Below are 142,517 nucleotides of genomic sequence, written 5' to 3' on the forward strand. Positions count from 1 at the left end.
AGATATTTGTGTTTTTCAGTAACAGTCAGTTGACTTTTCTGGTACATATGAAATGATATATTGTTCTGTCCATTTCTTTTTTTTTTTTTAAATAATAAATTTTATTTTTATATTCCCCCATACAATTGCAAACCCTCCATTCTGACCCCAATCCCTCCCCTCCCGTCCCCCACCCCCCAAAAAGTGTCTCTGGTTCATAGTTGTTTGTTGATTTTGATTTTCACTTTCTTATAGTTATTCATTTTCCTGGTCCCTTATTTAAGTTTTCTAGATTCCTGCTATGAGTGAGACCATCCGGTATTTTTCTTTTTCTTTCTGGCTTATTTCGCTGAGCATGATCCCTTCCAGCGCCATCCATGTTGCTGCAAATTGCATGTGTTTATCTTTTTTGAATGCTGAGTAATATTCCATGGTGTATATGTACCACATCTTCTTGATCCAGTCATCTGTTTTTGGGCATAAAAATATGGAACGCTTCACAAATTTGCGTGTCATCCTTGCGCAGGGGCCATGCTAATCTTCTCTGTATCGTTCCAATTTTAGTATATGTGCTGCCGAAGCGAGCACTGTTCTGTCCATTTCTGTTAGTTGGAACCAAAGGAAAAAGACCAGAGGGTTTCTTTATGCTTTTTCTTCTAGAACAAAAGTAAACAAGTTAAGTCTTGGGCCTCCCCTGTAGCGCAGCGAGTTGAATGCAATGCTGTGAAGCTGTCTGCAGCCTCTGCAGCACAGGTTTGATTCTCAACCGGCCAGGGAGATACCCACATGGCACGGCAGACCTCTCCTGTCTCGCCTGCTGCTCCCCTCAGCGGTGTTTTCGGTCAGTCTGCCTGTTCTGTTCCCCACTCTGTCTCTGGTGAATCCTTTCACCCTCCCATGCCTCTGGCCTGTACTCTTGTATAAATAAATAAATCTTTAAAAAAAAAAAAAGTTAAGTCTTGGCTACTTACTAAAAGAATAACCAGAGATGCTACCGACACAGTTTCAGACTCGATCCTTTTATGTAAACAGAAGCACCCAGGTTGGAGGCCTGGTATCACTAGCAGTTAGTGTAGTGGCTTCTCTTACAGGATTTTGACTCCTGGAAGGAAGGGACCAGGTCTATTACATTTGTCAGTCACTGTTTCATGCTTGCAACCATGGTTGTGTGCTCTTGTTTTTTTTCTCTTTGCTATTTTAGCAAGAAGATAATCTGAAGGGGAATTACAATAATAGAAGTAGCTGTTTAATAGTGGATAGAATAATATACAGAGTTACCAGAGTTTAAAATAAAAAATTCATAGAGATCAATGTTTATAAATAGAATGCTTCCAGTAAGAACTGGAAATGTTTTGTAAAATTGTATTGTACAAGAGTCCTGGTTGTGAGGGAGGACCAAGCAGAGGAATCATGTGCATTTGTGTATACTACATACTTAGTAGTGCTAATACAGTGTTCATATGTAAATGCTAGAATTAAATTGTAGCAAAGCTTTGTTCTCATATTAACCATGGGGCCTGTGAAGTCAATAATGAAATCTTTCTGATTTTTCCAAGAGTTAAGTCCTGAATTCTTTGTGATAGTTACTGGAAAGGTTTCGGGGAGTATTCAGGGAAGCTTGTATTATGATTTGAAGAGACCAGGAGTCTGTTTCATCAACAGTGCTTACCTTTGAGGGATGTTCAGACAGCTCCCTCAGTTTTTACAAATGATGGTTCTGTTTTCTCTACTAATAGAACGATTTATCTGGTTCTCTAGTTTACTGAGGGTTTAAAAACAGACAGTGTAAGTTAATACATTTATGGTACCATGTTCTTAACAATTTAAGAAATGCAGTCTCCTCCTTTCTTTGCTAGTGATCATGTTTGCCTTTCAACCTACTGGTGAAGTGTGTCAGCCCCGGGCCTGGTTTCACTTCTGGCATTGAGTTAGTAACAGAAGGATAGTTGATGATAGCAATGTAGTGCTCTGTGTCCCAAGTTGATCTCACACCTCTCTCAGGTAGCATGAGGTGGCAAGGAACTATCCAAAAAGGTGAGATTCCCATCTCTCTGAGGGGTGAATCAAGTTGTTATAACCCAAGAGACCTTATAATTAAAGTTCCACGTTCATCTTTGTTTATTTTTTTTAAATGTGTGTATACATAGACACTCACACATATATTTGTTTTTTATTTATATATATATATTTTTAAAGATTTATTTATTTATACAAGCACTGGGTACAGTCAGAAGCGCGGGAGGGTGAGAGAATTCACCAGAGCCAGAACGGGGTGCAGAGCAGGCAGAAGGACCGAGGTACACTGCTGAGGGGAGCAGCGGGCGGCAGGAGAGGTCTGCGCGCCATGTGGGACCCTCCTCCGGTGGCCAGGGAGCAGCCAGGGATTGAACCGGCACTGCAGAGGCTGCGGGCAGCTTCGCAACCCAGCGCTCAACCGCTGCGCCACCGGGGAGGCCCCATCTTTGTTTATATTTACAGGGGAAATCTTATTTCCAAATCGAAATGTTTCTTCTCATTAATTTTGGCACCTGTAATTGGAGAAGCTGGTGCACTATAGCCAGATGTGCCTACCCGACTAGCTGTGTCTTCTACAGAAGACAAATCTGCACACAAGACAGTACCAAAGATGAATTTTAATTACTGGTATATTTCAAGTAGCCTGGTTTCTCCCCACCTGATAGAAGTTGCGCATCTTTCCAAACAGGTTCTCTAATGGTCTTGCTTCACCATGGCTACAAATATGGAGGGGCTGGTTCAGCACAGAGTGGGGACCCAGCAGGTGGCTGAGGTGAGTGATGGGTTAACACAACAGCTGGCACTCTTGCTTTTGAAGGGAAAAGGACATCAGTGTGCTTTGTTGTATCCAAACAGTCCCAGTGAAGTCAGTATGTGATGTAAATCTGAAGCAGGATGCTGCTGTGGAAGAAAATAGAAATGCCAAGAACGATTATTCCTAACCCTTTTTTCTCTGAGTAGGGTGGCCTAATTGATTCAGTAAGATGCCTTTAATATATTTCACCTTCAACCAAAACTAATCTGATGCTTATCAAACTTGTATGATTTTAACTCCATGCCTTAGTTTCTTGCACACTTGATACTTTGTCAATAATGTGGCCTAGAAGACCTGTTTCTGTGATTCTGGATCATTCCTAACCATCTACCATGTGCTAGGGGTTTGCTAAGTGCTGAGGGTGAATGAGCTTGGGTCCTTTCTTCCAAATTTCTAGGAGCCTGGTTAGGAGTAATTGTAAAACAGGTGAAAGTTTAACTCCAGGTGAGGAAGGTGATCCCAGAGGTAGAAGTTTATTGACAAGCATTTGTCAGGTTGCTGGGCTTTGTGGCATTCGTTGGAGCGGCATTCTAAGTCAGATATCCAGGGCAGAGGAGTGAAATAGCTTGGTACATTAAGGTGACTTGAAGTGTAAAGAAGAGAAGTAGAGCCAGATCATGAAAAGTATAGTTAATCTGTTTTCCTGAATATTGTTATTTTGATATTCATTCTGTACCAGCCCTGGATGCAAGAATTTTAAATCCCCACAGTTACCTTTTGAGGTTGATGTTACTACGATTCCCATTTCTTATGTGAGGAAACCAAGGCCCAGAGACAAGTAACTGGCCAAGGGCACTCGGTAGCAGAACTGAGATTCTGACCCAGTTCTGTAACTTTTTCCAAAGGTCCTCAAATCTGGCATCATACTGCAACCTGAAGCCATTAGAAGAATTCAGACTTGCATTTTTAAGTGATTCCTATTTCACTCATATATCCAGTACGAAGCTACAGATTTACCAAAGAATGGATGTTTAAAGGACTTTTAAAATTAAGTACACCTAGCCAATTTGTTTATTTACTTTTATATTTTTAATTTTATATATTTTTTATGTCGTTCTTCATTTTTGTACAGTGTATGCTTTCTCATCTCCGTTGTAGTCCGGTGTGAAATACCCACTACCCAGTCACTTGTATACCATCACCATAGTCCCTTGTGCTCTTCCCACCCGTTTTTATCCTGCTCCTTTCTACCCCCTGAAGAATGTCTCTGGTTTATAGTTGCTTGTCGATTTTGATTTTCACTTTATTATTATTATCCCCCCCCATCCCTTATTTGGATCCTCTCTACATTCCTCCAATAAGTGAAACCATCTGGTATTTTTCTTTTTCTTTCTGGCTTATTTCTCTGAGCATGATCCCTTCTAGCTCCATCCATGTTGGTGCAAATGGCATGAGTTTATGCTGGGTAATATTCCATTGTGTACATGTACCACATCTTCTTGATTCAGTCATCTATTTTGGGGCATTTGGATTGTTTCCATAGCTTATCTATTGTAAATAGTGTGGCAATAAACTTAGGGGTACAGGGGCTCCTTTGAATTAATGTTTTTGTGTCCTTTGGGTAAGATACCTAGTAGTGGAATTGCTGGATCATATGAAAGATCCATTTTTAGCAGTTTGAGGAACCTCCACACAGCTTTCCATAGTGGTTGGACCAGTTTACATTCCCACCAGCAGTGCGGGAGAATTCCTTTTTCTCCACATTCTTGTCCCTAGTTTTTTTTGGTATGTGCCATTCTCACTGGTGTAACATGGTATCTCATTGTGGTTTTGATTTGCATTTCCCTGGTTAGGAGTGACATTGAACATTTTTTCATATGTCTGTTGGTCATTGGCATTTCCTCTTTGGAGAAATGTCTTTTTAGCTCTTCTGCCCATTTTGTGACTGGGTTATTTGTTTTTCTCAAGTTTCGTCAGCTCTTTGTAGCTCTTTGTGACCAGTCTCGTATCATTAGTATTGTGGACAAAAATTTTCTCCCAGTCAGTGGGCTGTCTCTTTGTTTTGGTTAATATCTCTTTTGCTGTACAGAAGCTCTTTAATTTGATATAGTCCCAGCTGTTTATCCTTTTGTAGGGGCAGGAATGGACACAGAGCAGGTTTTCTGATCCAGCAGACCCGGTAAAGGAGGAGTCAGTCCTCAATGGCTTTTGCAGGTTTTTTATTTAGATTACCAGGTACACTGCAGGCAGGGGCGCTGGGGGGCCCAGAGGCTGGCAGGCCTCCCGGCCCCCAGCAAGTCTTCACTCTGGGCTCTCTGACCTTCTCTCACATTCTCTATGCTTTTCCTATGGCTCTGCTTCTCTCTCTCGGCTTCTCTGCTTCTGCTGGCATCCCATGACACCGCCCTTAAAAATTCAGTCTTGGGCCTCCCCTGGTAGCGCAGCGGTTGAGCACTGGGCTGCAAGGCTGCCCGCAGACTCTGCAGCGCCGGTTCGTTCCCCGGCCCCCAGCAAGGGTCCCACCAAAAAAGGAAAAAAAAAGTCTCTCAGCCCAGGTGTACCCACTTCAGGTGCCCGCCATCAGGCATGCATTCAGGACCACAGGGTTCCCTCATCTATCCTACTGGCGGGAGAGCAGAAAACCTACACCTTTCCTTCACTATCTTTGCTTTGGGTGATGTGTCTATAAAGATGTTATTGAGGTGTATGTCATGTAGTGTTGCGTCTATTTTTTCTTCTATATATTTTACGGTTTCAGGTCTTACATCTTTAGTTCTTTAATCCAGTTTGAGTTGATTTTTGTGCATAGTATGAGGTAGTAGTCTAGCTTCATTTTTTTGCATGTAGCAGTCCAGTTTTCCCAGCACCATTTATTGAACAAACTGTCATTGATCTATTCACCTAGCCACTTTAAACCAATAAGAATGATGAGCAGGGCCTCCCCGGTGGCGCAGCGGTTGAGCGCTGGGTTGCGAGGCTGCCCGCAGCCTCTGCGGCTCCAGTTCGATCCCCGGCTGCTCCCCGGCCACTAGAGGAGGGTCCCACATGGCGCACAGACCTCTCCTGCTGCCCGCTGCTCCCCTCTGCAGTGTGCTTCGGTCCTTCTGCCTGCTCTGCTCCCCGCTCTGGCTCTGGTGGATTCTCTCGCCCTCCCGCGCTTCTGACTGTACCCAGTGTTTGTATAAATAAATAAATAAATCTTTAAAAAAAAAAGAATGATGAGCAGATTTTTTTCAGCTTTTAGGTCCCTCCCTCATTAACTTTAAGGCAAATAGTATTAGTACAATTAATAATGCCCCTCTCCCAGCAAATAATGATTAGTATTGACAATATAAAAACAGACTTCAAAATTGTTGTAACGTTATATTTTGGGGGATTTTTTTTAAAGATTTATTTATTTATTTATACAAGAACCGGGGTACAGGGCAGATGCGCGGGATGGTGAGAGGATTCACCAGAGACAGAGCAGGGAACAGAACAGGCAGACTGATGAAATACACTGCCGAGGGGAGCAGCGGGCGAGACAGGAGAGGTCTGCCGTGCCATGTGGGACCCTCGCCGGCCTGGATCCAACCATCGCTTTAGAGGCTGCTGACAGCTTCACAGCACTGTGCTCAACTGCCTGGGCCACCAGGGGAGGCCCAATGTTATGTTTTTGAAAGAGCTATCAAAACAGAAAGTATTGGGGTAAAAATGCTTGTTTGTTTTTTTTTTTTTTTACTTTAATTTGTGGTAGGAGTAATTAAATTACTCTGAAAATCTTTTTTTTTAATACATAGGTTATTTTGTATTTAATTCACTTTCTAATTGAGGCTGATTTGGAATCTGTACATCACTGTCCTAAGAAGTGATCATATTCACTAGGGGAAGAGGCTAATAAAGGCTAATGTAAGTTTTGTGTATGCATTCAGACAATCTACTAGCAGAAATTTTTTCCTAGATATCTTGTTCCCTTCCAGTAATGGAATATTAGCTGGTACAACTATTGTTTCCCATGGCAAAAATTCATTTTTACGGCCCTTCCCCAAAACAAGGCATTCTTAATTTGGAATGCTAACGCAGCCTTCTTATTTAAAATATTTCCTAGATTTCTTTGCTGTATTTAAGGGTTAAGTGTATATTCTTTGAAATTTAGAACTTAATGACTTTAAACTGTCTATAAAACTAAATACATAGTACTAGATTGGCAAAATGAGTAAAAGAGGTATCAGTTCAAGCTAAACAGTAATCAGGTGGGATCAAAGTATCTCAATCAAGGGGTAATTAGTAGGTATTTATTCAGTCAGCAAGCAGTGAAGGATCATACCCTTTTCCTGCCAGTTGGCCAGAGAGGACAGACAGGTGAATAATGAGACTGGACATTTGCTCCCCAAAAGCGTATTGTCAGAGGGTCAAGCATGATGTTGGTCTCACAGAGTAGATAGGAGGGGGCAGACAATCTGTAATAGTAAGCAGGCTCTGGAGGGAGCAGACAGATTGGGGTTTAGACCCAAGCCCTACCATTTGCTAGCTGGGTGACTACCTTGTATCTCAGTTTCACGTCTGGAAGTCGTTGAAATAAAAACTATCATTATAACGAGCTTTAGTAGGTGCCATGCTTTTGCTCTGTGAATGAGATACCAGCAGCATTGCCAGTGTTGTAAATGTCAGTCATTGTAAATGATTTTGTCTTGAGTCCCCAGATCAGCCTTTTTCTCTGTAGACCAGATGAATCACAAATAACAAGAAAACCCGCAAAAATTGGATAATACAAAATAACAGCCTGATGTCCTGTAACGTGTTCACTTTTATTCAGTTATTTAGAGAGACTGTATATACTGGAGCTGGATTTACTGGATTTAAGTCCTGACCCTGCCATTTGCAAGCTGTGTGACCTCTCTTTTGGGATTAGTTATGAAGGATTGGTATTAATTCTTCTTTAAATGTCTGTAGGGTAAGGTAAAAAAGTATCAGGCTTTTCTGCCCGCCCACCATTAGGATTGATGATGGATCCCTGCAGTCCTATGTGCATGCCTGATGGCGGGCACCTGGAGTAGGGTGTGGGGATGCGTAAGTGGATACACCTGGGCTAAGACTGGGCTTATAAGGGCGGCTTCATGCGGACGCCAAGAGAGCAGAGAAGCAGAGACCACCAGAGAACAGCGGAGAGCCCAGATAGAGTGAATGCTTGCTGGGGGCAGGGAGGCCTGCCAGCCTCCTGGCCCCCCAGCACCCCTGCCTGCTGTGTACCCAGTAAAATCCCAATAAAAGCCTGAAAAGCCACTGAGGGCTCCAGGATTCCTCCTTCACCCGGCTGCTGGAATCATAGAAAACCTGCACTGTGCCCTTCCTGCCCCTACAATGTCTGGCAGCATTGGGCATTGAAGCCATCTGGGCTTGGGTAGGTAGTTTTTTTTGTTGCCAATTCTGTGTTCAGTTGTTAGAGGTCTATTTTCTGTAAACAGTTTTGATAGTTTATATCTTTTTGAAAGTGTATTAATTTCACCTATGTTATCTAATTTTGACAAATAGGCTCCCAGTATTTCTTGACAGACCTTTTTTTTTTCCTTTAAGGTCAGTAGCAGTTTCTCCTTATTCATTTTCTATTATTTTTCTTGGGTAAGTCTAATTAAAGATTTCTCAATTTGATCTTTTCAGAGAACTACCTTCTTATTTCATGGTTTTTCTATATTGTTTTCACATTCATTACATGATTTCATTAATTTCTACTCAGTCAAAACCACAGTGAGATGCCATTTTGCATCAAGGCTAGAAATTAAAAAGTCTGATAACAAGTGTTGGCAAGTATGTGGAGAAATTGGAAAACCTGTATAACTGGTGGGAATGGAATGTTTTTACTTTGGAAAATGGTCTAGCGGTCCCTCAAAATGTTAACCATAGAGTTACCATGTGACCCAACAGTTCCTCTTCTAGGTATATCTGCCCAAGATAAACAAAAACATATATTCCCAGAAAAACTTGTGTGTGCATGAATGTTTATAGCAGCATTTGTCAAAATAGCCAAAAGCTAGAAACAGCCAAATGTCCATCAGCTGACAAATGGGTAACAAAACGCAGCCTATGTTAGAATATTACTCCATCATAAACGGGAATGAAGTGCTGTACTGACACACGTTAAAACATGAATGAACCTTGAAAACATACTAAGTGAAAAAGCCAGTAGAAAAACACGTATTATTCCACTCATAAGAAATGTCCGTCCAGAATAGGAAAACATACCAGGAAGTAGATGGGTGTGCTTAGGGGTAGATTTGGGGGGTGATAATCTAAAAGAGACGGATGCAGGGCCTCCCCGGTGGTGCAGTGGTTGAGCGCTGGGTTGCGAAGCTGCCCGCAGCCTCTGCAGCGCCGGTTCGATCACCGGCCGCCGGACGAAGAGTCCCACAGGGCGCACAGACCTCTCCTGCCGCCCGCTGCTCCCCTCAGCAGTGTCCCCCATCTGTCTGCCTGTTCTGTTCCCCGCTTTGGCTCTGGTGAATTCTCTCACCCTCCCGCGTTTCTGACTACCCAGTGCTTGTATAAATAAATAAACAAACAAATAAATCTTTAAAAACAAAACAAAACAAAACAAAAAACTGTTAAAAAAAAAAAAGACGGATGCAGTCTAAAAATGGCTGGTAGTGGTTGTATATGTCTGTGGATAGACATATGGAAGAAAATAGTCATTGCTTGGGTTTCAGGTTTCCAGTGTCCTAGAAAGCCCAGCTCATTGTACACTCATTAAATTGTGCACTTTAAATTGTATGATTGATAAATTATATATCAAACTTTAAAAAAAAACAGTATATACAGCTGGATTCCAGTTGGGTAAGGTATTTATATCTAACATCTATAGTTGCAGGATAGGTGTAGTGTGCCAGGTGTTACTAATCTCAATCTCATTTAATACTTCCATTTAACACTACGAGAGAGGAGTAGAATGATTGCTAGGTTTCATACCATATCTGAGTGACTTAAGAACCTTTTAACCACAACACAATAGATTCATTTTTTTTAAATTAATTAATTTATTTATTTTGATTGATTGATTGATTTATACATACATGCATACAAGCACTGGGTACAGTCAGAAGCGTGGGAGGGTGAGAGAATTCACCAGAGCCAGAGCGGGGAGCAGAACAGGCAGAAGGACCGAAGTACACTGCTGAGGGGAGCAGCGGGCGGCAGGAGAGGTCTGCGCGCCATGTGGGACCCTCCTCTGGTGGCCGGGGAGCAGCCGGGGATCGAACCGGCACCGCAGAGGCTGCGGGCAGCCTCGCAACCCAGCGCTCAACCGCTGCGCCACCGGGGAGGCCCGAGATAGATTCATTTTTTTTTAAAAGATTTATTTATTTGTTTGTTTTGTTTGTTTATACATACAAGCACTGGGTACAGTCAGAAGCGCGGGAGGGTGAGAGAATTCACCAGAGCCAGAGCAGGGAGCAGAGCAGGCAGAAGGACCGAAGGACACTGCTGAGGGGCGCAGCGGGCGGCAGGAGAGGTCTGTGCGCCATGTGGGACCCTCCTCCGGTGGCCGGGGAGCAGCCGGGGATCGAACCAGCGCTGCAGAGGTTGTGGGCAGCTTCGCAACCCAGCGCTCAACCGCTGCGCCACCGGGGAAGCCCTAGATTCATTTTTTTTAAGTGTCTTAAATGCTAATGATATTGTTAGTTTTCTGACAATTGTCTTTATAACTTATTTTCAAATTTTCGTTGTAACACTTTTTTTAAGTCAAACTACTCTTATTTAAGCAAATTAAGACTGTTCCTTCCATAGTCACAGCTAAAATTCATTTAACATGGCTAAATCTAGGCATCTGCTAACTATATGTTTTGTGGAATTGTCTGTGAAGCTTGCTAAAGAACAATGTAGATATTTTTTTAAAAAGGGGTAGTTGGCAGTTGAGAAAAGGGATAGTTGCCTAAATGAAGTTAAGGTGCTTTTTCAATTCTAAGATGTCTTGAGTCAGGAGAAATTTAGATGTTAACTTGGAGCATTTAAAATCACTTACTGTGATTGGCAAAAAGAGACTGCTCATATACCAACACTATAAATTGCATGTGTATTTATACATGGGGAGTGAGGCAGCTTTACACATTGGTAAGATTTCACCCTACCTTCCCGTTCCCATCTGGGATTGTCCAAGGACTCTCAGTCATCAGATGCTCTTTGAACAGGAAAGTCTTGTCATCAAATAGCCAAATTCCTTGTAAGGGAATGTTTAATAGAGTAGGGCTCTCCCAGTTTTGAACAAAACTCATTATTGAGAAGGCTACATCCTCAAGTGGAAGAAAATAGTCATTGCTTGGTTTTCGGCTTCCCAGTGTCCTAGAAAGCCCAACTCATTATATTAAATGTGATGAATTCTGCTCTCTTACAGACTGGGCATTTCAGTTTTCATTTTCTTGCCAAAGTAGTACATATGCAGATTTAAAAGTTGGCCGATACTATGTTTGGCTTGAAACAGAAAACAGCAGGCTCGAGAACCACCCCCATCCTTTGCTTATCCAGAATCCTAACTTCAATTTCTTCTGGCATTTAATGCATTTCTAAAAATATCTCTACACTGACGTTTTTTGATTTGATGTTTAACATTTCATCAGTATTAGACATTGTCCCTTTTTTGGGAAGGTTCATTTTTAAATTGTGATAAAACATAAGATGTATATAAAATATAACCATTTTCAAGTATGCAGTTCTCTGATGTTAAGTTTATTCATGTTGTTCTGCAGCCATCACCACCATCCACCTCCAGAACTTCTTCATCTTCCCAAACTGAAAAGTCTGTACCCATAGAACACTACTACCTTCCATCCCCTTCTGCTCTCAGCCCTTAGCATCATTCTTTTTCTCTATTGAACTTTACTGCTCTAGGTACCTCAAAAAAGTAGAATAATACAAATGACTCCTTTTTGTTACAGGCTTAGTTCGAAACTAGTATCTTCAAGGTTCATCCACTAGTATCTTCAAGGTTCATCCGTTACAATTTTCTTCTAAGACTGGAGAATAGTCTGTTGGATATATATACCACTGTATATGTTATATGTTAAAACATGCTGTTGTGTGTGTATGTTCTGTTGGTTCCTCCATCCATGCCCACGTGTTTATTCCACCTCTTGGCTACTGTGAATAATGCTGCTGTGAAGAAGGGTGTACGGATACCTCTTCAAATACCTGCTTTCAATTATTTTGGATATATGCCAAAAAATGGAATTGCTGGATACCATGGTAATTCTACACTTAATTTTTTGAGGAACCACCATACTTTTTCTTACAGCTGCTGCACCATTTCACACTCCTGCCAGCAGTGCCCCAGGGTTCCCATTTTTTTACACTCACACCAACACTGGTTGTTTTTTCTGTTTGTTTTTAAGAGCCATCCTAATGGGTGATATCTTGTACTTTTAATTTGCATTTCCCTAATGATTAGTGATGCTGAATGCCTTTCAGTAGCTGATTGACCATTTGTGTATATTTGGAAATATGTCTCTTAAAGTTATTGGCCCAGTTTTTAATTGGGTTGTTTTGTTGTTTATTGTTTTGTTGTTTATTTGTAGTTCTTCATATATAATGGTTATTAAATCCTCGTAAGAGATGTGATTTGCAAATATTTTGTCCCATTCTGTGGGTTACTTTTTCACTCTCTTGAGTGCCCTTTGATAGAAAGAGTATTTTAGTTTTGATGAAATCGAATTTATTTTTCCCTTTGCTGGCTATGCCTCAAAACCATTGCCAAATCCGGTGTCGTGCTTTCCCCCTATATCTCCTTCTAAGAGTTTTATGGTTTTCGCTTTTGTTCTACAGTCCCATTAATCTTTTGCATGTGGACAGTTTCCGTTTTCCTAGCACCATTTGTTGAAAAGTCTATCTTTTCCATAGAGTAGTCTTGGTACTCTTTTTGAAAATCATTTGACATATACACAAAGAATTTATTTCTGGGCTACTATGCCTTTTTTTTTTTTTTAATTATGAAAACCATATATAGCATAACATTTACCATCCAAACCATCTAAGTATGTTCACATTGTTGTACATTGTATCTTCACAACTTTTTCATCTTGTGAAACTGAAGCTCTGTATTTATTAAATAACAATTCCCCATTTTCCATTGTCTCCCAACCACCACACACCCCGTTCCCTGGCAACCTCCACTTTTTCTGTGGATTTGACTACATTTTTTAAATATATAGATAGAATCATACAGAACTTATATTTTTGTGACTGGTTTATTTCATTTAGTGTAATATCTAAGCGCTCTCTCTATTCAGTTCCTGTGGTCTATTTCTCTATTTCTATACCAGAACCACACTGCTTTGATTAATACAGTTTTGAAGTAAGTTTTGAAATCAAGAAGTATGGGACATCTAACTTCCTTCTTGTTTTGAAGATTGAGATTTCATATGAGGCTTAAGATGGATTTTCTCTTTCTGCCAGAAGCATCGTTAGGATTTTTTTTGGTAAAAGATTACATCTAATTTCTAGGTGCTTTGGGTAGTATTAACATTTTAAAATACTAATCTTCCAATCCATGAGCACAGGATGGCTTTCCATTTATTATTAAATTTTGTAGTTTCAGTCTTCAAGTCTTTCACTTCCTTAATTATCTTATGCTTGGTGATGACATTATAAATGGAATTGTTTGAACAGTTGCTTATTATGTGGAATATTCAAGGTTTTATACATGGAAGGTCATGTCATCTGCAAATAAAGGTCATTTTACTACTACTTTTCCAATTTGGATTCCTTATATTTTGTGTCTTGCCTAATTGCTCTGGCTAGAAGTTCTATTATAGTGTTCAGCACAGGTGATGAAAACAGGCATCTGTGTCTTCTGATCTAAGAGGAAAATTTTTCAGTCATTACAAGTGTGATGTAAGCTAGGGGATTTTCATACATGGCTTTTATTATTGTTGATATAGTTTTCTTCTGTTCCTAGTTTGTTGAATGTTACATCGTGAACGGGTATTGAATTTTATCAAATGCTTGTTTTCTCTGTCAATTGAGGTGATCATGCGGGTTTCCTTCTTTATTCTGTCAGTGTGTCATATTGACCAGTTTTTACATGTTCAAACTAGCCTTCCATTCCAAGAATAAATCCCACTTGGACATGGTGTATAATCCTTGTAATGTGCTATTGAATTCAGTTTGCTAGTTTTTTTGCTCAAGATCTTTACATCGCTCTTTGTCAGGATTATTGATGTATAGTTTTCTTTTTCCTCTAGGGTCTTTGTCTGACTTTGGTATCAGCAATGTTGGGCTCATGGAAAGAGTTTGGGCATGTTCCCTCCTCAATTATTTGGAAGTGTTTGAGGACTGATGTGAATTCTTTAAATATTTGGTAGAATTGACCAGTGAAGCCATCAGGCTCAGGGTTTTGTTTGGGGCAGTTGTTGGGGGTGTAGTGACTAATTCAGTGTTCCTGCTAGTTAGAGACTTTTCATATTTTCTGTTCATGATTTAGTTGTGTAGTTCCAGAAATTTGTCTGTTTCATCTCTCCTGCTTCCTCAAAGGTTGGGCCCTCGTTTTAATTTCTCCATTTTCTGCAGGTCATTTTTTTTTTTTTTTCCTTTTTCTTGGATAACCACTTCAGCGTACTTCTTTTGCTCTCTTTTTCCCTTTTATTTGGCTTTTTTTTTTTTTTTGCCTGAAAATTTATCCTTTCCTGCCACCTTATTTGACACTGTTTACACTTTTGTAAGAGTCGGTTTAGCAGACAACTGTGCTGATTTCTTGGTCTGTTTGGCGCCTTTGGAGGAGCTGACTTTCCTTTGGGTATGGTAGCAACTGACTGGCATTTGCCACTGGGGGTATGGGGGCAGTGCCCCCAGCCTTCCTGAGGCTAGGCCTCCCAGCATGGTACTCCTTCTGCTGACTCACTGGAGGGGTGGAGAACCTAGGGCAATTTTAACTTTTCTGAGCTGCCACTGGTTTACATTATCGTTTGTGTTGAGGAGGTCTAGGGTCTCCTGTCCAGGTGTTACCACATCATAGCCACCGCTGTAATCCAGTCTGCTCCCTCTCCACTTTGTTCTCCGGTTTGACATTATCTGGTCCTTGCTTTTGCTTCTCTATATTCCACATAATACCATCTGGTGTTTATTGTTCTCCCTCTGATTTACTTCACATCATTCTCTCCATTTCCATCCATGTCATCACACATGGCATGAGTTCATCTTTAATAGCTGAGTAGTGTTCAGTGGTGTATAGATGCCACATCTTCCTGATCCTGTCTTTGGGTGCTTAGGTTGTTTTCATGACTTGGTTATTGTGAATAGTGCTGCCATGAACATAGGAGTGCATAGTTCCCTTTGCATTAGTGTTTTTGTATTCTTCAGTTGATGCCTAGGGAACAGAACTGCTTGATCTTATGGTAAATCCATTTTTAATCTTTTTGAGAAACTCCATACTGTTTCCCATAGGGGCTGGATCAGGCTGCATTTCCACCGCAGTGTAAGAGGGTTTCTTTTTCTCTACACACCTTGCCAACACTTGTTTTTAGTCTTTAGGAGATGGGCCTTTCCTACAGGTGCTTACTGTGGTTTTGATTTGCATTTCCCTGAGGATGAGTGATGATGAGAATTGTGTCATGTTCCTGTTGGCCATCCGTAGGTCTTCTTTGGAGAAGCAGTTAGATCTTCTGGGACAGCTTTTTTCTTGTCTTAGAGAGGCAGTAAGTAGCTCAGTCTCTGTGAAACTGTTAATTGTAATTTTATTGCTCTTTTTTTTTCTCCTTTTTTTCTTACATAGTTGCTGTTTTATCCAAGTTCCATTTTGTTTCTTTAAGAAAGATTCCTTTCTTTCATGGAAGATTCCTTCAAATGGCTAGTGATCCTTACTGCTGATTCATTTAAGAATGAAGCTCTAAAACCAAAAACAAAAGCAGACACAAGTTTTTTGTACCTGAGTAAGGCTTGTCAACTAGCTTGTTTTGATTTTACTAGGGGTGATTAGATAGGCACCCATCCATTTCACTGGATGGTGCCTCAGTTGTCACCATTTCCAGGTTTCCTTTCTGGGGCAGTTTTGTATATTCCAGGCAAGAAGTCTTGCATTTCTGGAATGTATGCCTTGTTGCAGCCTGTTGCTGTTTATTTCAGTTCCAGCACAAGAGGGCAGGGTAGGAGGCTCACCTGTGAATACTTTCCCTGATTGAAAACCTATGACGCTCCCTTCACTGTGGGGATGCGTTTGGTGGCTCTGGGTGTGGGGCCTCTGGTTCACATCACCCACAGACTGCACTTTCTTCTGCAATAGCGTGAGATGGTGATGGGATGAATTGCCTGAGTGTAACACAGAAGTTTAAGCTGTTTCTCAACACAGCTTTCTGTGGAGCTTAGGGTTCTATTAGTGAGCCTTTCTAGGGTTTGGGGGTGGAAATGAATGTGCTTCTTTTTAGTATCCCTCTCTGTAGTCATTTGGAGCTCCGCTTTGTTTGGCTGCTGAGTCCATTTCCATGCCACTGTGGGCTCTCCGTCTCCCAGCAGTGCGTTGCTGCTTGTGGTCCACTCTCATCTCCTTTCTGTCCTTGTACGTTGTTTTCATTCGTACATTTCTTAATCTTTTGTTCATACTTAAGTGTGATTTGGTAAAGGAATAGAGAGAATAAATGCGTGTGAGTCTTGGCTGTAGTAGAAGTCGGGGGAAGTACTACTAGTAAAACAAATTGAAATCACCCTTTGATGGATTTCAAGGTGCTCCAGAAATGCCTCCTTCATTCACCCACTCAACACGTGTTTAAGGATTACCTACTATGTGCTGCGTACTGTTCTGATTTTTAAGATAATGGCTGCTCACATGTAGCTTCTCTTTTATTGGAAAGCAGACAGTAAGCATTAAACAAAAATAAACTGTCGCGAGAGCAGTAGCTGCTGTAAAGGGAAGTGAGGAGTTAGAAAGTGACAGGTGTTACTATCTGAACAACTCCGGGAAGACTTAGAAGGTGGCATTACGTAGAGTCCTGAATGAAGTCAGGCGTGAGAAGATGAGGGTGGTATTAGGACAACTCTACGTCTCCAGCGTGTAAGCGGAAGGGCTGCTTTAGCCGGCATAGCTGAAGTGAGGCGGTGCGTAGCAGCAGGAGTGTATTCTGAGAAATGAGTTGTCTGGTGAGTTCATCCTTGTGTGAACATTAGAGAATGTAACTGCCGATACAGATGATGCTGCCAGCCACACGTCTGGGCGCTAGAGAATAGCCTCCTGGGACCACTGTTGGACATGCGGTCCCTTGTTGGTGGAACCATTATTAAGTCACTTAGGACTATAGGGGGATTGCCTGGTCTTAGGGGACGTTCATGTTCCGCTTTGATAGGTAACACCACACCGCTCCCGAAATAGGTATCCTTGTCCCTTCCCGCCGGCGCGGATGGACGCGAGTCACTGAGGTTCTCTCTCTTTCTTAACACGCTGGCGCTAACTTTTTAGTGTTTTGCAAATCAGGTGGGTGTGAAATTGTTGCTCAATGTGGTTTTAACTTACATTTCCTCATCTATTGATGACATTGAAAATACTTTTTATGTTTTTATGGACCTCCTTATTTACGAAATTCTGTTCTTAAACCTATTTTTTGTTTTGGTTTGTCTTTTTCTCATTAATTCGTAAGCGTTCTTCGTATATTCATGCTGTTAATCCTTTGCTGGCTGCATGCTTTGTGAAAATACCCTCTTTTATGAGAATAACTATAAGAAAGAAAATATCAAAATCGACAACTATGAACCAGAGACACTCTATGACGGGTGGGGGGCGGGGAAAGGAGGGCTTGGGGTCAAAATATGGGGGTCGCAATTGTATGGGGAATATAAAAAATAAAATTTAAATAAAAAAAATCCTGTTTTATGGCTTATCCTTTAAATAACTCTAAGATATTTATCAGTATTTTCCTCTTTGGTTTGCATGGTCTATATCTTGCTTAAATTCATCCCTGCTCCATGGTCAGCATTCTTAACTTGTCTACTAAATGTGAGTGTTGCCTTTTAGATTTAGGTTTTTGGGCATCCTGAAATTTGATGTTGAAGTGTTGTGTAAGATTTTATAAAAGGGTAGTTTTTTCCTCACTTTATTCTTCATCTTCAAAAATATTGTGACTCTCCTTGGTCCTTGATTTTCAATGTTATTTTTAATAGTTTTTATTGAATTAATAGGGGTGATATTATTGTTTGCATTATCGAAGTGTAGGCTCCCCCACTACAGGCATTGTTGCGTGGCGCACCCACCACCAGAGAACCCCCAGGCCCTGTGTTGCCTCCCTTCTGTGTTCTCCCCCACCGCTTCTCTTCTCCCTGCCTCTCTGGGTGCCCCCATTTCACAGTCAAGTTTCAAGCCTTGGTTTTTTGGGTTTTGTTTTAATCAATAATTTGGTTTTATCTTACCCTTATTTCCCCGCTGTGTTGCACGTGTAACTGACACCATCGCTCTCCTTCTCTCTCTCTCTCTCCTCGTCTGGTAGATTTCCCACCAGTATTATCCTTTCTCCTCCATCCATGTTGCTGCAGATAAGAGTATCATTTTTGATAGTTGAGTAGTATTCCATTGTGTATGTATACTGTATCTTAATTCGGGGCATTTAGGCTGTTTGCATACCCTGGCTATGGTAAACAGTGAACATGGGAGTACAAGTTTCCTTTCTGATTACTGTGGTTTTTTACCTAGGAGTGGAATTACTGGGTCACATGGCAGATCCATTTGCAGTCCTTTGAGAAACCTCCATACTGTTCTTCATAGGGGTCGGACCAGTTTACATTCCCACCGACAAAAAGGGTTCCTTTTTCTACACATCCTACACATCCTCGCCAGCATTCATTGCTTCTGGTCTTTTTGATATGGGCCGTTCTCCTGAGGGTGAGATGGTTATCTCCTTGTGGTTTTGACTTGCATTTCTCTGGCAATAGATGCTGATGAACATTTTTTCATGTGCCTCTTGGCTCTTTATATGTCTTCTTTGGCATCGTGCCTATTTAGCTCTTTGCCCCATTTTTTTTTTTTTTATTTGGGTTGTTTTTTTTTTTTTTTTTTATAGAAGCATGTTTTATTTATTTATTTGTTTGTTTTTTGTTTATACATGCACTGGGTACAGTCAGAAGCGCGGGAGGGTGAGAGAATTCATCAGAGCCAGGGCGGGGAGCAGAGCAGCAGAAGGACCCAAGTGCACTTCTGAGGGGAGCAGCAGGCGGCAGGAGAGGTCTGCGCGCCATGTGGGACCCTCCTCCGGTGGCCAGGGAGCAGCTGGGGATCGAACCAGCGCCGCAGAGGCGCGGGCAGCTTCGCAACCCAGCGCTCCACCACTGAGCCACCGGGGAGGCCCGGGTTGTTTTCTTTTTGTAAAGGCCTGGGAGTTCTTTGTAAATCTCTTTATCTTGTCCCCTTGTATGTACAGTGACTAATGATTCTGAGCATTTTTACATATGCTTATTTGCCACTCCTGTCATCTTTATGTTCAAATCTTTTTATTTTTATTGAGTTGCTTGCTTTCTTATTATGGATAATTCTTTTTGTATTTATAAATTCTAAATACATGTGCTTCAGATAAGTGGTCTCCAGAAACTTTCTCCTAATCTATGGCTTAGCTTAGTCTTTTAGCAGTTTCTCTTAAAGAGCAGATATTTTTATCTTGATGTCTGATTTGTTAATTTTTTTTTTCTTTTTTACTTTTCAACTTTTTGTTTCTCATTTTCTTAATCTGATGAGTCGTGCTTTTGATGTATCTAAAAGTGTTTATCAAACCCAAGGTCACAAAGATAAATCTCATCTTCTAGAAAATTTAGCTCTAGATTTTGGAAGGGACCTAGTGGCAAATAACAACAAAAGCCAACTATTCTTGATTTAAACAGAGGTGGAATTCTTAAAAAGACACTGAGCTAATAAAATAAATGTGTGAGTGGGTGGATGGATGAATGATTTGACAGAGTCTGCAGGAGGGTTGGAAAAGTGTCTTTGCAAATAGGAACTGCAGCCAGCACTTAGTGAAGAGCCAGTCTAGTGAAGCTGTGGCTCAACACACACACAACACCCCTCCCTTCTCCTCCCCTCCCCTCCGGCAAGGCCAGATTGAGGCTCCTGCTGCCAGTGCAAAATCTCAGATTTTGGTAGAACGTAGGCTCTGCCTCTTACACACCACTAAGGGAGGAATTTTCTATGTTTGAAAATAGAACCATAAAATGCCATTTTTCTATTTTTAGGTTAATTTGTGTAAGGTAGATTCCCAGAAATAGAATTACCACGTTAGAGGGCATGAGCAAATTTTTACCGTGAGAGGAGCAGACCTGTTGATCTCCACAAGTGAACTCTGCTACCTGTGTTAATCTTTCCCTTGATACATCATTTATTGACTGTACCTAGTGAATTCTGCGTTGTGCTTCTCCCTCTCTCTCCCCCTCTCTCTCTCTCCCTCCCACCCCCTTTCATTCCTTCCTGCCTTCCTGTCTTCCGTCCTTTCTTGGCCAACCTGGATCACGTAGGTAGCTGTCTGTGGAAGTAGTACAACAGGTACTGTCTCCAGGTTAAACCGGAGACTGCTGCTTGCCTTTGTGCAGATGTTCTCATCTGGCTGCCAGAGGGGGTGAGAGCGCATCCCGCTGTCTCTAGCTCACTGTGGCCTTTGGGAACTCCCTCTGTAGGCTTGGAGGAGAAGGGAAGTTTAGACTTGAAGCGGTTCTGTGGCCCATTGTCACCCTCTCATCTGCACTGACTGTATATGTTCATCTTGACACACACACCCCCCCCCCCGAAGGAGGGGAGGCTTTAGAGCCCAGAACTGTGACCTATATTCACATGCCTGGCACCCACTGGGAAGGTATAGTAAAGTATTGTTAAATGAGCCCAGTGATCTTGCCCTTATGGGGGGGTTTGTATATAAAGCAGACTGTTATACTGTTGCCTTCCTATTGAATGAACTTGCAAAAACACTATGTATCTTTTAAAATGTTGCCTTAAATGTACTGTGAAATTGAAGATGGTGCTTGCAAAATAGTATTTTCTGAGTTCTACAAATCTTTACACGCCTCTGGCTTTAAAACTCTGAGTTGGTTGGACTCCGTGGTAACATTTTCATGCACTCTGAGTTCTAAAAGGTGGTCTTTAAGGGGGAAAAGGGTGTATTTAGCAGTGGCAATAATCTAGGTGAAGGTAGAACCCGCTGTGTCTCTAGTGAAACCTCCCACCCTCCTGCACATCTCGCCTGTACCCGGGTTCTTGTGTGCATGAATAAATCTTTTTTTTTTTCCAAAAAAGTATATCTTCCCTTGAAGCAAATTAGTCATATTATTAGACAAACAGCTTCAGCATCTGGCAAAACAGCAGGAACATGTCAATTTTGCTTCCTAGTTAGGGGGAGTGATCATGTACTTGACCTTCAGCAGAGCAGGGTCATAGCGCGTCTCTTAACAGCTCTGTCTGGTTTTGGAGAATGGTATCTCCCCTGGCTGTTTCAAAGCAAAGGTCTGTGAGTTCCACCAAACAACCTCTGGCTGTTTATATTGGACTTTCTAGCCAGGGAAGTTCTGAGGAAAACAGAAGTAAAGCTGCGTGGAGGATTAGCGTGTAAGTGTGAGTGTCCTGAACACCAAGCCTGCAGTGTTGAAGCTTGTTCTCAGTCTGTGCTGGGGAGGAAGCTTCCTTGTAATGCAGGGTGTTTCCTAGGTACTTGTTTTTGGAGAAGTTGGTTGAAAAAAGCAGTGGTTAGATGCCTGTTTTGTATTTGAAGAAACTCAATTTAGTGTCTGTTCTATGCTTAGCAGTTAGCAAAATAGTTTTTCATAGAAACATGTATTTGAATATGTTTAGTAAATTCAGGTGGGCACATGCTGTTGTTTTCAGCAGGTTAATCTACATACAGTTTATGAACCATGTTTCTCTTAAATACGCCATTATTTTGCATAAACATGGGTGGTGGCAGATTTTTGGATCTTTGTTTTTGTGCCAAGAAACTCAGAGCTATAGCTTGTTTTTCATTAACATTTTATTAACATTGTCAATAGGAATATTCAAAAACTGGTTCATGAATCCTAATATAAATGAGGCTGATTTTTCATGGTTTATTATGACAGTTTTATTTCTCCATTGACTGTAGCATAAAGAAGAGCTGGACTTGCAGGTCACAGAGAAGTGTCCTCTGGGATGTGATAGGGCCAGTGTGTGCTTCTCATCTGTCGAAGAGAAGCGCTGTGAAGACTGGCAGCTTCCTTTGCATTATGGGCTGTGACGGGAGTTGCAGCAAGGAAGAGGCTAACTTTTTGCCCACTGACCCTTCACTAGCTTATCATTTAATGGTGCTTTGAAATAAAGGGAGGATGTGGTCAATTTCAGTTCAGGCTGGAGGGGTTGCCTGGCTGAGACACTTCACCCCACTTAGGCATTTGCATTGTTCATTGTTGCACTGGGAATGTGAAGGGGAAAGTCCCTCCTTGAGGTTTGTAACGTGTAAGATCCGTGATTTTTTTTTTTTTTTTAACGCAGTGTGAACTCTGTTGCCCTATTAATAACTCATGGGACTGTTGCTGCCAAACCCAGATTACAGTAGGTTTAGAGAGTCTTTAATTCGTTAGCCCAGTGCTGTGGGCATTCTCTTCAACCTAGATGTTTGTCGTTTAGTAGTAAACCACAGAAATTTTTCCTAAGATTATTTCATAAGCAAATGTTGCCACAATGTCAGGTGATGATGGACTATAGAAAGTTCTCACTCCAGGAGGAAAATGCATATATGAACTTTCCCTCAGCCTCAAACCCACAAGTGTCGGTGGAAGCCAGTACTCCTGGGTTTATAGACTAACCTTCCCAGGCAGTTGTTACGTGGTACCTGCAAAATGTCTCATTTACAGGCAGGCACAGGAGTGGAGTAGAACAAAAAAGGATCCTCACAGAATGAGGGCTATGGAACATCTTGACTTCTTATTCATTACTGATGTTAGTGTTATTTATTCATTAACCAGTCATTGGGGATCTGGTCTTGTTCCCTCCAGCCCTCCAAGGTATATCTAAAAGCAGCAGTTCCAGTGAGTGCTGGGTGGAGAGGGAGGCCCAGAGCAGGCCTTATATACCTACCCTGGGGGTGGGGAGAGGTGGCCAGAGTCACAAGGCTTTCATTAAACTCCTGTGACAGTAAACGTGTGTTGGGTGCATGGTTAGCTTTAGAAGGGATGTGAGATAGGGCAGCCGATTTTACTGACTCGTGTGAGGCAGAGACCATGTCCTGGAAGACCATGTCCAAATATTCACACCCTGCTTGCTCGTGGTTGAATCCAGTCCTTTGGACAGCAGTTTCTTGAGCAAGTGCTCTGGCCAGGGTAAAGCAAAGTCCTGATGTGGCCACGTGTTTATCCTGCATGTGAATTAAAGGAGCCTGTTCTTTGCAACTTGAGCAGGTGAGGGGTAGAAAGAAGGCTGAAGCAGAGGGCGACTGGCCTCAGGCTCTGAGAGGGTGGCCAGGAAAGGATGGAAAGGAAACGTTCATCAAAAAAATATCCAGTACTTTTATATCCTGTTACTAAATTGACCTTTTATTACTGTACTAATGGATTCCCATAAAACACTTGGCAGGGGAAGGTGGGCAGGGGGAGTGAGTAAATTTCCTGCCTTGGTGTCTGTTCATGGTAGTGGACTCCAAGCGTACACAGATACAAGATTTCTGAGAACTTCCGTCATGATCTCACTTTGCCTTCAAGCCAGACGTCTCTGAGCCGCCCTGACACCACTCAGACGCCCTCGCTCCTCCTGCAGCAGTAGCAGATCCCAAATATTTTCCCGTTCATCTGTCACTTCCCCTAGTAAACATCCTTACCGCAAGGCTGTTCACCCATACCATCAGGGCGCCCACTGCAAGCATGACCCGTGTCACCTTTCCGGCAATGAGGCAGGAACTTTGGGGTTCTTACATGGGAAGAATCAAAAGTTGCAAGTGTGTTCCCTAGCAGGTGAGGGACGTAGACTCCGGGGAGTGTATAACTCAGGCAAGGCTGCAAAAGGAGCAAATCCGCAAATCCGCAGCCCCAGGCTTCTTCCTCTCTGGCCACCCCTCCCACTCCTCACCCCCTCCCCCTGCTACTTAAGACTGGCCGCTGCTGCTTGCTTGAGCACCCAGAGCACAGCTCCAGGGGGCTCAGGGGATTCAGTGAATCTGAGGCCCTGCAAAATATTTGTCAGTGCTCCTTTTAAGTATTTTAAATACAAATCACAATTCGTAAGTGTTTAACGAGGAATTATCACAGAGAAAACATTCCCCTGTAGCCAGCACCCAGGTGAAGCTGAAACTCTTTCCTTGGGCCCCTCCTAGTCACTGCCCTTTCTTCCTCCGGCCTGACTCCTGGAGCACCGTGGACGGAAGGACTTACTCGTTCACTCATTTTTTTTTAAAAATTTTTAAGCATTTTACTAAAATACAGTCCACCTGCCATACAGTATGCCTACTCAATGTGTACAGTTCTTTGGCTTTTATTATATATTCCCAAGGCCATGCAGCCATCACCATTATCTAGTTCCAGAACATTTTTCATCCCCCCCCCCCCCCCCCCCGCAAAGAAATCCTACATCCCAGCGCCATCACCCCTCCCACCGCCGCCCCTCCCACCACTTCCCTGTCCTTCTCAGTCATGGGCACCGCTCATTCACTTTCTGTCTTTATAGACTTGCCTCTTCTGGAAGTTTCATATGAATGGAATCATGTGGCCTTTTGCATGTGACTTCTTCAACATAAATGTTCTCACGGCTCATTCATGAAAGTATTTCATTCATACACGTTTTGTGACAAAAAGTCCTATGTAGCCACTTCAGGTGTCCACTCGGAACCTTGAATCTTGCCTTTGTTGAGTATTGACAACTCTAGATCCTTGTTTTCCTTGCTTCTTGCAGCCCCATCCCATCGGCTTGGGAGGTTGTCAGAACGCTAGCAAACTTAATCAGTCCTTGTCAGCATGTTGCTGGTTCTGCTTGCCATCTTCTACGGTGTTGTGTAGGCCTTTCTTCTGGATGCTGTCATCTTAAAGGAATGTTTTACCCCTGACTTTGGAGATAGTGTGGGGGGGAGTCAAAGATCATCTCTAAAAAGTTACTTTGAAACAAGCTTTTGATTTTATTGAAATTGTATCGCTCACTCTGAAAATTCCTTTCATATTCCCTTTCCTATTCCTTTCATACTCCCTTTTCAATATGAGCAACAGCTATTTTAAGATTGTATTTCCGGGGCCTCCCTGGTGGTGCAGGGGTTAAAGTCTCAGTGTTTTCAAGCTATCCGCAACCACTGTGGCATGAGTTTCTTCCCTGGCCAGGGAGCTACCCACATGGCACAGCAGACCTCTCCTGACTCGCCCGCTGCTTCCCTCAGCAGTGTAGTCAGTCTGCCTGTTCAGCTCCCCACTCTGTCTCTGGTGAATCCTTTCAACCCTGCACCTCTGCCTACACCCCAATTCTTGTGTGCATAAATAAATAAAAGTAAATCTTTTTTTTAAAAAAAAGATTAATTTCCTTGGGCTCACCCAGTGGCAGTATCTCATTCTTTCCTTTGTCGTCCTGGTTCTCCACTCCAGAACTCTAGAAGTTTTACTACCCAGTGAAAGCAAGAGATACAGTCCTCAGGCCTCTACTGGCCGTCTCTGCATCCCCTGTTGATTCTGGCTCATTTCTCACCCACAGGTACCACGTACACAGACCTCTCGGCCGGAATCTCCAGGGATGACCAGCCCCTCCCCGCGCATCCAGATAATCTCCACCGACTCTGCGGTAGCCTCACCTCAGCGAATTCAGGTACCTTCCTACTCCGGTCCCACCTGGTTCCAGACCGTTGCCCAAAGGCATCCCTGCTTTCCCTGAATCTTCTCCTAAAACAAACCTGCCTAGAGGTTTCCACTAGAGAGTTGTGCCTCTTGGGCTTGAAGTCCAACATACACGTATGTTTTCTTTGAAAAATAAAAGAAGAAAAAGTTTACATTTATTAAGCTAATTAAGGCAAAAGTCTAAATTATCGTTCCAAACTACTAAGTTGACATACAATTTTTTTTACTTATGTCCTTCCTGATTGAGAGGCAGTATGTCCAAGTAGTTAAGAGCATAGGCCCACTTGACGTCAAATCCAGGACCCTGCTTAATTGCACTTTTGACCTTGGAAAGTCTACTTTGCAGTACCTCGGTTTTGTTTTTTTTTTAATTTTGACAATGTTCGTATTATTTATCACATAAGGTTTTGTGAGGCTCAGTAGGATATCGCTTTTAAAGTGCTTAGAACAGTGCCTAGCCGATAGTAGTGTTCAGTATGTACTAATCATAGTAACTATTGTTGCTAGTGTTGTTGCCTGGAACTCAATCGCTATTCATTTTTGGGAAGTTACTCTTCCCCAGGGCCTTCCCTGAACTTGCCTTTGGCCCACTAAACAAAGAGAAAGGTTTGTGTATCAGACTGCTGGTCAGCAACAAGCTAACTCAAAAGGCCACGCCCAAACCAGCAGAGGCACAGCAGATACAGCGTTAGTCACGTGAGCGTGAGGGAATACCGGGTGGGTAGGTATTAGAGTAGGTGAGAGGATTGCTCTCATTTATAGTTTATTTCAAATTCAGAATATAAGTATGACACAGTGTTTGCCCACTCTCAAAAGTGATTTTATGTAATATCTATTATAAACTAAGCATAGAAATATTCTAATAAGTAAATGAAATAGGTTGTTAAAAAATTTTATTCCCTTTATGTCTATATTGTGTAATATTTTGCCAGAAACACTAAAGTTCATTTACTTGTCATTATATAAACATCACACCACCTAGGAAACATTATCTGAGAGTTGGAAATTCAGAAGCAACAGGTCCAATGTTAATGAGGTTTCACTGTTCCTCAGAATTAGTAACTGAATATAACTTAATTTTTTTCTCTTTGTTCTTATTTGCTGATTATCACTTGAAAGTGGGTCTGTTGGGGCCTCCCCAGTGGCGCAGCGGTTGAGCGCTGGGTTGCAAAGCTGCCCGCGGCCTCTGCAGCGCCGTTTCGATCCCCAGCTGCTCCCCGGCCACGGGAGGAGGGTCCCACATGGCGCGCAGACCTCTCCTGCCGCCCGCTGCTCCCCTCAGCGGTGTACTTCAGTCCTTCTGCCTGTTCTGCTCCCCACTCTGGCTCTGGTGAATTCTCTCACCCTCCCGTGCTTCTGACTGTACCCAGTGCTTGTATAAATAAATAAATAAATCTTTAAAAAAAAAGAAAAGAAAAAGAAAGTGGGTCTATTATATTTTTATGTAGCAGGCGTTAGGATCCTATATAGATAAAACTCTCCCAGCTCAGGGAAAGGAGCTAGCTGTGTGTTTAAATGTGGCTGTCGTAGCCAATGTCACAACCCTCTGAAAGCAGGTGAGAACGCAGAACTAAGGTTTCTAGTAGATTCTGCCAGTAACTAGTTATATTTCAAGAACGAGTGTATGTTCACCCATTGGTACGTTGTTTTCCTAAGGACCATTCTAGCATCCATACTTGGGGGCTGTTCCATGCCTGGTTGCTCCCCCTGTGGCAACATGTTGCCTAGAATACTGAGGCAGAAATACTTGTGTTGAGGTTTCAGTCTCTAGTGGAGATAATCCTTTGGCCTGAGTTGTATGTATAGTAAATATAGCTGAAAATATTTCCATTGTAAACAGTAAAATTGGACACACATCAGTGCAGCTGAACTGACTGTATTTCAAGGTTGTTTTTTTCCTAAAGGAAAATAAAGATTATTGGATGATTTTGATTTCTGCATTTTCAATGTTGGCGCTGATAGATTTAATGACATTTTTATTTCTAGCCCTGACTTTATTGATGACTCTCCGATCCCCTGTGACCTGGGAAGAGAACAAGTTTGTGTCAATAAATAACAGTGCTTGGAACTCAAATAGTGACTTGGTTGGGAGAGAAAGATCATTCTATAAAGGATGGCAGTCTTGGTGACAGGAGCTTTTGACTGTGACAAGTTGACTTGGGGTCAGATCTTGTCTCCACTCAACTATGTGACCCTGGAGAAAGTTTTTATAACCTTTATAGCTATAAAACTGTTACAGGCAACCCCATTGTGAAATGGGTTTCCTGACTGTGGGTCTTCACCCGTGCACTTTAAAGGACTTATGAGACTCAACTGCAGGCACACACAAGAAGGGCAATAAAGGGTTTATTTACAAAAAGGGGAAGTGAAGAAATGAATAACTCAGGGAGAAGGGGAGAGATAAATCGGTGAATGCGTCCTACCAGTACGCTGAGCTGGAACCCCAATAGCAAAAACCCAAGGGCCCCCAAAGCCCACATATCTTGTTATACACCAGACCTGGCTGCTTCACCCCACCCTCATTCCCAGCAGGCCTCCCTACTCTGGTGATGATACTATGGGATTTGTAGTCCTTGGTGTCTTGGATCTCTTTGGTCTGGGGTGGGAGTGGGTTCATATAACCCGTTTGTGGGGTTAGTTCAGGACATCCTCTCCCCCCATCAAAATGATAACACTAATAGTACCTTTTTATGGGATTGTGAAAGGATTAAATGAAATGTGAAACCTATAAACCTGTAGGAAGCAAACAGCTATTCTATGTTGGCAACAGTGTTACAATTTTTAAATATATTTATCTAATTTCAAATGTTGGGAAATAATACATGGAAGTCCTGTCTACCTTTTACCCCTTTTCAGGTGTGGTTTACTGTAACATTCTGAATGTGTGTCTGTGTGTTTTTTTTCTGAATCATTTGAAAATAAATTGAAGGCATCACGTCTCCTTACCTTGGCTATCTGTGTGTGTGTGTGTGTATCCTACGAACATGATATTTTCTTATGTCTGACCTTCAGAAGTGTTTCTTAGCTTCCCTTGCCCCCCTTAGATGAGATAGGAAGGATAGAGGGGCCTGGTTTTGAGGAAATGACCTTCCCCCAGGGAGCCTTCCTTTGGGGACAAAGCCTTTGTTATGAAAACTGTTGAGCTTATTTTTTTAAAGATTTATTTATTTATGCATACAAGAACTGGGGTACAGGCCAGAGGTACAAGTGGTGAGAGGATTCACTGAGTGGAGAACAGAAAAGTTGGATTGACTGGAATACACTGCTGAGGGGAGCAGCGGGGAGACAGGAGAGATCTGCTACGCCATGTGGGTCATCTCCCTGGCAGGGGATTGAACTCATGCTGAGGTGGCTGTGGATAGCTTCATAGTGCTGCGTCTTAACCCCTTGCACCACCAGGGAGGCCCTATTGAGATTGTTTTGCAAAGATTCCTCTTCCCCTTCCTCTGGAAGAACCATCAAGAGGGGATCTTTCTTTCTCTGCTCTTCACAATGGGAACAGAATGGATTCCTAGAGCTGAGACCTGTGAAAGTATGAAGAACCCCCTCAGATTTTTCTCACTCCTGTGCTAGTCCTTTTTAAGTCTCCAGCAATTTGGTTTCTGTTCCAAGTAAGCAGATCTTCAATTTGTGAATTCACTTCTCTTGAGATTTCAGGATGAAATTTACCTTGCAGGTTCATTTTTCTGATGAGCCCAGTGAGAGTTACAGATTCTCAGTTAGCCTTTTTCTCGTTGTAAGAGTGAAATAATGATTTCCGAGCTCTTTGCATGTTGAACTTGAAATCAGAAGTCTACTTCGAGTCCAGACTCCTCATCTAGGAGTAGTTCATTTGCCATAGCTCCGTGGGCATCTAGTTCTTGGCAAGCCAATAACAGACTTCTGAACTCCTACCAGCCTTGTCCCATCTCCACCCACGCTGAGCGCGTTCCTGACCCGTGCGCACACCTCTGCCCTCCTGCACCCGTCTCCGTTGCTTTCTCTCGGGACGCACAGCCACCGCTTTCCGTCTCACCTGACGGCCTAACGCTTCCTCAGCTTCTGCCTTTTTTCTATTTTTTTCCCATCTAACATCCAGAAAGATTTTTTTTTAATGCACTGCCCATTATTTCCTCACATAAAATCCTGAATGTATTTAGAAAACACTGTTTTGTGTTACTCATGGAGGAAAACTGTCAAATGTTTTTTCCACTTAAATTTTGTAGTTACTGAGCTGATGGGGCTAAATGGGGAAGGTATTTGTTTGACCGCTGTGTGCGAGCAACACTTTTCATCTGAGTTCATAGCGAAGTGAAAGATTTATGTACCTTTGTATCTAGGTCAAAAAAATGTTTAACAGATTTGTCACCTTTTAAAAAGACATTTTAATTAAGACTTCTTTGCTACTGTCCTTTGTTAGAATGCATGTGTGTTACGTGTCAGGATGTATGGATACACACACGCATACATGTGTAAATAGCTTGAGATAGACATAAGATGGTACAAGGCGTAGAAAACTAAAGATCTTGTTTTGGGAGGAAACCCCCCTTGAGTGGCTTCTGTTGTACTTAGAATGAGACCCAGACTCCCGGCAGGGCCAGCCCACCTCCCGTCTCTGCACTTCTGGGTCCTTATTTATCATCTGTGAGCCTGAGGTCAGTTTTAAGCAGTTCCTCCTTCTGTTGCTTGAAACATCTTTCCCTAAACCTTTGTCTGGCTCCCTTCTCAGCCTTGAGGCTGGTTCTAAACGCCACATCCTCAGAGACCTTCCGTGACCGCTACGGTTAGGTTCCTGTGGTGTTGCTCTCTTACCCCAGCCTGATCTTTTCCCTCTTCATGTGTATCACAAGCGTAACCTGTTTGCTGGGTGGTTTGCTTACTTGCTTTTTGCCACTTTCCAGTCAACCCCCAGGCTCTGTGGGAGCAGGATCCTTCTCCAGGTCCAGCCGCGGGCCTGCACAGAGTAGGCCTGGCTGCGAAGGAGCGAGGGAGCCGCCGTGGAAGAGCTGGGAGGAGACGAAGGGCTCGGACCAGACTAAGTGAGGAGGGAAGTGTGTGAGAGCTTAGCAGGGGGAAATGCTGTCATCAGCGTCTGCTCCCCGCTGGACAGCGTAGCAGGCTCATGCGTAGCGCATGCTGCCTCACTTTCCTGGTCATCCTTTTTTTGTAGATACGTAAACAGACTCAGGAGGCGCATATAGCCAGGCCGCTTAGACACCGTCGGAAAGCAGCAGGTGAGCAGTCCAGCTCCAGCTGCAAGGGCCTGTCTCGGGATCACAGCATGAGGTGGGGATTGGGATGAGCCAGAAAGTCTGTACCCCATCTCAAAGGGCAGTCGCCCCCAGCTGGCTGATGCTGTGGGCGACCTTGGGCCCACGATGGCCAGAGCTTTTAGCTTGTCAAGAGAACTGCCTTTAAAATCTGATTTTTTTAGGAAAATAATCTGTTTTTAGATGCTGGTGACCAGGTTTTTGCGTGGGTTTTTATGTTTCGGTTTAGTTTTATTTGGTAAGTGTCACAAAACTATCTAGTGACCTTTTTGCCTTCACACACTTCACACTTTGCTCTTCTTTAAAACAGAAATGATAAGCCCAGCCTGGCCAGGACAGAGACTAGGTATCACGGGGAGACTGCCAGTGTCAGATCCCCGTAGGTAGAACCAGGCAGGGCCTTGTCTGGGAGAGTGTGGTCCGCTTTGCTAGAACGTGACATTAACATTCCTGAGAACGCCCACGCTGTGGAAAACTGGGGGTGAAAACCTCGGGGTTGATAGGGGAAGTAGAGGTAGTGGCACAACACGCAACAGCCTGTCTATGACACAGGAAAGGAACAAATGTGAACTCAGTGGAAAAACTGCAATTTTGTGTATGTTAAATGGTTGAGAAATACATAATGACAACAATAAACATAGCATTTTGAAAGCAACCTGAAGCTTGCCTGTGGAGGGCGCGGGAGGGCTTGAAGCCCTGAGTGACTGAGTGATGCCAAGGGGCACAGAGCTCCCAGGAGGCACAGAGGGAGCTCTGTGCTGAGGGGCAGCCGAGAGGTGTCAGCAGCAAAGCCGGACACAGTTTGCTTCACCTGGTATCTGTGTCCCCCTAGTGTTTCTCATGGAGGAAATTGCACATCAACACCAGATTTGCGTTATACTCAGTAATCCCCTAACTTATCAACCACGTTGAAACAAATCCGCCTTTTCAAAACAAGCGTTACAGCCGCGCTGTGTGGCAGGCCGTGGCGGGCCTTCTTCGGCACGCAGAAAACGAGACCTCCTGCTCACCTGTCTCCTCTGCCCTGCTTGTCCTTGTGTGCGGGCGAGGCGTTACGAACTCTGCTTCCAAGTAAAGAAGTTAAAGCTCTTTTTATTAGTCGTTCCTCAGGACTGCCAGAACAAATTACCACAACTTGGTGTCTTAAAACAACAGAAATTTATTCTCTTGCCGTTCTGGAGATGAGAAGTCTGAAATGAAAGTGATGACAGGGTCATGCCCTCTCTCAAGAGTCCAGGGATGAATCCTTCCTTCCGCCCCCCAACCCCCTGTAGTTGCCAGCAGTCCGTGGTCTCTGCTGGCAGCCGCGCCGCTCCAATGCCTCCGTGGGCGCGAGGCCTTCTCGTCAGGACGCCAGTCGCCCCTACTGGATTTAGGGCACCAGTTAACCCACTAAGGTGGCATCTCAACTTGGTTACTTCTGCAAAGGCTTTTCCAAATAAGGTCCCATTCACAGGCCCTGGGGGCTAGCCGAGACGTGGACATGGGGGGGGGGGTTTGGGGGGGAGAGAGGATACACAGAGCTCTCTGCTACAAGAGACTTGGAATTTCAGTAAGCCTATTACATCTCCTTAATTTCTTTTGCTCTCATTCAGTGGGACTCCATCTGCTCATGTTTGTTAGCAAGGTCTTTTTTTTGCCTGGGGTTTCCAGTGGTGTTAGGGGGATTGTTTTTTTTTCCTGCTTATATTTTAAGTTTTTCATGCAAATGTCTTGGGGTTGGAGGGAGATTTAAAAATTGTACATGATTGATTAAACTTATGTGAGCCTGCATTTTTGGGGGGAAAAACAGATGATCTGGGCTTTGGAATAGGTTCTGTACAGCCACCAAGAGCAGCTGTCCCTGTAGACCCAGGCATCCACCGCCCACCTCGCCTCAGCCCCATCTTGCATGCCCCGTCCAAGAGGACAGCAGGGCGCACTGGGTACAGTCAGAAGCGCTGCGGGAGAGTGAGAGAATTCACCAGAGCGGGGAGCAGAGCAGGCAGAAGGACTGAAGTACACTTCAGCGGGCGGCAGGAGAGGTCTGCACGCCATGCAGGACCCTCCTCCGGTGGCTGGGGAGCAACCGGGGATGGAACCGGCGCCTCAGAGGCTTCAGGCAGCTTCGCAACCCAGCGCTCAACCGCTGCGCCACCGGGGAGGCCCGCACGTGCTAGTCTTGGTCTTGACGGTAGTTGGTATCCAAAGTCCCCTCTCAATCACACGGCCATTTCTTAACAGGGGAAATAGTTTGGGGAGGAAATAAGAATTGATAGACACAAAAAGGAAGTCCAGCGTTTGATTCACAATCTCAAGCGTGCGGGCCTTTCCAAGGCCATTTTGTTTCTCTTAATAGGCAGGAGTCCCAATCACGACAGCTGAGAGGCGCGTGCCGTCCAGCCGTCTGCTGTCTTAATCGAGCATTTGGTAGGAAAGTTTCTTTTAAAAGGATTGTTTTTACAAGGTTTTCTGTTCCATATTTTGCTCATTTAGGGGACCCTGGATGTGCCCTACTAAATCTGTTCTCCTAAAGATCTTTGACTCCAGTTGGAAGTGCTGCGCTGGGATTTGCACTGTCCTTCAGCTAAGGGTTTGTTCTTGTATCTCCTCATCCCATTCTGCTCTTCTTAGTCCTGCACTTGCTGCGCCCTCAGCGTGCAGCCTCCTTGGCCACATCTTGGCGTGCTTCATTCAGGTCTTTGCTCAGTGTCACTTTCAGAGAGGTCTGTCTTCCTCAGGTTGCTTCCTGGCCTCTTTCCCCAGGTCTTGCTCTGTCCATTGACCCTGCATTTCCATTTTCTCCACGGCATTTACACTGACGGGTGTTCTGTAATGCCAGTGTTGGCGCTGTTCCCCCTACCTGCAGGTGGCTCCATGAAGGTAGGTCTTCGTTGTGTTGTGACCCTGCCCCTCGTGCTGAAGACTGCGCTCGGCACACAGTGGGCACTTGGCGAACTTCTGTTAAATGGGGGTCTCACCTCTGTCATTTCAACCAACCAGCATTGTTTTGATTTTTCCATATTGACCATTGTTGTGTTGTGTTAGACTGTGAGTTTGCTCTCTCGACCTTGTAATTCACATCAGAAAGCAGCATTTATCCAGAGGTGACACAGATGCCAAACCTGCCCATAAATGTGCTGTAGGCAACTGAGTTCCAGCCAGAGATGTCACACCCTGCCCTAGTCCAAGACCCAGCCGTACCAGGCCCTAGGGTCCTGTCTGCAGTGAGGCCTGCTAATGTCCTCTCAGGAAAGGTGGACAGTGCTCCAAGCTGGGGCACTTGGCCTGGAAGAGAGGCAGGACGGGGACGAGACCACTTCAAAGAACTTCCCGAGGGGAGGAGGAGAAGTCCCTATTTAAAATGTGACTGATGGAATTAGGCAGGGGACCCTGGGAAGTGAGGACTCTTCAGTGGTGGGAGCCCCCAGAGGAAGCAGGTTTGCGTTGGGGTGACTATGGAGTTCAGTCCTTCCACATCTTTTATTCTTGTTCTGTACCACACCCTGTGCTGGCCCTGGGATGCAGCCTGGAAATCAGTGTGGGGCGGTCCTCTAGGTCGCAAGTCAGGAGTAGGAGCCACTGGGTGTGTCAGAAGCCCACGGCCTGTGCTTTCTCACCCCACAGCAGGATTATTTGTGCAACCTCCTTTGTTGGTCTGGCCCTTTTTAAAGCAGGTGTTCCAGGTTTTTAGATTTTGTTGATTAGTGTAGCATTTATTTAAAAAGGTTAAGTGTTGCCCACAATTTTTATCATGCCAGGACAAGATTTTTTTTTTTTATTTTATTTATTTATGCATATAAGAGCTGGGGTGCATGTCAGACATGCAAGGGGTGAAAGGATTCACCAGAGACAGTGGGGAACAGAACAGGCAGATCCACTGAATACACTGCTGAGGGGAGCAGCGGGCAAGACAGAAGAGGTCTGCTGCGCCATGTGGTCACCTCCGTGGTCGGGAATCAAACTTGTGCTGCAGTGGCTGCAGATAGCTTCATAGTGCTGCGTCTTAACCCCTTGCATCACCAGGGAGGCCCAGGACAAGACTTTTTAAAGTAAAACCTATCACCTATTATTGTCTGCATTTCACAAAAGAAACAACACTTCAATTGCAAAAGTAGTAGCAGACTTATCATCCTAGAATAAAGTGAGCTTATGAAAACTGGTCCCTGAAAAGCTCAGTTATTTTTCTCATTTCACCATGGTCTAGTGAAACTGCATCTTGGACCAGCATGCACTGGGACAGTGCTGGGCCAACCCAAGAGCTCCACCTCAAGTGCCTGGGTCACACGATGAGAGCAGCCTCCATGTTGTGTCTTGTAGATTGTGACAGACCAGCAAACAGGACAGAAGATCCAGATAGTCACCGCCGTGGACGCCTCTGGATCTCCCAAGCAGCAATTCATCCTGACCAGCCCAGATGGAGCTGGAACTGGCAAGGTGATCCTGGCTTCCCCAGAGACATCCAGCGCCAAGCAGCTTATATTCACCACCTCGGACAACCTCGTCCCTGGCAGAATCCAGGTAAGACCAGTTGCCATGCCTTTGTCTCAGCGCTTTGGCTGCCAGGCTAGCAGTCTCTCGTCTCTGCCTTGGAGGCTAAATCTCTTCCTTGAAGGTCCTTTGGAGACCTGCAAACGTGGCAGGTTGCTGCTGTGACTGAAGTGAAAAATCAGCAGATAAGGAGCGAAGCCCAGAAGGCCTCCAGCTGCAGTGCCCAGAGGAGGTGGGGGTTGAGCCAGGAAGGTCAGTGGCTCACAAGGGACTGGAACAAGCAAGCTGACACTGAGGCCCCTGGAGAAATGTTCTTAACTAAGGCTACACAGAGCAGCCGTTGCCCATAACTTAGGGACATCACCTGGGCTGCGCCACAACCAGATCGGGACCAGTTTGTTCCTAACTCGTACCTTGGCCTGATCCCAGTTTTTCATGCTGTCCTTACTTGCTCCTGTGAACAACTGCTTTGGGCCTTCGGTTCTTAACTTCGTCACTGCCCTGATTCTCCCTGCTCTGTCTTGGGTGAACAAGAGCAAAGATTTTTGGAAAGCACTGAATTTCCAAGCCCAGCAAAAGACTTAAGGCTTGTGTCCCAAGGTACACAAGCCTCGAGCATGTTCCATCAGGGTCACCATGGAATCCATGTTTTTAATTTTTCTTTTAATTTGTTGTAAAATACAGTGCAAAATTTACCATCTTAGGCATTTTTAGATGTGCAGTTCCGTAGCAGTAAGTACATTCACTTTTGACTACCTCATGTCAGTGCAATAGTATGTGTATTTTTATGACTCCCTTATTTCACTTAACATAAGGTCTTTGAGGCGTGTGTGTGTTGTAGCCTGTGACAGGATCTCCTTTTGCAAGGCTGACTGCTCCCCTGTGTGTGTAGGCCATGTTTTGTTTGTCCATCCAGCTTTTGATGGCTGCTTCTCTCTTTTGGCTCCTGCAAATAATGTGGCTAGGAATCCTTGTGGGGTGGTTTTGTTGTTGGTTGGTTGTCTTGCTGGGGAAGGAGAGAGGTGGTTGGGTGGTGACTTTCAACTATGGAGAAAATGAGTGAAGTAAATTATTTTTTTTCTTCTGGTAGAGCTGGGTTCAGAACCCCAGTGTATTCATTTTTCAAAACTGCACTGTGGGACATCTTACCATATGGTTAAGTGTTGCCCCTTCCCCGACCCCCCACCCCAGGTACACTCTGGCCATCTGAAGCCGAATTCCCTTCCTGTAGACTGCTCCTTGTTTGTGAAAGAATGGCCGGTGATTATGTAGGTCACCCTACGTAGTGATTTGTCCCCGCTGCATAATCATTTTGTGGTTTATTGTTGGGCCAAATAATAGCAGTTGTCCTTCACGTTCTCACATCGGGATCAGTCACAGTGTCTTTCCAGATGAGTAAGTACTGTTTGTCATCTAGAAAAATCATCCACTGCTGAAGGAGAAATAGGTTTTAGAGGTCTCACCTCTTCTAGTTCTTCTGCTACCACCTGCCTCAGTGAGAAACCTGGTTATTGGCTTGTTTCTCTGCCAAACATTTCTCTCTGCGTACTTCCATCCTAGGATAGACTTCCACCCGGGGGACAGACTTCCACCCTGGGGATAGAAAAGCAGCTCTATTATGTTATGTTGGAGCCTCTGTGGTTCCCTGCATGGCCCCCAGTCCTGGGTGTAGTGACCAGTGAGGAGAGTAGATCAGGGACCAGTGCTTGACCCTGGACAACGCCTCCCCCACCCAATTAAAATGAAAAGGGCCGCAGTCCAGATAAGCAACAGGGCCATTCTGGGAGTCTGACTATGTTGTCAGGTAGAATTTTTCCAGTTCTGTCCTGAGTTCTACTTAGAAATCCAAGATTAAGAATTTACAGTTAAACATTACTTTGCTTAGTGATCTGGTTTTTAATCAGTACCCTGCTTGCTTCCTGATGCTTCTTAGATTGTCACGGACTCTGCTTCTGTGGAGCGTTTGTTGGGGAAGACCGACGTCCAGCGACCCCAGGTGGTAGAGTACTGCGTGGTCTGTGGCGACAAAGCCTCTGGTACGCAAGCTCCGTTCTTCTGCACGCGCGTCATGGGCCGGCATCATGAGTCACATGGGGGGCGGAGGGGGCACTTAGCGGAGAGAGAACATTTCCTGTGGGTTTCAAAACTTAAACTCCGCTTTTCTGGCTGAGGTAGCAAACCAGTATGTCAGATGATTAGAACCAAAAGGAAAAGTCAAGACTGATTTGTAAATCTTGGTTGAATGTCAAATGTTTAGAAAGTCATCATTTCTTTACTCCAGTTCATACATGCGTAGTGCTTTGTTCCGTCACAGCATGTGCTCCTTCTCTCCTCCACCTTCCTCCTGACCGTAGCGGTCTCATTCAGCCCCTCGTCGTGACCCAGTTTGACAAGCCGCTTTAATGCAAGGGGAGGGGACATGGAGCATAGAATTCTGGCCGGAAGCCAGGGTCAGGAAAGGTTCCCCAGAGGCTGTCGCATCTCTCAGATTGAGTGTGTTCATGTCGTGTATGTAGGGAAGGGTGTTCCAGCTGCTGGGGCTAGAGATCGCATACTGCCATCCTGGGGCTAGAAAGGCCAGAAAGACCTTCTTTGTCTTCATGTTGGAGCCTCTACGTGTGATTCCCTACATGGCCCCCAGTCCTGGGTGGTGTGGAGCCAGAGTGTGTAACGTCCACACCCACGGTGTCTTTGGGGAAATCTCTTGGGCTCCCATGGTTAGGATAAGGGCACAAGGAGACTAGAGAAGATATCTAACCCAGAAGTTCAGACTTTGGCCTGCTAACACCGGGAAGTCATGGAAAGTCAGGGGGCCGGGAGGAATGGACAACTACTCAGTGCAGACGCAGTTCCACTGATAGTTGGCCACAGGCCTGCGTGCTGTAATGGCTGCTAGGTTCTACTTTATATTGTGGTCACAAAATTTATAGCAACTTTGGACACCTTGTGATCCTGGTTTTTATTTTTGTTTATGAAGGAGGCTGCGTCAAGCCTCTTAGGAAGACAGACCCAGGCAAGCATCTACAGAAGATGGGACGAGCCAGTTACCCTCCCAGTTTGTGACACCATTTGGCCCCATCCGTTGTCCTGGTAACCCAGCCTGTCCCACCCCTTCCCTGAAGCCCTCACCTGCCCCAGTGTGCAGGGGCCAGCACTGCCTGTTGTCACCACCCTTTAATGCAGCGCTCTCTGGGCATTTGTGATGTTCTCTGGTAACTGGTTCTTCACAGGCTTGTCTCCCCCACCAGAATGTGCTCGTCTTGTTAGAGCAGAAACCACGTCTGGCCCCGTCATCTCTCTATCCCCTCTTTGTGCTTGGGAAGGAGATTAACTGCAGACAAACGGTGAGGCAGGACATGACAGGACCATGAGGTCTGCTTGGCTTTCCTTTTTGTCAGTTGTTTTCGGGGCTTAAAAAGGAAAGGCCTAGTCACAGACTTGCAGTGCCATTGTCTCCAGATGCTAGGGGTCATTTTAAGGGTAGAGTTCAAGGAAGTACCCTGCAAGGAAAGGAAAGTGATGTCTGCGTGGTAATTTTAGCACCACTCTTCTTAAAGGCACACAATTGAGACTTCCAAATGAACACTTGGGCATTGGCTCAGGACGGTGGGATGCCCTGTAGCCACTCTAAACAGTGACTGTGAAATGGGTCCTCCCGCAGAGTAGCTAAGGCTCTGGGTTACAGCAAACCAAAGCAAAGTGCATATCCGTGGTCCTTCCCATGGGAACAAATGACTAGTGTGTTGGAGAAGTGCCTAGTGGAACAGGGAGGCACACTGAGGTGGGGGCTTCTTAATTCCATTGGGAATTAGAAGGTAGAGATAATACAGTAAACAAGGGCAGAGAAAAATAATAAAAATATTTCTGCATTAACTATAAACCAGAGGTACACCACGGGGGGGTGGAGCAGGGAAGGGGAGAGGAACGACTAGGGTCAAAATAAGGGGGGGGTCAGTTGTATGGGGAATATAACCAAAATGCAAATGCATACAGTGTGCAAAAAGGAAAAATGATGTAAGAATTATATAAAATAAAATATTAATTTAAAAAAAATTTCTGCATTAAATCTATTTGCACATTACCAAAGGGGTCTGAAAACGCAACCCAAGCCAGCCCACATGGCAGCCTTCCCTCCGCCGGCCCCACCGGTCAGCCACGGTCCCTGATCACTCCCTCCCCCAGCATAGCTGTAGGCCCCGCAGAGGGAGTGAAGGCAGGAGTGTGACCCTCCGTGCCAAGACAGCACGTGCCAGTGTTTGCTGCATCCACCCTTGGAGGACAGGGCACCGGGTAACTTCACACACCGGGGTGTGCAGAGCCAGGGTCAGGGGCACGCAGCAGAGCACGGTTCATCCGTCCTCCAGGAGCTCCTCCCGCATGCAGCCTTTGTTCACGATCAGTAGCCTGCCTGCGCTTCAGGTTATCCAGCATGACCTGAAGGGGCTACTGTAAAGATTATAAGGAAACTTCAAAGGCCCTGGGTGTCGGGCTTTATGCTCAGGTGGGCGGTGTCTCGGGGCTGTCGCTGTCGGTCACCATGGCCCAGTCACTTCAACAGACTCGCTTAGGAGCAGGGCCTGTGACAGGTGACTCACGTCTTCCTTTGGTGAACCGATTCACGTACTCTTTCTCCTCTCAGGCCGTCACTATGGGGCTGTCAGTTGCGAAGGTTGCAAAGGCTTCTTCAAAAGGAGCGTAAGGAAAAATTTGACCTACAGCTGCCGGAGCAACCAAGACTGCATCATCAACAAACACCACCGGAACCGCTGTCAGTTTTGCCGGCTGAAAAAATGCTTAGAGATGGGCATGAAAATGGAATGTGAGTCTTTTAAAGCCACGTGAGTTACCAAGGAGGGAGGAAGTGAGGTTTCTGTATCTGACTATAAAATAAGTATATCCACTCAGGCTCCACTTCGGTGTACTCTCTGGGCAGCGAGGTGCCTCAGCCATGACACTGGTGGGGCCAGTCAGTTCCCACAGTGTACGTGGAAATCTCCAGATAATCAGGCAACACAATGGAGAGGGGTGAACACAAACTACGAAGCCCAGCTGATTCCTAATTCAGCTCCACCTTTGCCACAGCCCGGCTGTGTGGCCTAATGAAGGGAAGTAGCCTCTCTCAGCCTCCCCTGTGAACTGGAACCTCTCAACTTCGCTTGAGTAATGGGCCTGGTTTCGGCATGTACCTGTTCTCACACCGGCTGCTGAAGGAGGGGAGTGGCTCGTGTCACAGGGAGCAGACGGCTGTCACACCAGAGCAGCCGAGCAGGCTTGCATAGGACCTTCCCGCAGCCTGTGCCTCTGGCGAACTCTCTGGCGGGGCCCACTTGAGGAGGATGGATTTTCTCCTGAAGAGTCCCTTTTGATAGAGCAAGAAGTGAAAAGCCAGAGGGCTCCATGTGGGCCCCTATAGACCATGCAAGTTTCTTAGCAGGCATTGCCCTCCATCTTGAACTTCTTTGCCTAGATTTGACATGGCATTGTTTAACTTTGAGCCTCCCTCTCCTTTGGTTGAAACGTCCATGACGAAAATTGAGCTGGAAATACCTAGCCCGGGGCTTTTCATCACTAAAGGAGACCCTTTTCTTCAGCCTGAGGAGGTGGCTTTTATTGATTTGAATCTTTCCTCTAACGTGAATACTTATGTTGTGATTTAAGCTGTGCAGAGTGAACGGAAGCCTTTTGATGTGCAAAGGGAGAAACCAAGCAACTGTGCTGCTTCAACTGAGAAAATCTATATCCGGAAGGACCTGAGATCGCCTCTGATCGCCACTCCCACATTTGTGGCAGATAAAGATGGAACAAGGTCAGTCCCTGTTCTGACAGAGGCCAGCACTGCAGTCAGCCTTTGACACTGAGGGAGGAGGCCTGGAGCTTCCTTGAGGACCGGGGCAGTAGGGCTCCACCTGCCACTGCCCTTCACCTGGTCTTGCTCATCTCGCTCCTGGAGCTGTTTCTGTCCCTCAGGACGGGCCCGAGGTGGCTAACTTAAGGTGGGCTCGGAATGTCTCCTGCCTGAAGGGCTCAGGCCATGTCCTGTCACTCAGGCATTGCTCACACGGCAGGCCAGTGTCGTAATTCAAGATTCAGGCTTTTTTTGCCGAAGGCCTAAATCCCAGGTGTGTTCCCAGGTAGTGTCACATTCTTTTTAACGTGTTATATTGCACTTAGAACAGAACAGAAAGAGGGAAAACTCAAGCCAGCATGTAGAATAGAGGGACCTGGAGTTGCCTTGGTGACATTCTGAAGGTTAAGTCAACTTTATTTGGCAGAGCAGCCGTAGTCTGCAGTCCATGTGGGAGCCCAGGGGATAGGTTTCTGTAGATCATCCCCTAGGGATGGAGAACCAGTGCGCACCTCCTGCCGTGGGGGGAGGGGGTGTTCAGTCACCTAGTGACGGGCTAGTGAGAGCCTTTCTGCCATCCAGGCGGTTCCCGTATGGAGTGGGGGCAGGTGGGCAGGTGAGTGCAGGTTGGTCACACCGCACAGACTGTTGGAAGCCACTCTGGGTTTCTTTATGTCTTACGTAGACAAACAGGTCTTCTCGATCCAGGGATGCTTGTGAACATCCAGCAGCCTTTGATACGTGAGGATGGTACAGTTCTCCTGGCCACGGATTCCAAGGTGAAGTTCTGTGCGCCCTCCCCTCCTCCCTGATGCTTTGGGCTGCCCACGGGCACCTGCCTTCTCGGCTTCAGAGACCACGCTGAGAGCATGGTCTTCTGCATCTTATTTTACTACTATTTGTGCTACAGCTCTCCTGCGGTTTTGGGGGGATGGGGGGCAATGGCTTTTCAGTCAGGGCTGGCTGGTGACAGTCATTATAACATGTCAGGGTCAGGGATAGAGTTTGATAAAATGTCTGTGATTCTTCTCCATTCAGCTTTTCCCCTGGACACATACTGGCAAACTACTGGCCAGCTGAGGGAATAGCAGCTTTCCTCAGGTGGCCGTCCGTAGGAAGCCCCGGTTCCTTTTTATTTGATTCAGGAGGAAGTTCAGCTGAGATTTCTTTCTTTCTTTCTTTCTTTCTTTCTTTTTTTTTTTTTAAAGATTTATTTATTTATTATTTATACAAGAACTGGGTACAGTCAGAAGCGCGGGAGGGTGAGAGAATTCACCAGAGCCAGAGCGGGGAGCAGAGCAGGCAGAAGGACTGAAGCACACTGCTGGGGGGAGCAGCGGGCGGCAGGAGAGGTCTGCGCGCCACGTGGGACCCTCCTCCGGTGGCCGGGAGCTGGGGATCGAACCGGCGCTGCAGAGGCTGCAGGCAGCCTCACAACCCAGCGCTCAACCGCTGCGCTACTGGGGAGGCCCTCAGCTGAGATTTCTAACAATTCTAAGACTTTACTAAAGCACATCAGCCACAGGGAAATTTAACTTGTGGACAGAGATGTTTGAGAGCCGGAGAGCGCGCAAGCTGGCTAACCCGTGTGAAGGTAACCGAAGAGGGCTTTATCAGGCGGGTCATCCGTTGCTTTCCTCATCGCGTTCTGATGAAATCCAAGCGATGGTGAACCCACAACTCAGGTCCCATTTTTCTCCTCTGAAAGGAGCAACTCAGTGGCCGCACTGGCATGGCTGCGGCCCTTCAAGCCAGGGCTCAGCCTGCAGGTTCCTTCTCTGCTCTCAGCACCTTGGTGCACACAGTGCATTAAGGAACATCCCCTTGGGGGAAGGGAAAGGCAAAGGTGATAGCTGGCCACACATTGGTCCTCAGGCTGGACTTTGAGCTTCCTGCCTCTGGGCAGCAGTGACATGTATGGCGTGGGGATCACACCTGGCTTGCTGCTGTCACCCAGCAGATGTTCGAGACGGTGACTTCGTAGTGCCATGAGGAGGCTATAAATCTAGAAGTCAGGCCCAAATAATCTGATTGCCAGGGACTGCACAGCCACTGTCAGCGTGCTGGCCACGCCGTGACAGCAGCATCAAGGCTAAGAGGCAGCCGGAGCCCGTGCCCTCTGCGGTACCCCGCACACACGGGTGCCGAAGCTCGAGTGGGGGCATGCAGCGAGCCCTCCGCCGGAGTGAGCCGTCAGCAGCGGCTTGTGTCCCGGGATAGGGGAGAAGGAGCTCGAAGTTTGCGGTGTGTGATGGTTACGGAGAGAACTGCGTCCTGCCGCGTCCTCGCCTCTGGAGTGGGGGACAAACACCCACCGAGTTTGTCATGATGCAGAGAGCATACGCAGAGCACCTGGAGATCTCTGTCAAAAGACGTGTTTTAAGCGCTTTACTTTGAAATAACATTCCAAATAACACTCCAAATAACTCACTTTGAATAAATACAGGAAAACGACAGCCCAAGCGCCCTTCCCCGGTTCTCTCCGTGGTCCCCGCCTGGAGAGCTGGGGTGCAGCAGCTGCAAGGCCATGCATCCTGCCCGCGCCTGGGTCTGTTCTTGTCGCTGCCGCTCCGGCTTAGCCCCTGTCAGCACCTTCCTGTGTGCGCCGGCCTCCTCCTGGCCGCGCCGCGTTCTCTTCCCACACGGTGGCTCCGATTTGTTCCTTTCCTTTACGATCTCTCCTGCTGATGCTAGTTTTCCACTTCAGTTCCTGAGACGAGATGTTTGTGTCTCCGTGTATTTAAGTGTATCTTTGGGGGTTTGTGTTTTTTGGCCGTTGAGGTAGCCGCGTGCCTTGACATGCGCCCTTTCCGCGGGCGGGCGTGAGGCCTTCCGTGTTCGCGCGGCTGCGCAGCCTCCTCTGTCTCATTCCAGGACATTTTCATCCCCCTGAACGAAACCCTGAAAGCATGAGGCAGTCGCTTGCCCTCCCACGGGCACACTCCCAACCCTGCCGACCACTCCGCTGCTTTCTGACCGTGGTTCTGTCAATTCTGGACATTTTCCATGAAGAGGGTGAACGTGCGACCTCGGAGGCGGAGCCCCGTCTCCCGGCTCGTTCTCGGGGCTCCCCGAGGTGGTAGGGAGTGTGAGGACTTCATCCCTTTGTAGTGCCCGTGAGTGGCGGTGCCACATCTCGTTCCTCTCCTTCTCAGCCAGTGGGCATCTGGGGGGTTTCTTCTTCTGGCTGTCCGTGATGCCAGAGCTCACTTGCACGCGCGTGGTGCTGGGGGCCTGTTTCAGTTTCCCCTGTGGACATCTAGGGCTGGAGTCGCTAGTCACGTGGTAACTCTTGAGACTTTTGAGGAACTGCCGGCTGTGGCCGCAACCGTGTTACCCGCCCTCCCGGCCTGTGTGAGGGTCCCGGCGCTCACCTCCCTGCCGCCCCGTGTCCCCTGTTCTGCTTGTCCCCGCGGGGCCGGCTGGGGGTGGCATCCCGTTGGGGTTTTGATGTGCATTTCCAGTGATTTTGAGCATCTTTTCATGTATTTGTTTTTATCTGATCTTTGAAGAAATGCCTCTTTTAAATTCCTTGCCTGTTTTTTATTTTATTTTTTTTTATTATTTTCTAAAGATTTATTTATTTATTTTTTTAGATTGCATACATTTATTTGCTGATTATGATAACTCCAACTATGATATAACAAATAAGTATTTTAAGTGGTTCAAACTTTTTTTTTTCTTGATCTTTTTTTTATTTATTTATTTTTTTTTATAAATTTTATTGTTATATTCCCCATACAATTGCAGCCCCCCCCATTCTGACCCCAATCCCTCCCCTCCCGCCCCCGCCCCCCTAAAAGTGTCTCTGGTTCATAGTTTTTTGTTGATTTTGATTTTCACTTTCTTATAGTTATTCATTTTCCTGGTCCCTTATTTAAGTTTTCTAGATTCCTGCTATGAGTGAGACCATCCGGTATTTTTCTTTTTCTTTTTGGCTTATTTCGCTGAGCATGATCCCTTCCAGCGCCATCCATGTTGCTGCAAATTGCATGTGTTTATCTTTTTTGAATGCTGAGTAATATTCCATGGTGTATATGTACCACATCTTCTTGATCCAGTCATCTATTTTTGGGCATTTGTGTTGTTTCCAAAGCTTAGCTATTGTAAACAGTGCTGCTATAAACATAGGGGTGCAGGTGTTCTTTGGAATTGATGTTTCTGTGTCCTTTGGGTAAATACCTAGGAGTGGAATTGCTGGATCATATGGAAGCTCTATGTTTAGTAGGTCCAGAAATCTCCACACAGCTCTCCACAGTGGTTGGACCAGTTTGCACTCCCACCAACAGTGCAGGAGAGTTCCTTTTTCTCCACACCCTCGCCAGCATTTGTTGTTGCTAGTTTTTTTAATATGTGCCATTCTCACTGGTGTAAGATGGTATCTCATGGTAGTTTTGATTTGCATTTCCCTGATGGCAAGTGATGTTGAACATTTTTTCATATGCCTGTTGGCCATTTGCATTTCCTCTTCAGAGAAGTTTCTTTTTAGCTCTTCTGCCCATTTTTTGACTGGATTCTTTTCTTTGTTGTTGTTGAGTCTCATCAGCTCTTTGCAGATTTTTGTGATCAGTCCTTTATCATTAGTGTTGGGTGCAAAAATGTTCTCCCAGTTGGTGGGGTTTCTCTTTGTTTTTGTTATTGTCTCTTTTGCTGTGCAGAAGCTCTTTAATTTGATGTAGTCCCAGCTGTTTATCTTTGCCTTCACTATCACTGCTTTGGGTGATGTGTCTGTAAAGATGTCTTTGATGTGCAGATCACGTAGTGTTTCGCCTATATTTCCTTCTATATATTTTATGGTTTCAGGTCTTATGTCTAGTTCTTTAATCCATTTTGAGTTGATTTTTGTGTATGGTGTGAGGTAGTGGTCAAGCTTCATTCTTTTGCATGTAGCGACCCAGTTTTCCCAGCACCATTTATTGAACAAACTTTCTTTGCTCCAATGCATAGTCTTTGCTCCTTTGTCAAAGATTAGTTGACCATAAATCTGTGGGTTTATTTCTGGATTTTCTATTCGATTCCATTGGTCTGTATGTCTGTTCTTGTTCCAATACCATGCAGTTTTGATGATTATGGCTTTGTAGTATAGTTTGAAGTCTGGGAGTGTGATGCCTCCATTCCCTTCTTTTTTTTTCAGGAGAGCTTTGGCTATTCGGGGTTTTTTGTGATTCCATATGAATTTCATCAATAATTGTTCTATTTCTTTGAAGAATGACATTGAAATTTTGATTGGAATAGCATTGAATCTGTATATTGCTTTTGGAAGGATGGCCATTTTAATAATGTTTATTCTTCCAATCCATGAGCAGGGGATGTCTCTCCATTTCTTTGTGTCTTCTTCTATTTCTTTTAACAGTGTTTTATAGTTTTCTTTGTATAGGTCCTTTACCTCTTTTGTTAGATTTATTCCCAAATATTTGATTTTTTTTGTTTCAATAACAAAAGGGATGGTTTTTTTGATTTCTTCTTCTTCAGATTTATTGTTTGTGTATAGGAAGGCTACTGACTTTTGCATGTTGATTTTGTATCCTGCCACTTTACTGAACTGATTGATGAGTTGAATTAGCTTTTCTGTGGAGTTTTTGGGGTTCTCTATGTATAATATCATATCGTCTGCAAATAATGAAAGTTTGACTTCTTCTTTTCCTATTTGGATTCCTTGGATGTCTTTCTCTTGTCTTATTGCCCTGGCTAGGACTTCCAGTATTATATTGAAAAGCAGTGGTGAGAGTGGACATCCTTGTCTTGTTCCAGATCTTAATGGAATTGCTTTCAGCTTTTCACCATTGAGAATGATACTGGCTGTTGGCTTGTCATAGATGGCCTTTATGATGTTGAGGTATGTTCCTTGTATCCCAAGAATTTCAAGGGCTTTTATCATGAATGGGTGTTGCACTTTGTCGAAGCTTTCTCAGCATTTATTAATATTATCATATGGTTTTTATATTTCTTTTTGTTGATGTATTGGATAACGTTGATTGATTTTCGGATGTTAAACCATCCTTGTGCCCCTGGAATGAATCCTACTTGGTCGTGGTGAATTATCTTATGGATACATTGTTGGATTCTGATGGCTAAAATTTTATTGAGGATTTTTGCATCAGTGTTCATTAGGGAGATTGGCCTGTAGTTTTCCTTTTTTGTGTTGTCCTTGTTCGGTTTTGGTATTAGTGTAATGTTGGCTTCATAGAACGTGTTTGGTATTGTCCCTTCCTTCTCAATTTTTTGGAAGAGTTTGTGAAGGATAGGCACTAATTCGTCTCTGAATGTTTGGTAGAATTCATTTGTAAATCCATCAGGTCCTGGGCTTTTGTTTTTGGGGAGGTTTTTGATTACCATTTCAATTTCGCTAATTGTAATTGGTCTGTTTAGGTGTTCTATTTCTTCTTTATCTAGCTTTGGGTGATTGTAGAGTTGTAGGAATTTGTCCATCTCCTCTAGATTATTAAACTTGTTTCCATATAACTGTTCATAGTAGTTACTGATTATTCTTTTGATTTCTGCTGTGTCCGTTGTGATTTCTCCTCTTTCATTGATGATCCTGTTTATTTGTGCTTTCTCCCTTTTTTCCTTTGTGAGCCTGGCTAGGGGTTTGTCTATTTTATTGATTTTTTCAAAGAACCAGCTCTTGGTTTCATTGATCTTTTGGATTGTTTTTTTAGTTTCAATTTCATTTATTTCTGCTTTGGTTTTTATTATTTCTTTTCTTCTACTGGTTTTGGGGTTTTTTTGTTGTTCTTTTTCTAGATCTTTGAGCTTCGAGATTAGGTTGTTTCTTTGAGTTCTTTCTTGTTTCTTGATGTGAGCTTCTATTGCTATATATTTTCCTCTTATTACTGCTTTTGCTGCATCCCATACATTTAGGATATTGGTGTCCTCCTTGTCGTTCAATTCAAAAAATTTTTTAATTTCTTCTTTGATCTCCTCATTAGTCCAGTGGTCTTCCAGTAGTGTGTTTTTAATCTCCATGAGGTAGGGAAGTTCCTTGCCTTCTTTTTATGGTTTATTTCTAGTTTGATGCCTTCATGGTCAGAAAAGATGGTTGATGTGATTTCAATCTTGGTGTATCTGTTGATGTTTGTCTTGTGCCCCAGTATGTGATCGATCCTGGAGAATGATCCGTGTGCGCTTGAGAAAAATGTGTACTCCGTTTTTTTGGGGTTTAGTGTTCTATAGATGTCTGTTAAGCCCAATTGCTCTAGGTCCTTATTTAGAGCTTTGGTTTCTTTACTTATTTTTTGTCTTGTTGATCTATCCATTGTTGATAGTGGTATGTTGAAGTCTCCCACTACGTATGTGTTTTCTCTGATGTCTGTTTTCAGAGAGGACAACAGTTGTCTGATATATTTTGGTGCTCCTTCGTTTGGTGAGTATATGTTAATGAGTGTTATTTCTTCTTGAAGTATTGTCCCCTTGATCATAATGTAGTGACCATTGGGGTCTCTTTTTATCTTTTTGAGTTTGAAATCTGTTTTATCTGATATAAGTATAGCTGTTCCTGCTTTCTTTTTTGGTCCATTTGCTTGTAGGATTGTTTTCCATCCTTTAACTTTGAGCCTATTTTTATCTTTTGTAGCTAAATGTGTTTCCTGGAGACAGCAAAAGGTTGGGTTTTGTTTCTTAATCCAGGCTGCAACTCTGTGTCTTTTTATTGAAGAGTTTAGTCCATTTACATTTAGAGTTAATATTGATATGTTAACATCTGTATTTGCCATTGTGTTTGTCTTTCCTTTGATTTTATTTATTTATTCTTTTAATAACTTTTTTTTTTTTTTTGGCCTTCTTTCATTGTTATTCGTCCCTCTGAGGTTCTGGCTTTAGGACTCCTTGTAGTATTTTTTGGAGTGGGGGTTTAGTTGCAATGAAATTCCGGAGTTTCTGTTTGTCTGGGAAGGTCCATATTCTTTCTTCAAAGAGGAAGGAGAGCTTTGCGGGATAGAGTATTCTTGGTTGGCATCTGTTTTCTTGGAGTCTGTTGACTATGTCCCTCCACTCTCTCCTTGACCGTAGTGTTTCTTCGGAGAAGTCTGATGTCAGCCTGATTGGCTTTCCTTTGAATGTTATCTGTTTCTTCCCTCTTGCCAGCTTCATTATTTTTTCCTTGTCCTGGATTCTTGGGAGCTTTACTATTATGTGTCTTGCTGTATTTTTTCTTTCGTCGTGGAAGTTTGGTGTTCTTCTTGCTTCTTGTATATCAATTTTCAGCTCCTTCTTCACATTTGGGAAGTTCTCTTCAATTATCTCTTTGAATATTTTCTCTGTTCCTACTTCTCTCTCCTCTCCTTCTGGTATTCCTATAACTCTTATATTTCCTTTCCTCATGGAGTCAGATAGTTCCCGAAGTCTTTCTTCATTCTTTTTCCTTCGTACTTCTCTTTCCTTTTCTGTTTTGGTTCTTTTTATTTCTGTGTCTTCAAGAGCACTTATTCGTTCTTCCATTTCATCAATTCTGCTTTCATTGCTTTTCCCAGAATTCTTTAGTTCTTCCACTAATTCTTTGATCTCCTGCATTTCTTTTACTTCCCTCTCTAGGGACTCAATTGCATTCTTCTGATCGTTGATTATTTTTCCCTTATCATTGTTTTCCTTTATGACTTCTGTCAGTTTTTTAATCACGGCAATTTTAAATTCTCTTTCTGGAAGGCTCAGAAGTTCTTCCAAGTTACTGTCGTTGCAATCTGGGGGCTGGTTTTCTTTTTGTGGTGTGCTTTTTCTCTGGAGAGTTGCTAGGTTGCGTGTGGTTCTTCTCCTCCCTACTGTCTGTTTTCTAATTTGCCGTATGCGTTGGGACACTGTGTTGTTGGGACTGGCCGGCATCTTGGGTGGGCTTCTCTTCTCCCCTCTGGTTCCTCCAGGAGTCATCGGCAGCCCTGGCTGTGTGCGCGTCTCCCGGGGTCTTTGTTCTTCTCTAATGGCGCCCGGAGCCGTTCGCTCACCGCTGCGGCGAATCCTGCAGGGTTCGCCTCAGCTCCCGTTCAAGGGGTGTGGTGGCTGCAATAGTTCCTTTCCACTCACAGTCCCGCTTGCTGCGTCCTTTGTTCTTGTTGGCCGTTTTGGTTTGTTGTTTCCCTCCTCTCTGCCGGTCGGAGAGTGCCGCCTCTGTGGGCGGGGGAGGGGAGCAGGGTTCTGCGCTTCCCTCCCTTCTAGTCCTCTTTTATGGCCACTTTCTTCTTCGGGCAGTTTGCTGGAGTCACCCGTTTATCTTCCGTGTCCCAGTTCTCACTGGGACCTGCCGCTTTTCCTCCCTATTAACTTTTTTTAATGGGAGATCTTACTCACAGCGTCTCCTCGCCGCCATGTTGCTCCGCCCCTCTATTTATTTATTTATACAAGCACTGGGTACAGTCAGAAGCGCGGGAGGGCAAGAGAATTCACCAGAGCCAGAGGGGGGAGCAGAACAGGCAGAAGGACCGAAGTACACTGCTGAGGGGAGCAGCGGGCGGCAGGAGAGGTCTGCGCGCCATGTGGGACCCTCCTCCGGTGGCCGGGGAGCAGCCGGGGATCGAACCGGCGCCGCAGAGGCCGCGGGCAGCTTCGCAACCCAGCGCTCAACCGCTGCGCCACCAGGGAGGCCCACCTTGCCTGTTTTTTAAATTGGGTCTTTATATCTTGGAGGTGTCGGGGTTCTGTACTTGGACTACTAAACCAGCAGCAGATGGGACTTGCGAATATTTCTCCCGCTCTGTGGATTGTTGCGGGGGGGGGGGGGGGGAGTTGCCTCTTTGCCCCATGATGTCTGTCGGTGAAGTCCGACTTAAGTTTTGCTCTGTCATTCCGGCACCCGCGAGCGTGGGCGGTCACCCCCTCAGTCAGGGCGCGGAACCGTCCCGTCCGGAGCCCAGCTCTCCGCGCCGCCCTTCCGTGGCCCTCCGCGGAGCTGCTCAGCCGCCCGCTCGTGTCCGTTAATGCCGTGGTTTGTTTGATAGGCTGAAACGAGCCAGGGAGCCCTGGGCACGCTGGCAAATGTGGTAACCTCTCTTGCCAACCTGAGCGAATCCCTCAACAATGGCGATGCTTCCGAAATGCAACCGGAGGACCAGTCTGCCAGCGAGATCACTCGGTAAGAACCCGGGAGGGCGGGGCGGCCTCTGGACCCCCGCCCGCGTCTCATTCCGGACGTGAGATTGTCCCCCAGCCCGTGTAGCTGTCTCCTTTCAGACTGTAACTGGGGGGACATGGGCCCCCTTCTTTTTTGATATAATACGATGGACAGCCATTCGCTATGAAAATGAAAAGCAAATTGAGTAACTCAGGGGAGCGGGGAGACCCTGCCGTGGACGGGGTTAGGCCTCAGCCGCTGCTTGTGTCTGATGTTGACGGTCCGTCTCCCTCCCGCTCCCGCGTCGGTCTGTAGCTCAGGCGGGAGGCCAGCGCTCCGGCTCACCGCAGTAGGCGGACACTGGCGGACAGACAGCATTCGCTGGCCCAGGTGGCTACAACTGCTCGCCAAGGGGGCCCCTCATTTCCCACAGGAGTGGCCACTCCTGCCCATCCAGACAGCAGCACAGCTGGGGCCCCCACACAGGGCGCCGGTCCTGAGTCTACGTGTACCCTGATAGCAAAGTGAAGGTGCAGATCTGGGGGAGCGCGGCTGGCACTTGAGCTGAAGAATTCTAGTTCCACCACTTCCTGGGCCGGTGATCTTGGAAACGTTACCTAACATCTCTGACCCTCAGCTTTTATGTCTGAAGTGGAATTTCCGCATCAGAGAATAGTCTGAAAAATGGAACCTACCTCTGAAAATAATACAAAAGCCCGGACAACTGTATGTCAAAGGATAGGTTCGAACGTTTAGTGGTCAGCTTAACGGACAGCTGCACACTGACGTTCAGTGACGCACACCGGAATCGCATGTTATAGCACAATTATTTCAATAAAAATTTTAAAATAAATACCGAGTTTACTGCCCAAGATGATACAGACAATATGTATCGATGCCTTCCTCGTTATCCTTCCCTTAGCAGACAGAGATCAATTAGCTTTTTGCCCAGGGCATTGCTCCTCGAGCTCTAGTCCCCCTAAGACCTACGGATTCACACCACTGGCTCATTTCATTTTTGCTCACAGGGCCTTTGATACCTTAGCTAAAGCACTTAACACCACAGACAGCTCGTCGCCTCCAGGCCTGGCGGATGGGATAGACACGAGTGGAGGAGGGAGCATCCACGTCATCAGCAGAGACCAGTCCACCCCCATCATTGAGGTGGAAGGCCCTCTCCTCTCAGACACTCACGTTACGTTTAAGGTGAGCGTGTTCAGCCCGAGCATGTGCCCCGCAGCTGGCATGGCTCTGCAGGTGAAAAGTCAGACCTGGCAGTGAGCTCGTTTCTGTTTGTGGCATCTGAGGAGGCTCTTCTGTTTCCACTGAGAAGCCTCTTCCCTCATGTTTTGTTCACAGTGCAGTTTGGCTTTGAACGTAACCCTGGGGCAGTGTGGCCAGTCATTGCCAAGAGGGGCTGACATGGTATGACCAGCGAGGGCTGGTAGCCGACTGCTCTGCCGATGGCCCGGCTCCAGCGCAGGCGCGTGCATCCACCTTGGCCCCATCCTGCGGGAAGCCAGCCCTTGTTCACCACCACTGGCGCTGATCCTTGCCCTCCAGGGCCTCAGAAATAGGTCTCCGGTAGCCTCGAGGAGTTCTGGGCTTCTGTGCGCTCCTCCCCTGTCCTCACTTCTGCAGGACGCTCCGGGGTTCCCTGAACCCCTCTCAACCTGAGTCTCCTTTCCCCCCAGTACCCTCTGCTAGGAAGATGGTACTCCTGCCCGTGTGCCCGAGTGTGCTCTGGACACAGGTCACCCGTGCAGTTCCAGCTTCAGAGGCATGTAGAGCCCCTTCTAGACCACAGTGCCCCTGCAGCCGGGCTGACCTGGTGGCGCGTCGTCCCTCCCTTGCGGGTTTCTGCTCAGTTCTCATCTGCTGTTAATCTTGAGGCCACCTGCCAGGTACCCGCTAGCCGCCAGGTTAACCACTGCTCCCCAGTTTTAGACTTGAACCTATGACTCAAAGCGGAATTCCCTGATAACAGTTTCATTGAGGCAAGAATTGTAAAGTACGTCTCCGGGTGAGTGAGCTGGGAAGGCCCCACCGCTGTCCATGCGCCCACGGCCTTCAGACTCTAGTCCACTGGGCAGAAAAGCACAGGGAGTTAGTGCCGGTCCCCTGGTGCAGAGGACACCGTCCCTGAGGATGGTCCACCCAGGAGCTTCAGTGTCAGTGACTCTGCCGTGTGTGTTGGCATGTGGAGGGACTCGTGATGTCAGTCATCCTCTGTCCCTGGTCACCTATTTTGTGTGCCTCCTTTCCAGCTCACGATGCCCAGCCCCATGCCAGAATACCTCAACGTGCACTACATCTGCGAGTCTGCGTCCCGCCTCCTCTTCCTCTCCATGCACTGGGCCAGATCAATCCCGGCCTTTCAGGCGCTGGGGTAAGTGGCCTTTGTCGCTGGTGAGCCCTGGACAGTGACCTTCCCCTTCTCTAGGAATGGCCTGGAAAGATCTCTGAGGGCCCTTCCAATTTGTTCCTCTGACCTTGTTCAAGTGACCCGATTTATTAAACACAGTCAGTGGACTGGAGTGAGGCCCGTGGGTGCTGTGGTGTTCCTCAAATGCGTGTCAAGCTGCTCCACATCAAGGACTTGGGGCTGAAGCCCGGAGTCATTCTGGATTCAAGCAGAGGAGTCGTTGCAGCGGAGAAGTGTGTCTGCATTTGAGGAGAAGAACCAGACGATTTGCAGCGCACCCAGCAGGCTGTCCTGAGCAGACATCCCAGGGGCGCGGCTGGGACACACTTGACTGGCCCCGTCCTCCCGCTGCAGTCCTTATTCCTCCCTTGGGGTTCACAGGCCCCACTCCCAAGCAGAGGTTGTAGGGCACCTCTCCTCGCCAGTCCATACCAGCTTTCAGTCCTTTGATCACTGTAGCCTCTCACGACAGAGCCGTGCCAAGACTGCTGCCATTTTAGAAGATTAGAAAATGACAATCGGGGCTTCCATGGTGGTGCAGAGGTTAAAGTCTCGGGGCTATCAAGCTGTCACCGGCCACTGAGGCTATCACTGCTACCGCCCGAGTTCGATCCTCGGCCAGGGAGCTAATCTACACGACACAGCAGACCTCTCCTGTCGCACCTGCTGCTCCCTTCAGCGGTGTGTTTCAATGGCTCCGCCTCTTCTGCTCCCCACTCTATCTCTGGTGAATCCTTTCACCACCACCACCCCCAGCCCCGCACCTCTGGTTTATACCCTAGTTCTTGTATGCATAAATCAATAAATCTTTTTATACTTTTTATTTTTTTTAAAGATTTATTGATTTATGCATCCAAGAGCTGGGGTACAGGCCAGAGATGCAGGGGGTGAGAGGATTCACCAGAGAGAGTGGGGAGCAGAGCAGGCAGGTTGACCAAAGTACACTGCTGAGGGGAGCAGCGGGCGAGACAGGAGAGGTCTGCTGCGCCATATGGGTTGCTCCCTGGCTGGCTGGGGATCGAACTCATGCTGCAGTGGCTGCGGACGGCTTCACAGGTTGTGTCTTAACCCCTTGCACCACCAGGGAGCCCCAATAAATCTTTTTTTTTTTTTTTAAATGACAGTCATACCTGTTAAACCTCTCATTACTTAAGTCTAAAGAATCTTCTTTAAGAGGCTAGTTTATCCTCAGAGGCACTTTAAAGCATTCTTAAAGAACAGCCCTGGACATACCACAGACCTTTAACAAGCACTTAACTGACCTCACTTATTTGGGGTATGCGGGGACTCAGAGCTAAGTGCCAACACCCTTGTCTCTTTGTCCCTAGGCAGGACTGCAACACCAGCCTGGTGCGGGCCTGCTGGAATGAACTCTTCACCCTTGGCCTGGCCCAGTGTGCCCAGGTCATGAGTCTCTCTACCATCCTGGCGGCCATTGTCAACCACCTGCAGAACAGCATCCAGGAAGGTAGGACTGGCGATTTGGGGGAGGGGGGTCAGGGGGGCGGCACAGCGGCACCTCTGGTCCCACAGCAGCCACAGGCTGCAAGGGAGTTTGACTTGTAAGTCATAGTGTGACCTGAGACTGCAGCTGAGAGACTTTTTTTAATGTGCTGGTCTGTTTTACGGTGGGTCACACGGTCCCAGTGGACCGAGAGTTTATCGGCTGCCTCCGGTGGTTGAGCGGTGTTTGTGCCGGCAGATTGCTCCGGCTTCCGGAGCTTGCGCAGAGGTCAGGTGCAGCTTGAGCCAGAGCCACGAAGGCCGCGTTGACCATTGGTTGGTTATCTGGTGACTCTGGATTTAAGGATGTGTAGATGTGGCAGGTCTTACACAAGCGGCCGTAGAAATTGTCCAGGGACTCGCCGGGTTTTTGAGCGACAGCAGCGGTTTTAGACATGCTGATTGGCTTTTTTGGCCCCTGCCTGAATGTCTGTTACGAGAACCTGTTGATACCGGCTGAGCGCGGCTCTGCCACTCTGCTGTCCTCGGTGTGGCAGTCTCTGGGGGAGTGTCGGGGCCGCTCGGGCGGGCCCCCTATCAGGATCGAGGGGACCAGCCGGCACCTGGCTTCTGAGTACGCGCCAGCGTTCGTCCGTGTTGGAAAGGGTGAGGACGAGCTGGCGAGTCATCCCCCGTCGGGCGATGAGTCTGACAGATGGACGCAGAGGTCTGTGAGAGCCGGCAGCTCTTCTGAATAGGCCGGAGTGTGATGTTTGCAGAGATCGCTGTGGGAAAATGTTGGTAATAGAGAGCCGGCGCGTCCGTCTGAACAGCGCTGTCATCGGCAATGGCGGGGGGCCCTCGGGTCTCTTGGGGAGGAAGCTGTGGGGACAGGTCCTGGGCCAAACAGTCTTTGGGCAACTGGAAACATGGGCTTAGGAGGTGGAGGTGGCAAGGCCGGAGTGGATGCCGGAGAAGGTAAGAAAGCCAAAGGGCGGAGGGGCTTTAGGCATGGGGAGCGATGGGCCGGCGGGCCGGCGCGGTGATGAGGCGGCGGCACTTCATCTTTGGGGGAGTCATTCTGATGAATGGGTGGAGGTGGTGGTGGCTGAGAGCTGCGGTGGCCACGCGCAAGGACCTGACTCGCTCCCTGGCCTAAACCACACGTGTGGACCCAAGCGGGTCGGGTCTGAGTGACCGTCGACCACGCATCAGTGCAAGGAAACTGATGAGGGTGGCCTGGGGGGCCTGTCACAACTTCCCACACCGCCCAGACTGGGGGGATGTCACAGAGTTTCTCCTGGAGGCCGTTTTACCTGGAAACTAGGCCATTCTACCTAGCACAGGGTCTGACGCTTCTTCGTGATCTTTGTGGAACCCCTTTTTAAAATGTATGACCATGTAGTCGAGGACTGTGGGTTTACTCTGAGCGCCCCCTTTTTGTTTGCTGCCGCGACAAAAGGGAAGGGAGCAATCACGTTCTTGTCTGGCCTATACCTGGGGCGAAGGCGCGCCCCCATTCAGTCCCGGGCCAGAGCCTGGACGGGGTCACCCACACGCCTGACGACACGCCACAGAGCAAGCCCGAGGCCACAGTCAGATCCCATAACCCAAGTCGTGGGATTGTTACGCGCACGCGCACAGTGCATTTCACCCAGCAGGAAACCCTGCCTGGCCCCCGAGGGGGCGTGTGGAGGTGACCGGTCTCTCCTTTCATCCACTGGGACAGGCTGGAACCAGGGCCCTGGGGGCTTACCTTATCCAGAAGTCCTGCTGAGTCTGTCTGTCCGCCTCTCTCGACGAGTCTGGGGAGGGCATGAAGGTGGCGTCCCAGCTCTGCTCACCTCGGGAAGGGGGACCCGACGAGGCGCAGGTGGCGCGCCGCCTCGTTCACTCAAGGGAGAAGCGCTGGGCACCGCCCCCACACCAGACCAGTGGCCAAAATGGCCAATGTGGCTAGTTTCCCAGTCAGGGAACCAAAATGTTACGGCAATTTCCCGGAGAAATCGGGGGCACACGGAGAGGTGGAGGGATTTATTCGTCACACTGGCGGGCTCATGGCAAAGCTCCAGAAGTCCGAGCCCCGAAGAGCAGTGTGGCGGGGCTTTATACGCTGTACGTGGGACTTTGCCACCCCGCCCCACATGGGATTTCCTTGCTGTCTGGGAAGGGGTCAAGGGAGCCATGGCCACTGCTGTGGGCAGGCAGCAGACCGCGGCAGTTCTCTTCAGCACGCCGCAGACTCCGCTTGCCGGCACCTCCACCTTCTCGTGTGACTATTATGGGGGAAAATAGATCACTGGGAAAAGTTGCCAACTTCCTTATGCATTGGGGAAACTGAGGTCCTGGTAAGGCCCCTGGCTTTGTCCAAATGAAAGAGCAGGTAGGCGAGCTGGGGCGCCACTCTGCGTCGTGCAGCTCCTCAGTGCAGGACGCCGTCACCTCACCCTGCTGCTCTTTGAGAAGGAACGAGTTACTCTCTTCTGGTAAGATCTTTGACAGCCTCTAACATTGGGTGGTCAAATCCAGGCCGTGTCAGGAGTAGATGGCCTGTGTCCCTCCGCGTGCTGCGCGCGCACTGCAGACACCGTCCAGGGGAGCCCGCCTGGGAGCAGAGACTAACCGCCCACGGAGTAGCCGCAGTGAAATCAAGCTGTGCTGTTAACTGGACCTTCCTGGTGGTCGGTATCTGGGAGTATGAGTTACCTAGTCACAGACCTTTGTTTTTTCTCATTTCTTTGGAATAGTTGCAGAAAGTTGACTCTTTTATTTTTTTTTTTTTAAAGATTTATTTATTTATACAAGCACTGGGCACAGTCAGAGGCGCGGGCGGGTGAGAGAATTCACCAGAGCCAGAGGAGAGAGTAGAACAGGCAGAAGGACCGAAGTACACTGCTAAGGGGAAGCAGCGGGTGACAGGATAGGTCTGCGCGCCATGTGGGACCCTCACCCAGTGGCTGGGGATGGAACCAGCGCTGCAGAAGCTGTGGGGAGCTTTGCAACCCAGCGCTCAACTGCTGTGTCACCGGGGAGGCCCAAAAGTTGACTTTTTTAAAATCCTCTATTTTTATGGAATTTAAGTTTGCACAAATTTTAACTTTTTTTTTAAGGTTTGTTTATTTATGCATACAAGAGCTGGGGTACAGGGCAGAGATGCGGGGGGTGAGAGAACTCACCAGAGACAGAGTGGGGAACAGAACAGGCAGACTGACCGAAGTACACTGCTGAGGGGAGCAGCGGGCGAGACACGAGAGGTCTGCTGCACCATGGGGGTTGCTCCCTGGCTGGCCGGGGATCAAACTTGTGCTGCAGAGGCTGCAGATAGCTTCATAGGGCTGTGCTTAAACCCTTGCGCCACCAGGGAGGTCCTTAACTTTATTTTTAAGCAAGTGTAATAGCGTCAGTAAAATATTGTCATGATGATAAAACACAGTAACATAAATGAAAAATGTTCTGACAACTAAAAGATGCCAGCATTTTAATGTTCAGGTCAGCAAATATTTATTTAAATATCTGTAGAGACTTAGAAAATCCAACCATTAAGACTCATCTGTCAGTTCACATTAAGAACAGAAGGAAAAAAGAACTACTAATTTGCACCTGCAGGCCAAGGTGTTGCCCAGTGGGGCCAGGAAGAATCCCTGGTCTAGAGGTTTGCTACTGAGGCAGAAAGTACAACAGAATTTGATACCTACTGTCACTTTCCTTCAACTGGAAAATGAAGCTCTTGACCATCTCGAGATAACTGGTTTCTTCATTAAAAAGTGAAATTGGGCCTCCCCGGTGGCGCAGCGGTTGAGCGCTGGGTTGCGAAGCTGCCCGCAGCCTCTGTGGCGCCGGTTCGATCCCCGGCTGCTTCCAGGCCACCGGAGGAGGGTCCCACATGGCGCACAGACCTCTCCTGCCGCCCGCTGCTCCCCTCAGCAGTGTACTTCGGTCCTTCTGCCTGCTCTGCTCCCCTCTCTGGCTCTGGTGAATTCTCTCACCTTCCCACGCTTCTGACTGTACCCAGTGCATGTATAAACAAAACAAAGAAAGAAAGAAAGAAAGAAAACATGCCTCTATTAAAAAAAAAAAAAATCATTAAAAAAAAAGTGAAATTATTCTCGCTTCTTTCCACCTATGGCCCTTCAGAGCAGCTCATTTTCCTGTTCTTGTCACTCTTGCTGAGTATCTGTGATGTTGATTTCTAGATAAACTCTCCGGTGACCGGATAAAGCAAGTCATGGAGCACATCTGGAAGCTTCAGGAGTTCTGTAACAGTATGGCGAAGCTGGATATAGACGGCTATGAGTATGCATACCTTAAAGCTATAGTTCTCTTTAGCCCCGGTAAGATATGCGGTGGTGACTCATGACAGTTTTCCACCTGTGCCTACTGATACTTCTGAAATGAACATGTCAAGCTGTCAGTGGTAGAGAGCACCTACCCAGATTGTGTGCGACTTAAGTGTTCTCTTCATGGGAGTGCTTAGCAGGCCCACAGAAAATACACACGTACACATGTTCTTTTAAATTCTTGCCTGTACAGTCTCCGTGTAAAATGCCGTAATGCCTAGCACCTTAATGTACTGAATGGATTTAGTGTGTATGCTAATTGGATCTTTGGCCAAACAAGACTGGCATATGCAATCTCAAGATTATACAGGTCCTCTTTGTTTGCTCTGCCCTTTGTGAACTTGTGCATGAGGTCAGCAGGCATCACGTGCAGCCCGAGAAGCACACGTCCCCCCTGCGGTGTCTGTAGGGCAGAAGCGGCAGGGCTCTGCGTGGAATGAAACAACTAGGTTGACCACTGCCCTTGACAGCTGAGGTTGGACACAGCTTAACCGCTCCCTCCCCAGCTTTCTACCCATAAACATGAAAATAGCTACTCAAAATGGGGTAAATTATGGGATTATCTATGTAGAAAGTAATTTCTAATTTCAGTTTTAAAATCTATGTGTTCTGTAGAGTAACAGGAAACCAAATGTCCAGATCAGCCCCAGCCGGGCTGCTGTGGCTGGTGTGACCACGCAGGAGCCCAGCCCCCTCTTGGGAACCTTCAGACCTTGGCCAGAGCGCAAAGGAAGAGCCAGTGTCCTAGCAATAATGCCCCAACTAGATCAGCGTCAGAGTTCAGTCTGTTGTACTTGAGAGATGTCAGACATTTGACTAAAAAGTAAGTGCTAAGAAGCCTGTAACTGAGGCTTTGGAATGCAGAGGGCAATCTGGGGGCTTTGTCTTTTCAGATCATCCAGGTTTGACCAGCACAAGCCAAATTGAAAAATTCCAAGAAAAGGCACAGATGGAGTTGCAGGACTATGTTCAGAAAACCTACTCGGAAGACACCTACCGGTGAGACTCTCGGGCACCTGCTCTTCGGGGCAGGAAACAATGTGGCCGGATCCACGGTTACAAATGCAAGCCATGTCAGGCTCACACTCCGCCAACAGAGAGGGCGGGGACCAGCAGGCCTTTCGTGTCGCTGGGCGACCGGATAGACTTCGGGCCGCTCCCCTCATTTGGAGGGGTGGGCGTCAGTGCTCCCGACACGGTGCACGAGGCCCGAGTCCTCGCCTGACCGCCCTCGTCCAGAGAAGCTGTTCGCTGCGCCCGCCTGGCCAGCCCCCGCCGAAGAGGCGTGGCAGCGTGCGCAGGTTTCCCTTCCCGCAGCTACGTCGACCCCTCTGAAGGAGTGAGTGCGCTGTGCCGAGTGAGCTGCTCCCGCAGAAACTGGTGTTAAGGCTGCCTCTATTTGGCTACTGTAGTTTGTAGTATTTGTCACGGCGGGGCAGCCGCCAGAGCGGGAGCTGCGGCGAACGGTGACGGGAACCTGCCTGTTAGTACCGCGCTCGTTGTTCTCAGGATAAACTCCCGTGAGAGGAGCTGCCGAGAGGAGGAAAACAGGGCAGAAGGGAGATGTTTGTTCGCTTCCGGGCAGTGCAGCGGGGCCCCCGCCCGGCGCAGGGCCCATTCCGGAGGGCGGTGACCCCCCCTTTCTCTAACGCCCCTCCCTCTTCCAGATTGGCCCGGATTCTCGTCCGCCTGCCGGCCCTCAGGCTGATGAGCTCCAACATAACCGAGGAACTCTTTTTCACCGGTCTCATTGGCAATGTTTCGATAGACAGCATAATCCCCTACATCCTCAAGATGGAGACGGCGGAGTACAACGGTCAGATCACCGGAGCCAGCCTATAGCGCACGCCGCCCGCCCGCGGGGAGCCGAGGACGCCGGGACCGCTCAGACACAGAGACTGACTAGTGGTGTTTGGTATGTGCAAATATTCCCAATCTGTTAGCCATTTCCTACCTTGTTTCTTGTGAATCCCAGACCATTGCAACTAAAAGACTAGTAGGATCCTTTCCTGCCATAAGAAATGTTTTAATGCCTTTTGATGAAGCCGATTTTGGAACAATCTTTTAATTCAATTTGTATTTAGAAATTCTCAAAGGGCAAAAAACAAAAACAAAGTTTTATAATGTCAGAGACTAGTATTAAAGAAAACTAAAAAGAACCTAAGAGAACAGTATGTGTGTATATATATTAAAAATGTCCTTGGAATTAATAGCTACTAATTACCAGGGTAATAATATAGGCACTTTCTGAGCACTTCTTATCAACGGATGATGTGAGCAACATCTTGCCTGTGGGCAGGGCAAATGGAAACTATACATGTCTTGCTGAAATGCTGATGATTTCCATGAAAACGCAGTAGGGTACGGGAGACAATCATTTGTGTTGAAGAAGGGATCATTCCTCATTGGATGCACATATAGGTGGTGTTGGGCTGGATTCCTGTGAACGAAAATGTGGCTTATCTGTGTGTGTCACGCAGTAAGTGGGGGTGTGGTAGCACAGTCAGCGGGGCACAGCCTGAGCGCTGCTGTTTGTTGGGCTCCCTGACTTCTGGTTCTGGTCTGTAACAGGCATCGAGAGGCACCTCCAAACCTGGGGCTCTCTTCCGGTCACTGGTTCGTAGAACTGGCTTGCAGCCAGTCAGGCATTAACTGTCAATTCCTGCAGCAACTGAGAATATCCCAAATCACCTCCACCATTTATGGGAGATGAGCCTTCTGACCAAAAAGTGCAGGGTGGGCATTTTGAACTCTTTGACAGGACTCCCAGGAACAGGATCTGGGGGGTTGCATGTTCAGATAGTGTGCCGGTTCCTTTCCTGGTTTCCATTCCCAGCGTCCCCTTGAGAGGGGCTGTGTCAGCCAGCAGTTCAGTCAGACCCAACGGGGGGTCGGGGTGCACAGGGCCTGGTGAAGCTGAATGGAAAGTTTCTCTGTGGACCTTAAACGGCAGGGCTGTTCACACCGTCTCCAGACTCAGCTTCTCTGTCGGCGAGTGTTCTGATGACAGTGGCAGGCCCCCAACTGCGAGGCAGTATGCAGCAGAGAGCCGCTCCGGGAGCGTTTTAGAAAATGGGGAAGCAGGCCGCCAGCTCCTGGAATTCCCACGCTTCCTTCCTTCTCGTCTGTCAGACTGCTGGCAAGAACAGGACACGGTTACAAGGAGGTTTATATCTAGGGTAGCGCGCCCGGCCCTTCCCCCGCGTCTCAGCAAGCACTCCTGTGTGGGGAAAGTGGCGTGTCCAGAACCAGGTCAGGTACCTGGTGCTTTCTTTTTGGCGAGCCCAGACTGACCACGTGCAAGGCTGGGTTCCCGCTGTCTTGAACCTTTTGCTCAGATGCTCTCCAGAAGGATGGCCATGCACTCCTCTGCCTGGCAGGCACACCCTAGTCTGGCTTGGGCCCTTAAAGGGCCCAAGGTGGGTGGCACCCCTGCTGTGTGGGGCTGCCAGGCAGCCAGCCATGGGCTCATGGCAAAACTGGATGCTTCTGAAGTACATGGTAGTAGCACTTTATGAAAACTCACTTGGATTTAATTATAGCTTGTGCTTTGGGCAAGTTTTAGCGACTAGGGATGCCTGTTATAAAATGATGGAAAGGATTTAATTTTACCAGCTCGAATTTGGGGGTTTCTAACTTTTGAAGTGATTCAGATTTCAAAATTAAGACAAAACTGGCCAAGACAGTGGAGCTTCATTTCTGCTTGTGAAGGACTGTAGCCGAGTGCGTTCTGAAGCGCGCGCGTCTTAAACAGCCTACTTCTCTGTCCTCGCGCAGGTGAATGTGCGCCTGTTGCACAGCAGTGTCCCCCGGGAGTGCCCGTTGCCACATCTCTTGCATCAGAGTTAATCCGAGTCGGTGAAAAGGTCCACGCCAGGCAGCTCCCCTTGTTCCCTGGACTCCTGGGTCCACCAGGCTTTGCCTCAAGTTGCCTTAAAATACTGGGGCAGCTTAACCAAGACCCACACAGAGGTGCTGACGACATGCTGTTTGGGGGTGCTGGAATAGAGGTTGGTAATTGGCAGGAAGACAGTGAGTGCCGCCCTCCGGCAAGACAGCCCTGGGGAAAGATGGGTTTAGCTTGGGAAGTTGTTGGTTCTGACCTGGTCCCGCTCCTTGACAGCGAACCATCTTGGGTTCTGAACCTTCCTCATCCGTTCCCCAGTGGCCTTAATCTGAAGTGACCTTTCCTGAAGGATCACGTCCGCACAACCTGAACTCATGATGTCCCAAATGATGTCAAGCCTTTGACAGCACGCCCAGCCCATCTCGCATTACATTGGCTCAGAAAGTCTAAAGCCAAGAATTACTTTTAAGGGATCCCAACCAAATAGGTATGTTCAATTTTCACAACTCTTTGTGAAACTAGATTTGGGGGAGTCGGACCAGACCTCTGCCCACTGAACCCCCGAGTGAAGTAAGCCAGGAGCAGGATTCTTTGCCACGCAACCGGGTGACAAGGCCCCCTTCTGCTGGCAGAGCCTCTCCTCCCTCGGTGAGGCCGGCGTGCTGGCCGAGGGCCGTGGGGACCGGCCCTTGCTGATGAAGTGGGCGCGCTCCCGGGGAGGCTCGGATGATGGACAGTTACGTGTTGCCGTTTGTAAAAAACATTACATGTATTCATGAACAGGACAGGAAGACACTTAGAAAAAGACCAAATTACTCAAGCAAATACTACTTTTCAAGTTATTCCTCGAAGGTATTTTTAAGGAATATAGCGTCCTTCTCATTGGAGGGGCTTGTGGGGGGGGAGGGGTTGTTGGGGGCTTACATTATTTATTGTTTCACCTCTGCCATGAGGCCTTTCGTTGTTGGGATTTTGTATTTAACTTCAGACGTAGTCACTTGTTTTAAGACGTGTCATGCAACTGCCCTCGAGCAGGGCCTGTTCTCTGGCTTGGCATCGTGTCAGCATCGGTGTGGTCTCTGTTCTGAGGTACCTGCCACCAGCTACGCAACACAGGATGGACGTGTCTGCCCCGAGGCTCATTGACACAGCGGCCGTGTGCGCGCTAGGGCACAGGGCTGTGGCCACGCTACATACGTACTTAGCTGTTCTGCTTGTTTTGGGGATGGCCACGGCTGGGAGCCAAGAGCTAGGACTCTGGCTGGATCTAGTGCTTCTGCTGGAGGATGCAAAAAAATCACCTTTGGGGCAATCTCCAGCAGAGCAGGCTTGCTCCCAGCCCGCCCTCTGCCTGACAGGCAGCTCTGGGCTGTGGGTCCAGGTGCCAGGACCTGACAGGATCAGAGGCCGGGAGCTCGTTGCCCGCTTTCGGGGGAGAGGCCTTATGTGCAGTGGGGCTGCACACAGCCTGTCAGGCTCTTCTCTGAGCCCAGGTCACAGAAAGTGGCTTCTTCTGATGCTCACTTTAACCCGAAGGGCGGTGCCCTTTAGATCTGGAAAGGACCGCGTGGGCCGAGCGCTGGCCCCACACACCTCCCTTGTCCCCCCTTCCCTTCTCTAGCGTGCGGCTTTGAAATTGTCTTCATGTTGACGTGAATCGGTAAAGCCAGCCCTCACGGAGACGGTGGGTTTGGGTGTTTCGTACACAGGGTTCTGGACTCACGTGTGCCTCCTGCCAGCGCGCACGTCTGCGTGTCCAGCCCTGGGCTCCCTTCAGCGGCATTGTGCGTGTACAGATGTATAGCTCGTATGACTGGCTGAATGTACATGTGTTTATACCTCCTGGAAGTGTACAGTGTATATAGTGCTCATGTGTACATAGGTGTATATTATGTATACAGACATGTAGCCACGTATCCAAACTTTCCTCACGTTTGAGTGAGTCTGAGAGAGTTGCTGAAGTAAATGGGTGTGGGCGCCCCAAGGTCCCTCAGCAGGGAGGATCTGCCGAGATCTTCACTCCATTTCCCGTGCGGGAGCCTGACTAGGAAAGGCCACGCGGTCAGAACCTCCGTGCTGTACGGGGGCAGGGCGGCGCCGCTCCTCAGCCTCTAGGTTCGCGTGGGGGCCGGGAAGACAGTTTACCCTAATGCTGGAAACTAGCTGGGGATCTCCGCCCTAGTTGTCTCAAGACTATCTGTGCCCCAACTGGAAGGGACCCGGCAGGCAGAGCTACAGGCCGCGTGACCGGAGACCCCGAAGGCCCCAGGGGTGAGGCCCGACTCCCGGCCTGATAGTGACGTCCCGCCCCTGCTCCGGCCAGGTCAGCCGCGGGTGTGCGGTGCCCTGTGGCCAGAGTCGGCCACCTCTGATGCCGGCTGAAGGAAAGCACCTCGCCAGTAGTCACGCGAACAAGCACGGATGTTGGCGGCTAACTCTTACGGCACATAAGCTACAGACCTTCAGTTCCCTAACCACAGCATGTGAATGCAACCCACTGACTTAACTAAGACTTAACTCCTTTCTGTAAATTATGATTTAAAATTTTCGGATGAAAATTGCTTTTTAAGAGATATGTATGCCCTTAAAGCTACAGATGCCAAATTTTCCTTGTCCAGGTCTATTCTGATGAATTTACCCCTTTAATCGGGCTTTAAACTGAGACACGGCACTCGGGAGCCAGGGCCCAGCCCAGCAGTAGTTGCTCACGGACCTGGTAAGCAGGGCCTGACTGGGGGGAGGGCGAGAGCCGGCTTGCGAAAGCACCATGGGATAGCCGTCATCCAGTCACTTTTGTTCTTGATAAGCTGTTGAAATGTCTGAAGACGCTTCATTGAGACCATAGTACTCAGTGCCTTTTGTGAGACGTGGGGCATTTCGCCGTCAGCTTCCCCGAAAGCTCCTGCTACGTCACTGGCCTTGTCCACCAGTGATTGTGCGACCCCCCCCCCCCCCACCCCCGCCTGTCGTGACAATCACGCTGCCTGGAGGGAGTTTTGCCAGTTAAAATACCAGTGGAAGCTTGACAGTCTCTAAATGGATCTTTAAAATACAATTTCTCTTTGGGGCTAGTTACCTTACAGCAATCGAAGAATAATTAAACTGTGAGCTTAAAGATATTTATCCTGAGGGCAGGGTGGGGAATGTCAGATTTTTTACCGCCCAGCTGTAATTTCAGTTCAGCCAGTCACTCTGGCGTGTCACTGTAGATACAACATAGAAACATGCTGGAACAGACGCTCACCCACATGTGTCAACTGACCGACTGTGATAAAGCTTAATATTGGAATAACATTTGGAAATAGTGAGTAGACTTTACATTTAACAAAGGCTTTTCTTTAGAAGAGTATAATCAATTATTTTAACGACCAGAGCATTCATGGACTCAAATGCTGCTGCCACATACAACTCAAGTGCTGGACTATTTTTCTACAGCCTCTCCGTTCTCCCGATTATCTTGTAAACCAGTGTTCAACTAGTTTTATAACTGAAGAGGCACATTTTTCATAGTACAAACCATAGTTTTTACCTCTATAGTTGGGACCTCTGTTGAAATGTAGCTGCATTATCAGCCCTTTTAAAAGATGTCTGTTAAAGGAAAACTCGGGTGTTAGATTTTCTTGGGACCGTTTCTGTAAACCTTTGCCCTTCACAATATAGAAAATATTGTTTATGCCATTATACTTTAATTCCAGGTTTAAAACCTGCTGAAAGCTGTAGCTTAAAATCAGCTTTGTTTATGTGATGGCATTTAAAAAAATAGCATGTTCTTTTTAAACTGAATTTTATATCTAATCAGTGTCTTCAGTCTTGAAGAAGAATTTGCATTGTTGTGTTTGTATATAGAGTATTGCAGTGCATGAATTAGCTTTATGCATTTTATTAAATGCTGTTTCATGTGGCATTATTGTTGTGGCTTAATACTACTACCTACATGAGGTTTCTACTATTAAAAGTGAATTAAAGACGAGTGTGCAGCCTGCTCATTTCTCCTCACCGCACTGGGAACGGGCTCCCGGCGACCCGCCGGCACCCAAGAGGCCGAGCCCTCACCAGGGCCCTGGATGGCCCACTGAGTGGGCCTGTAAATACCTTTAGTGGAAAACTCCGGCAGGACCACGTCCACCTGGCAGGGCCGCCCCTCGGTGGGCACGTCCTGAAGCCACACAAGCGTTTCCGGAGAACACAGCTGGGGCTTCCGGCTGCCGTCTCACACGCTGAGCTCAGCCCAGACCAGCAGTCCCGGGAGGATGTCTGCTACCCGAGGTAAAAGGTTTCTGAGGTTGGGAGGAACTCGCCGTCATGGCACCTGACGGCTCATTCTACAGGGGAGTGTCCCGAGGTCCAATCAGGCTCTTGGCAGATCCATCCCGCTGACCACCAGACCTAAGTGGCGCTACCCCATGGCCCTCCGTGACCTCAGAACAAGGTTGCGACTGCCTGGTGAGCATCACTCGTGTGTATCAACAACAGAGCGATCATAAAAATCCACATAGTGATTTTCTCTCCGTTCCATCAACTGTGAACCCGTCATTTATCACCTCTAGCCCGAGGAGACGAAGAGAAGGTCTCCTAGTGGTGCTCATGGCTGTGACTCGTCACTTGCCTGTACATCGGGGGGTGCCGTCCCATCACTCACTGGGCTTCTCTCTCTCAAGGGGCAACTACTTGGATTCAGGGCAGTCCTGGTGAGCCACGGGGCGGGGGCGCTGTGGACAGCGGAGGGCAGCAATACTTCCGTGAGGCTGTCTCGAGGCTGGAAACCAAAAGGAAGCCAGCCTTTCCGGAGCCTCGGCAGCAGTGCCGAAAGCCTGGGCAGGGACACTAGAGACACCACTGACAGAAGGGGCGAGACATCGCTCTACCCCGGCCCCTCCAAAATGGTAATGAGGGGGTGCCAAGGTGTTGAATTCCAACTAAACACAGCCCTAGCTTACCTGATCCGAGGAACACCTGCCCACTGCACATTACCCACAAGCCACCACCCTGAACACAGGTCGGGTGCAGAATCGCACTAAATCATCCCAGGAGCCTCAAACAAGAGAAAAAGCCCTCTTTCTCCCTACTAAGGGATCATCCCCAACACTCATAAAACATCAGCTCACAGCCTCCCCATGAGGCAGGGTTGCCTTTCTTCACACTTCACAGAGAGCACGTTGGGCCTCGTCAGCAGAGCAAACCACACCTCCCTTGCCTTAAACCCACTGATGCCTCCCACAGAAATGTTTCCTGCCTGGCTTGCAGGGCCCAGTGGTCTTGCTGGTCCTTTGTGACCCTGGAGAACTAGGGTGTTCCCTGAGCACTGAAACCAGGATAACTAAAGTGACAGCAGGGCCAGTGTTCTGTGAGAGCTACTGAGGAAGAGCCTTGGCATACTGCCCACCGACTCAGACTCTCATGAGCAAAAGGAGGAACAGGGCCAACCGTGAGATTGCCAACATCAACCCTCGAGGGAGCCCAAAACTCCCATCTGTCAGTGCCTTCTCTCCAAGGAAACAGGCCCATGACCTTGGAGGCCACTGTCAGAGGGCACAGCGCTAGAAGGCCGGTCTGTCAGCCAGCCACTGGGGCCTCCTGCACTTGACACAGCCCTGGCCAGAACCCTAGGGTAGGGGCCGTAGGCTTTTGCTTCAAAGGTGAGCGCTACACAAACGCTTACCTTGGGGCTTCAGAAATATCCGAAGAGCCTCCTCAGAGGAGACGTCCTCACTGCCAGCCAGACGGCTCAGCGGACCCAACCACGCCACGACGGCTCTTAACTTCTCTCCAGAGTGAGGTCTAGAAAAAGGTGCAAAGCCAATGGAGCCCAGGAAAGGGCCACAGGACCAGTCCAAGACGGGGAGACCACCAGGTGTGGCCTTCACCTTCCCCACTCCAAACCCTGTCCCACACAGGCTGCCTCCTTGCGCCTGTCAGACTGGACACACACCACATGACCAAGTGATTAAAGAGCATTTTATTGACCTTATGGAGCGAGAACATTCAGTTAGCAGCTCACTGCAGACAGCCCTTTCTCAAGCACTCCCCCGCCCTCGTCCTTTTACGCAGGTGTGTAAACCGGACCTTTTTATTGCTAAGACCCCGCAGTCTGGGGGACAGAACCAGGGGCGAGCCTGAGAGCTGGGTGGGACCACCCCCGGGCCCCAGGCCTAGTCCTGGGCGCTGGCTTTCAGCGCGGCTCGGTACTTCCCTGTCATCTCCTTGGGTAAGGGCTGCAGGCCCGGGCAGGGCACCTGCCCTTCCACCTCGCACATGCACTCCCGCAGGCAGTACTTTCGGGGGCCAAAGTTGCCTGGGTGGGAAAGTCGCTTTTTCTCCAGCTCCTCTCTGTTGAGGGTCTCCCTGCCAGAGAGCACAGACGGGAGTCAGGGCGGGCAGCGGTTCTGCGCCTCAGCGGCGCGCCCGGACTTCCCCGCCCTCACCCCAGACAGCTGCGTCCTCTGGCGCCTCACCCATCCCGCCCTGCCGGCCTTCAGAGGGAGGAGGGGAGGCCCGAAGGCCGCTGCTGCCTGTGCGTGGTGCTGGCAGCGCCCAGCAGGTCAGTGGCGGGTGCCAGGCTGAGACCCCCAAGGAGGGAAATGGCTGAGTGGGCAGGGAGGGCCAGGGTGACCCCGAGCCCCTCTACAGTGGGGGGAGCGCCTGGCTTGCAGACACCCGGCAGCCCCTGCCCTCCAACAACGCCCCCTCCCAACACCCGTCCTCAGACGCTGGTCCACCCAGCAGCTCACTCATTCTTCCCCAGGATTTTCTTGATGTGCTCCATGATCTCCTTATTGCTCTTGGTCTCCACGTCCACAAGCACCTGCTCCCCGGTATCTGGAAAAGGAAGCAAAGGGGAGGCGGAAAGCTGAGAGCTCGGCGGCGCGGGCCTCGGCCCCACACGCCGGCCTGGGAGTGTGCCTGCGGGGGGAGACGTGCCGCGGTGGCACACGCTTGTTCATCTACCTGTAACGCTGCCCGCGCCCTGCCCGTCTAGAGCCGCCAGCGGACAAACCTGAGGCAGGTAGAGAAGCGGGCTCCTTGGACAGGCAAGAACATGAGTTTGCATGGACAGAGATGCTCTAGGGCTAAGAGGGCAGCGCTCCATCTGCTAGGCGGAGAGCTGCCTGTCCGCAAGCGTTACAGTAGCAACTGACACACTGAACCTAAACTTCATGCAAATAAAGCAGAATACCAAGAGAGTTTTGAAAAGCGGAACATTCGCTTGCGCTGCCAGCCGCAGTCACCCAGACGGCGAGGTGCCAGCGTGAGAAGAGACTTGAGGGTCCCGGACAGGACCGACGACCAGACACGGTGCTTCCGGCAGCTGGCTCTCCGCGGAGAGCCGCCCAGGCACCTGGGGGGGGACAGGGTTTCTCCAGGAGACGGAGGAAGCCCTGCACAGGGCGCGCGCCCCCGCCGCCCCACTCCCGAGCGGAAGGCCTCGGCGCATCAGGCCCAGAGTGTAAGAGCTGAACCCGCAGTGAAACTCTGGAGAGAACACAGCACCGGGGCCAATACCCTAAGGAAACGCCAGGCAAAGCGGAACGTTATTAAAATTCAAAACTTTCGTGCTCTGAAAGCCCCTGGGAGCTCCGGGCGGGGGCGCAGCACTCAGGACGCGCCCCTCTGATGAAGCGCTCGCAGCCGGCTGAGGCCTTCCCACCGCTCGGGGAGACACCCCGAGTGGAAAAGGAGCGAGGCCTTTTTATGTACATGCAGTAAGTCTCTCCCCCCACCCCGTGCCGTAACTCCCTGTTCCTGCCCCTAACCCTCACCACCGCCTCAGCGCCCTATTTATTAATGACCCCTCACTTTTGTGATTATTTTACTTTACTGAATCACCAACTGCTATGAAAATGTCCAGATTTTTTTTTATCGTCCAGACCTGCTTTACTACAAATTACTCTCTCAAATGGCATTCATTTTGCTGAAAACAGCTATATTTCATCTTCCCTTCTAGCCAGACAGCACCCCAGTATGGGTGGGTGCGCCCCAGCCTCCTGATCCAGTCACCTACTGGAGACCATTCAAGGCTGCTTCCAGGTCCTCCGACTGTAAGCCCTGCTGAGCCCTGTGACACGCGTGTTATTTTGCACTGACGTTTCATAGTCTGTGATAGAGGACAAAGTAACTGACTAAACATGTAGCCAAAATAACAAAAAAAAGAGGGGGTAATAATTAGCACATGAAGAGATAATATCATCAGTCATTAGGAAAATGCAAATCAAAACAATAAGCTACTGGGCCTCCCTGGTGGTGCAGGTTGAGCGCTGGGTTGCGAAGCTGTCCGCGGCCTCTGCGGCACCGGTTCAATCCCCGGCTGCTCCCCGGCCACCGGAGGAGGGTCCCACATGGCGCGCAGACCTCTCCTGCCGCCCGCTGCTCCCCTCAGCAGTGCACTTCGGTCCTTCTGCCTGCTCTGCTCCCCGCTCTGGCTCTGGTGAATTCTCTCGCCCTCCCGCGCTTCTGACTGTACCCAGTGCTGGTATAAATAAATAAATCTTAAAAACAAAAAAACAATGAGCTACTGGGCCTCCCTGGTGGTGCAAGGGGTTAAGCACCGCACTATGAAGCAATCTGAAGCCTCTGCAGCACGAGTTCGATCCCCCGCAGCACGAGTTCGATCCCCCGCCTGCCAAGGAGCAACCCACATGGCAGAGCAGACCTCTCCTGTCTTGCCCGCTGCTCCCCTCAGCAGTGTACTTTGGTCAATCTGCCTGTTCTGTTCCCCACTCTGTCTCTGGTGACTCCTTTCACCCCCTGCATCTCTGGCCTGTACCCCAGCTCTTGCATGCATAAATAAATAAATCTTTAAAAAAAAAACTGACCTACTAGAGTGGCTGAGAATTTTCAAGTGGATGATACAGCAAGTGCTCGAGAGGATGCAAGTAACTGGAACGTTCCCACATTAAAGGTGAAAATGTAAAGCATGATATACTACTTTGTTCAATGAATGAAGATGAAAAAAGCAAAGGAAAAGACTGAAAAAGAAGTAAAACATCTTGATTTGCAGGTGACATGGCTATAAATGTCGAAAACCCCAAGGAAAAACTAGGAATACATGAATTTAGGAAAGCTGCAACACGGAAGTCAATATACAAAAATCAACTGTACTTCTAGAATGTGTGGTGCTAACCAATTTGGAAAGAAGCCTTTAAAAGTATCATTTACAACAGCACAGAACATACTCAATACTATTAAAATGTCTGTCCTCCTCAAAATGATCCATAGTATAAATCCCACCAAGCTTTTTTCTAGAAACTGGTGAGTGGATTTTAAAGTTATATGGGAATGCAGGGCCTCCCTGGTGGCCTAGGGGCTAATAAGTCTCAGCGCTATCACCGCTACCGCCTGAGTTCGATCCCTGGCCAGGGAGCTGACCCATATGGCGCTGCAGACCTCTCCTGTCTCGCCCGCTGCTTCCCTCAGCAGCATGTTTCAGTCGATCTGCCTGTTCTGTTCCCCATTCTGTTTCGGATGAATCTTCTCACCACCGCCATCACCACCTCTGGCTTGTACCCCAGTTCTTGGATGCGGAAGTATTTTTTTAAAAAATGAACCTTAATACCTACCCTCAATCCACAAATAACAAACTAGGTGACAGACCTTATTGTAAAATATAGAACTATAAAATTTCTGAAGGAAAAACAAAAGAAAATTCTTGCAAACATGGGGGTAGCCAGAGATTTCTTGGCTAAGACACAAAAAGTACTAAACATAAAACAACATACTGTGGAGTCCATCAAAATTAAAACTTCGGCTCTTCAAAAGACGTCATTAAGAAGATTAAAAGCAAGCCACAGACTGAGGAAATATTCACAATATGGCTCTCTAACAAAGGAATTGCACTAGATAAGAAATCAAACAGCTCATTTTTTTGTTCAAGAACAAAAAACCCAGACTCTTTACCAAAGAAATATAAATGCCCATATTCCAATAAGCACATGGAAAGATACCCATGGGGAACACAAATTAAAATTTCGATGAGCGGTCTCCCTGTGCCTGCTACGGCCTGAGTTCGATCCCCGGCCAGGGAGCTGACCCACATGGCACAGCAGACCTCTCCTGTCTCGTCCGCTGCTCCCTTCATTGTGTTTCTGTCATTCCGTCTGTTCTGCTTGCTCCCCACCATCTCTGGTGAATTCTCTCACCACCCCCATCCGCATCTCTGGACTACATCCCAGGTCTTTATGCATAAATAAATCTTTAAAAATAAATAAATTTTGATGAGTGATAGATTGGAAAATGGCTAAGATTCCAGACAATGTGGTGAGCAGAAATAATGGTCCCCAAAGAGGTCCTCATTTTAATCCAGAGCCTGTGGCTATGTCACATTCCATCACAGGGGCTCTGCAGACGTGATTAAAGTGAAGCGCACAGAGATGGAGAGATTCCAGACTCTCCTGGGCAACCTGGTGGGCCCACCGTAGTCACGGCCCTTACAACAGGAGACGTGGTGTGGGCTGCGGTCAGAGGGATATGGGACATGGAAGAGCGGTCAGCAAGCAACGCAGCTGGCTTTGAAGGTGGGCGGCCTCTGTGGGCTGGGAAAGGATTCACCCCAGAGCCTCCAGAAAAGACAGTTCTGCTGACACCTGGACTTTAGTCCAAGCTGACTTCTAATACAACTACAACGAGAGACTTGTGTTTAAAGCCACCCAGTCTGTGGTCACATGTCACAGCAGCTACAGAACAATACTGCACGGTACCAGTCTGGTGAGCAAGTGGAGCCACAAAACTCACAGCTGCTGACTGGAGGGGAAATGGCACCATCATCTGGAAGGCTGCTTGGCAGTTTTAAGAACATTATGTGGGGCCTCCCTGGTGGCGCAGGGGTTAAAGACAGCACTATCAAGCTATCACCAGCCACTGCAGCATGAGTTTGATCCCCAGCCGACCAGGGAGCTACCCACACAGCACAGCAGACCTCTCCTGTCTCGCCCGCTGCTCCCCTCAGCAGTGTATTTCAGTAGATCTGCCTGTTCTGTTCCCCACTCTGTCTCTGGTGAGTCCTCTCACCCCTTGACCCTCTGGCTTACACCAGAGGGCTTACATTTATTTATGTATACATAAATAAATCTTTAAAAAAAAAAAAAGGGAGAAGTACATTATGTGCCTATTCTACGACCCAGCAAAGCCATCCCAGGGCACTTGCCCAGGGCCACAGAGATGATTGTGCAAGAAGGTACTGATGTGGCCTTCTCTTAGTAACAAAAACTAGAAAGGACCTTGGCAGCCAGGGAGGCCTGCCCCCAACCTCCCTTCCAGCGAGGCCCTCCTGTGAGGAGCAGCTGACTGACAGCCCGGCAGCTGGGTCTTTGGGATCCGCAGCAGCAGAGTCAAGTCCAGCCTCTCCTGGCCCGAGTCTGACCATCTCTACCCAACACAGAGTGAGGAGTTCCCACTGGGCCGGTCTCCTCTTCCTGCGAGCTTCATCATCATCTGAGGCACCTGGTGTGACCTCATTCCCTCCCTCTCTGCTCTGAGAGGAAACACCTGCTTCACCATCCAAAGACTTTGCTGCCCACCTCACTTCTCCCCTTTATTCCATTCTGTCTTAGCATCTAACAAAACCCCAAATGGTCATCAACAGGTGAATGGATAAGTAAACTATGATATAATCCTAAAATGGAATACTGCTGAACAGCCAAAAGTAATCAACTTACCTATAACATGGATTATCTCAAAAACATGATGAGCAAGCCAGACACAAAAAGATAAACACTATGAGATCCTATTTATGTGACACTGTGAGACAAGCAAAGCTAATCCATGGGGCAAAAAGCCTGAGCAGTGGCTGCCTCTGGAGGAAGGAGGACGTGAGCGGAAAGGAGCAAAAGGGAACTTTCCCGAGTAACACAGTTGCTCGGCACCTTCCCTGAAAAAGCGGTGGCGCAGGTTCTAAAACCACCTGAGCTCCCCAACCCCTCAGAGGCCTGTGCATTTTATTAGGGGTACACCACACCTCAGTCAAGTGAACACGGGGATGGGTGAAAGGGCACAAACTTCCAGTTATAAAAGGAGTCCTGGGGTGGGATGGCCGGCAGGGGACACTGTCCGCAATACTGTACGGGGCACGTGGAAACTGTCGAGTCGACTTTAAATGTTCTCCCCGCTAGGAAGGGAAATTCTGTAACTGAGGTGACGGACAGGCTTACTGGTGGTGAGCGCTTGGCTACATAAATACAAAATCGTTGTGGACCTGAAAGCAATGTTACATGTCAATTGTGACTCAATAAAAATGAATTTCGTTTTTTATAAGGCAAACTACACGCACAAATCTGTAAAAAATATACCACCTTTCTCTCCACCTCCCTTTCCCTGCCCTACTTCTCTTTTTCATGGCATTTATGGTCCAGGGGCAATCCTGCTAACAGTTGTCTCGCTCCTCGTGTCTTTCCTGCTAGAAGTAATCTCCTCAAGGGCAGAGTTCTTCATGCCTGGTGCTCGAGGACACTCCACCTGCTCTTGCCGAGGGAAGAGCACCATCGTCTCGCTTCCTGACACGTACCCAGTCCACAAGTCCTCAGATCGTGCCGCCCTGGAAGGCGAACATCTGCCTTCACTTGAGAAATAAGCCAGGGGAACGCGCCCCACTTAGTGTCAGAACGAATGAATAGAGTTGCCCAAACCAACCTCTGGGCACTACTGAGCCCCATGTAACTGGCTCCACATTCACTTAGCACCTCGAGGAGCAGAGAGAAAGCAAAGCCGGTCCCGAGAGGACACGTGGACACAGCTCAAGAGCACTGGGAGAGCTCTGGGGGAGAAGGGTGGCAATCCAAGCGTGCAGGGAAGACTTCCTGCAAGAAGGGATGCCTGCGCTGGGTCTTGCAGGACTCAAAAGTCCTGAAGGACTTAAAAAGAAAAAAAAATAAGCCAAGAAAAGAAGAAGGGATTGTGGCAGAGTGGCCAGCATGAGCACAGGTGTCAAGAACACTGGGCAGGTAGGAAAGCAGACGTGGGGGCATAAGGTGAGGCGGGAGGGGAGAGAGAGCTGGGTTCCCCGCAGTCCAGGGTGCCAGGACTCAGAGGCCAGTGCTGGGAGCACTGGGGGTCACCAGTGCTCCACTCAGCCCTGACAGCAGGGCAGGAGCACAGACAGGTACCAACCGCTCAGAACCCGACTCACCTAAATAGAACCGCAGGAAAGGTGATGGTGTCATGTTCTTAAACAACATGATCTGCACCCAAGGGTTTTTGTATTGGATCTGAGGTATGTTGAAAAACACAAATTTCCTGCAAAAGAGAAGAAATTAAACCCATAAGAGTTTTTAACCGAAAAGTTTTGCATCTGTCCACTTTTCCAGGGACAAAGTCCAGAACTTTCATCGGACTCTCCGAAGACCCTGCCTCCCTAGAAAGACTCATTCTCAGGAATGAATGAGTGGATTTCTGAATGAGTGGAGTGAAAGGTGTCAGGACTCCTGGTTTGTCATCTGAGAGAAAAGAAATCCATAGCCCGGGCCTCCCTGGTGGCGCAAGGGGTTAAGTCTCAGCACTATGAAGCTATCCACAGCCAATGCAGTCTGAGTTTGATGCCCGATGAGGGAGCTGACCCACATGGCGCAGCAGACCTCTCCTGTCTCCCCGCTGCTCCCCTCAGCAGAGTATTTCAGTCAGTCTGCCTGTTCTGTTCCCAGCTCTGTCTCTGGTGAATCCTCTCACCCCCATCTGGTCTACACCCAGTTCTTATCTTTGGGGGAAAAATCTGTAGCCCTACCTTACACTGCACACTAACCTAAAACTCGCCAAAGCAGGGGATCAGTGTGGAGATGGAACCCTGAAATGCCCCAGACCTTAATCCGTGTGGAGTCACATGGCGCACGATGCAGAAGCTGTGTGTTTGCCACTGGCAAGGCATGTGGGCTACACAGCAATTTAAAAATAAACAAAGCCACAAAAACACATGTGGGTATATTTTTACAATACAGGAGTAGGGAAACCTTTCAACTCAAGTTTGAAACACAGACAAATGTAAGTTACATCAAAACCTTGGCATCACAAAATTTACCAAGGACAAAATCAACATTTGCCAAGACAAAGTATTTGCAGAACAAAAACAAAAGGCTGGGTCTCCCCGGTGGCGCAGCGGTTGAGCGCTGGGTTGCAAAGCTGCCCGCGGCCTCTGCAGCGCCGGTTTGATCCCCGGCCACCAGGTGAGGGTCCCACATGGCATGCAGACCTCTCCTGCCAACCACTGCTCCCCTCAGCAGTGCACTTCGGTCCTTCTGCCTGCTCTGCTCCCCGCTCTGGCTCTGGTGAATTCTCTCACCCTCCCGCGCTTCTGACTGTACCCAGTGCTTGTATAAATAAATATTTAAAAAATAATTATTATTATTAAAAAAAGGCTAATTTTCTGATACAGAGCTTTCCACAATGTAAGATTTCAACTCCACGACAAAGGTGACAGCCACGAGCAGGCAGACACCCCACGGCCTATCAACGTGAAAAGCGTCATCTCTTCAAAGCGAGCTAGAGGGGTGTTGTTTTTGTTTTTTAAGATTTTATTTATGCATACAAGAGCTCCGGTGTAGGCCAGAGGTGTGGGGGTGGTGGGGAGAGGCTGATGAGAGGATTCACCAGAGGCACAGTGGGGAACAACAGGCGGATCTACACTGCTGAGGGGAGCAGAGAGTGAGACAGGTGGGGTCTGCTGTGCCATGTGGGTTGCTCCCTGGCTGGCCGGGGATCGTGCTGCAGTGGCTGCGGACAGCTTCATAGTGCTAAGACTTAACCCCCTGCGCCTCTTACATACGGAAAGTTTTTCTTAAGTTAGATAAGGAAGGAAACGCTCCCTAAGGAGGTGATGGTAGGACAATGTTCAAGTTCTTTTAGGGGTTGGTTAGTTTGGAACTAGTCAAAATCTTAAAAGCACAGCTCAGTTTCGATTCTGCTTTGAGTGCAGACAGGTGTGGCGTCTGCTGCAGCCCCGTGTTACAGCCACAGGAGAAATGCACGCGCCCCTCGCAGAGGGCTGATTAGCTCAAGCGCTGCCCCCGTCGGGCCCCTCCCCGCCTGCTGCTCATCTCTGCCCGGACCGCCGGCCCTAAAAGGGCTACAAACAGGCTCCCTTGCCCTCGGGCTTCCGTCGGATTTGGCCAACGGGGGGCACTGGCGAAAGACTCGGGGGGGCCGTGCCAGCGCGTCGCCCCCCGTGAGCCCGGCCCTGCAGGCTCCTTGGGGCTGCCGCTCCTCTCCAGGCTGCCCTCGGGTCGGCCGGCCCCGTGTCCCCGCCGCGGCGCCGAGAACGGGCCCTGCACGAGGACGCCTCTCGCGAGCCCGATGAAGCGCTCCTCCGCTCCCGCTGCCCGGCGCGGACAGAGGGGTGCGCGGGGTGCGCGGGACGGGGCACAGGTGCCCGGGGCCAGCGGCTCCTCCACCGCGCAGCGGCCCCGCGGGCCCCGACACCCCCGCGCCCCCGAGGTGGGCGCCGGGACGCGCCGCGGGGGCCTCGGGCCCGACTGACCTGGCGCCCTCGCCCAGCGGCCCGCGCGTGTTGTAGTTCACCGTCAGGACCTTCACCGACTCCTTGAGCACCACGTCGCCCTGACTCAGGTACTGCAGGGTGCGGCGGATCGGGAAGCGGCCCTTCATGGGCATGGCGGCGGCGGCGGCGGCGGCGGGTCGGGCCGGCCGGCGCGGGAGTGACGAGGGCCGCGGGCGCCGCCGCCTCTCCTCGGCGCGGCGGCCACTTCCCGCGCAGACTCGCCGCGGCGCCTCCCGGCGGGCAGCGCGCGACTCCCGGCGGGCAGCGCGCGCCGCGGGGCAGCCTGGGTCTTGTAGTTCGGCCTGGGGGGCTGCGCGGGGACAGCTGGAGCGCACGCTGTCTTCCGGCGAAGCGTGGTTTCCCGCTGTGCAGTTAGTCTTCCTCCCCCGAAGGAAAAATATATATAGTTACAAACATGCAGATAATTGATGGTTGCACAATAAACATCCATACGCACACCACCTTGAGTCAACAAGTCAAACCCCACTTGGATCTTCCCAATAGGACATCACACCTCACGCGCTGCTCTGCAACTTCCCCACACGCCACTGCTCTCCCCTCCCCTCCCCTCCCCTCCCCTCCCCTCCCCTCCCCTCCCCTCCCCTCCCCTCCCCTCCCTTCGCCTCCCCTCCCCTCCCCTCCCCGTCCCTCCCCTTCCCGCCCCTCCCCTCCCCGCCCCTCCCCTCCCCTTCCCTCCCCTCCCCTTCCCTCCCCTCCCCTAAGCCCCTAGACCCTTTCTTCCTCCTCCTTCTTAACTTCAGAAACCTCACTTGGCTTATTTTTTTTAAAGATTTATTGATTTATGCATGCAAGAGCTGGGATACAGGCCAGAGATGCGGGGGGTGAGAGGATCCACCAGAGACAGAGTGGGGGACAGAACAGGCAGACTGACTGATACACACTGCTGAGGGGAGCAGCGGGAGAGTCAGGAGAGGTCTGCTGCGCCATGTGGGTTTCTCTCTGGCCAGCTATCCAACTCGAGCTGCAGAGGCTGCTGATTGCTTCAGAGTGCGGTGCTTAACCCCTTGCGGCACCAGGGAGGCTCTGACACTGATTTTTAAAAATGATTTGCAAGATGGAAAAGTTTGGAATCTGTTCCTCCCCAGTTCAGCCACTTAACTCTGACCTGCCACTTTTTCTTCGTGAGCAAAACATGGATAAGGATAAGATGTATTTCTGAATTTCTCACCCACCTGAGAAAGTGTTTATTTCGCCTTCACTTTTAAAGGCTGATTTTGCCAGGTGTAGAATTTCAGGTTGGTGGGGACTTTTCTTTCAACACTTTAAGTATTTCTTCTGTTCTCTTATTACCTGGTAGCTAAGGACCTCCAATTCTTTATTTCTCTATAGGTAAGATTTTTTTTTTCTGGCTTCTTTTAAGAGTGTCTTTGACTTTGCTTTTTTATGGTTTGAGTAAGATACCCTGAGTAGAGCTTTTTCCCCCATATTTATCCTGCTTATTATATTACTTCAAATATTTCTTCTTGAATCTTAATTTTTCACCCTTTTGGTATTTTAATTACAAACATGTTTCATTGTTTGATAACATTCATGTTTGTCCTATAATTCCATTTTCTGTTCTTTTTATTGCTTCTTCCCTTTGCATTTCAGTAGGGAAGTTTCTATTAATCCATCTCCAATGCACTGATTCTTGCCTTACCTGGGTCTGGTCTTCCGCGGAGCTGGTCAGAAGCATGAGCTTTACTGCATTTCCTTTGTTGGTGGTTTTTTTTCCCTAGCATTTCCTTTTGCGTAAGCCAAAAAGGTCTTCACATGGCATATTAACACGTGAAGTCATCTCTTCAAAGTGAGCTAGAGTAGGATTCTTGTTCACCTCTTACCTATAGAAAGTTTTTTTGAGTTAGACAGGTGAGGAAACACTACCTTAGGAGGTGATGGTTTGAACTGTTCGAGCTATTTTGGAAGTAAGTTTGGAACAAGCCGAAGTTTTAAAAGCATATTTCTTGACTTAGTTTCGATTCTGCTTTTAGTTGAGTGCAGATAGGTGTGATGTCTGCTGCAGCATTATCTGTTACAGCCAATAAAAGAAATTTAAATGCCCCTTGGCAGAAGGCTGATTAGATCGCGCACTGCCCACGTCTGGACCCTCCCCACCTGCTGCTCATCTCCACCTGGACCACCTACCCTAAAAGGGCTACAAACAGGCTCCCTTGCCCTCTGGCCTCGGTTAGTTTTGGCCAATGGGGGGCACTGGCAAAAGAGTAGGAAGTGGCAGTGTCAGGGCAAAAGACTAGGAGGGTCTCGTGGTGGGGTGGCTCCGGAGAAGAGATGGAAAGATGGCGGACATGGTCGTTGACAGACGAGTGCAGGGAGCAGCGCTCCTGTCACCCCTGTCCCGCGTGTGTTTCAGCATGAAGAGCTCCAGGGTCAGCATCAAGCAGGAGGCGCTGGTGCTCATGGCCAAAGCCACGGAATTCTGTTTAATATCAAGCCCCCGATTCTTCCAGGCAGGCCAGAGGAAAAGTAAAGTGGTTTATCAAATACTCCAGGGAATGGGCAACTTTTCAGTTTCTTGTAGCTGTGTTACCTAGGAAGATCTGAGCCAGTACATATCTGAAAATGGTTAAGGAGGGAAGATGAGGACGAGAACAGTGATGGAAGTGATGATGATGAAGCAGAATCCGAAACCAAAAAGAAGTGCTTCAAAAATGAGGGAGGCACATTTCTACTTTATTGGTCTCTTCTCAGAGACTTCTGCATCCTCCCCTGGGTGGTATCGAGCATCTCACACACCCACACCACAAGCTAAAGGAATAACCCCCATAGCAGCCTCTTTGGCAGGTCCTCGCTGCAGCTGGAGGCTGTAGAGGCAAAGCTAGTTTATCTTTTTAATAGATTTTGAGGCGGTTCTAAATAATCAGTTACATACTTCCATATGTGTGTATTTTGAATTTTTTTAAAGTTTATTTTTATACAAGAACTGGGGTATAGGCCAGAGGTGCAGTGAGTGAGAGGATTCACCAGAGACAGAGTGGGGAACAGAACAGGCAGATTGACTGAAATACACTGCTGGGGGGAGCAGCAGGAGAGACAGGAGAGGTCTGCCCCACCATGTGGGTAGCTCCCTGGCCGGCTGGGAATCAAACCCACACTGCAGAGGCTGCGGACAGTTTCAAAGTGCTGGGCTCAACCCGCTGAGGAGGAGGAGGGGAGGCCCTATTTTGAAATTCTAATAAATAATTTGGTCAAGTTTTAGCTAAATATGGAGTTTATTGGTAACGTTACAGTTGAATTTTTGTATATTAAGAAAATTTGTTTTGACTGCCCAAACTCCATTTTTTAACTAAAAGTTTTTTTTAATTAGTTTTACATATATTCATAGTAAAATAACTTGTGGAACTAGTCTTGACATTATTTTCTAACACCTTAAAACGTGAGACTTGTGAAATTTTAAATAAGCACTTCTAACACTTTCATTCCCAGGAAAAAAATCCAGGCCAAATTATTAGATACAAAAAAATGTTTTTCTTTAAAACATTTTGTATAGGGGGCCTCCCCTGGTGGCGCAGCGGTTGAGTGCTGGGTTGTGAAGCTGCCCGCAGCCTCTGCAGCATCGGTTCGATCCCAGGCTGCTGGCGAGGGTCCCACATGGCACTGGCAGACCTCTCCTGCCGCCTGCTGCTCCCCTCAGCAGTGTCCTTCGGTCCTTCTGCCTGCTCTGCTCCCCGCTCTGGCTCTGGTGAATTCTCTCACCCTCCCGCGCTTCTGATTGTACCCAGTGCTTGTATAAATAAATAAATAAATCTTTAAAAAAAAAACATTTTGTATAGTCAAGATACCTCACATTTTACTGTTCCTTTCTGCATGAAAAAAAAAAAATCAGGGCTTATGGTTTTTCTTGTAGACAGTAAAAATCCCTATGGATGTGCAGAAAGGAACAGTAAAATATGAGTTATCTTTTAGGCTCTTTTCACTCTTTAAAAAAAAAGCAGGATTTGCATCCAGTAAAATCATCCTTCTGTGTGCAATCTGCTGGTTCTGTTCCCACTCATTCTATGAAGTTCCACGCCCCTCCCCCCATATCTGCCCTTGGAGTTGGTCTCTTTCCCCCTTCCCAGGTAACCTCTGATGTTTTCTGTCCCTCATGGTTTCTTAGTTTAAAATTTTTAAAAATGGGGACGTTATCTGGTGATTCTCTGTAACACCCATGCACACACAGACACACTCCCAACCACTACATCTGTAATTTTATTTTTTTAAAAAGGTTCAATACAAGGTCCCAGAGTAGTGCATGCAAATCAATGACCCGCACACTGTCGCTGATGACCAGCACGACCTGCTCCCCAGCCTGGGAACTGGTAGAGACCAGCTTCTCTCTTACGTTCCGTCGCCCCATCATACCAGCGTCCCACCTAGCACGTGGCTGAAGGCGACTCTACATTTTAGTATATTCTACACAGCGAAGACACGAGGAGTGTCCTTAGTGTATTAGAGAGGGAAAGATACAACTGAGGCATAAAAGGAAAACGCCACCTTCATGTGATGCCCGAATCCCCAGGCTCTTCCGTCCATGGGGGATGTCTAGGGGATCCACCGGCGCTCTCGCACGAACAAATCATTTCCCGATGGGGTGGAGCCGGGTGCCAAGGTGCGCTATCCAGAGGTTAGAACCTGAAGTGTGTTGCAATCCATTAGGCGCCTTCGCTGTAAATCCAACTCGGTGCCTACGTGAAATCTGGGAAATGAAGGGCAGAGAATTCTGCCTCCTGTCATGGCTGTGGCTATGGGAGGCCCTAGCTATAATTCACCCACATCAGGTTTTAGTTTGATTTAGTATATTCAGTGATTTTTTTAATTTTTAAAAAATGTTTCTTATATGTGTTCCTTATGCTCTTAATTATTCACAAACTGCTACTCGGGGTTGGTTTCAGGGAGAGGGTATGTTAGTTCACTACTCTTCATTGAAATCCCCAGCTGATTGAGACGCTCCTCCCACAGAGACGTAATTATGACGGGAAGCAGCATTTCCCTCCCGAACTGCCCACTTCTCTATGCAAAGAGCCTCCTCCTCTTCAGTTAGAGAAAAGGCAGGCGGAGCAGGAAGGATTGAGCGGACATCCGTGAACCCTCCTGAATTAAGCACCAAGGATGTGGCCTTGGATGGAAAGTGGCCTGCACCAGGCAACATGCGGATGCCCAGCAGCAACCCCCCGCACCCCCGAGGGAAACCTGGTGCAACCCACTCACATCCCTTCCTGACAGAACCCAGTGCCAAGGGCCCCGGGGGTCCGGTACATGCTAGAGAAACGTGAATAGCGTCACCACAAATACAGAGGATTTTTACACCACAATGCTTTTTAGACATTCCCGACATCAATAGGTGCCTTCCCAGAATGTAACAAGATGCATTTCAGCTCTCACACCGGGGAGAGTGTGATTTAGTTACGGGATATAAAGTGACCAGTGACCAGTTATTGTTCATTAACTGCAGCGACTCACCCCAGGGCGAGCGCACGTGAGAATCATCATGTCAGACTTCATTTAGGGGGGAGGGTTCTACTCCTGTAAACCAAGCACCAGAGCTAAATGAACAATTCCCCTTTTTGCCCCTAACTGGTAAAGAGTTCAAGTACTGTGGTGCTACCAGAATAATCCTGCATCCAGCCCCTTCAAGCATCTGTTTCTTAATACTAAATACTGTTAAGAAAAAAATCTCACCAGTGTCCCAGGTCAGGACAGGATGGACCAAAAGGGAAGAAGGCTAATCAACTAACCTAGGAAATGCGTTTCTCTCTGACTCAGGGAAGCTTGCACTCTCCTGACAAAGTCCCCATCACTAATCCCTAAGTTCTAGGCTGGTCCCTTTGAAAAAGCCAGGTGAGAGTAATTTTGCCAAAGGAGGGAGGTTTCTTGGTGGAAGGACAACTGATCCATCAGTCATTCCGTTCCAACAAAGCAACACTTGGGTTGGGACTCTCCTCGCAAATACTACTACCTCTATCAAACAGAAGGTCACCCACTCCTGCGTGCTGAGCGGCGCATCACCAGAATCACTGTGATGCCCTGCACTGGGAGATTAATTCCTTGAAAGAGACAGATTCCAAACTAAGAAGGAAACAGACCTTGGTAAAACATCACTACCCCATCACCAGCTCTTTAAAAGAGGCCCTGAGCGCTCCTCCATTACCTTCCTAGCAAACAACCCACCCCACCCCACCTTCTAGAGGAAGCCCAGGGTGACGGGCCCAGTCTAACGGGGCAGCTCTGCCAGAGCAGAGCAAGGTCTAAATGAGTCCATCTTGTCTGACTGGGCCGAAGAAAGGGCCCTGCGTAAGGCTGCCCTAGAATACTGCATGATGGCCTGAGGCCGGACAAATGGGCCCGTCAGGAGCACAACCGCCATTTCTACCTTGGGTCCGAAAGAACTGTATTCAGTTACATCTCAGCGGTTACGATTTCAAGTCCCTTCTAAGGGAAAAACCCAACTTAAAAAAAAAAAAAAAAAACCCACAAAACCAGGAAATTGCAAGTGAAGTGACTGCTGATTCTCCCTATTCTAGCTCCCGATTTATTTTTCCGCTGTAGTGAAAATATTTCACGTGCAGGATAAGAAACAGCAGATTCCCTCCCTCAACCTGCATGTATCTTAATTCTTGCCCTTTCTCCTCCTCCATCAACCCCACCAGCCCTCTCTCCACCCCACTGGGCCCTGCCCTTCCACTGGTCAGTCAGCGCCCCCCTTCTGTTTGGCCAAGGTGCGCTTCAGCTCCTTCAGATTCTCCGTCAGCACATCCACCTCATCCAGGCGGCCACACTGCTTGGCATCAAAGATGTACGCCCTGATGTTATCGATCTGCTGCAGGAGCAGCTCCTCCTCGATGGGCTCCTCGCCCTCCGGCCCGCTGTCACTGTCCACCTCGAAGGGGTTGGTACAGGTGGCCTCCTCAAAGGGGTTGCTGGGAACAGGAGGGCTCAGGGGCCTCTGATGGGGATGCTCTTCTTCCTCATCGAAGGGGTTGGGTGCTGGGCTGTCTGGGCTAATGAAGGGATTCCCTGTCCCTGCCTCCTCTTCCTCCTCTTCCTCAAAGGGATTGTACTCTTTCAGGACGTGGGCTGAAGGGCCAGAGGAAAGGTCTGCAGCAAGAGGGCTGGTTGTGCCCTCTGCTGTGGGGCTGGACAGGTCTTCCTCATCAAAGGGGTTCAGGGAGGACACCTCATTTTGCTGTGACACGGTGTCCTGGGGGAGGAATTCCTGCCCAAGGGCTGGCGGCCCAGACCATACTCTGACGGGCTCTTGAGCTGAGCTGGGCGAAGGGGTCTCAGAAGCGGCACTCCTCTGAATTGGGGAGGAGTCTAGATCCAGAGCATAAGCAAGGTGGGTGCGAGGCTCCCTACCAGGCTCCAGCTGAAATGGCCTGACTTCTCGGAAGTCCAGGGACCGAGTCCGAGTATGCACAGACGCCGTCTGGAACTGCTCCCGCTCCCGTTCCCACTCGCGCTCCTGCAGCATCTGCAACTGCTCCCGCTGCAGGTCCTCCTCCTCGGCCTGCCGGCGGGAAAGCTCAATGGCCTTCTCCGTCTGCTGCTGGTCATACTCATCCTGCAGCTGCCGCAGGTTCTCCTGCAGGGTGTGCACTTCATCGGCCCTGCCAGCAGCCTTGGCCTGACTGATGAACGAGGTGATATTGTAGATCTGCTGGAGGAGGGGGTCCGAGTCCTCACTCTGCCCCTGACCGCCTGACAGCGGGAGCCAGCCCTCAGCCTTTCTCAAAGGGGCATGGCCTCCACGAAGGGACGACACCTCCCCATTGGCTGCACGAGATGCTGGGTCACCCCGCCTTTCCTCAAGTCTTCGCTGGGATTCCAAGGCAGCCTGGGGAAATACCAAGCCAAAGGGAAGAAACACGGTCACCATGTCACCAGCAGCCACACCATCAGCCACCCTCCACAGCCTGCTGTCACTAAGCCCTCCCTGGGACTAAGACACCCAGCTGCTAACATCAAGTCATGCTTTTTATCCAGGGGGACAAGAGGGACAAACCTGTTTTTAAAAATAATGAATAACAGTAAGTTAAGGGATAAGGTTTTCTCAGCCTTAAGAGTCACAGGCCATCCACTTGTCTCAAACCTCTGCGGTCTACCACCACGATGTATGCAGGAGCTTGCACAGCATCAAACACGTGTGTCACTTTCTGCTTAAGAGTGCAAATCCCAAAGAGTTCTATGAAAAACTCCCTGGTGTCTGGGTTGCCTGCAACCTCTACCAGAGGGAGAACAGCCAGTCCCTCTGGTATTCTGGACAGAAGATCTCAGACATGCTAAAGGAAAAATAAGGACCTAGAGAGAAAAACAGTAATTTTGGTGTCTACAGAGGAGGGTGAGGCCCAAAAGAAAAATGTAAACTTTTGAGCCAGAGGTTCTGATTCACTACAACCTCATCAAAGGACCTCTGGGGAGCCCATGAGGCCTTGTGCCGAGAGCTGCAGGGGGAAGCGGATCCCAGCAGCCTGCTTCCACTCACCTGTCTCTCCAGGATCCTCTTCTGCTCCATTTCCTGCTGCCTCTTCTTTTTCAGTTCCTCAAACTGTTCTTTGGTTGGCAGTGACATCAAGCCAAGCAACTTTTCCTGTAGGAAGTCACAATTTTATACTTAAACTCTGGTTGAGGTTCATTTTTTACCTAGAAGAGTTTAGGGTAGCTCTGTAAGCCTCCATGTGAGCCTCCACCCACCTCGCCTGCTCTGCCTTTCTCTACAGCACGATGCACCATCTTAGAAGCCATATCTTTTAGTTATTTCTTATCTACCCATTCTCTAGAATATAAGCTTTTATAAGAACAGGAATGTTTGTCTTTTTGCCCACAGTAGGATGCCCAGCACCTAAAACACTGCCTGGTGCCTAGCTGGTACTGACTAAATCCAGAAGTAAAAATCACAAGGAGAAAGGGCCCACCTCTCTGCAGTAAAGTGCTGGGGAGAACCTGCCAAGCCTCTGTGAGATCTGTCAGGGAGCCTGAAGGCAGTTAACTGGGACCTGCTGAGAAGAGGCTTTCTGAAGTAGAAACAACTCAGATCGAACCACCGAGGTATTCTATCCTTGAATCAGTTGTTTCCCCCCCAACCAATGGTCGAAGAAGAGTCCCTTAGAAGCCCATCCAAGGAAGAAAGGCTATGTACAACTGTCTCTCAGGCGATATTCATTAATAGCAAAAAATGGGCATCTATTAAATGACCCACAAAAGGGTAGTGGCTCAATAAAGCATGGCATAAACAGTCAAAGCAGTATTCTGCAGCCATTCAAAGTATCTGAGAGCTAGGTAAAAAAGTGCTTGTGATATAAAATTCAGTGATAAAAAGACATAAACTTGCAAATATGTCCTAATTGTAATGACTTATGTAACAAATACAAATGGGGAAGAAAATATACCAGAATGACTCATGAGTGATTGTACTGGGCCACAGTATTAAAAGTAGTTTTCACTTCTGTTGGAAATCCAGACTTTTCTCTAAATGTGGTGTAATGCATTTATAATCTTAAAAAAATATACCATGTATATATTCCTACACAAACAGAAAATAAGCAAACTGCTGGCATGGTCTTCCCTGAGAGGCAGAAGAGCAGGGTAGGAGTGTGTGATGGGTCTTCTCCTCAGGTTTTACCTGCACGAAGAGTGTAGCCGAGTATCTGATCATCCTCTGCAGCCGCAAAGTGTTTGGATGTGGTGGAGGGTCCTGGTTCAAGCCTAAGGTTAAGATCTTCTTACTGGATTGGAACAAACACATCAGTACAATGGGTGCTGCCAGCCTCAGAAACAAAGATGAAAAGTCTCCGAGTTGTCAAGGAAGATTTGTGGAAAAGAGTTAAACTCCATGGGAGTGTCCCTGAAGTCTGACCCTTTGGCTACACCCAAGGCCACTAACGCAGCATGGGGTGCATGACACACAGTCAGCCATTGAGAGAATCAGCACATTGAGGGTCCTGTGCAACCAAGCTATTCTACTGTCACGGCCTCAAATTTCTTAATGAGTCTTTTTTTAAAAAAGATTTATTTTATTTATTTATGCACACAAGAACTAGGGTGTAAGCCAGAGGCGCAGGGGGTGAGAGGATTTACCAGTGACAGAGTAGGATGCAGAGCAGGCAGATCTATTGAAATACACTGCTGAGGGGAGCAGCAGGTGAGACATGAGAGGTCTGCTGTGCCATGTGGGTAGCTCCCTGGCCGGGGATCAAACTCATGCCACAGTGGCTGGCGATAGCTTGATAGCACTGAGACTTTAACCCCGGCACCACCAGGCAGGACCACATTTCTTAATGGGTCTTAATAATTTTGAAAAAGGGACTTGAATTTTCACTCAAATTTTTTAATTTTCATTCAAAATTTTCAATTTTGTACCAGGCCCTAGAAATTATTGGGTTGTCGGAAAAGTCATGACACATTTTTGCTTGAAAAATAGAAAAAATACGTCATGACTTTTCTGACAACCCAATATGGAGCCAGTTGTGCATGCAAGGATAGGGAAAGATTCCTCATTCCAGTTCTTCCTGAGTCACTGTACTTCCTACACCTCAAGGGCTGATGTAACCCCAGCAGCCAGCACAGGTTAAAAGGCAGCTGTTAACTTGAAGATGGAAGCTAAGTTTCCAGCCTGGCACCACCACTTGCTAGCTGTGGTACATTTTCTCACTTAGAAAATGGGGATATTAGTCCCTGCACCACAGGGTAACTCTGGCAGAATAAATGAGCAACTCTATGCAAGATATCCAGTGAGTAGCATGTAGCTGGTGTCAATAGTTAGCGCCTAGTGCTTCACCAATAATGCACATTAAAAATCCTGGGCCAACAGTCATTGAGATGAAGAGTGCCGGGGATGGCACCTCCCTCAGCCTCCTTCCAACACATACCCACTGTTACCAGGACTTGGAGGGAGCTCAGGTCTGCCAGCCACCCACCACCTCATCAAAATAGCACCTGCTCCACTCAAGGCAGCAGGATAGACAGCACCTGCCAGGACTTACCTCAGAGCATCTATTAGCTCATATACTTTCTGTACTTCCACCCGAAGGTCATTGGCATGTTCCAGACTATAGGTTGTCTCTCCAGCACTAAGGAGAAATCAGAGATGTTTGATCCAAGTTTTGTCACACTGACTGGAGAGGGTAGTGTCAAAGAGTCTAAAGTTTGAGGCCTCACAAAGGGAGACACAGTTAATTCTTTCCAAGTGGCATTTCAAACTTATATATAATGCAGTGTTCATTCCTTTTCAAAATATGCTAACCAACTGGAAGCCACTCTTGGGGACAGACTTGTTTTCAGGTCTCTGAGGACAGGACTAGCTATTACTTACACTCATCATCAAAATATATGTGACTGGGGGCCTCCCTGGTGGAGCAAGGGGTTAAGTCTCAGCACTATGAAGTTATCAGCAGCCACTGCAGCAAGTTCATTCCCTGGCCAGGGAGCTCACCCGCATGGCGCAGCAGACCTCTACTGTCTTGCCTGCTGCTCCCCTCAGCAGTGTGTTTCAGTGGATCCGCCTGTTCTGCTCCCCACTCTGTCTCTCGTGAATCTGTTGTAGAGCAACCCCGATACAAAATGGGGTGCCTGACTGTGGGTCCTCACCCGCGCGCTTAAAAGGACTTATCAATGCTCTACTGCAGGCACACGTGAAAGGTTAATAAAAGGTTTATTTACAAGGGAAGGGGAAATGAGGAAATGTACAGCTCTGGGAGAAAAGCGGGAGACAAAGTTTTAAATGAGTCCTACCCGATCCGCCGATCAGGAATCCCAAAATGGCGCTCTGAGAGCTGGCCGCCAGCCAGGAGTGGTGAAGCCAGGAGGCGAGCGATCGCGAGCCAGAGAGCCAGCAAGGCCCACGTGTTTGGTTTTTATATCCAACCTGGCTGCCCAACTCCAGCCTCAGGTCCCAGCCACCCTCCCCTTGGTGGTGATGGGATTTGTCTTCCCCAATGTCCTGATGGCTTTAGTCTGGAGTGGGGGTGGAGTCCACAAAGCCTGTATGAGATTATCTCAGGACATCCTTTCCCCCTAACAATTCCTCTTACCACCCCTCTGGCCTACACCCCAGCTCTTGTATGCATAAATAAAAAAAATCTTTAAAAAAATTATATGCAACTGAATCTACTGCCCTACTTTGCCGCATTTCACTGTCTTCTAAGACATAATAAGTGATTTACTAAGTGAGTTGGTTCCACTATACCAAAGCAGAAAGCACATGACTTTTCTCACTCAAAGACTACATAGGGAGAACAAGAACAACTGGAAAGCTGCCAAAGAACCCCACAAAGCAGCATGTCAACTGCCCCAGCTCCTGGGTCACATGAACAATAGTTCCCTGTGTGTGAGCAGCTGTGTGAGAAAAGCACACTGATTCCAAATCAAAAATGGAGGGAGGGAATAACTCTGCCTAGGGTGGAGGCGGTGACCTCAGGGAAGGCCAGAGCTGGCTGAACTCTAGTCTCAGAGGAAGAACACAGTTACCCTGTGATCTCAGCACTGCTCATTCAGAAGTCCATTACCCCCACCAGACTGCTGAATTCCAAGTGCAGTGATTATGACTTTTCACATTTGTATGCTTAGTAACTCATACAGGGGCCATGCTTAACCAATGTTTTCGAGAAGAGAAACATTTCCGATAACCTCTGCTATGCATCCAATCTCAGCAATGACCAGCTCAGTAACCTTCCTGAGACAGCAATAATTTAAGCTATATTTCCCTATTTTTTTTAAAGATTTATTTATGCCTACAAGAGCTGGGGTATAGGCCAGAGGTGCGGGGGTTGGGGGTGGTGGTGAGAGGATTCACCAGAGACAGAGCAGGGAGCAGAACAGGTGGACTGACTGAAATACACTGCTGAGGGGAGCAGTGGGCAAGCCAGGAGAGGTCTGCTGTGCCATGTGGGTTGCTCCCTGACTAGCCGGGGATGGAACTCGTGCTGCAGTGACTGCCGATAGCTTCACAGTGCTAAAGACTTGAGCCCTTGCACCACCAGGGAGGCCCCTGTTTCCCTATTTTACCGTCTATAAATCAATCTTAGCTGGAAAATATTGGTGTACACTGTAATTTGAGGATTCAATTAAGTTGTTTCATTATCTCTTACTGCATAGTTTGCCAAAAGAACATCGGGCCAGTATTAAGACGACTTGTGCTTTAGCTTGTTTTCTCCTCCGTGTGTGCAAAATATCAAGGTCATCCAAAATCTGCAATCAGCTGCCCTGTTCTCCATCATGTCAACCAGTTCTAGTCCCCTCAGGTAGTGATGAGTGCTCCTGTGCACTATCTGTTCACTTGGTGATGGCTGGTGCCCTGTAACAGTGCAGCTCCGGAGCAGGGGCACTGTCTTGTTCAGCTCTAGCACCTAGATCAGAGCTTGGCACATCCCTGCTGCTCAATGACTATCTCTCAAATGCACAGTCAAGGGGATGAAATAATCTGATGCTGGTGCTAACAGCACCTCAAATTCTAGCTCACTTATCTCTAATCTATAGAAGATGCAGTATCCTTAAAAAAAGGGTTAGCAATTACTTTCCATAAAGGACCAGATAATAAATATTTTCATCTTTGCAAGCCAGAGAGTCTCTGTTGTAACCATTCAACTCTGCTGCTATGGTGCAAACGCAGCTACCAACAGCAATCAAACAAGCAGGCATGGTCGTGCTCCAGGAACACTTTTTTATAAGAACAAGCAGTAACAGCCAGTGCTGGCAAGGATGTGCAGAAACAGAAACGCTGCTCCATTGCTGGAGGAATGTAAAGGGTGCAGTCATTCTGGAAAACAGTCAGGCAGTTCCCCCAATACAGAGTTACCAGGGGACCCAGCAACTCCACTCCTGGGTATATGCCCAAGAGAAATACACATCCACACGTGTACAAACAATTGTACATGAATCATTCATAACAGCCGAAGTGGAAAGAAGCCAAATGTTCGGGAAAGGACTAGTGGATGCACAAGACGTGGTCTGTACACTTGATGTTCCGCACAAGAAGGAGGAGCACTGCCATGTGTACCGCATGGGGAGTCTACAGAACGTTATACCACGTGAAAGAAATCAGACGCAGGGCCACGTCTGTGATTTCACTCATGGGAGGTGTCCAAAATGCACAAATCCAGAGAGTAACTGGTGGATACAGGGTGAGCAGGATGAGCAGTGACTGCTGATGGGCATGGGGTTACTTATCATTTCTGTTTTAGAATTAAGATAGTACTAATGGCTGAGCAACCTTGTGAATATGCTAAAAACCAATGAACTGTACACTTTAAAAGCGTGAATTTCACAATTATGCAAATTATACCTTAAATTAAAAAAAAAAAAGAAAAAAGAAAGAAATAGGGAACAGACTAGATTTGGACTGTGGGTCAAAGGTTACCAAGCCGTGCCCTAAAGGAAATGCCTGCTGTGCCCTAAACCTCCGTGTCACCCTGAAGTGGCACCTACGTGGCTGTGAGCACGAAGCCTATTGCCTCTGCTCACCCCCAGGAGCTGCATGCAGCCCTCCTGCCCTTCCCAAACCCGCTTGACCAGAGCAGCTGGGCCACCTGAGGAGGCCACACAGAGTCTAACACGGGAGTGTGGGCCACAGACATGACAAAGATTCTCTTCAGTTAGTCACAGAAGATAAGCACGGAGTTAAGATTTTCATTTTCAGTTACTGAAGAATTGCCCTAAAATGCAAGAAAATAGTCACCACTGAATTGGAGAAACAGGAAGAGCTTACTTGAGTGATGCTGCCATCTTGATATATTCAGGCGCTTTTTGGTCAACTTTCTCCATGCAAAGTCGTAATTTCTAAGAACAAAAAAGAAGAGGTGAGTGGTTCTCTTAAGGTACGGATAAGCCCACCCATGAGCCAATCAACAGAGACGGTTCTCTGAACAGTTTCTAAAATGGAAAAATGTCAAGAGTGGTTTTTTGTTTCATTTTGTTCCGAGAGTTATTTCCCTGACTTACACGTCCACTTTACAAGCAAAAATCTTGCAGGAAGGAAAGTGAGGGTGGTACTCGCGACTTTGAGGGGAGTTAAGGCCCTCCAGGACACAAGCCACTGAGTGTACCAAGGCAGAGAAAAACAATTAGTTGGTACACTCTTTGTCTACGAGGTGATATAAGACCCTGGCACGAGCGATCTGCAGGCTTTCTTCAAAAAAGAAGGAACGCGGCCTCCCCAGTGGCGCAGCGGTTGAGCGCTGGGTTGCGCAGCCTCTGCAGCTCTGGTTCGATCCCCGGCCACCGAGTGAGGATCCCACATGTCACAACAGACCTCTCCTGCCGCCCGCTGCTCCCCTCAGCAGTGTACTCGGTCTGTCTGCTGCTCTGCTCTCCGCTCCGACTCTGGTGAATTTTCTCACCCTCCCACGCTTCTGACTGTACCCAGTGCTTGTATAAATAAATAAATAAATAAATCTTTAAAAAAAAAAAAGAAGGAAGCAAGTTCTTGTCCCTAGATTACCCGCCTGGGTCTATGCAGGCACCTTCTTCTCCTTTTCTCCTTTTCCCAATAAATCTGCCCTTCTGAATGGAAAATAAAAGGAAGCAAAAAGCATGTGGCTATTTATAAAAATGAGTTTTCAGGTCCTGAACTCCACATAAGGAATGAATAACGGCTACACCTGCAGCTCAGCACAAGGTTTAACTAACAGCGTTTCTAGTAATCTTCATGGAGAGTCCAGAAACTCAGCCCTTTACAACCTCCAGAACTGCTGACAGCGACCACTCAGTGGTCACCAGAGAGTTGCATGTTCTTTCTCTGCTCAGACTTTTGCCAGTTTCCTCTGTCGGAGGAACTCCCCAACTCCTACTGGCCCTGCCCGACCCCCACCTGGTTAATCATTCTCAGCCTGCCACTAGGCCAACCCGGTCTCCCCACCAGTCTGACTCTACATCCCACGTTCCTGCACTACACTACATTCCTCTCCGTCTGCACTTCTACTGAGGTCACTGGTGGTAATGAGCGGAGGCATTCAGAGGACTCAAAGGGGAAGCCTCAGCCTAGGGGCAGTTTCTCAAACTAGGAAAGCCTGAAGCTTCCAGGTGAATTTCCCAGGACTTCTCTGGCCCACTGTTCACCACTGGCTCCAGCCCCAGAACCTATCCCCTTATTCCAGGACCACCAGAGCCTCCAACTTCCAATTTTCAAGTTGGCAAGGAGGGTAAGGGAATAAAGTTGCCACACACCCAGGATGACTCTGTGACTCACCCAGGCCCCTAGCTAGGAAGGCACACTGTGGCCCTTTAGCAGAAACTAAAAATGATTCAAAGAACAACTTTCCAAACATCCTCCAAAATCTGCAGGCTTGCACATAAGGAACAACTGACTCTGCCTCTCCAACCAGATCCAAGACGGCACACGAGTCACCTCGTAGAGCTTCGCGATGTCGGGCGTGTGCTCCTTTTCGTCTATCTGCTGCTCCCTCTTGAGCAGCGTGTCCTTGCAGTGTGTGCAGCAGCGGATCCGGTCATCATCCTTCTCGTCCAGGACGGAGCTCACGCTACTCACACTGCTGATGCTGCCCCGGCGGGAGCCATGCACACTGCTGGGTGACTGGCTGGGGCTGGTGTGTGTGCTCAGGGCGTCCTTGCTGGCGCTGGTGAGCTTGTCTGTAAAGTACAAAACAGGGCAGGCAGCAGTAAGCCTGTGCCTCCAACCACCTACCTCCCACGACCGCAGGGGGCTCACAGGAGCTGGTGGGGGCAAGAACCACCCACGACCCTGCCTTCTAGGAGTCCGTTCCACAGTGCGATGGAGTCACACTGCCAGCCAGAACGTCAGACAAACAAGGATAGTCTGTCTTTGAGGCTGAGGTCCACTTCTAGCCTGGCCTTCCCACCTACAATCCCCTCCATCTGCCCTGTGTCTCAGACACAACCCATGTTCTCCCGGCCTTGCCCCCACTCCTGCCAAAGCACATCCTCCAGGAAGCCTCCCTAATTCCTTGTGGCAAAAACCCACATGCCTTTCCTACCAGCTCCCACACATGGCCCCTCTTGGAGCGTTTCCACCTGTCTCCCTGTGTGACCCTTCTATGTGCCCTGAGCTGCCTAAGGATCTGGGACTCTTTGAGGACAGAAACTGTGTCTTAGTCATCCTTGTATCCTTTTATGTCCAACAGGCCCCTCACTGCAGCTGCCCCATAAATGTTAGTTAATTAGCCCAACATAAGGGCGAGGAGTGGCCCATAAATGTAACTCATGTGGTCTCAGGTGGAGACATGGGGTTCAGTCTCAGAGTAAAAGGAAAATATCAAGCTAACGTGTGCCTGATGATACCACAGCCAAACTGAGGAAGCATCTGTCCACACACCCCATAGCCAGCAGCACATGCAGAGTCAACGGAAGTCTCCAGAGTTGCAACACCACCCAAAAGTGCCAGAACTGGCTAAAAGCCTACAAGATCATCTTTAGCAGCTTCTTACCAGTTGAGATTCACAGCTGCGGACCATCTGGTTCCACCGAACCTTTGTCGTCTCACTCCCACAATTCTCTCTCTCTCTCTCTCTCTCTCTCTCTTTATTTATTTATTTATTTATTTATTTATTTATTTATTTGTTTGTTTGTTTGTTGAGGCATGCTTTATTTGTTTGTTTGTTTGTTTGTTTATACATGCACTGGGTACAGTCAGAAGCGCGGGAGGGTGAGAGAATTCACCAGAGCCAGAGCAGGGAGCAGAGCAGGCAGAAGGACCGAAGTACACTGCTGAGGGGAGCAGCGGGCGGCAGGAGAGGTCTGCGCGCCATGTCCCACAATTCTCTTAATAGGCCTTCCACACTGCCACAGCTACTCCATGCGCTCGTCCACAACCTTCCCTGGATCTTTCCACATCCCACACCTTGGTCTTGCTCTTCACCACTCAGGATGTCCTCCTGCCCCATCTCCTTGCAATCCTAGCCCTCATCTTCAGAGGTTCTTCCTGAACAACACCTCGCAACCCTTAGCGTCCACAGTCTTGCTCTGCTCGGCCTCTGTGCTCACTCAGTGCTTCTCATGACACTACAGTCTGTTCTCTAGGTCAGTGAGCTCAAAGGAAAAGGAAGCGTCTTAAGGAAAGAGCTAGCCCATGCTCACTTTAAAAGCCCCTCTCCCACAGTCTCCTCTCAAAGCCTTACCTGCCACTGGCAGAGCTGACAAAGATTTGATCAACCCACCTTGGTGCCTGATGTAACTTCTTTCGTTGTATTTATCTCTCTGTAAAGTAACTACTTCCATCCCCTGCTAGATGCCAGACTCCTTAGGGGAATGGACGATCCCTATAGGACCATAGATGGGAAACAGCGAACTCCTTGCCCTCCATGATCCCCCTGGATGTTGACACTGGTCACTACCAACCTGGTATCCCAAGTTGTGTGGCCCTTGGGGTTAAGTACAATTTTACATTTATAAAAGGTTGTTTTTAAAAAAAGGAAATGTGACAGACCATCTGGGGCTCACAAAAAGTAACATATTTACTATCTGATCTTTTACAGAAAAATTGTCAGCCCCTCACATCCCTCACCCCTGTGTCTAGTGCAAGCCTGCAGTGGGCTTCAAGGAATCTTAAGTGAGTGAATGACAATCTCATGGGCCATCAACTTAAACAAAAGGTCCCAAAAGTTTCCCAGCAAACAACCTCGTCTCAGGAGATGAGGCCTTTGAGGTCACCTACTTGCTAAGGGAAGGCTGATGAGCTCCATACACTTCTTGCACATGATAGACCCACAGAGGCGGCAGTGGTGACGGCGGTTACGGATGCTGAACTTATTCCCACAGTCTGGACAGAAAGGGACGTCCTGGTCATTGACCCAAGGCACCACAGACTTTTCTATTGCTTTAGGAAGAACAAAACAAAAACCAAACAAACAAGAAAGCAAGTCATTTATAGAGACTTGGTCAGAAAGAAAGACAAATTGAGTGTGAGTGGAGTTACAGTTACCTCGGATCTTAGCAGACTCAGTATTTGTTCTGTCAAATGCAGTGAGCTGTCAAGGAGAAAGAAGAACACCAATTGGAATGAATCAGGGGATATATACTCTCTCCACAGCAGGCGGCAGCAAGCAGGGATCAGCACATCTGCACTGCCAGGTCTCACCTGTCATCCCTCACCCCACAATGTCACAAAAGCAATGTCACATGCCGTAGAGTAGAGTAGTAGATTTGCCGCTAGAAGGCGCCGCCATACTCCCTTGTCCCACCTGCAGTCTCTTTACTGTCAGTTACCCACTTAGGCAATAACCAGGGGTAGGCAAGGATGCATGGGGATGGCACTGAAAGCAACAGGGAACTCGCTATTCTCCACGGTCCTGCAGGACAATGACACTGGTCCCATATTTCTGTGCAAAGTACACCTAGTGTATCTGTGGTTGTTTTTATACAACAAACATTTCTAGGATCAAAGTGAAACAGAGCAAACATGGTACTGAAGACACACTCTCACACCACACCGGGAGAGGGCCAGGCCAGATGTTCCCACACTGCCTGGGCTGAGCACTCCCCATGGACTGTCACCAAGTTCTCTATTTGCCATCAAATGAGATCAAACACTATGCCTGACTGTGCCTAGGACACCCACGAGAGGAAAGAATCTGAACGCAGAAAGGTGTTCCAGCAGAGGAGAAACCTTCAGTGGGAGGAAAAGGAAAGCCAGTCATGTGACAAGTCTGTTAACTGGGGTGATTCCCTTCAGTAAAAGCAGCCCCCACATGTCCTCCAGTCCTCTCTAGATGGGGGGCTTCTCTGCCAGCATCAGATACACAGGACATTCATAACATGCTACAGAAATGTAATTCCTCCCTCTCCCCCGGCCCCAGCCAGGAAATTTATATTTGCAGAAAAAATGTGTTTTAACACAACAAAATTTACCTTCTCTAACCTGATTATTAATTTATTGACTTCAACAACATAGTGGTCAATCCTGGCAGCTCGGTGTTTTTTGAAGTCTGAAAGATGGCTTCTCACAGCACCTAGAAAGAGGGGACATGGGGTGATAAGTGACTTGTCATTGCACTGAGGGCGCTATCTACCTCACTGCTGTCCTCAGTGAATTTCAAAAGCAAGTAAAAATTCTAGGATTTTAGAGTGTCTGTAAGAAATTTTTAAATTAGGAAAGCAAAAGGAAGGAAATTTGCCAGGGTAACTATGGTGACCTTGGAGGCAAGAGAACATAAGAGATCTCTGAGTCCAATGGATAAAAGTCTGGACTCTGGAGCAAACCTGTATTCAGGTTTGAATTCTGCCACACATTGTCTAACTTCAGGCCAGTTACTTATCCTCTCTTGTAAAATCACCCATAAAATAGGGATACCAATAATATCTACTTTAGAGGGTTGTTATGAGGATCAATTAAATTAAGTATAAAGTCACTGCCTAGCATGTGAATGTCTATGAAATAAAAAGGCAGTAACATTATCAGTGATTTTTAAAAATCGCTCTTATTTTTCTATACTTCCAAAGTTGGTGTTTTTTCCATCAAAATAAAAACAATCCTCCTCAAAACCACCCCCAAAGTATAAATACCAAAAGATGCCCTTGGGGGAAACTAGTTCCTCGGTCCAGCAGTCAAAACCTGGGAGAAACCTCCCCAACACAAATGGAGCCAAGCAGCTCGTCCAGGTGCACCTGCAATACGCCTCGGCTCAGCTGCGCCTCCTCCCAAACAGCAGGCCTGCCCTGGACCCTCTCAGCATGCCATTCAGTTCCCTCCCCCGCCCCCACCAACTGCGCCCTATGCATTTACATCCTGTGCCACCTGAAGTCTAATATGTACACACTTAGCCAGCCTGTGTGTCTCCTTCCCTAACCATATTCGAATTAAATTTTCCTTTAGAACTCTAAGGGGTGACCATAAATATTAACATGTAAAATCTGCCATTCACTTGACCTTCTGCAATCTGTGACTTCCTTCAGTTATTGAAATAAGCACGTTCATCAGAAAAAAATCACCCTGATAATTTAACATTGGCAATCATTGAAATAAGCTATCAAGAAGCCAGCAAGAATTTACATTCCTGAAATTTCTCCTTTGTTTCTAATTTATAGGTAATTTATTATTTCAAATGCGTATTATCATCTTTAAAGCCATGATGAAAATGTTACCTCTCCGTGTTAGAGCCATTAGCCACACGTGGAGACTAAACACCTGAAATGTGGCTAGTGTATGGCCAAGGAACTAACTTTTAATTTTACTTAATTTAAATTTAAATAGCCAAATATAATTAGTAGTTATTCTGGGCAATGCAGTTCTAGGATTTTCCTCATCCAAAAGCTACCTTCAGTAGTGGCACTCTAAGAATGCGATGGATGACTCTGCGTAATGTGACTATCCTTCTTAGAGCCTGTTTTTTCATCTGTAAGTGGGAATGAATGTCACACCCATTCTACCTTGTTAGGCTGTTGTGAAAAGTGAAAAAATAAAGAATCATGAGACAATCATTACTTATCCACTTCATGGTCAGAAGATAATGCAGTAAGGATGTTTTCACTTAACAGTAAAGGGTCTGCAGTGCTAGCTGGTTCAACTCTGTGTGGCATGATCTTTTTGATGACAGCTATATTGATATATTATCCACATACATACAATTTACCATTTAAGGGGAACAAATTCAATGGTTTTTAGTATACTCAAAGTGGTGCAATCAGAACCAAAAGAAATTCCCGAATATTTTCATCACCACAGAAAGATTATCTTGAAAGTAAGTAGATACCATAATTACATGACTCTGAAAAGTAAGTTGCACAAACCACTGGAGTTTGTGCCTAAGCTGATGTCAGAGAACCGGACTCATCCACCAGTTTTGAAGTTTCCCAGCTATTTGATCCTGGGCAGGTCCCTTTGGGGTTCAGTGAGTACTAAATGAGAGCACACACGTAAAGCATTTAATGCAGTGCCTAACACAAAGTAGACGTTCCGCTCTTCTCCCAGCTAGCATGTGAGGTGCACAAGAAACTTAGATTCTGGTTTATTGATGCCTCCTCAGCCAGTTCTTTTTTAATTTTTTTAAAGATTTATTTATTTATGCATACCAGAACTGGGGTACAGGCCAGGGGTGCCAGGGCGGGGTAGGGGGGCGAAAGGATTCACCAGAGACAGAGTAGGGAACAGAACAGGCAGATCGACTGAAATACACTGCTGAGGGGAGCAGCAGGCGAGTCAGGAGAGGTCTGCTGAGCCATGTGGGTAGCTCCCTGGCAGGGGATCAAACTCGTGCTGCAGTGGCTGCGAATAGCTTCATAGGTTGTGTCTTAACCCCTTGGGCCACCAGGGAGGCCCTCCTCAGCCAGCTCTTAAAACATTAACTAGAATGTACAGATGCTCGCTCAAAAGTGCTAAATAAATGAACAGATTTTCTTACCAAGTTCCTGGGGTTCCCACATGTAAGGATCAACCCCTCCATAGCTGAAAGATTCATATCCTTGGGTCCCCGATTCTGCTCGGTCATCTCCTTCTCGTTTCAATAATCTGTTCTTTGCTTTCTTTGCTTTCTGGACAAGACCTTGAAAAATGGAACACTACATATGAATCCCTGAAGAACCCAGGAAAGAGTCAAGGGAAATCTCAAAAAAAAAAAAAAAAAAAAAAAAAGTTGATGAAATAATTATGCTTTGCTTAAAAATGAAGAAATTTTTGTACCCCAAATAAAATGTACATATCCACTGTACTCCAAACACCACAGACCAAAACTCTAACTGGTATGAGCAGTAAGTTGGCTTATGACACCAACAGACAGCTACTAAATGACACATCACCAACTTTAAGAGCCCAATTAAATAGATGTGTTAAAATCAAATCCAAACTGGGGGCCAGGGTGACAGAAGTGATTTTTTTCCACTATCATAATAGAGAAGTGGGTATGTAGATATAATCATTTTTCAAAACTTACTGAACTGTGCACTTGAAAACTACATATAAACTGCTAGGGGACACATGAGTAAACACTTGCTGTTTCCCATCAGGATGGGCTTCAGCCAAACCAACAACCCTGGGCTGGTGTTCCCAAAATGCTTAACTGCAGTTAGCACTCACCCCCCCAACTGCTGCCAACCCGCCTACTGAATGCCTATGTGAGGATACTGACAAGAAGCTTCAAGACACAGATACAACACATACAACCCAACACAGCAGAAATGAGACTTGGAAAGAGAACGTGAGTTTCCCAAATTGAAAGTGCCCTCAAATACACTAAGCCCGTTCATGCTGACACCGCCACAAAGACGGGCTATCCCTACTCACAAATGAGGACGTGACATCAAAGAGGAACTTGCTTCACCCAAGACCACAGCGCTTATGGGCCACAGGGCTGGAAATGGAACCCTCATCTGCCTGAGCACTGGTTCTCCCCAGTCAGCACTGACTGAAAACTATGCCTCCAAAGAACAGTGGTTCTGCTACCAGTGCTGCCAGGAGACCTGGTGTGAAAATGGATCAACAGTCAAGTGGGGGAAAAAGAATTGTCAATTCTAAGTTGCTCTCATGAATGTTTTTAAATTTTAGGTGACTGTCATCCCTTTCGGTCACAGAATCTAGTAGAAAATACCAGATTTAAAACAAAATAATTCAATTTCTTTTCCATTTACTAGAGCAATACTTCATGGAGATACCATGATTCTGAAGTATCCCGTCACTTGAGTAACAAGAAAAATACTCCTGTCGCTTTTCAAAAATCTAGGTAAATGCAGATATGGGGGACTAGCAGGCAAGGCATGGAACTGACAAGATTCCCTGATTATCCCTGATTATCAATCACTCTGGGATGGTGTTCTCCAACAGGAAAAATAACAGGACAGAACTTAAAAGGATACCCTCTAAAATGCCTCAAGTAGTCTTTTTTAACAACAGGGGAGAGGAACCTGAAACAGGGCTGGGGGCCGAACTCACTGACCACTTTTTAGCAATCACATGTTTCTGTTTTCTTCTCTAAATTCCCTCTAAAATCTCTTTTTGCTGTAATATTTCACTTGCCTAGAACTAGCATTGTCTAAGAACTTCCCAGAATCAAAAGACCCAATGGAGAGTTGATCTGTTTTTTAAAGGATTTTCCAAAACTCTTTGATATCAACCTTTAAAACTTTACTTTCTGGGGGCCAGGGTGACAGAAACTTAGGCCAGGGTGAGCTGAAACTTGGCAAAATGACCATTAGTGGTACTGAAGGAATGTTTAACTCAATCTCTTCGTTCTTCTGAGGTACAGTTGGGGGGGTCAAAACCCACAAGAAAATGCTTTCAAGTTTCTTTTAAAATGAACAAAATTTCCACACTAGTATTTAAAAAAGATTTCCATATCTATTATTCCCTAATAATCTTAAACATTATTCCTCTAATTAGTAAGGTCATCACAGAAATCTGAGGACTTTCTCTAAAACCTCTCAACCTCACTGGCATCAAAGTCTTGGAGACATCACAGTACATGGCTCAGTTCAGCTGACACTAAAAGCGGAAGCTGTCATCATGGAAGCCCTCTAGGCATCCAAGGAAACTTAGCTGTTTGCTTCCCAGCTGCAGTACACATGACATAGGAACAAGGGCCTAATATCACCAGTGCTGCCACATGGAAAGAGCAGCACTAGGCTTAGAGGCTTTCACCTGGGTTCAAGGCCCACTTCAGTCAATTCCTGTATGACCTTGTAATCAACATTTCTCACCTTTCCTCTGTAAAATGGGACCAATTACGTTCCTGCAGGGTTACTAGGAGAGTCAAATGAAATACAAATGTGTGTGAAAGAACTCTGAAAACTATAAAGTGCAGGACTTTAGCCAGGGTGCGGGGGAGCCCCCTAATAGTAGCTCTGCTCCAACCTCTACAGTCAGAAGGCACCCTGTCCACTGCAGGACTCAACATTTATTAAATGCTTGATTTTGCCATGTTTTGGACAGATGTTATAAATGTTAATGCCTCAACAGCTCTTTTTCTGCAATGGAAAGCGAAGACGTGGAGCAGGGCTATTTGATTACAGGGAGCATGTGGCTTTCTTGCATGTATGGAAGCCAAAGTCCACTTGGGAATACATGATCATTCCTTTCTCTCCCACCCAACAAAGAACTGTGAATACAGCTTCCAGACCTTTTAAATCTCATGTTCAGAAATGCTGCCAGCTGTGAGAAGCAGGTTAGCTGAATCACTAGGGAAGTATTTAGAGATTAGAATTTAGGGGTTAGAATCTATACTCTAAGAAATAAACACTATAGTCAAATTACTTTGAAATATTATTTCTATAACCCTAGGACCTAGGCTTTGAGAAGTTCAAAAACTAAATTTTAACTTTTGGGATTGTTTCTTCTTGTTTTTCAACTATGACCTTACTTTTCCTGGGTTGTGGAGAATTAGGTCCAGCTGAGGAAGGAAGGATGGCAGGGAGATTGGAATCTGTGACAAGGAGATGGGTATACAATATGTCTCCACTTTCAGAGCAAAGGGAAGGATTTCTACTTCCAAGCCCTCTTAGCGGGCAGTGTAGGAACTCAGTCATCAGGAGTCAGCAGAGCACAGCAATTCCCCTTGCTAGGTTTGACGCCAGGCTCTGCTTGTTGTGTGACTTCAGCCGGGTTATTTAATCTCTTTGTGTCTTGCATGGGGGCTCACAGTCATACAGTGATTATGAGAAATAAAGGCTGATGATAATATGTGAGATTTTTAACAATGCCTGGCACATTGTAAGGATTAGATATGTTTACTAAAATCAATTTACTATTGTTATCATCATGGTCCAGTGGTTATATGGAAACTGTTGAAGACCATCACTCCTACCGACAGAATGGAATAAGCTAAATCCTTGCCTCTTACTTTTAATTTGCCCTTTGACATCACGGTCATCCCCCGAGTGCTCATCCTCATAATGCGACTGAAGCTGATAGAAAGACTGCAGGTCCTTCAGGCACAAAGGGCAGAGAAAACCCTCCCTCACGTCCCCTGGATCATCCAGAGAAGCCATGGCAGTGTCTTTCTCAACCCCCACAAGGCAGGGGCCTCATGCCAAGAGTCAGCTTGATTCTTCTGCAAGTGACCGGGGTTCTGGAGGCATTAGCTTAAGCAAGCAGCACATGGACAATGAGGACGTGGCGTCATGGCCTGGATGATGCTTCCTCCCTGGAGTAGGAGAAACCTTGAGAAAGGACAGAAGAGGGAAAAAGTCAATTCAGGAAAATCAGCGGCAACAGAATTTTCTTCATTATTTTCACAATTAGCAAGGGTACTTAATGTCTGTTGTGTGCAAGCTTGCGAAAACAAACCACAAAAAAATTTGGTGCTCAAATAATTCAGAGCTTAATAAGTTACATTTTCTGTTTCCTGAGCCATGGCGATGTCTTATTGGCCAATGTCACTTCAGAAAGACTCCTGGCCTTGGGGAGAACCCAGACAAAACTTTCCACAAAAGCAGAAAAATTTCTCCCAAGAACCTGAGGCCGAAAACCACAATATAGAATGAGACACAAAACCTTTAGGATGTGACAGCATCACAGACAATGGTGACTCAATCAAGTAGGAAGCATAGATTCTTGAAGGGACGAAAATTCTATGTCAACAGTAACACAATACCAGGCAATTCTCTAACACTCATTCCAAATGTTCCAACTTCATAATACATATGCCACTTTCGCTACTGGGGAAATATCTCAAGTACTCATCCAGAAGCAGACATTTTATTTGACTCTCTTTACCTTGATCATTTATTCAGCATCATACATTGAGCTCCTGCACCTTTGTCAAAAACGTAAAGTGATCTTAGAGACCGATCCTACATCTGTCAGTGCAAAAAAAATTAAGGACAATGTAGTCAATTGGCATAATCCTAAAATGGGAAGCCCTTAGAGATGCAAGTTTGGCTATTGCAAATAATAATAAATGACAGGGTCTGCCCTATTAAAGAAAATCCCAACCTCAGTCTAAAGGAGTGCATTAGAAACCTAGTGGTCAAAAAGAAAAACCTATTTTGTGTCTTATATTTTTATAGCACTTTCTCTCCAATCAATTCACTAGATTTCAGAAGTGACAGCTAAGCAGCAAGATTAATGTTCTGAGTACTTCAAAAATAAAAGGATTTGGAACTCAAAATAAATCAGGCTTTAATAAGTTACATTTTCTGTTTTATTGGACCATGTCAAAGTCACTTCCAATGTCACCTTAGAAAGACTACCAGCAATAAGGGGGAGTTGGACAAAAACATTACACAAAAGCAGAGAATTTTTTCCCCACAAGCCACAGCAGGGACTCTAAGCTTTGGAAGTACTTGCTTAGAGGGTCACTGAGGAGGGACTTCTTGGTCCTCAAAGCTGAAGGGTGGCAGTGACCCAAGAAATAAATAAACAAAATACCAGGTCCCTGTTTTCTCCTCTAGCTAATAAACCCAATGACTGTGTCGATGCAGATCTCAGCGTCTTTGCCAGATTGTCAAGTGAAACAGCAACTCCAGGTCTGATATGTTCTCTCCCCAGACCTTGGTTCATCTGATCCCAGGACTGACAGTTCCCTTCCTTCTGATGCATCCAAATCTAACGCCATGAATCAAACATAAACCCACCCCTCACATCTCAACCCAATGTCATTTCAAGGAAATGCTTCTTTCTTGAGACACTCCCCAATCTGGCTTTTCCTTCACAGCACTTATCTCAATTTATAACCACAAAGACATATGTGAAAGGACTGAACACTAAGATCATAAGCTCTGTGAGAGCAGACACTATGTTTTCCACAACACCTATCCCCAGGGTCTAGGACAAACCACCAAGCAGCACAGTAAAACTCGACGAATGAATGAACCAACAAACTCTAAGATCATACAACCAAACCTACACCACAAACCAAAGAAACCGACCACAAACCACAAAGACGGCCCTACAGTCCTAACTCCAAGCCCCTCACACCCTACACTAGGTCCAACAGGAATGCTACACGTCCAACAGGAATGCTACCCCGCACAAATGCTGCTGCTACACATCCCTCAGCCTCACGGCCGCACACAGCCACAAGCCACTCCACGCGACACGACTGTGCGCTCGCCGCATAACCACACACATGAAAGACCCACACCCACAGGGCAGGGCAGACATGACAGCTTCCCACGTCGCCCGGACGCCGCCCCAACAACTCCACACCCTCGGACCCAAACGCCCGGATCTCACACAACCGGAGAATCAAGCACAACCCCTCCCGGGACACCCACCCGCCCACCACTCCTCAGCCGCAGAACCAAACACAACTGCACACGCCCCGCGTGACCACACAACCCTCAGAGCCCAATCACCGCAGGCCCCCGCCGGCGGGGCGCGCGCCCGACAGCCGCAGCGCCCACCACACACGTCACACCCCCGCCGCCGCTCACCTCCCACACGCTCAGCCCGCGCGGCCGCGCCCGGAGGGGAGCCGCGCCCCCGCCCCCGCCCTGCAGGTTCGTCCCGGCCTTCTGTACCTCACGGGGCTCTCGCGGGCACGCAGGCCTGGACAGTCCTCGGGCCCGGACTGTGGGCCTCCGAGGTCCCTCACACCGCCGCGGCGGCCATTTTCATCGGCTGCTCGGCGCTCGGCAGGCGCGCCTGAGGCGGCACTAAAACCGGAAGGCAGGCTAACCGACGCCCGTCGAACGCCGAGTCATCGAGGGCGCGTGGCGGGGGCTTCTGCGCAGGCGTCGTAAGAACCGACGGGTCGCGAGTGGGCTTTGCAGCGTTTTGACTTCGCGGGTAATGAAGTGCCAGGCGTTGATGCCAGCAGCTCTCGCTCCACCCCGTTGTACAGACAAGAAAACTGAAGTCATTCTGTAGTTCCAGGTGAACAGGGAATGAGGCAGCCGCGGGATCTTGAACGCCGCGACCCCAGCCCCAAGTGCAGCTCTACGTGGGAGTCAGTTCATTTGAGTTAGAGATAAAGGGAATATGCAGAAGACGGGGAGGCAGTAGAAAGACCCAGAATAGAAACACTTGAGAGTGGGGACTTAGAAGGACAGGTGTCCGGTGGGTGTACAGCATCGTCAAATCTGTGGTATTGTTAGGGGGAAAAGGCTGTCCTAAAGCTAATTCCATGCAGGCTTTGTGGACTCCACCCCCACCCCAGGCCAAAGCCACTGGGAACCCCAAATCCCATCACCACCAAAGGGAAGGTGGCTGGGACCTGAGGGTGGGGTGAAGCAGCCAGGTTGGTATAAAGCCAGACACCTGGGCTTTGGAGGGTCCCCCATTTTGGCTCCCCGCCAGCTCGCAGCAGCTCTGAGAGTGACTTTGTTGTTGGTTTTTTTTTTTAAATAATAAATTTTATTTTTATATTCCCCATACAATTTCAACCCCCCCCCCATTTTGACCCCAATCCCTCCCCTCCCGCCACCCACCCTCCCCAAAAGTGTCTCTGGTTCATAGATTTTTGTTGATTTTGATTTTCACTTTCTTATAGTTATTCATTTTCCTGGTCCCTTATTTAAGTTTTCTAGATTCCTGCTATGAGTGAGACTGAGAGTGCCTTTGGGCTTCCAGGTCGGCGGATCGGGTAGGACGCATTAAAGACTTTATTTCCCTATTTTCTCCCTGAGTTGTACATTTTCCTTATTTCCTTTTCCCTTGTAAATAAATCTTTTATTAACCTTTTGTGTGTGCCTGTAGTGGAGTATTCATAAGTCCCTTTTAAGCGCACGGGTGAGGACCCACAGTCAGGCAACCCGTTCAATATCCGGGCTGCTCTATAACAGTATTTTCAAAAGACAGGATGATCATCAGCACCTGCTGGCCTTGCTGTGCCTGGCGCCTCAGGGTGCATGGAGACACTCCACATCGCAGTCCTGGGCGGTGTTTGCCGTCTGGGCTGGCCTTTAGCAATGGCCCTGGCTCCGGACATCTGTCTGGGGCCAGATAAGTCTCAGAAGGGGCTTCATAAGTCTCATGTGGGCTTCAGCCATGAACCTTTTATTAAATCATCATGATTTTGCCTGTCAGTCTATCATCTACAAAAGACTGTCACATTCACCACTTCAGTTACTCAAAAAAGCTCTGAATATGACTTGCAGCTTGTCAGTTAACTCTGGAACCGACCATGGAATCAGCCACTGACATTCTATTGATAGGTTTAAGAATGATGGTGGCAAAGCGTTGTCATTATTAAAGAACTATTACCATTATTCAAGACTCTTGCTGTTGTAACCACAACCCCTTCTTTTTGTAGCCTAAAATCTTTTAGCACAGAAAGGTTAAACTAAGCAGAATCAAACACTGAACCAAACACTCTTTACTTCCCTCTTCCCTTGCTTCCCCCTCTGTAATTTACTCCCTATTCCCATGCATTCCCTGAAACCTTGAGAACTCTGTTACTTCTCCAACACAATTCTCTGTGCCCCTTCAGAGATAACCAAAGCATCAGGGAAAGCCTCTGCTCAGCCCTAAGGGCTGTAAGCCCCAGAGGAACATACTTTCCTGGAAAAGATACACACTATCACCCCTGATGTCTGCCAGGCACCTCCTCAGACTGGGAAATGTGAAGCCCCTCACTCTTTATACCCTGCATAGCACCACATTCTTGCCTTTTATATAAAATCAGAGATCCGCCACCATTGGGGCAGCTGGTTTCAATAGTTTGGTTACCCAAGTGCCAACTCCCTTGGTGGTCACCTCATAAAATAAACTTTGTGCAAAGATATTTTCGTGTTTCACTCACTTAACTGGGCTTGAGCAAAAGACCTGGTTTGGTCACTTACACTATTTCCATCTAAATAACAACAACTAATATTTGCTGAGTGATTTGCATATGCCAATCATTGTTGTATGTGTTTTCCATGTCTTAACTCATTTAATTCTTATACGACCCTATGTGGTACAAACTGTGGTTCCCATTTTGTAAAATGGAATAAAAATAGCTGCTCCCTTCTAGGTTGGAGAATTCAACAGGCTGCCATTTGGAAATTGTGGAGCATTGCCTGGCACATAGGAAGGACTATGTAAATGTTTGTTAAATAAAGAAAAAAGAAGGGAGGTGTCACCAGCAGCCTTGGCCATCATCAAGCTGAGTCACATGGGGCCCTGGGAGTTTATCAGGGCGGCATTTTGGGGATCCTGGCCCTGCCACATGGGAACTTAGAACATATTTCAAGAGCAACTGCATTCTCTGTGTGTGTGTGTGTGTGTGTGTGTGTGGTGGAGGAAGTGACTGCCTCAACAAAACTGAAAAGTGGAAAATACAGAATTGACTTTGGGGGATGTGAGTTGCAAGGCCACATAATTTGCACTCCTTTGGACACCCTGCACTCAAAAAGCAAGACTACCAGCTGTCTCTAGGGGCTTCTTGGTGAGTGGGAAAGAGGCACCTGCCCACAGTGGATGCAGTCCTGTGCCCTATGCCAGGACTCCAGCCCGGCCCTTAGGGCTCTAACTGGACTTCTATTCCTATTCACCCCTTGACCCAATCTGCACAGTGGTCCCAAGGGAAAGGTGAGAATAAAGAACTCAGAGTGGTCAGGCGTCACGCTTGACCCCTGCAGCTTCAGATCTCATTCCTCTGACCTAAAAATCTCCGGAGATATGTACATTCAGCCAGTTGAGAAGTTAATCCCAATTCCAACACAAATTTGAAAAACGCACGTCTGTGTGGTATTCTAAGTATTGGAGGCATTTAACATTTGGCATATGGAGCATCTCATGCATTAGACTTGTGACTCCAGGTTTAGATGTAACTTGGACAGTGACATGTGGGAACCATTGCTGCATCTTTGGCATCCAGCTTTTTCTGTGTCTGGGGATGAGAGGCTCTCGGAAGCCACAGAACTCTAAACAAATCAAAGACTTTTGGAAGTGCAGCACCCAGAAAACCTGTCTTATCTGTATTGGGGTGCTGGGAAAAATTCCCCCTCCCTTTGGGGTTCTGAGACTGGACAAATTCACATCAAACAGATTAGAAGGAGGAAAAGACCCAATATAATAACATACACATGGAAAAATTATATGGCTGTTAATTCTAAAGAATAAGACAACTGAGGGACTATAACCCGTGCTAAGAGGCCTGGGAGGATCAAGGAGGAGCCTCACTTGAGTAGGAGGGTATGACTTCATAGGGCAAAACCTTGCCTCTGGGCATTTGCCCTGCTTCAGACAGGTTTCTTTGATAAAAAGGTTGTTTGTGCAGCTACCTGTAAATCCAGGTGATCTACATTCTTTAATGATGACCATTTCTCCTGAGGCTCAAAAAGCTTCCTAGACCTTAGTTCCACATACCAAGGAACAGTGTTGGATAAGTCCTGCTCTACATCTTTGGGAAAAGTCCATCCAAACCTCTTTGGAGAGAGGGATTTTACATCTGTCAGTGCAGGAAAGATGAAGGACGATGCAGCCAATTGGCATAATTTAATTCTGGAAATGAGAAACCCTCAGTGTTGCAGATTTGGCTACTGCGAATAATATTGCCAACCTGAAAAACCAGCCTAGTCAACATTAGCTAGAGCTAGAAAGCAAAAGCCCAGTTTCCATGAAAATGCAGAAAAGATGCATTTTCAGGAACTCAGGTGCTGCATGAGGAGCCGCAGGCCACCTTAGGCTGCTTGACTTTAACACAGGTGGAAATAGAAAAGCTGCCATCACCTAGCAAGAAATTTTGTGAGGTGGGTAATTACCTTTATGGGGTGGAGAGAACACCTCCCACCCCCGCCATTCTCAAGTGCCCCATAGCCCATGTCCCCTCAAGCTCCCTGCCATGTGGGGAAGAATCCCCTTCTGAAACTTGCTGGAGAGAGCGACACAGGCTGCTTGGGGAAGCTGCTCAGAACAGGGCACTGAGCCCCGAGACTTCACATGTGAGCCTGAGCTGTGGGCTCTGGGCCTCCGGCCTGATGTCCTGGGTATGGACCGTGCCCTGGTGTGGCCACCAGCCTTCTTGGCCCTTTCGCACTGCATCATTTCACCAACTCTAGGGAGCCATCCATGCTCACCCGCACCTACTGTGACTCTCACCTGTGAGCGCTTCAGTGTGAAATGAACAAGGTCCTCAGCAAACAAACAAAGAAATGTGTAAGCCAGCTATTGACTTAGCCTTGCAGTTTTAAGTGCATTCGACAAATTGTATGGAGTCTGCCTGAGATAAATCAGACAGCAGGTCTTGCCTCATGGAGCTGACATTCTAATGGGGAGCCTCGTGTGCTAAACTATAAACATACTAAATAAGCACATAGTGTAGTATGCTAGAAAGTGATAACTGCTATAGAAAAAGAAAAAACAGCAAAGGGGATCAGGAGTGCCTGGTCGCGGTACTTAGTAGAGTGGGCTGGGTCAACGTGAAGGCTGTGAGGAGTGAGTTATGTTGTTTTGGGGGAAGAACATTCCATGCAAAGGGAACAGCCCCTGCAAAGCCCTTCAGGTAGGGGTGTAACTGGCAGGTGGAATAAAAAAGTAATGAGACCAAGATCCATGTTCATAGCAGCATGGTTCACAGTGGCCGAAGGTGGGAACAACCCAGGCTTCCCTCGCTGGATGACTGGACAACATGTGGTCCATCCACACAATCAAATATTATTCAGTCATAAAAGGAATGAAATTTTGACACATTATACAATTTGAGTGGACCTTTTTTATTATGCTTAATGAAATTAGCCAGATACCGAAGGGCAAATTCTCTATGATTCCTCTTATATGAAGTTCCTAGAATAGGCAAGTTATGGAGACAAAAGGTAGAATAGATTACACTATTCGGGGGGGGGGTAGTGTTTGTGGTTGGGGTGGTGACAAAGTGTTGAGTATAGATAATGATGCTATGAACACATTTATTCCCACTGAATTGCACACTTATGAATGGTTAAATTGATAAATATCATGTATATCTTTTTTTATTTTTTTTTATTTTTTATTTTATTTTATTTTTTTAGGAAGGGTTTATTTTTTTTAATTAATTTATTTATTTATACAAGCACTGGGGGTACAGTCAGACGCGCGGGAGGGTGAGAGAATTCACCAGAGCCAGAGCGGGGAACAGAACAGGCAGAGGGACCGAAGTACACTGCTGAGGGGAGCAGCGGGTGGCAGGAGAGGTCTGCGTGCCATGTGGGACCCTCCTCCAGTGGCCGGGAGCTGGGGATCGAACCGGCGCTGCAGAGGCTGAGGGCAGCTTCGCAACCCAGCGCTCAACCGCTGAGCCACCGGGGAGGCCCGTCATGTATATCTTAACGGAATAAAAATAAGTAATGAGACTGGAGCAGCAGGAGTGAGGGCAAGCATTAAAGGAAATCAAGTCAGAGACTCGAGAGGAGAGACAAGTCATGGCTGCTGGAGGCTCCTCTGAGAGAGGTGGGCGCCAGGAGAGGGCTTGGGGTAGGGACAGAACAGGATCTGACCTCTGGCTTCTGTGTTGAGAGGAGATGCAGAGGGCAAAAGCATGGCACACAGCAGACTCTCAGTAAGTATAGCAGGAGGATGTGCACTGAGTATCTGGAAGGAAAGGCAGACTTGCCTCTGTGGAGAGGACCTGACGGGAAGGAAGGTGTCCTTTTCAGTGTTTGTTCTGTGGCTTGTGTAGCAGGAACAGCCACCAGGAGGCGCCATCTGGCCACAAAAAAACCACAGGCCTCCAAAGCCCAAGTGGTTTTACCTGTTCCTGCACCCACTGCCATAGAGCAGTGGAGTGTGCCAGCAGCTTGGGGTGGGAGAGCCAGTTTCCCTACCACTGCTGAACTTGAACACCCTTCTCTTGCAACTGGTGACAGTAAGGAGCTCAAATGACGTGACATTGAGCAGACATGGCCTAGCCTTGGAACTTTCGTCTTGAGGACCCCACCCCCAGGCACACTCTTTTCATAACCCTTCCATGGGAGCAAAGGGCACCCTCACTCAGCACCTTGGAGTCATCCTGGCCTCTCTTTCTGATCCATTCCTTCCGATTCACCACTCTTTCTCTGTCTCTGTCTCCCTCTCTCTCTCTGAATCTTATGAGCACACAACTGCCCCCCATCCCTCCTACCCAGCAGATCCCACAACTCAGCATGACCAAGCACACACACAGTGAGGAGCAGAAGACCCCAAAATTGATGAACCAAACAGAGAAATGCCCCCCACTATCTGAAAGCAGAGTGTCCCTATGAAACCCGCATAAGCCAAACTGCCCTAAAGAAGGTGCAATCACTATTCATTTATATGGTGAAAATTTTTGGGTGTTCCAAGACCCCCAAATTACCTATCAAATAACCCATAAATCCTCAAACAACAATACCATCCAGTCAAAGCAGGAATGAGGTGATAAATACCCAGCCTGTATAAAGCTGTTCCTGGGGAAGGATCCTGGGGGTGGGAGTGGGGCTACTCTCATTGTCGGGGTGCCACTGCCTTGCTAAACACGCTGAACACTATTTCCACTTTTTGCCTTTGGTAGTAAAAGTGAAAATCTTCTTTGAATTTCTTTTTTTTTTTTTTAATTTTTTTTTTGGAATTTATTTTTTTTATAGAGGCATGTTTTATTTATTTATTCATTTATTTGTTTGTTTGTTTTTGTTTATACATGCACTGGGTACAGTCAGAAGCACGGGAGGGCGAGAGAATTCACCAGAGCCAGAGCGGGGAGCAGAGCAGGCAGAAGGACCGAAGTACACTGCTGAGGGGAGCAGCGGGCGGCAGGAGAGGTCTGCGCGCCATGTGGGACCCTCCTCTGGTGGCCGGGGAGCAGCCGGGGATCGAACCGGCGCCGCAGAGGCCGTGGGCAGCTTCGCAACCCAGCGCTCAACCGCTGCGCCACCAGGGAGGCCCTGAATTTCTTTTGGTTAGCAAAACCAGAAACTAATGCAGGTCTTTTGGAAAAGCAAAAGGACTTTGTTTTTACAGTGAACTTTCAAAAAGCAGGGATCCCCATAGTGGCCTTCCCAGGCCCTTATCAGACTTCCTTTCATTTATTGAACAAGTTGTGGTGTCCCTCCACCCTTTTGAATGTGTCATTCCCCCTCCCTACCCTTTTCCTTCTAAGCCTGGCTAACTCGTACTCAGCCTTTAGAACCCATTTCAAGGCCTGCCCTCCCAAACAGGTGGTACTTCAGCCCGCTTGAGTCCCCCATTACATAGATGCGTTTCTCAGTTCCGTCACCCCACTAGACTGTCAGCTTCTCAAAGGAAGGATCATGTCTCCTACCACTAACGTCCTAGCTGTAAAAACTCGAGCATGTGATTTAGCCCCTCGTACATCAGTTTCCTCACCTGCAAAATGGAGGTGATGAGGACCCTCCTCCTAGGATTGTGTGAGAATAAGTCAGTCCATACATGCAGAACACACAGAACAGTACCTAGCACAAAATCAGGGCTCAATGAATGTGAGCTCATACTCCGCTCCTCATTATGCCCAGTGCATGGCCTGGGCCCTGGCCCAGCAATTATTTACTGAATGAATGAATTGATGAATCATGAACGACCTTCAATTGCATGACAGACCAGCGCATAGGGACCGACAAGACTTTAGCTGAAGAAAAATAAGAAGTGCAATAAACACTTTAATTGCAGCCTCCTGCATGCCCCCGTGCTGTCTGACGGCTGCCTTCGCTCCTATTTTTGTTCTCCTGGGTGGTCTTGGGGGAGCAGAATTTGGGGCATCATCTTCTGCCTGTCCCGTGCCCATGTGCCAGACCGAATGGCCTCCCACGTGCCTCCCAGCCGCCATCTCGAAATAACCTCTTCCTGCTAACAGGTGCTAGGAAGCCTGGAGCAGGGCTTATGTAAACTGGCCAAGCTCTACCCCCACTTACTTGGCTGAGAGACTGAGCCCCCCGCAAATCCCACCAGCGTGGAAACACGCGGCTCCTAGCGCCAGCAGGGGGCGCGCGGCCTTTGCTTACCCTGAGCCGGTCACAGAGGCTGGGAATCACCCTCCCGTGGGACCCCAAAGGCTTCTGGAGCTGGTCCTGCCCCCTCCGATTGCTCCCCCCGCCCCCATTCCCCCCCTTCTTGACCCACCCGGCCAGGAGCCTACCTCCTCCACTTTTTTTTGGCAGGGAGATTGTGAGGGGAGGTGGGAGGTACTCCCCAGCTTCCAGGCCAGTTCCCTTGCTTCTCAAAGACCTAGGGGGTCAGGTGCACTGCAGAGGGGTGACGGGGGAGGTCTTCCCGGGCCTCGGGTCTCAAAGGTCAGGGTCTGGCACTGATGCAAGGACTCGGCCTTGTATAGATACCTTGAGGTGCCCTCGCCACGTTGAAGCCAGAGGCTTTCGGAGTGATGCAGGATGCTGGGTGGGGGCAGTGGCCTTCTGTTCAGGCTTCCCTCACAATTTGGGTCTCCAAGATAATGAGAACTGCAGAAAATTTAGATCAATTCAAAAAATGTTTTAAGATTGTGTGTGTATGATAGACGGTTACATTCATTCGATACAAATTCAAAAGATAAGCGAGGTCTTAGTGAAAAGGACATTTCTATTCCACACTTCTCTCCAGGGCGGCCACCCATGCTGGTGTCCTCCCAGAAGGAGTCTGTAAACATGCCAAAAAGCCACACTCCCTTCTAAAATGCGTCTCCAGGAATCACTTCTTTGATTTTCCTGCCTCTCTTTTGTTATTTTTTAAAAGATTTATTTATTTATGCATATAAGAACTGGGGTGTAGACCCTCTGGTGAGGTGCAGGGTGTGAGCGGATTCACCGGAGAGAGTGGGGAGCGGAACAGGCAGATCGACTGAAACACACTGCTGAGGGGAGCAGCGGGGAGACAGGAGAGGTCTGCTGTGCCTTGTGGGTTGCTCTGTGGAAATCAAATTCGTGCTGCAGTAGCTGATGATATCCTGATAGCGTTGTGTCTTTTACCCCTGCGCCAACAAGGAGGGCCCTCCTGCCGCTTTTACAAGCGCCCTTGTGATTGTATTTACAGATCGCCTGTAAATGATCCCAGATAATCTCCCCATCTCAAGACCCTAAGTGTAGGGCTGGCAAGTGGAGATGAGGGAGCACAGAGGAGTTAGACCTCAGTTCACACTTCGTAGGTACTGTTTGGCTGTGCTCCCTGAGAGCAGATGTCTGCTTCCCGGTGTCTGTTATCTTCAAGTGTTCTGTCATTTAATTCTCACCTTGTGATAGCTGGGTCTTCTGAGCAGCAGACACCAGTATGGGGTTAGACAGGAGATTTATTGGAGAAAATACCTGCAAAGGGAATGGGGAAGGAGCTAGAGCAAAGTCAAGGTAAGCAAACAGAAATACAGGACACTTGGTTAAATGGGAAGATCAGATAAATGAATAATTTTTTAGTATAAGTATGTCCCAGGCTCTTATATTGAAAACATTATTCGTTGCTTATCCAACATTCATCTGGTACCTTACTTACCTGACAGCAAATGTAAGAGACATCAGCCCTAAATGCAGATCTGACTTCGGAGGGAAGGAGAGGGAAAGAGGGAAGTTGTTTAGTATGGTAGACCCCCCCAAAATGCCCAGGTCCTGATCCCCAGAACTTACGAGTCTTTCCTTATATGGTAAGAGGGACTTTGGTAGTATGGTTAAAGATCTGGAGATGGGGAGAAAATTCTGGATTTTTCAGGTGGACCCTATAAGCACAAGGGTACTTATAAGTGAGAGGCAAGAGAGACACAAGAGGGAAAAAACGATGTGGGCACAGGGTCCATGGTGGGTCCTGTCTCCTGTGAAGAGTCCAGTTGCTGGCTGGGAACAGCCCATGGGACCTGGTCTCTGTTTGATGTTGTTCCTTCAAACCACGGCAACTGAGCCAGTCAGTGATACTCTCCATCCTTCATGGCTGTCTTACGCCAAAGCATTCTTATTCTAACACACACAATGCACAGAGAGGTTAAGACACCTGCCACGGCCACACAGCCTTTATATGTTGCGTCTGGCATTTGAACCTAAGTAATCTGACTCTATAGTCACACAATTTAACCAAGATTCTAGAATTTTCCCCTCATGTGTCTTTGAGCAATAACTGCCTCAAGCCACTTTTGGAATCAAGTAGAATTTATATTAGAAAAAGGTTCATTTCAAAAATGGTCTAGACTGATAATATCCGGTGTTGGAAATGATGCAGGGAAATGAGTCCAGCAGGTCTGGATATTGCATTATTCATTCATCATCAGCCAGGAGTTCTTTCTTTTCATCAACAATATCATGAAACAACTTTGAGCAAAACGATGTTATTGGAGGACCTAGTTTCATTATATTTCATCCACTTAACGTCGCTGTTTCCAAGACTCTGTTAGTGACACTAGGTGGGGACTAGCTGTCTTCTCAAATTTCATGCACTCCAGAGGGAGTATCAGTTGAGTCGAGGCTTTGGTAGCGCCAAAGCCTTTTACAAAGACTTTATTGCCTGTGTCCTTTGTCGCATCAAAGCGCCCTGTCATTTCTGCACTAAGACGTGGGGCAAGGCTGCTCTGTGGCATCATGTACCACTGGGAAGCATTTTAAATAACCTAACTATCCATCTGTAGGGGAGAGAGAACGGGAATTATGAGGCATCCTACATCAAGCACTATGGTGATTTAAAAAGAATGGGGAGAGGATGATCTCTAATGACCGAAGTGAGGAGAGCGGCTAGACGCGTGTTGTTGAATCTCAGGACAGTAAGCGCAGCAGAGGGACAAGACATTTATGTAAAACTGAAAACAAGGTATGTGCATTGTGTGTATGTTAATGTCTACAAATGCAGAGAAAGATCTAGAAGATTACAGCCCTAGCCCCTGCTGCTGGTATGTTCCAGAAAGAACATGGAGACCAGTATGAGCAAAGTGAGGCAGGGAGTAGGAGGAGCTGGACTCAGGGAGGTCACAGCAGGAGGAGGGCTTGCCCCACACCCCCCCCCCAACTCCCTTCATCCACAGGCTCCTGCACCGGGGCCAGTATTCCCTGCCCCCGTCACCCCAGGGCTGGGTACCAGACAGCTCAGGACTGTTCTGTGTCCCTGAGCCTGGGACATTATTCAGACTAGCCAATCCCACCTCACCTGTTCCTCCCTGTAGAAAACAGCATAAAGGTTCTTGCCCACATTGCCCCCTCCCTCATCATCCCACCAACCCTGATGCCTCCAGGTGGCCCTCTGGCTGGCGCGCCGGCCCCTCTCCAGGAACTGTGAGAACAAACCACCTTGTCATCCCTCTATCTGCTGGTCTTACCACACAGAATGATAATGAAATCTACATTCTAAAGCACTGCCCACTTCCACGCTTGAAGCATCCCCCTCGGTGTGTGGGGTGTGGAGGCCTGAGGCCCTCTCTCACTCCCAGTCACGGGGTGGGTCTGCGAGGACTGTCATGAGTCCAGGGCTTTCTTGTCACCGGCTTCCTTCCTCATCCTCACCAACTTGCCCTGCGCTGCCGCTTCCATCTGAATGGTGAACCAGGCCTCCTCTTCAGAGGGATGCTGGGAGCTGGGAGTTAGAAAAGGAGACTCTGAGTTTGGCTCTGCCTATCTCTTTTAATGAGACTTTTAAATGATCATGTATTAATTTATGACTTGAGCAAATAAAAATTATTAAAAAGGTGTTTGGCTTAGGAGGGAAAGGAAAACGAGAGGCATATGAAATCAACTGTGTGCTTTGGCAGCCGGGGGAGGTGAGTGTCTCAGGCTGGCTTGTCACTGGTTTTGAAGCTTTGCCTGGTACTGGGGGAAGGGGCCTCTCGTTTACAGACCTGTTGGCACTCATGCTTTGATGCCAGTGGCTCCTCAGGCATGCTGCTCCTTTGTTTCCTGACGCCTTCCTCCCTCTCCCCACCCGGCTTCCGTCAAGGACAGTTAGGGGCTCATTTGTCTCTGCCTCCTGCCTTGTCCCCTACGCGTGCTGGTTCTCCAGGAGCTGATTGCTCTGTGACAGCTTCTCCCTCCGAAAAGCAACACCCAAGACTATCTGCAGTGAACCCCCAACTGTGCCTTTAGTTCGCCTGAGTTCAAATACTGCTTTGTCACATCATTGCTGTGTGACCTTGGGCAAACTTCTTAGTCTCTCTGAGCCTCAGTTGTATGTAAAATGGGAATAAAATAGTATCTATGGCATAAGGTTGTTGGGTGTTTGAATATATCTGAGTCACTTAACCTAATCCTAAGAGTATTCATTTTCACTTGTCAACTTTTGTTGTTATTAATCTCCCGTCTTTTAGAGGAACACTACTGAGTGATTTGGTGGGCTGGGCCTCTGCTAGCTTCCAAAGTATAAATAGAAACGAAAAATACTTGTTCTTTATGTGTCACAGGCTAACTTGGATCCAGAGACAGCATGAGAGAGTTGGGTTAGACACCAAGATGAACTTCCTAGTATGAAAGGTTAACAGATTCCAGCAGCAGAGGGAGGGGGGTTGAGGGAAAAGGCTCTAAGGGCAGGAGAACCTGGCGCAGAAAACACCTGCACTACTGAGACCTTAACACCTTCCTGAGCCCACTGGAGGCTGCTGGGCAAGAGAAGAGGGAAGTGTTTTTCCAGACAGTCTTTGCCATGTGTGAGAGGAGTCACATGAAATTTACATTTTCCTGAAGAGGAAGAGGACCTGTAGTTTGATCTCAAGCCCAGCAGGCCCCAGCCTGGCAGGAGAGCAGAAAGGCTGATAGGAAATAAATGAGACAGGTGCTAAATTTTCTTCTTTGCCAATAAGAGAGAGTTACAATGTGAAATTGGTTGAGTGTCTCCATAATGGGGGAGAAGGGGATGTGAGGGAGAAATGTCTCATTTTTGATAACTCTATCAGCTGGAGGCCCTGGAGAATCAGCAGCTCAGCCCAGGCTTCTCCCTTCGGTCCCCCGCCCCCCGTCCTGTGCTGGAGTGGGAACAGCACAGCAACCAAAGCAAGGAGCCATTTTATTTTTTTTTTTAAGATTTATTTATTATTTATACAAGCATTGGGTACAGTCAGAAGCGTGGGAGGGTGAGAGAATTCACTAGAGCCAGAGCGGGGAGCAGAACAGGTGGACTGATGAAGTACACTGCTGAGGGGAGCAGTGGGCGTGGCAGGAGAGGTCTCCGTGCCATGTGGGACACTTGCCGGCGGCCCGCGGCCGGGGATCAAACCGGCACTGCAGAGGCTGCTGGCAGCTCCACAGCCCAGCACTAAATCACTGAGCCACGGGGGAGGCCCAAGGAGCCACTTTAAATGAAGAAACGAGGACTGGATTAGACTGGGGGTGGGGACGGGTCTCTCAGACTTGAGCTTTAGAATTCCCTGGAAACCCTGGAAGGTTTTTTTTTACAATACAGATCACTGGGCCCGCTCCAGAGTTTCTGATTCCGTAGGTCTAGGAGTGGGCCTAAGGATTTACATTTCTCACAAGTTTCCAGATGATGCCAGACCATGCTTTGAATCTCACTGATCTAAATGAGCCCCAGTATTCTGGGGCCAGGTCCATATAAGTCTGGAGCCTAGAGAAGTTGCCTGAGGCAATGTGGGAGGTGATGGGGAAGGTTTCCAGAAGGAGCAGGTACCTGAGTTGAGTTTGAGGCTGGGATTTTCCAGCTCAAAAAGAGAGGTGGGAAGAATCCCAGGCAAAACAACAAAACATAACATATTGTGTGGGCTAAAAAGAGAGTTCGGTCTGTACAGTGTGACTGGATGGGCTGAGTGAGGAGAGCTGAGACTGAGCAATGGGCAGCATCTGGGAAACTGACCTTTGTCCAGAGCCCTGGAGAGTCCTGCTGAGCCAAGTGATGGGGGAGGGACATGATCAGCTCAATGATCACGAGCTGACATTTGAAATTGTTTCTCTGCAAAGGAGGAGAGTGGCGTTCAGGTATGATTATTTATCCTCTTCTTGCAGATGAAGAAATCAGGGAACAGAAAGTCGAAATGAATTGCCAGACACTTAGTTTGAAAGCTGCGGGCAGAGCCATCTGGTACCAAGGGTGCTCTTCTGCCCACCACCCAGCGTGGGTTTGGAGCAGGGAAGCCAGAGTGCTAATTCTGGCTCTGCCACCCTTGGCCTTGGAGTTATGATGGGAGAGAAGGGGGTACCACCCCCATCCTCACCCCCTACCCCCTACCCCTACCCCCAACCAATAGGAGGACCAGAGGGTAAAGAACTCATTTGTAGTAAATTGATGCTAGTGCTGGGGCAGCTTAGGGTAAGGCCGGGGCCCAGGCTGGGGAATCGTGGGGGTGGGTGGAGGAACAGTGTCAGCACAGAGGGCAGAAGCCAGGTTTCATGCCGGCAACGACGTCCTCCAGAGACCCATGTTCCCTGAGTCATCGGTCCAGACACAAAGGGGCAGCAGCCCCTGACCATTCCCCAGTCAGAGCTCCGGCCTCCGCTCTCATCAGGTGGTAATGAGACCTTTGGAGAACCCGCTGGTCACCGGGAGAGGGGTGGGAAGGCGATGGGGGGGCGATGGGAAAAGGATGAGGAGCAACGGGGAGGGATGAGGAAGGGGGTCTCTTCACCGCAGATCTGGCAGAGCTGGCGTCCTGACCCCCAAGAAGCAGCAATTACAGGGTACCCCTGCGCGGACTTTACGAAGGCTCCCTTGAGTCAGTCAGGGTGTCCCCTGCTCCTTTCACCCCCAGACCAGTGCTTGCGACCTCGCTGGACCCTACGCCCCTTTGAGAGTCTGATGAAAGCATGCAGCTGTGGCCCCAGCAAAAATTAAAGGCAAACTAATAACGCAGTAACCCCAAGGGCTGGCACTCAGGAGTAATTTTGGCTTTGAGTTACATGGTTTAATATGCCTCATCTCACTGACACATCACGGCGCCCCAGGAAGGAAGGGTTCTCATCTCTGCCTCGCAGGTGTGGGGCTGAGCTCCGAGGCTGGTAGCAGTTGGAGGCCCCAGAATTAGAGGGAAGGCTTGAGCTCAGATCCAGGTTTGGTTGACTTCAAAGTCAGGTTCTTCACCAGCTCAGGGTACCACACAAACACACACGCGTGAGCATAAGTGCAGCATTGGCACCACAGTGTGCCAGGGAGCAGGGGCGGGGGCTCCGGCTCATTCTTCAAACGCTGGGCCTGCCAGGGAGAAAGCCTGTCAGGTCTCTGCCTCTCAGTTCCAGCTGGGCCACAAGAGAAGTAGAAGGGACGTGAGGAGGAGAGCTTTCTCCTCCCCAGGGCCGTCCTGGGCTTGGGCTTGAGGGGCTCACAGGGATAGGGGCTGGCACTGTGGAGAAAGAGGATGGCTGGTGGGAAGCAAGGAGGCAGAGATGGCAAGACAGGTCATATATCAACCTCAAACAGAAATTAGCTTCTGCTCTGTCACAGGACCTACAGAGCAGTGGGTGTGAGCTCAGGTTTTGCTATTGACTTAGAAACGCAGTTGCTGTGTGATCCTGGCCCAGTGTCTGCCCTTCTCTGACTTCAGTACCCTCATCTGGGAAGTAGCAACACTTATCTGATGGAATCATTGTGGAGAATCCATGTGACCTTCTATGTCAGCTTCTCAGTGCAGTTCCCAGCACAGCGGTGCTCAATAAATGTGACTGTTACAGTGATAATAATTCCTTGAGTATTAAAGGTGGTGTGGAGGTTATTAGCCCATGCCAGGCTGGCCTCTGCTTGCCCCTGCTGCTATTACGACTAGCCAGGCTGTGTCCATCGGGAGGCTGGCAGAGGAGAGTTTATGTTGAGGAAGGCAGGGTTAGGAGAAAGGCAGGGTTAGGAGAAACGAAAGCGGTGGTAGCGGGAGGGCCCTGATGCTAGAACCCTGAGGGGCTGGAGATTTGGGGAAGGCTGCACCACAGGAGCCATGACCACAAGAAGAAAAACTACAGCAGGGAAGGAGGGGAGCAGAAGTACCCCATCTTTCCTCTCCTCCCCGCTTCTGACCACTGTACCAGAGCAGAATTCAGAGGGAGAAGGCACAGGGCAACTACACCAGACAGTGGCTGGCACCCTCCCTGGGGCCCACTCCCCAAGGCTGTGAGCAGGGAAAGTAGATCTTTTGCACATTAGAAATGAAGATGGGAATTTTTAAACGTTTATTATTCGAAATAACTCATAATTCCATTATGTGTTAACATCAACGACATAGTTTTATGGAAAGTCTAGTTTCCAAAATAAAAACACTTTAGTGGGCCTCCCTGGTGGCGAGGGGGTTAAGACACAACCTATGAAGCTATCCGCAGCCACTGCAGCACGAGTTTGATCCCCGGCCAGGGAGATGCCCAATGACCAGCAGACCTCTCCTGTCTTACCTGCTGCTCCCCTCAGCAGTGCTGCTCCCAACACTCAGTCTGCCTGTTCTGTTCCCTACTCTGTTTCTGGTGAATCCTTTTACCCCTGGCATCTCTGGCCTGTACCCCAGCTCTTGGATGCATAAATAAATAAATCTTAAAAAAAAAAAAACACTTTAGTAAGAAGAGTGGCACCAGTGTGCATTTTTACATTTTTTAAAAAATGTGTGACACTAGAAGGCAACTGAATTCTTTTATGTGCTTCTGCATTTAACCAACAAATCAAATTTGGGTTGAAGTATGTGAAGAAAATCTGGCCTTGCACAATTAGAAAAGTGGAAGTGTCTTAGGACCCTAGAGGCCTTCAGAGCAAAGAGAAGCACTGGGCCAGGGCTGTAGAGCTGTTCAGCAGTCTGGATTTAAACCTCAGATGTGCGGGCAAATCCTTCTGACCTCTCTGTGCCTCAGTCTCCTTGTAGAAAGGAGTGACTTACTTCCGGTGAAGTGGTGAGGGCAGTGCTTGGCATGCAGCAAGGGCCCAGTAAAAACATTGTTGATTAGCTCACAGCCAGGCACTGGCAGAGGCTCCCTTTCTTCCTGGGCCAGGCAACCCCTCAAAGATAATGTTGTGTCTCACAAGAATGGTCTGGGGGCCATGCTCTCCAGCGTTACCACTCAACCTTGCTCCCCACCCAAAGGAGACACAGGCTGAGTCCAGCAGTTGTCCGGTGCTTCAGCTTGGGCCGCATGTGCCTGCCATGCTCTGGCACCTCGGACAGGGTTTGCCTACGTCAGGCCAGGAGGCGCTCCTCCCCAGCAGCTGGTGGTTAGGAAGTCACTCTTCATAACGGACCAGGCCTAATCATTCTGTCGATAATTACCAGGCCCAGAACGTGCCCGCGATTCAGGAAAGATGATCCCGGAAGACAAGAGCCACTTAAATCCTGGCATTGACCATGGGTCCCCTTGGTAACCTGTAACTCTCAGCGCAGTTTAGCCGCTGAGCTAATTGATGTTCTCCAAGGCAGTCAGCTCGCACCCAGAGATCGAAATGGACTCTAATTGCCAACATCCTTCAGGTAAGGAAACCCACATGTTTCCGTGTCACCCAAGAGGCCCGAGCAGGAACTGAGTCTCTAGGCAAACCAGTCCTCTGATTGCATTTAATTAATCAAAATAAGGCTCACAGAAGGAATTAATTAAAGAACATCTCAGAGGAAGTCATGACATCGGGCCGTTGCACAGCAAAGCAGGACTGGCGGCCTCGATGAATTCGTGAGAGGCAGCGCCTTCCAGAAATGTTCCTCAGTCTTTCAAAGCTGCCTGAGCAAGGGATCGTGGGGGGAGAGGAAAGACCACTGAATGTGGGGTCTTACAGAACTGGGGTGAGCCCCGTGGCCCTACCCACATAGAAATGTGTGGCCTCAGGCAAGTCATTTGAGCCTCTGAGCCAAGACCTTCTCATCTATAAAGTTGGGGAGTAGATGGTGGGTGGAAAGTGCCTGTGACGGGGCCTGCACGCAGTAGGTTCTTGGTGGCACAGTGCCACAAAGGTGAAAACTGACACCTGCAGAGGGCCACCTGGTGTCCTCCCAGGTGTTTTAGAAGGTCAGGTAGTTGGGTAGAGGTGACACTGGGTTGCTCTAGCTCTCAGCTCTGTGGCCACCCGGGGGCAGCATCACAGGTAGACTGCATGGTGCCCTAGAACTTCAGGGTTTGCCCCACCACCTGCCTAGAAGGCTGGGGAATCAGGCTGACCTGGTTTTGAATCTACTTCCATTCTCGTAGCCTTTGTTTCTACACTCCACAAATGTTCCCTGAGCGCTGACTGTCCGTCAGGGACGGTCCAGGGGTTGGGGAAGAGCGATCACGGCCTCAAGGAGCACAGAGTTTGGTGAGTGAGGACTCATTTATGAAAAATCACCCAGTGAGGCTGGCAGATGCCTCTGGTAGCTCCCGCGTGCCTCAGCTCTCACCTGGGCAGGATGAGGAGTGGGGTCATGGCTCTCCCTGACCAGGGCCAGCGGGAAGGGCCAGGGAGTAAGCATCCCCAGGAGCAGCCCCCAAGCCCCGATCCATGGTGTAAAGGCAGGACACAACCACAGTGCAGGTTTTCTGATCCCATGCAGACCGGGTAAAGGAGGAGTCAGAGTCCTCAGTGGTTTTGCAGGTTTTTTATTGGGGTTCACCAGGCATATGGCAGGCAGGGGTGCTGGCTGGGGGACTGGGAGGCTGACAGGCCTCCCAGCCCCCAGCAAGTCTTCACTCTATCTGGGCTCTCTAGCGTTCATTCTGCTGCTTCTCAGCTTCTCTTTCGGCTTCTGCTTCGGCTTCTACTGCTGCTGCTGGCGTCCCCATGACGCCGCCCTTAAAAACACAGTCTTAGCTCAGCTGAATCCCATCTACCTATGCCCACACCCTATTCCAGGTGCCCGCCATCAGGCATGCATTCAGGACAAGGATCCATCATCTATCCTGATGGCGGGAGGGCAGAAAAGCCTGACATTTTCTTTACCCTACACATGGGAACCAGAAGAAAACCTCCATTTTCCTTTCCTTGTCAAGTAGGGTAACAGGCCTGTTCTGCAGTTTCCCAGGGGTCTGGCGCAACTGAGCCCCAGGTTCCCACAACAGTGAGCGATCCACCCTCACCCCCTTCTCCTCCCAAGTCACAGCCTCACACCCAGACGAGGGTTTCCTGGAATCACCCTCCAAGTCAAATACCTTCCCTGAAATCCTCTTCTCGGGGTCCAGCACTGGGGGCACCCAGCTTAAGACAGCTGTAATTGCAGCTGAAAACGGCAAGGAAGGAGCAGGAAGCAGTGGTGCTTCCCAGCCAAGTGTTGCCTAAAGCAACAGCTACCAGCCATGGAGGAGGGGAGTGACCAGGATTCAGCCAGCCAACAGAAAGCAATTCAGGAATGCCAAGTGAGTGCTTGGCTCCCGTGGCCCCACAGCTGTGCCAGATCCATGACCCAATTGACTGATACCTGTCTGGCACCAGCTGTTGAATATCTTTAATATCACTCCTGGAGTGAGGAGCTTATGACACTGTGAAAGGGCTTGGAGCACAGACTTGCAGATGACACCACAGAAGAGACCTGCCAAGGAAATCTGTTTCCTCTGTCTCCAATGAGGAAGGGAAGGGAATAAGACAGAGTTTAAGAACTGGGACTACTATTCAGCAATAAAAAAGAACAAGCTCTTAAAACCTGCTCTATCATGGATGGCCATCAAAGACAATTAAGCTAATTGGCTGCCACCAGGCCCAGGTGAGGAGCCTGAGGCCCGGGCTGGTTTAACCATCCCTCTAGGGCTGAAGCCACTGTCCAGACCCTGTCCATTCCAGCAGCTGGTCCTTACACTCACAGGGATGGGGAAACAATGAAGTGGCCAGGGGGGTGGGGTTCCCACTTGTCACCTGCCCCCCCCACACCTCTCCTACCGATCAAGTGCAAGAGGAGAGGATCAGGGCCTCCCCGGTGGCAGAGCGGTTGAGCGCTTGGTTGCGAAGCTGCCCGCAGCCTCTGCAGGGCCGGTTCGATCCCCGGCTGCTCCCCGGCCACCGGAGGAGGGTCCCACATGGTGCACAGACCTCTCCTGCCGCCCACTGCTCCCCTCAGCAATGTACTTCGGTCCTTCTGTCTGCTCTGCTCCCCGCTCTGGTGAATTCTCTCACCCTCCCGCACTTCTGACTGTACCCAGTGCTTGTATAAATAAATAAACAAATAAATAAATAAATCTTAAAAAAAAAAAAAAAGAGGAGAGGATCAGCTGGATTCTCAGGCAGGTGCTTCACTTTTCCACACTTGAATCAACTTTCCTCGCCTGCATCTCAGCATGAGCATGGCCTCCCCCTGAAGTCAGAGGAGGGGGTCAGTGGGATGTGAGGAAGCTCATATTATTTCCATGAGGGCACCCGGAGCGCATCTCTGAGGTGTGGGACTCTTGCCAGGACCCACTGGCCCTGAGGGTGGCAGTGGGAGTGTAGAAGGCAGCCTGATGGGGTAGAAAGTCAAACCCGAGGGAAGGCCACATCTGCCTGCGTCACATAGCTCAGGCCAGAACCTAGCCTCTGAGATGGTTTCCTCGTCTGAAAATGGGGAAAATCAGAAAGTCCATCAAATGCTTGATACTTCAGCAGACTTGGGGACTGCTAATGGAAATGACGGAAGTAAATGCATCTGATAAACCCCGTCTTCCTCTGTCCCCGCCCCTACAGAACTATAAGCTCCTTGAGAAAAGAAGGTGGGTCTCAGCCATCCCCTAGCCGCTCTTTCCTCCTTCCAAAAAGGTGACCAAAAGCAGTTTGCGGAAAAGCTGAAAACGCCATACATCCACCAATAGAGAGTGTTCTGACTGCATCAGAATGTAAGGTCGGAGGAAATTTGTGAATTTGATTAAGTCAGAGGTTGCAAACTAGCAGTGAGGGGGCCAAGTTCAGCCTCAGAACTTTCTTAACCTTTCCATACTTTGGTTTCCTTATTAGTAAATTAGTGAACATCATAATAATACCTAGGATTGCTATGGGGATTAATAGGATTTTTATAGGGAAAGTGCTTAGGACAATGCCTGATATATAATGTGTTGTGTATGTCATCATCATTACTGTTGTTGCTTTGAGGATTTAAGTGTCTTCATGGAGCCTCTTCAGTTTGCCCTAGTCCTCACCATTCCCTCTTGTCCTATACCCAGACTACCTGCCTCCCCAGCCCCAGAAGACTCCTGGTTTGAGTCCACAGCCTGGTCCTTTGTCCTCATCAAGTCTGCCAGATGACACAGACTGCTGAACCATGGAACCATGATGATTACAAACCTGAACTAGACCAGCCCTCACCAAACCAGGCCAACTTGAGGCCGGGGCCAGAGCTCTCAGACCTGTGACTCCACCTCAGTCAACGGTGTGCCTTGAGGCAAGCCCTTCCTCTTCTCCAGGCCTCAGTTCCCCCAGGTGTCAAATGGGCTCCAGAATCCCTTTCCACACATACCATCTCGGGCTCCTGATTCCCTCAGCAGATCTGGGGAGCTCTAGTCCTGTACCCTCTCAGTGCTGAAAAGAGAACCCCCCACCCCAGCTTACGCAGAACTGCAGCCAAGAACTCAGAGATGATCTCAATGCATGTTTTATTGTCATTAGGATGATTATCATTGACAAGGGGAGGTGTACAGAGGGTCATATGTTGTCATAGTCCCCACACATTTATACCCACAGCCCCCACCAGGCACAGCACCTTAGGGTATCTTCACTTACAACGCTTCCCTCAAGTGGACCACACAGCGGCATAGAACTCTGCCCACCCACGAAAGGATGCTGAAGAATAGGAGCTCCTGAGTTCTGGGGGTGAAGTCTACCTGTGGTAAAGCTGTGATTTGGACATCACAGCTGTGACTCCACCAACCCTCACTGGCTGCTCGTCCCTTGGAAGTCATCTTAACCAGACTGCAGGAGTGGGGAGAGGACTCAGGGATTTGCCCCTTGCCAGAGATGCAAAGTGGAGTATATGGGGTTTTTAACTCATATACTGATTTCCTCGTGTCCCTGAAGGAGGGCGCAAGGCCAGGGGTTGGTCATGTGTACACAGGGGGCTCAGGTTTACGGCCAGGGAGTGAAGGAGGAAGGAATAAAGGGGCCACAAAGGACTGACAGGGCCCATGGGCCCATGACATTCTTAGGTGCCAAACTTGACTTTACAGTCATGGGGCTCACTGAGCCAGGGGTTCCCTCAGCAGGGCTGCTCTCCGCCCGGGGTGCTGCCGCTTCTCCTCGGCCCCCTGGCTCCTGCTCAGGTCATCTAGCAGCCCCAGCAGAAGGCTGGCTTGACCACAGGTTTGCCAGGGCCCGCATGCGCCCCCTGAGGCCCTCTTCCCCGGATGCTGGCGTTTCTCAGGCATCGGATCTCCCCCCTCTTCCTCTGCCTCCTCCGCCTCCTCTTCCCAGCCCTGGGGCTTGGGCTCTGCCAGCCGTCTGCCCGGGTGCTGCCTCTTGGTCAAGATGTCCCCAAGCCAGGCGGAGCGCCGGCCAGGGTGCTGCCGCTTCTGCCGAGTGACGTGGAGGGGCCACGCAGAGGCAGCCTCCCGCCGGCCTGGGTGCTGCCGTTTGTGGGGCCTGGGTGCTGCCTCTCCCTCCTCCTCTTCACTTCCCTCTGCTGCCTCCTCCTCCCTTTTGCCGGGATGCTGACGCTTCAAGAGCCAGGTGGGTTGAAATTGCTGAGACTCTGGGGAAAGAAAGAAGCCAGTGAGGGTCCCCTGGTGCCGGACACCCACCCCAGCTTCCCCCAGGGAGGCAGCCTCACCTAGAGTCCTGGCCTGGCACCTGCCTCTCAGGCCCCACAGACATACTCACACACGGGGTCAAGGCACTGCTTCTGTTGCCAACGCTTGCTCTGCCGCTCCCTAGCTGCATGACCATAGCAACTCACTTAACCTCTCTGAGCCTGTTTTCTTCTGTGTAAATCGGGGTTATAGCGGTACCTGTCTTAGAGGTTGCAGGCAGATCAAATGATGGGACACCGGTTTAAAGTGCTGCCAACGGTGCCTGGCCTATGGCCAGTGAGTAGTGATAAAGACCGTCACACACAGGTTCTGCCCCGGGCAGGATCTACCCCACGGGAGGTGTGCACTGTCAATAGTCCCAGGGCTGAGATGGAATAGTCCAGGACAGAGGAAACTGACCCCAGAGAAGGACCAGCTCAGGACTCTGCCCAGGGTGTGGCTAAGCAGTTTCTGACCTTGTAAAAGGCAGGAGGCCAGATAACCAAGTCCCTCCCCTCTCTGCGACTGGTCTCCCCAGCGCCTCACCAGAGGAGCCTGGGAACTCACCAGGTTCCTGATCCGGCGGGATGGCCCGCAGCTGCTGGAGGTCTTCCCGGAGCTGAAGAAGGCGCTCAGCTTGGCGCAGGAGGTCGTCCAGACCAGGGTGCTCGGCGATCACCGCCACCTCCTGCTCGGCCAAGTCCGACTGTGTGTGGCCACCAGGGACGCCGGCCAAGGTCAGGGTCAAAGCTAAGGCGAGCAGCAACCAAGGGCCAGGCATGGCAGCGACTGGGGTGAAGCACAGAGAGAGCTTAAGCGCACCCCTCCACCACCGCTCCCCGACCCCAGCCTGCTTCTCCCTTTTCCAGCTCCAAGGACCTGGGTACCTGGGGAGAGGGGCAGCGACAGGATCTGCCCGGGACTCTGGGTCCACACCTGTCACCTCTGGGCGTTCTGACCATAGGGATGAGCGCAGTGTCTACCCATTCCCAGAGCTGCCTGCGCAAGCCAGGGTGTGGTGGGAACCCCATCGCCACGGCCTCTCCCAGCGCCCCCCAAACCCCCCTCCCACCCCCACCGAGGTGCTAGTAGATTTCCCCCAAAGTTCCCATCGCAACATTCTAATCTCATCACTCCTGCAGTGCCCTGTGCCAAGGCTGAGGTTTTACGTCCGAAAAATGCTGTCATTCGGATGCCAGGTCCACTCCAAGGCTGCAATTCCACGCGCAGCGCGAGCTAAGGCTCTAAGGCTAAGGTGCGATTCCAAGGCGAAAATTGGGTCTCGAAGGCCGGGCCCTGGACTCCACGCCCAGGCTCGCAGGCAGGCGCGGAGCCCGCCGAGCTCTGCCCAGCCCCGGGCGCGGACCCGGCGGGGCCTCCGGGCGGGCACGGGATGGCGAGTCCCGCCTCGGCCGCTCGGGCTCCGGCGCTTGGGCGCACAGGTCCCCGGCCGCGCCGCGGAGGGCGGGGCTCCAGCCGGGCGCCCTACCTGCGCCGGACGCGGCTCCGGGGGGCGCGGGGGGCCGCCAGCCGCCGCTTGTCCCGGGGCGCGCAGAGCGCGGGCGGCGGGGGCTCCGGGTCCGCGGCTCCGGGCGCCGCCTGCGGGAGGAGAGGGCCGGGGCGGTTACCTGCCGGGCGCGGGCTCCGCGGGCGGATCCTGGGGCTCCGAGTCCGGGCGTGGGCGGTGGAGCCTGCGGCTCAGGAGTCCGGAGCGCTGGGAGGACTCGGGGCGCTGCCGGTTCCTCGGCGGGGCCGCTGCTTATATCCGCGCGGGGCGGCCGCGCTGGTGAGGTCAGCTGGGAGGGGTCGCCGCTCCTGGGCACCCCACCCGCCCGCCTGCGAGCTCCTCCGGAAACCTGGGGTGGGGGCGGGAGGGGAACGAGCAGGCGGCAGCAGCAGGATGGGGTGCTGGCTGAGGGGTCGCTTCTGCACCAGCTCCCAGAGTCTGTTGTCTAAGAGAACATTCGGTAGGGGAGAGAGGGACGGAGAGGTACGCAATTAAACAGGAGATGGAGAGACAAAGACTGAAAATGTGGGGTCTGGGGGCAGGCACAGGCACACATAGCCACACACACCAAAGATAGGCAAAGAAAGGGGGGTGGGGTGAGGGCAGAGGAAGAGGGAGAGAGTAGACATGTGGCTCTGTCACCTCTGACAAAGGCGCCCCTTCTCTGGGCCTCAGTTTTCTTGTCTGTGCAGTGGGGAAAGAAGCAGTTTTTCAGAATTCCAAAACTGGTGACCTGTGCGCTACCACCCTTTCAGAGAGTTGTGATTCCCTTTGGAAAACATCTGAAAAAGCAACCTTTAAACACCAGGAGAACTCAAGGGGGAAAAAAGAAGGTAGATGTATGACTCTTAAAAGCCTCCTGAATAAGAGTGGGCCTGCACTTCCTCCTGTGGGTGGCCTTCTGAGCTGAGCCTGGCTGCCCTGGTCACCACACTCCCCACCACTCCCTACTGTCTCCCTGCCTGTCATCCCAGTCACAGAGGAGGGACCCTGGAGTTTGTAGCCCCTGGATCAGAAACTTGTTGGAATCCACTCCACCCAGCAAAGGAGGGGAGGGAATGAAGGAGGAGAGAAGCATAGATGCCAAGAAATTGTCTCCAACCAGTCCCCAAAGTCATGTAATGCCTTGGAAGAGAACACTGTCACATCTAGTGCTTTGCATTCTCCACCCTGAAACAGTTAGTGTGTGCCCCTAAGGACAGAGCAGTTAGCTAGGCCCTCTTAGAAAGAATCACATTTTAGGAGCTGAGGGAATATCCGTGAAGGCACCTCCTACGTTAGGACGGTCCACGTTAATTGTCCTGCCTCCCCCTATAATTTCATCAGCCTAGAACTTTAGCTGAGTGCCCGTGGCAAGCCCCAGACCATGCTTTTCCCCAGGGATGCCAGCAGTGTTCATGGATCACTCCTTCCCTTAGCAGAGCACCCACTGCCCTTGGCACAGCCAGCATCTTGCTCTCCATGCGCGGAGATCACAAGGTAGACACTCTTGGTCCGACATCACAGAAGAGAGCACAGAGCCCTGGGGAGGCAGTGACTTTTGAGGTTAGAGGTGAAAGGGTATTCTCAGATCACCAGCTAAAGACACAGCTCTCCTTGACTTCAGACGGAGAGACGGCCACTGGGAGAGGTGGCCTGGTCAGTTTCCCAGCTTCTGGGCTGGGATGGATGGAAATCCCAGGCTTGCTCTCTCAGCCAGACTTCAGGATTTGAAGAATTACCCTCCTAGCTGAGCATGAATTCTTTTAAAAATTTATTTATTTAATAGAAGAATGGGGTATAAGCCAGAGGTGCGATGGATGAGTGGATTCACCAGAGTCAAGAATGGGGAGCAGAAAAGGTGGCTCTACCGAAATACACTGCAGAGGGGAGCAGCAGGTGAGACAGAAGAGGTCTGCTGTGCCATGTGTGGGTTAGCTCCCTGGTCAGGCCCCTGTGGTGTTAGTGCAGAGACTTAACCCCTCGGCCACCAGGGAGGCCCCAGGATCTTATTCTCTTTTTTATGGAGCTGAGAGTTCAGTCATTTTTTTGCATATATTTTCCTAGCTGGCTTTTTTCTCTGATGATACAAATATGCTCGGTTCTCCAGACTATAGTTGCTTACCAGATTAATACACTATGCTTTTCATAATGAATAATATGATAAGTGAATGGTGAGTTTGCACACTATTTCTAACTTCCAGTGTCCCCACAACACACACAATCTTCTTGTAGGAGTCTGTTGAGCCCCAAGGTGGGTTTTGACTTCCAGACTCTGCCTTCCTCTGTCCTTCTCTCTCCAGGCCCCCCAATCCCTATTCACAGATGCCCCACAGATATTTTGGAGACAGTAGGTCAGGACTGGGAGGGTGGACACCAGTTCCTTCATGCCCTGAACATCTTGTCCCATTTAATTCACACATCCTAGGAGATCAGAATTACTCGAAACCAGAATTCAAGAGGTGACGTGCCTCGTTCAAAGTCACAGAGCCAGGAAATAGAATTCAGACTTGAACTTGGCTCTGTGTTATCACAAGGCCCTTTCTACCCTATTTGCTGGAAGGGATTATGCCCACTGAAAGTTGCCCATGCATTAGGATGATGGTGGACGTGGAAGTTTTTTCCTTTGGCAAAATTCTCTTTTACATTTTGATTACATCTTTCCCCTAAATTAAAGGAACTTTTGTTTTTAATAGAAAGTATTTTGAAGGAATCGATACCTGAAGCCACCCTTCAGAGTCTGATGTCACAAAGCTGATGCTGGAAAAAGAGTGAGACTCTGACTTTGGCATATGTATCAGGAAGCTTATCTTTCGGTCATCTCCAGGGCACAGATGCTAATTCTGATGAGGATGAGGACGGAAGTGCTTTGGGTGGGCCAGGGTGGGGGCAGGGTAGATGCCAGCAAGCCAGTCACTGGCAGATCATCCGCCGACTCTTCATCAGGCCCTCCGGAGATGACAAACCCCCCTCCTCCCTCCGCCATCGCTTTTCTTATTATGGGAGAAAAATGAAAACCAACTGCAAATCACCGCGGCCATGTAGGTATATTTATCTTTCTGTCAGCCACAAGTAGGATCTGTCCCAATGTTCCAGGCTAATTAGAAGTTGTCCTCGGAATAGATGCACCCTGAATATTGCAAGTGGGGGAGCAGGTATTAATCTGTCACTAACCCGGAACCGTGAGTCAGGGAGACACAGGTGGTGGGGGAGGGACCTGGCAGGTGCTGATGGAGACCTTCTGTTTGGCCCAAGCAGGCGCCACTGTGCCCTTGGGAACCCACACGTGAGTCTTGAGAGGATGTCGCGCGCCTTGACCACCATGTTCATCCTTTGACTTCCAGTCATAGAAGACCCCTCTTTCCTTCTGGGGAATCGTCTTGTGTGACCTTGATGGGATAGCAGCCCCTTTGCCCCACCCTCAGCGCAAGGGTCACAGCTGGCCCAAATTTGGCCCATAGAACCCCCGTCTCCTGAGACTCACTCTTGAGTGCAGGGGTGACAGCAAAGAACAATAGCACTGGGACAAGATGGCTGAAAAGTCCCTGCTTCCTGGGCCCTTACAGGTCCTCCTTTTGACCTTGCGCTTGAGACTTTCACCTCCCTGCTGAGCAATACATCCCCCTTTTCAGCTAAATTAATTAGAGCTGGGCTCTGTCGTTTGCAGTCCTGATGGATAAGGCCTCTCTGTACTGGGATTTCGTGAAATCCTGGCTGTGATTTCAGGCAAGATAGATAGAGGGGGGTCAGGGGCTGGAAGAGGAATGCCGAGGACTGGCAAGGGTAAGGGGAGACTGTCGGGTCAAATGGAGATCAAGGACAACGAGAAAAAGAAGAATCCCACATAGGGCCCCAAGGATATACAGAAATATTCTCTACAGGATCACAGATAATTTTCACAAGAAACTTGAAAGTCTTATTCTTATTTGTGTAGGTGGCTACTATTTCTGTCTGATCAGTCTCCAATCCAACTTTACCAGGACCTTGGGTTTATGAAGGAGGACCATTCTTTCCTGCCACCCCCTTCCCAGATCCCTCCCCCTTTACTGAATGGTTTGGGTGGGGCTGGCACCACCTTGGGACCCATGGGACCAAGACCTGGTTAGTTTTGGTATGAGCGCCCCAGCTGTAGGGGTTGTGTCAGGGACAGTTGTATGGCCAAGCCTAAGGGCCAGTGAGACTCGGACTTGAGTTGTTTACTGAACGTACGTGAGAAGAGGTGTTCTTTTCATGCTGAGGCCATGGGATATAAACTCAGAAACTTTGGGGGCCATTTGCCCCCTCATAGGAAGATTCTGCACCACACAGTTATCAAACCAGAAAGTGGAAAATAACTGGAATTTCATGACGTTGTTTGAACATATCACTGGATAGTTCCTTTTATTGTTTAAGTTAGTTTGGGGCTGCCTTTTCTGTTACTTGCAACCTAAAAACTGGATGAAGCTCCAAGAAGAGAAGGAATTCCAAGGTTGAGCCGAAGGTCACCCCATTATAGGGCAGGGAGCAGAGGCCATGGGGCATCAAAGCAAATCCCCTAGGTTCTGCCTGGGATTCTGAAGGTCTGCCTTCAAATGCCAATTCTGCCACTGATTCTCTCTGGGGCCTTGGGGACATCATTTAGTATTTCTGTGGATGGTTTTTTCTCTTATGTAAAATGAGCCTGGTAATGACGCTTAAATACTACCATAATCAAAACAAATTTCCAGCAACTAATTGGTTACTACATGTTAGTCCAGATGTAAAGTGTTTTTAATGCATTATTACATTAGATCTTCATAAAAATCAAATGATATAAGAATTATGGTTATTCCTATTTTTTTAAAAGATTTATTTATTTATTTATTTATTTATTTATACAAGAACCAGGGTACAGGCCAGATGTGCAAGAGGGTGAGAGGATTCACCAGAGATAGAGCGGGGAACAGAACAGGCAGACTGATGGAAATACACTGCTGAGAGGAGCAGCGGGCGAGACAGGAGAGATCTGCCACGCCATATGGGACTCTTGCCAGCCAGCCGGGATCGAACCAGCGCTACAGAGGCTACGGACAGTTTCACGGCGCGGCACTTAACCACCTGCGCCACCGGGGAGGCCAAGCCTTCACTATTTCTGATGATTCTATTGGCACTGGCCAGGTGTCATTTGTGGATACAGATCTAGGGCATGGATTCTGGGGGAAGAAATCATAAGGAAGGGCTGCTTTTAACTCTAGCTCCTAACTGGGACAGAAGGCTGAGCCCAAGTCATCCATCACAAGCATCCTGGGTCTGATCATACCAAAGGCTGAGACTGGGCACACCTCCCGGGCTACTTGGAGGGCCCAGTTGGCAGCAATAAGCAGATTTTCCTTTATTGCTTTTGGGGCCAGAGAATTATTCATGGCAGTCGTGATGATGCTCAGATAAGCAGGGTTTCTGAATGGGGCAATGCTGAAACAGACTCCTAGACCCATTTCTGCTTTGCTATGTGACTGTAGCACCTCTCTGAACCTCAGTTTCCCCTTCTGTATGGCAAGGGCAGTAAAATGCACCTTACAGAGCTGTTCTAAGTTAATGTGGAAAGTGCCGGGCGTCAAATGTGGAATGTTTGCCTGAAACAGAGTCAGAACTTGGTAAATGTCATCAGAAACAAATACAGTTGATTTTTTTAAAACTTAAACCAGTGAAAGTGTATCTGCCAATGGTCTGGGAAGAAAGGGTGTAAGGGCCATTCTCACCTGGGATAGTTTGAGGACAACTTAATAAAAGAACTACTCGCTGAAGTATATGCAAGGCAGAGTACCGTCCCCAGGGGTGGTAAGAAGGGAAGCTGCTAGCCCCTCTGAGTTTAAAGGGGTGAGAGGAGGCAGCAGATACCAGACCCCAAAGAACCCAGAGAGGTGGTGGAGAGAGTCTTGAGAGGAATTGGACCCTTCAGTTGAGGGACTCCATAGAGAGGGAGCTGGGGACTAAATGTCTTGGCCTCTTTCTTGCCCCACCTTCTGATCTCCCCTGGGGGGAGTCACCCTTGGCCAAACCCAGCAGAAAGTCAGGGCTCAAGGGAGCTGTTGATAAAAATCTGGCTTCCCAGGCATGGGGTGGGGTGGGAAAGGCTGGACAGAGTTGCTGAAGGGTCAAATGGAGACTTCTGCCATGAGGGGTCCCTGGATGCCCTGTGGTTAATAAACTTGAAGAACCCTCTCTGTAAACATGCTCTCAGTCCCCATCCCTCACCGTCTACGTCTGACCCGTCAGTATCGTAGGCAGCAGTGATGAATGTTCTGATGAGAGATATACGCTTGTTCTTTGAGCCTGAGGGTGGGTACCCGACATCGGGGCACAGCCGGAAGTCAGGCGACAGCACTGAAGATGCACGTCACACCAAAGTCACCCCTTGATTAATGAGCTGTTCAAGTCCAGTAGGTGGGGGAAATTAAAAGGAGTTAAAAAAAGAAAGTTTAATAAATTTTGGCTGGAGCCATGTAATGAGCAGCGTGCCTCCCCTCCCCCCACTGACAGTCATTTTCTAGCTTACATCCAGAGAAGTTGCGCAGGTTGATTCCCTGTGGCTGTCAGGATGACAGGGGCTTGGGCTTCAGAGCCCTTTCAAAGTCCCGGCACCTCCACCCTGGACTTGAATGGGGGACTGAGCGATGAGCGGCCTTGGCTGGTCACAGCCACCAGGCGGGTCCATGCCGGGGACAGAGGTCCAGGTGGCCACTTCCTAAGATGGGACAGAGGGATCAGGAGGTGGGGTGTAGGGAAGGTGGCAAAAGATGTCACACAAGCAGCACACGCAAGCTACTCATGAAGACTAGCACAGAGATGCAGACACACACAGGACACATGTGCATAGACATGAAGACAGACAAATGGTGTTTCAACAGGTGTGGGGTCAGTGACTCAGGGAGGGCAAGAAAATTGCCCAAGATCACACTGTGCACAGCAGCATAAAGGACAGGACTTCCAGCCTAAAAGCTCCTTTTATGCCAGGAAAACTGGAATCACCAAAAGAAGTAACTTAAAACAGTAGCAATCTGCTACTCTCCTGGAAAGTTCTGGGGGTGCCCTCAGGGAGGAGGTTCCTGTCCGGGGCCCCTGTGCTGCCGCAGTCAAACAGTAGCTGGGCTGGAGGTATCTGGAAGGCTTCTTCCATCCTCAGCCGGTGTTGCCCGATGGTTGGGATCTTAGCTGGGGCCTGGCCTAGTCACCTAGGCTCCCCCACAACAGAGGGTGGCTGGTTCTAAGAGCAGTGACCCGAAAGTACCAGGCCAAATTTGCGTCACCTTTCACAACAGCCACAGCATCCTTGGGCTACAAAGCCCGTGCCAAGTCTGGGGCAGGGGGCCTCTGGGCCACCTCTCCGTGAAAGGCTTTCGACACCTCCCGGCAATATGAGCCTGGGGGTGGGCAAGCCAGTGGCCAACTTGGAAACACAGCCTGCTGCCCCGTCTCTCCCCTGTGCTACCCTGTCCCTGCCTGCTCTGCCTGTTAGCCTGTCCCTGGCCCTCACAGCATGGGACCCCCTGGTTCTCCCTGCAAGAACCCCTGGCCTGGGCCTGTTTAGCCACAGCCATGGCTCTTGGAATATGGGGATCATCTGGCTAATTTTCACACCAAACTGGTGCACCCAGAGACCTCAGGAGGCCATCTTAGAGCCCAGCCCCCTCTTTTATCCCCTCACCAGAGTAAGAGGCAGGCCTATGCAGTCAGGGCCCAGACAGGAAGCAGAGGGCCTGCCACACAGTCAGCGCTCAGCGAATGTTAGCTCCTGCTCACGTGATCATGGACGGTTGTTCTACGGAAGCACAGGGAAGGGAGAAACCCCTTCCACAACGGGTGTGGGGGTAGTTAGGTCCAAGCTTACAGAGGTGATGTAGGTTGGATTTTATTGGGTAGAGAAATGACAGGAGGGCCAGTCCTTACAGTGTGGTGGGGTGAGGTCTAGGAGTCTGTAGGCAGTCATGAAATCGGCTGGGGAGGGTCTCAAGCCAAGTCCGCAGTCTGAGCTGGTTGGAAGAGAGTCCCAGGCCAGGCCACTGTGGACTTTGACTCCCTCTCCCCCACCTGCCCTCCCCATCTCCATCACCTCCCCCCCAGGGTGGGTGCTCCCAGCTCTGGGACTGTCAGGATCTCTGCCAGTCGCTTGGAAGCCCCTTCCCTCCAGCAGGCTGGAGGAGGGGGACCTCACAGTGTCTCAGTGCCAGTCAGGATGGCTGAGTCAATTAGAGCCTTTACCAGGAGGTAGTGGAGTGTGTAATGACTCTCATTGTTTCATTAGGAGACTGTTTAATTTAGATAGCTTTACTGCTTGGCAGAGGAGAAAACTGCTGCCCTGCGGCTTGGCTAGAGGTAGATCTATTCTCCATTCCAACACAGACCCACCTTCTGGTCTCAAGTCCCCTCCCCATGCCCCCAACTCATCACCACCTCCAGGAGGCTCTGTCGCAGACCCAGACCCAAGATGCTGATTCAGTTGGTGATTCTGATGCTGGGGCTAGGAAAACATTCCAGAAGGTCATAGAGGATCTTGATTCCCCAGAGGAAGTTCGAGCAGCTCTAGTCTTGTTTTGTGCTGCTGGACTTCATTGGAAGGAGTCTGACGCCAGAGCTGACCAGCCCAGGGACTTCTCTTGGCAAAACTCTTTCATTCCTTGGCAAATGTGCGCCGACCCTGCTCAAGCTCAGGCCTTGTTTTAAGACCCTGAGTGGGAAAAATGGCTGGTCTGTGCTGGTCTGCCTGGGGGAAGAGGAACCTCAACTGTTGGCAGTGAGGCCCCTCTTCCCAAAGGTGGGCCCTGAGGAATGAATAGTTCCCAGGGGAGACAGTAGGAAGGGGGGCTGGGGCAGAAGCCTGCCCTGGATTCACAGAGCCTCACGGTGGCCAGAGTGACCCTCATTTCTTCCTCCCCCACCCCCCTCCCATATACACCTGAAGACCTGTGCCGAGTCACCTGGCAGGTAGCGATGTTAGGGAGACAGTCTGGGCTGTACCCTGAGAAGGGGTTGGGTTTCTTTTCTTCCCCAAGCTTTGCAATTTCCTTTTTTTTCCTCTGGGTCTATTATTCTCACATTTAATTAACGTTCCACTCGACTAATAAGATATAACTGAAGCAGCAGGGATCATCGGAGGTGGGGGTGGGGAGGGCTGTGGGGGCAGAAGTCTCCTTGGGAGGAGGGGAGAGTCTTTGGGCGGGGCGGCCTCGGGGTTGGAACATAGATGGGGCCAGGGCCCAGGTACACCAGTGGGAGAACCCAGCAAGGTGGGTCCCCCACTTCCAATTCTGTGCCTTTCCCCTGGCTGTTTCCTCCTCTTGAGAGCCCCACCACTTCTGTGGTCTCTCCTCCTCCCACCTCCCAGGACTGCTCAGATAGTGGTTCTCAAAATTTAGCAGGGATCAAAGATACCCCCTATGTGTGCTCCTAACATTCACCAAGAAAGCCCATATTCTGGACTTTAAAAAATGAAAAGAATAGAAATCCTGCAAATATTTCTGCATACTACAGTGGAATTGAATAAGAAATCGCTATCTGGGAAACAAAAGAGAAATCTCCAGATTTTTGAGCTTAAACAACATCCTTCTAAACAGTACATTGGTCTAAAACGAAGGCACAAGAGAAAATTTGAAACATATTTTCGACCCAACAAAAATGGAAATACAATGGACTAAAATTTGTGAACGAAGAGAAAGCAGGGTTGGGTGAAATCTGTAGCACCTAATTAAAAAAAAAGCAGGGCCTCCCCTGGTGGCACAGTGGTTGAGTGCTGGGCTGCCAAGCTGCCTGAAGCCTCTGCAGCGCCGGTTCAATCCCCCGCCACCAGCGAGGGTCACAAATGGCGCGCAGACCTCTCCTGCTGCGCCCGCTGCTCCCATCAGCAGTGTATTTCATCCGTCTGCCTGCTCTGCTCCCTGCTCTGGCTCTGGTGAATTCTCTCACCCTCCCGCGCTTCTGACTACCCAGTGCTTGATAAATAAATAAATAAATCTTTATTTAAAAAAACAAAAAAAACACAGTGCTGGCTGCAAGCCCCCTCCAGGAAGCTGGGGTTGGAAACCAACCACCTACATCAGCGCTCCTGGCCAAGGGCACCTGACACAGGCTGAGTCGGGCACACTCTGGGAAATCATGATTCTGACGATAAACTCCGTTCTCTGAACTTGATCACTATAGTGCAGCCCATAGTGGCGTTATGAGGACCAGCATCGGGCCCCTGTGAGCTCTGGATAAACCCTAAGTACCTGTCACCTTCACTGGTTCTGCCGGGACCCTGTGGCCCCCTCCCTCCCTGTGCTGTCCCTGGAGTCCATGCAGAGCTGGCAGGGGCTCATAGTGCAGGCAGTGCCCACCCTCTGGGCAGCTTGGGGTGGGGGTGGGGGGCTAAGTGGGAGGGAGAGAGGCTCAAAGTTAGGACTTGACCCTCCTATGCTGTCAAGGGTTTTCACATGAACACACAATCTTTTTATTCTTTTAAAAACCTATTTAATTTATCTTAATTTGTTAAATGGCTCAAATAACCATCTTGAGGATTGGGTTGAAGACAGTGCTGTAGTCACAGGGCTCTGAAGAGGAGAGAAAGCAGCTGACAGCACCCCTGTGGCTGAGAGGAGGCACCCAGGAGGGGCGGGGGCCCTGGAGCCCAGAACCACCGTCCCACTTACTTTATGAGTGAACTTGGATAAGTCACTTCACTCTTCCGGGCCTTGACTGCCCATTCTATAAAAAGGACGATAACCACGCCACCTGCCTCACAGGGCTGCAGTGAGGTGACCCGGTGCTGGCCCGGAGCCAGGCGCGGGAGATCAGCTCAGCTGCCGTCATCAGCAGCCTGCGCACGGTCTGCCGCACCCTGGGAAGCAGCCGCCTGCGTGCTGCGCTCCTGTCCCTGTCCCTCTGGAAGTCCCGATAAAAGCTGCCTCCATAATGAATGTACCTCTCCGCCAGGCACGGCTGTGGCCATGCGGCTCTGCAAACGCAGCCTTGGCGACAGCACCAGCCGCCATACAATTAAGCCGCTCGATGATGCTGGGAGGTGGATGATGCTGCTGGTGTTTGGCTTCCCAGTGTGACCACGGCCCAGACTACACAGAAGCCTCTTCTGAGGCCGGAGAGGACATGCGGGCCCAGAGTCAGAGGGCGTTGGGGCTGAGAGATCCCAGGCCAGGGTGTCTTGGGGCCTGAGCCTAAAGCCCCCTTCTTCCCATGTGGTCACTACTGTGCCCATGTTTCACGGTCATGTCAGGGGCAGGGGAG

The 142,517-nt window shown here is 48.6% G+C and overlaps 4 protein-coding genes across 4 annotated transcripts; 1 reads left to right on the forward strand and 3 right to left on the reverse strand.

Annotated features, from left to right (window-relative positions):
• Positions 1-2,707: 2,707 nt before the first annotated feature.
• NR2C2 (nuclear receptor subfamily 2 group C member 2) lies at positions 2,708-61,130 on the forward strand (the record flags this gene model as incomplete). The annotated part of the gene is made up of 14 exons (XM_084248113.1): positions 2,708-2,767; positions 25,344-25,454; positions 35,032-35,232; positions 37,136-37,238; positions 39,842-40,021; positions 40,861-41,008; positions 41,733-41,826; positions 50,971-51,104; positions 52,112-52,289; positions 53,351-53,472; positions 54,837-54,976; positions 59,145-59,282; positions 60,182-60,287; positions 60,956-61,130. The coding sequence occupies 14 exons, from the start codon at positions 2,708-2,710 to the stop codon at positions 61,128-61,130; spliced, it is 1,890 nt and encodes a 629-aa protein (XP_084104239.1).
• Positions 61,131-69,094: 7,964 nt separating this feature from the next.
• Positions 69,095-78,837, reverse strand: MRPS25 (mitochondrial ribosomal protein S25). The gene is made up of 4 exons (XM_084247697.1): positions 78,587-78,837; positions 76,250-76,356; positions 69,864-69,951; positions 69,095-69,477 (listed from the first exon to the last, which is right to left on the reverse strand). Exons 1-4 carry the CDS (start codon positions 78,718-78,720, stop codon positions 69,285-69,287), a joined length of 522 nt encoding a protein of 173 aa, XP_084103823.1. The 5' UTR covers positions 78,721-78,837; the 3' UTR covers positions 69,095-69,284.
• Positions 78,838-85,292: 6,455 nt separating this feature from the next.
• Positions 85,293-104,482, reverse strand: RBSN (rabenosyn, RAB effector; the record flags this gene model as incomplete). Its single annotated transcript, XM_084248024.1, has 11 exons — positions 85,293-86,441; positions 87,090-87,194; positions 88,227-88,329; positions 89,587-89,673; positions 93,306-93,376; positions 94,944-95,185; positions 97,227-97,388; positions 97,494-97,539; positions 98,420-98,520; positions 100,909-101,049; positions 104,335-104,482. The coding sequence occupies 11 exons, from the start codon at positions 104,480-104,482 to the stop codon at positions 85,293-85,295; spliced, it is 2,355 nt and encodes a 784-aa protein (XP_084104150.1).
• Positions 104,483-129,250: 24,768 nt separating this feature from the next.
• Positions 129,251-130,580, reverse strand: TRH (thyrotropin releasing hormone; the record flags this gene model as incomplete). The annotated part of the gene is made up of 2 exons (XM_084247828.1): positions 129,251-129,762; positions 130,367-130,580. 2 exons carry the CDS (start codon positions 130,578-130,580, stop codon positions 129,251-129,253), a joined length of 726 nt encoding a protein of 241 aa, XP_084103954.1.
• Between the last annotated feature and the right edge of the window lie 11,937 nt (positions 130,581-142,517).

The sequence above is a fragment of the Talpa europaea genome (assembly GCF_964194135.1).
Source record: "Talpa europaea genome assembly, chromosome: 11".
Classification (NCBI taxonomy): domain Eukaryota; kingdom Metazoa; phylum Chordata; class Mammalia; order Eulipotyphla; family Talpidae; genus Talpa; species Talpa europaea.

Bases quoted from the DNA above. Each gene is read 5' to 3' on its own strand.
- MRPS25 (XM_084247697.1), bottom strand. From the start codon at position 78,720: ATGCCCATGAAGGGCCGCTTCCCGATCCGCCGCACCCTGCAGTACCTG. The intron at 76,357-78,586 runs GTCAGTCGGGCC...TCTCTTTTGCAG, and splicing joins CCGCTGGGCGAGGGCGCCAG to GAAATTTGTGTTTTTCAACA. The intron at 69,478-69,863 runs GTGAGCTGCTGG...GCTCTCTGGCAG, and splicing joins AAAATCCTGGGGAAGAATGA to GGAGACCCTCAACAGAGAGG.